The sequence below is a fragment of the Bombyx mori genome, chromosome 13, assembly GCF_030269925.1.
Source record: "Bombyx mori chromosome 13, ASM3026992v2".
NCBI classification, from domain to species: domain Eukaryota; kingdom Metazoa; phylum Arthropoda; class Insecta; order Lepidoptera; family Bombycidae; genus Bombyx; species Bombyx mori.
Window position 1 is genome coordinate 5,792,292 of NC_085119.1, and position 144,179 is coordinate 5,936,470.

Below are 144,179 nucleotides of genomic sequence, written 5' to 3' on the forward strand. Positions count from 1 at the left end.
CTTAGTGTTCTTTGGAGTTTTGACACAATGTGGTGCTGTAACTCGCTTCGTTACGAGCGAATTGATTAAATATCAAATAAAGGTGTATGGGACAATAGAAATAAAAACTATTCAATTCAAAAGATAGAAATTAAAACAGATGAAACCACAAGGTGATCTAACTAGTAAAGTTTAAGAGTTGTTCTATTTGTTTCTTTCGCGGACAAAGATAAAAATATAGAAAAGAGTAATAAATGTTGTGAGGAGGTATAGTACTTTCTCCTGTTTTTGAAAGGAGCCTGTACTAATTTCCGGTCTAAAGTGCCAAGTAGCCAGTGATGTTCATCGTTGTGTATCTTGTAAATCCAAGTTTGCCTTGGGCTCATTATACAGTACACCTACTATAAATTCATTGTAAGCTATACAGCAAACCATGCACCAAAATTGAACCTTGATCTTCTTGTATCGTTAAAATAGTTTAGTAATCGAAATGAGAACACTTATTAAATACTAGATAATATGAAACTCACATAGTATGTATTAAGTTACTAATCATCATCATCATCTTAGGCCTTACAGTCCAGGGTGGTCTTCTTAGGCTAAGGCCTGGTCCAGTATGTCTTTCCAGACGTCTCTGCTCAGGGCTTTCTCCCTTTAGTTCCTGACACCGATGACTTTGAGGTCATGCTCTACGCCATCTAACCATCGTAGTTTGGGTCTACCACGACTTCTGCGGCCCTCTGATTCCCCATAGACTAGCTGTCTTGGCATTCTGGTCTCCTCCATTCGAACTACATGTCCTGCCCATCGTAGGCGTCCAATTTTGATGGTTTTTATGATATTAAGATTCTTGTAAATATCATACACCTCGTAGTTATAGGTGAATATTATCGTATTAAGTTACTAATACAAGTAAATAATAAATAAATAAATAAATATTTACTAACAATCACGCCACGTTAACTGGTCTCGTGGTGAGTTCGTAAAGAACTTGTGTTACAGGTACCAGATAACGGAAATAAATGTAATATTTTTATTATACACATACATATATTTAATATACATCCTTAACCCTGGAAAAGACATTTTTATATTTATCATAAAAATATCTTCCCTTGGCGGGATTCGAACCCGCGAACCCCTCGTGTAGTGACCATGTCACTTACCACTACACCAGACGGCCGTTATATGTAAGTATATAAAATCAAAGCATAGCACACCATATAAATATTCGAAATCTTAACTACTAAAAGCGATTATACAGGCTTAAACGTATTAAATACAAAAGGGTGTTATTTAATATTCATTACCGCACAGCAAATTCACGTTCGTAAGTTAACATACATAACAAGCAAGCGGTAAACCTGTACATTAGTTAGTATGTTTTACTAACTAAACATTACTCCAAGAATTAATTAACTTCATTACTCCGCATACATCGCGGGCGTTTCGAACACATTCGCTCCTGTTACACCTGTATTACGAAACTCTGAACAATTCATGACGTTATAAATTAGTGCCAAGTGTTATCTTTGATATACTTTGTAATGTTCCGGGATTCGTTTGATCACATCTTTTACATTACTGATGTTAGGACCTTTTTTTTTTTTTCTAGATGGGTGGACGAGCTCACAGCCCACCTGTTGTTAAGTGATTACTGGAGCCCATAGACATCTACAACGTAAATGCGCCACCCACCTTGAGATATAAGTTCTAAGGTCTCAGTATAGTTACAACGGCTACCCCACCCTTCAAACCGAAACGCCTTACTGCTTCACGGCAGAAATAGGCGGGGCGGTGGTACCTACCCGTGCGAACTCACAACAGGTCCTACCACCAGTAATTACGCAAATTATAATTTTGCGGGTTTCACTTTAATTACACGATGTTATTCCTTCACCGTGGAAGTCAATCGTGGACTTTATTTCACATAGTACGTATTTCATTAGAAAAATTGGTACCCGCCTGCGGGATTCGAACACCGGTGCATCGCTTCAACACGAATGCACCGGACGTCTTATCTTTAAGGCCACGACCTCTAATGTTTCCGGATGGGTAGGTATCATCATCCCGCCTATTTCTGCCGTGAAGCAGTGATGTGTATCGGTTTGAAGAGTGGGGCAGCCGTTGTAACTATACTGAGATCTTAGAACTCATGTCTCAAGGTGGGTGGCGGCATTTACGTTGTAGATGTCTATGGGCTCCAGTGACCACTTAAAACCAGGTGAGCTGTGAGCTCGTCCACCCATCTAAGCAATAAAAAAAAACTCTTAATAATGTTCCGGGATTCGTTCGATCACATCTTTTACACTTCAGTTTTTTCAGCGTCTACGAAGGCTCTACGTCGTAGCCGTAGAGCTCGTTCTACGACTCGGTAGTTTTAACGATGTTAAACCGATTTTATAGCTGTGCTTAACGAACTTAATAAGGCACAGATCTCAATTATCAAGTGATTCCGCTTGTGATATTCCAGGTATTAAGCGAATTAGTTGAAGCGTTAATTATTTTAAGGTATTTTAATCTATCTTCATTTCGTTTTTGGATTATCTGTATTTTTTATTTATAGTTCCACGTAGATTGATTTCGAGTAAGCCGTAAATGTTTTTTTTCTTGCGTTTACTGTATTAATTTCAATTGCAACATTTCGCACGCAGCAAAATAAAAAAAATGAATTTTATTACGAACTAGCTAACTCGGCAGACTTCGTAGTGCCTCAACTGATAAATAAAATACCTAAACTTTTGTATAAAAGAAACTTAAAACAGATGATGGAAAAACAAAATTGCTATTTTTATTTAATTCCGAGAATTTTCATATTTATCTAACTTTTAAACCTTCAAGACCACCAATTCAAGACCAACATTAGCCAAATCGGTGGAGCCGTTCTCGAGTTTCAGCGAGACTAACGAACAGCAATTCATTTTTATATATATAGATTAAAATAGGAAACGTAATATTAATACGTAAAGGTTCTTTTAAATACGGCCACGATTCGTGAAAACCGAAAAAAACTAGTTTTTAGAGAAAAAGTTAAAGACTTTTTTAAATCACATTAATTTTGTACCTGGATTGATTAATGATCTATCTGAAAAAATCTTAATCAGTTTGTGTTCTAATAAAAATATAAATAAATTTTAAATATACCATTTATTTATTATAAAAAAAAAGAACACAATATTCCTAACCTAAAAGTACATGTTATTATCCGCAACATGCTTCGTCAGATTACAGAAATAAAGTTATCAGCAACATGCTTCGTCAAAAAGTACAATACTTACTTTCAGCTGCAAGCGTCGTCATTGTATTTAGTTACTCTGTTCTGTTTTTAACAATGACCTACTTATTATTTTAAATGTTATCAGTTTAAATGATTACAAAAAGCCGAATTCATTAAGATTGTAACTGTTATGTCAGTAAAATTCATGTACAAAAACGCTGTGACACATTGCTGCGGGTAAAAGCCGCAGGGCATCGCAGCGGACGGTCGAGACAAAAGTTTAATTGAAACATCCGATGGTTTGAGAACGGCAACCATGACTAAAGAGGACGAGGAATTTGAGGTTTTTTCCCTGGTGCTAGGACTTCCTGTGAGTCCGCACGGGTAGGTACCACCACCCTGCCTATTTCTGCCGTAAAGCAGTAATGCGTTTCGGCTTGAAGGGTGGGGCAGCCGTTGTAACTATACTTGAGACCTTAGAACTTATATCTCAAGGTGGGTGGCGCATTTACATTGTATATGTCTATGGGCTCCAGTAACCACTTAACATCAGGTGGACTGTGCGCTCGTCCATTCATCTAAGCAGTAAAAAAAAGGTATCCAATGAATCACGTTAATTTCGAATTATTCGTGCCAACTATTATCGATCAAATCAAGGTGCTTTTTTTTCAGTTTGAAAAGGAATGAATCGTATCGCGTTTTTCCGGGAAGAGCAGTTGCTTTCTTAACTCCCTGGTCCTTAAACTAAAAGTGAGTTTGTAGCTGCATTGATACGTAAAGCCACGAAGCATATTATATACGCAGGATAATTCCTCAGGAAAATTCTACTGGATGTCCACAAAATGTAGAAATTTAAATTGGATTAGAATCATCACTAATAACTCAAGATTTAGATTTATTAATACACTATAATTATTTTCTTTTTTGTTTACTTATTAACATTTTGAATTGAGAATATTTACTACTTCCAGTTCTTTTTATATCACTAAAACTTGCTTTTAGTAGCTAAAAAGTGTTAGTGGTACCGTCCGACTGAGATGTGGTGAAAGAATTTGGCTTCGCACTAGTCAGTCATCAATGTTTTCAGCTAAATTTAGCGCCGCTAAATATTTGGAGCTAGATGTGGTTATTAAGGAAAATGAAACAAAGCTATAGTGAATTGATATCTTGAATTGGTATCTTGATTGGTGAATTCGTGAATCTGGTGGAAGGACCTCTTGTGAGTCCGCGCGGGTAGGTACCACCGCCCTGCCTACTTCTGCCGAGAAGCAGTAATGCGTTTCGGTTTGAAGGGTGGGACAGCCGTTGTAACTATACTGAGATCTTGGAACTTATATCTCAAGGTGGGTGGCACATTTACGTTGTAGATTTCCATGGGCTCCAGTAACCACTTAACACCAGGTAGGCTGTGAGCTCGTCCACCCATCTAAACAATAAAAAAAAAAGAATTGTAGCCTCTTATAGAGTTAATTACGTTTCAAAGTATGTTTTAGTAAACATTATGAAGGCTTTAATGTTTTCGTTTTCGTGTAAGAAGGAATTATTTCAATTATGTAAAAGTACTTAAAAAATCTATGAACCCTTAATCAGTGATTAATAATTAAATTAATCATTAAAATATTTACAAAAATCTTTAAAGCATACTGCGACATTTATTTTTAGCGATGTTGTACAAAAAAAAAAGCTGTTTCAATAAAATTCGCGATTGCTAATAATTTCAAGAAAAAAATACGTCGGAAAAGTTGGAAAACTTTTAAACACTTTTAAAGTAACGAGATCGGGAAATAATTAAAGTTTGTTGTTTTGAGGTCAGAGCGATTGTTAAAGTGCTCCCCGGAATTTGTTTGAGTTACTCAATTGAGATGTTTGAGTTTCGTAACATAAAAGTTCGATTGAAAAGAATGAAGAACGTTAAACAATGTGTATAAGTTAATCATGAATTCGGTTTGGATTTGCGAGCTTTTTTTTTGCTTTTGACGGAATGATAGATTGTTTGATTAAATATATTTTTTTAGCAATCGCGTTAAGTTTAACGTATTTTACGTTACATTTTGCCTCTTTTTACATCATTTCGGATGGTCTGGCCTTTTCGTGTATAGTTCAAGGCAAATTTATCTATCTTCTCTATATATAAAAATTAATTGCTGTTCGTTAGTCTCGCTAAAACTCGAGAATGGCTGAACCGATTTGGCTAATTTTGGTCTTGAATTATTTGTGGAAGTCCAGAGAAGGTTTAAAAGGTAGATAAATATGAAAATGCTCGGAGTTAAATAAAAATAACAATTTTGTTTTCCCTTTGATGTCCCCCCGTCAGACGGATTCCTTTTGTTTGTGTCTTTTGTTTATCGATTAAGGCACTACGAAGTCTGCCCAGTCAGCTAGTTGATTATAAAAACTAATTTACGGTTTATTGAATATATAATTTTCCAACCGGAAATTGCTGCTAACCGGCCGCTTCTGCGGACTCAAATTACTGATTCAAGTTTGTATATATGAAGAAGGTGTGATGTTGTTGTATATTTTTTTCAAATAGAAATAAACCCAGAGTGCATTTAAGAAGCGATATGCATGTTGTAAAAAATTAATGAACTATTGTTTAGGTATTTGTGGTAAATAAAGTTTTTAGGGTAAAAAAAACATCGAAATTGGTTAAAATATGACGCAGCATGTAATATTTTAAGGCAACAAGAGTGGGGCGTAGTGGAAAATTCACCAATAAGTGCAACTTTAAAACGAATACATATAAAAAAGACAGTGCATGTTTTCAGTTCCGGCAATAGTATTTCCTTTACTTATAAAATCTTGGCACCTCACTTAATCACTTGACAACCAAACACTGGTGGTAGGACCTCTTGTGAGTCCGCGCAGGTGTCTACCACCGCCCTGCCCATTTCTGCCGTGAAACAGTAATGCGTTTCGGTTTGAAAGGGGGGGCAGCCTTTGTAACTATACTTGAGACCTTACCACTTATATCTCGAGGTGGGTGGCGCATTTACGTTGTGGATGTCTATGGGCTCCAGTAACCACTTAACACCACGTAGGCTGTGAGCTCGTCCACCCAACTAAGCAATAAAAAAAAAACTAAATCGAGTACCTAAACAAGTATTTATTTTTATGTTTCGCCATTACAACGATTAGGGTTAACAAATTTGCGTAATAGTCGAAAATGAGCCGGAGCAGCTTTAGCCACTCGTTACCGAGATCTCGTATTTCAACTTCAAATTTCCAAAAGCGTTCGTCTCTATAAATTAAAGTGATTTATAGGAGGCTCGGTAAAGTTTTGTCGTTTGTGAGAAAAAAAACAGATTTCGCTTGGGAGTAATGAAAGAGGCTTTTTGTGCCACTTTACACTTAGCCTTTATTTACCTTCTCACCAAACGGAGGACGATAAAAGAAACTGTAGCGAGTGTTTTTTTGTTTTTATGCTTCACATTAGAGTTTTTATGAAATTTAAACCGACCCCGATAATTTAGGAGACGGATAAGTTACATGAATGTTGCATTTTGTTCGTTGTTTAGGCCTCGTAACAAAGTAAACATTGTATAAATCTAAACAGTAAACAAATAAATCGTTTTAATTCAAATAAATTCTAATTTTAGTTATTATTATAATTTAAACAAATTCCGATGCCAAAAATAGGATGTACGTACTGTTTGTTTGTTCGTACGAACGTAAATGCCGCCATCCACCTTGAGATATGAGTTCTAAGGTCTCAGTATAGTTACAACGGCTGCTCTACCCTTCAAACCGAAGCGCATTACTGCTTCACGGCAGAAATAGGCAGGGTGGTGGTACCTACCCGTATGGACTCACAAGAGGTCCTACCGCCGGTAAAAGTCTCGAATCAAAATTAAATCCTATGTGACGTATAGTTGTAACACGATAACACTATTGAAAAAAATCAACACAAAACAGCTACATAATAAGCTATATAATATATAAAAAGATCTATTAAAATAGCCTCACACCACGTATCTTTGTACCTGGTTCAGTAAATGTGGAAAAGTTGAAACCGGATAACCGTAATTTGTAGGCTTACGTAGCTTGGATGTACAGTTATGTATATAGCGACAATTCTCTTGAGACACTATTGAGATACCGCTGATGTAATATGTATAATGTTATATAAAAGGCTGCAGAATTAAGTTTAGTATCGCATTTCGCAAATCTATTTTAAATTTGTTAATGGTGGTAGGACGTCCTGTGAATTAGCACGGGTAGGTATCACCACCCTGCCTATTTCTTAAGCAGTAATGCTTGTAATGTAAATTTGAAGGGTGGGGCAGCCGTTGTACTGTAAAACTGAGAGTTAGAACTCATATCTCAAGATAGGCGGACGACCTTACAGCGCACCTAGTATTAAGTGGTTACCAGAGCCCATAGACGTCCACAACGTAAATGGCGCCACCAACCTTGAGATATGAGTTCCAAGGTCTCAGTGTAGTTAAAACGGCTGCCCCACCCGTGCCGACTCACAAGAGGCCCTACCACCAGTAATTACGCAAATTATAATTTTATTTAATTATTAATTTCATTAGATGATAGAGCTATACGCGCAAAGTTAGAATAATCCTGGCAAATAGGTAGGGAATAAAAGGTAATAGATTTTGCTATTTCCTATATTTACCAGAAAACGTCAACACCTCTGCCATAGACGAAACCACTAATGTATTCAACACCCCCATACAAACCACTAATGTATTGAGAATTTACTCGAAGACTTACAAATTAAGCCTTTTCAAATTACCCATTGAATTCGTAAAGGGAAACTGTCACGAAATGGATACCGCAGATTCCCTTTCATTCCGCTCTGAAAAGATATGGATATTAGGCATTAGCGTTTTGCGAAATTTGTATTAATGGAGTCTCCGGCGATCATAAATCTTTGTAAGAATAATGAATCGACTTTGTGATCCCGAATTCGAAGCCTGAGTTACTTATGGACCTATTTAAGTGTCCTTCTAGCGTAATGATGGTTTCTGACATTTAATTTTTTTTTATTACGTACAGCTTTCCGAAATCTATTTGATCCAAAATCGAATATGTAAACTGAACAGAAACGATACTTTAAACTTTAGTAATATTTGCATACGTGAAAATTTTAATAGCTTTCTGGTGTAAACAACTATTCAGTAATTGAAGCATTTTTCGCTCGGTCGGTATCCAAATCATTAAAAAGTAGTTCAGTGGGTAATTATTTAACTTTATTTTTTAAATAATCTCACATGTGTTCACTAATGGCACGTTTAGTCAAAATTAAAACCTCACTTATTATTACGTTGTTGGATAATCACTTTTGAATGCGAAATTTCAGCCAACTGCATAGGAACCATGATCATGCTTATAATGCATCGTGCTAAGAAGTCATACGTTACGATATAGTATGATAAAAATTCAGCAGTCATTTATTGATTGTCCAATACAGACCTCTTGTCGCTGATTTGTTGATGATAAACACGTTTTGAGGCTTGTTTTATCTAGAAACTACTTAATACTAGCTAATTTGAATTACTCGGTGGTGCAGAAGTTAGCGCTCCTGACAGCTGCGGCGAGGGTCGTGGGTTCGATTCCCACATCGGGCAAACATTATATGATGAACAGATATATTTGGTCTTTTTCTGGGTGTTTGTTATCTATATATGTATGCATTTATACGTCTATAAGTATGTTTATCAGTCTATGATGTCTATAGCAGAGAGAATCCTAAATTGGGGCCGAATGATCGTGTCGTGTTTGTTGTTCCCAATTGTTATTATTACTTTTATTATTATTATTATAATTAAGTATTGTCCGTTGCATCAAATAGCTTAAAAAGTATTACGTTAATTTCATGGTAAAGTTTTTTTTTTGTTTTTCTTCTTTTTTTTATTGCCCTTGTAGGCAGACGAGCATACGGCCCACCTGATGGTGAGTGGTTACCGTCGCCCATGGACTTCAGCAATGCCAGGGGCAGAGCCAAGCCGCTGCCTACCTAAGTGCCGCTCAATTTAATTATCGAAGGTGATTGTTGTCGCCTCGATTCCTAGGCCACCGGAAAATCATCTGTTTTCGAATATACATCAACAATAGCAAACGTTAAAAAGCATTTCTCCGCGTAATGGGCACTTAAACGTCGAGCACAGGTGGCCGAATATTTATTCAGATTTTAAGTCTCCTTAAACCAGTTGCAAGCGTGTGCACAGTTGCAAGTAATGTTAAAAGAGCCTCCTTATCATTACAGTTAAGTTCCACGTATGTTTTCTTTTGTGTCGTTATTAAAATTCTAGTGCTCTCGAGACGCTTACGTAATTTGTGTGCATAAAAGATTTCTTTTGAGTGTTGTTGTTGTGATGTCATTTTAATACTTGTTATGAGCGTTTATAGAAGGCAAACATTCCACGTTACGTTGTGTGTGTGTGTGTGGTTTTTAAAACATTTTAGTAGCATCAGAATAAATTATGTTGCGTGTATATTAATATATAAAAAAAAGCAAATTAATTTTTTTCTTTTAATGAAACCAAATAACATTGGAAACATAAATACTTCCAATATTTAAATATTATATTATTCTAGAAAAATCTCAAAATAAATTTTATATACCGTTACGTTATACCAACAGTTTTAAAATAATATTTTTATTGTTCAAAATACCGTTTGGAACCGTATGGTCTGCGGAGCAACTTCGGTTCCCTCTGTATTTTGTACCGTATGTTCCATGGGGAGTGCTCCGAGGAATTGTTTAAGATGATACCATCATCTCGTTTTTACCATCGCACCGCCCGCCACCGGAGCAGATTTCATCCAGATTATCTGGAACCACTGCGTTCATCCACAGTGCGCTTCCAGAGATTTTTTTTGCCACGTACCATCTGGCTTTGGAATGAGCTCCCCTCCACGGTGTTTCCCGAGCGTTATGACATATTATTATCCTTCTTTAAATAAGATGTAGAGAATACTTAACGGTAGGCAGCGGCTTGGCTCTGCCCCTGGCATTGCTGAAGTCCATGGGCGACGGTAACCACTCACCATCAGGGGGCCGTATGCTCGTCTGCCTACCAGGGCAACAAAAAAAATGTATAAAATAAAATCTATTTTTTTCGGTTGCGGATCATAGAGAAATAAATAAAGAGAAATAAATAACAAATAAAATGGATTTATGGAAAATGGAAAATTTAAAATAAGCTATGGAATAAAATTTGGGAGAAAAAAATCAAGCTATAGTTAAAATTAAGTCTACAAAATGACATATTATACACACAAAATAAGCTAACAAGTCAGGACAAATCTAATTTTATTTTAGATATTATTATATAAATTATATATTACTAGCTGACCCGCCAGACTTCGTAGTGCCTCAATAGATAAATAAAAGACCTAAACTTTTGTATGAATAAACATAAAACAAACAAAAGGAATCTGTCCGACGGGGGACACATCAAAGGAAATACAGAATTGTTATTTTTATTTAATTCCGAGCATTTTCATATTTATCTACCTTTTAAACCTTCTCTGGACTTCGACGAATAATTCAAGATCAAAATTAGCCAAATCGGTTCAGCCGTTCTCGAGTTTTAGCGAGACTAACGAACAGCAATTCATTTTTATATATATAAGTAAAATTCAACTAAAAAATTGAAAATTTTAATAAATTTAAATTGAAAATAGTGTCAAATATATTTTATTGTAAAATGTATTTTCTATATTTTAGTTGAATTTTATATAAAGCGTGTTTTTTAGTTTTTTTGAACGATTATTTATTTTTCATTTTTTAGTTAAATTTTCTATAAAAGCGTATTTTTAAAACTATTAAGTACTTTAACATCAATTCCAAAAAAAACTTATTTTTCAAATTGAATAATGGAATAATCTTATCAAATTAGTGTATTATCATCGGTCCTCGATAAATCTACAAAGTTTGAATGAAATCTGGCCGTTTAAAGTGGGTCAAAATCGGGTCTAAAGGAGTCAGTTACAAACACACAAACATACATACAAGTGAAGCTAATATAAAGCGTGTAAGAATGAAGCGAAACGACTATGCTGATATTTAAATCTCCCAGTTCACATACCGAGCTTTCTACAGAAATAGGACTTATCACGATATCGCGAACGACTACTAATTTAACGATGAAGGAATAAATATCGTGTAATAAAAATCATACACGCAAATACTAGTTGTAGGCGTATTGTCAAGCTTACTGATTGTGGGTAAATAGCTCCAATGTACCAAGAAACAAGCAGCGTTCTGGGAGATTTCAGTACCCACAATACAAGAGTAAATTTTAGATTGAGGTCGTTGAATACAGGTTTGTTTAAAAGTTTTGTATTTTTGTTTTGTCAGAATTGATGAAAATAGTCATGAAACATAGCAATTGTTTCAATGGTCCCAGCATTTAGAACACGTAGTTAATATTTTTCGATGCACCATGAAATAAACGGATTGTAGTTCACATTTTCTTAAACAAAGACACGCGAGGTTCGGTAAATTTTCTCGTTGCCTTAATTCAATAGGTATCCATTCTTTAAAATAGTGTGAGAGGACAAAAGAATTTCAACATTGTCAGTTTGCCCGGGGCCGGTGTATGTATGGCTACAACGTTGCGTTTGTTTTCTCTGATCATTCCATTATCTGAGAGTTCTGACACAGAAGACTACTTTGCCGGTAAGTGTGTGAATTGCCCCGGGATACATTACGGAATTGGAAGCTGTGATGTGGATTTTAAATGTCGCATGAATATGAAGTGGCGGTAACATTTTCGGGTATGTAGTTAATTTAAATTTAAAATATTACTAGCTGGCCCGGCAAAAGGTTGTTTTGCCATATAAAATATTTCTAGAAAAGATAAATAACCTAGATACCGACTGCAGTGCTATCTGTCGGATTTGTAAATCTAAGCCATTCTCAAATCCACCTGAAGGTACACAGAAAATTTCATTAAAATCGGTCCAGCCGTTTAGGAGAAGTTCAGTGACAAACACTCGCACAGAAGAAATATTATATCTATGCTAATATTATAAAGAGGAAAGGTTTGTTTGTTTGTTTGTATTGAATAGGCTCGGAAACTACTGAACCGATTTGAAATATTCTTTCGCTGTTTGGAACCACACTATTCCCGAGAGACATAGACATAAATCTTTTTTGAAAAAAAATTAGAGATTCTTACTAAAACTCCAATAATGTAACCTAAGGCTTAAAAAAATACCTAAAATATTATTTACATCGCTTACCCTGCGAAAACTATTGATGATAGAATAAAATAATGTACTACGACTTTGTGGAACAAATTATTATTTTCAAGAAGTGTCGCGACTGCATATATGTCTAACTATTATAGTTATGCCACAATAAGTGTTCTTGAATAAAAAGAAACAACGTCAAATATCGTCGAAATTAAAGACTCGAGCGGAGCCGGAGCGAGCCACTAGTATATTATAAAGAGGTTTGTAGATATTGTATTTGCTAGGCTCATATTTACGAAATGCGCGAACCGAATGGAATAATATCGCATGGATATGAATTAGCTGCATAATATGCGGTTATTAAAACAACGCTGATAAAAAGTTTGTCACGCAAATAGGAAACGAGCAAAACAAACAATCAGGTATTTGCGTTTTATTTTATGTGGGTAATTATATAACGGTATAAAACGTAAAATAAATTATATTATTTATTCGTAATAAGAACTCTGAATGTAGGATAACCGACTGAAAGTTGATGAAATGGGTTTTAAGTTTGAAGTTAGTGCAGTAAATAAACTTACTTAAGTGCATTATACAAAAGCGAACACATAATAGGTTTAGCTTCGAAGACGGAAAGTTCTGGATTTTCATAAATTCAATGTCAAGATAATGTTTAATGAAAGTCTGCATATAGGTACAACCATTTGTATATTTTATAGACACTGTAATTATACTTGTATGATTACTTGTTCGCTTGTATTTTATGACATTAATTTTCCTTATTTTCTATATTAAAACAAATAATTCCTTCGTCATTAAATAACATTTCATTCATTATCAGACTGAAACAGCAATAACACAATTTTGAGCAAAACAATAAACATTTATATGCAATAAGAGGAATGTGTTAATACTCGAAGATAAACATAAAGTGATTGTTTTTATCAAGATATTGGACTGAAATGTGCCTTTGTATCTCTACAGTTAGTCATCCAATTAGTCGAGCATCTGTGTGTGGGCCTTTTAATACGCTTGATAAGATAAAAGTCGATGAATGAAATATCAACTCAGTATAACGCAAATAAAGTAAAGAGACAGGAAATTCAATCTAAAAATAACATTGTGTACATTACCTTATCTAATTTTATCGTGAATATATATTGAGGTACTTTTTCAGTTTTAGCGACTCGTTTGGAAAACACTCAGCAGTCAAATATAGAGAGTGTGATTTGGTATATAATTTACATTACTTAAGAACTTTTATGGTTAAATTTTCCGTTTCTTATTTATTACGATATAAAGAACAACCGGGATCACAAGTTCTCAGTAGCTCAACATGCTGTAGGCATTGGTGCAAACCATTTTATAAGATTGGTCAAAATCACAATACCGAAAAAAAAAAGTGTGTGTGTCCACTCCGACGCACGACTGGAGTTTACTGGATATAAATATAAATTTGTGTCAGTTGAATACAGTAAAATATGGAAGTTACGTATTCTAGTGAGAATGATCCGGGAGTTGCGGAACACGTGGATGCGGTAATTAAGTAAGTCTATATAATTCACTTTTACAATTAATATATAAGTTGTCCATTCACTGATAGAAGGAATTGTTTATATTTAATAAGCTTTATTAATAAATGATTTGTAGCGGGTTATATTCGGGTATCAACCCACTAACAGTTGATACGTTCAGGAATCGAACCCGAACGGCGTCCGGCCACAAGCAAAACGATGTCGGTAAATTAAACGAAACAATACGAGAAATAGTTCTATATTACGACAACACGATACACTACAGATTATTAACAAATTAACGAGACACAAAACAAACGACTAACAAATATATGAAAATACAATAATGAGAGAAACGCGCGATCAGTACGAGGCTTTGTGGCGGACTGCCGGCGCAGCAGCCCGGCGTCACCTGCGATAACGCGGCCGCGCGTTGGCTCCTGATTGGCCAATCAGGAGCCAATCAGGCGCATAACGCATTTCGTGTGACATGCTATACTCTCTAGTACGATTTTGGTCCCCATAATTTTCATACCCCGGGCCTATATATGTAAATCGATTCTTAAGGAGTAAACTCCAAAAAAAAATCTAAAAAGATGATGATAGGCGCTTATTGATACCTGATCTCAAAATACTGCGTTATTTCTGTTACAAGGGAAAAAAAATATATCAAGAATAATTTCTTATAGAAAAATACATTGCGGTTCTTGATAGCACTTGATAAAATGTTCAAGAAAAATAATTTAGTCAACTGTACCCACGAAATGTCAAAACTTCGGAAATAATAAAATGAAAATAATAATATAGATATAAGTATGTATTTATTGCTAAGATGCGTGTAAACCCATAGAAACAGCCCACTGAGTTTCTCGCCGGATCTTCTGTTACAAGAAAATAAAAAAATATCAAGAATAATTTCTTATAGAAAAATACATTGCGGTTCTTGATAGCACTTGATAAAATGTTCAAGAAAAATAATTTAGTCAACTGCGACCACGAATTGTCAAAACTTCGGAAATAATAAAATGAAAATAATAATATAGATATAAGTATGTATTTATTGCTAAGATGCGTGTAAACCCATAGAAACAGCCCACTGAGTTTCTCGCCGGATCCGATCTGGTGGTAGATTCTGCGAAGCATTGCTCTTGCTAGGGCCAGTGTTAGCAATACCTCCGGTTTGAGCCCCGCGAGCTCAGCTAAATGTTAGGGCAACGCTGAAATAGCCTCTCAAGGCGTCAGGATAGGTAGCTCAAAATAGGTAGTAAAAAAAAAATAAAAAAAATTAATTACATAATATGAGTGGACGAACACACGGCTGGTTCCGGGAGGCTATAGTAAATGCTGCCACCTGCCTTGAGACATGAGTTTTAAGTCTCAGTTTTTCTGTAAAAGGACTGCTTCACCCTTCAAACCGAAACGCACTACTGCTTCACGGCAAAAATAAGCATAAGGGAGAAAATAAGATTTATATAAATTTTTTACATATCTTTAAATATTGCAAGCATAAATCAGAATTTCATTTCAGATACCGTTCACATTAGTTCCTACAATCTACATAAAGGCAACTTAAATGTCATTTAGTCTGGCAACTCTGTCTGGATTTATTTACATTAACGTCATCTAAGTAAATGAGAATAGGCGTGTGCCAAGCGTATTTGTGAAATTTACTATTTCTATTCGGACGAAGCCGACATCCAAGTCTGGGAATGCATAACAATTTAGAGATTGCATTCTTCTCAGTTCATATCAGAGTGCTTAAGTTGAAAATAGCGTAGTTTTATTTTGATTCAAACCTAGGTGTCAAACGTGAATACAAAGGTATACCTTTTTTATACTACATTCTTGGGTATTGAAAAAATAAATGTAATTTTTTGTTTGATCACATAAGTGAGTTAGGGATGTAAACCGGTTCGAAGAAAACCGGAGAAAAACCGGTTTTTATACATACCGATAAATACCGGTTTTATTTAAGAATACCGGTTTTTTACGCTTTACATTCACAGTTCACACCAGTGCTACCAGATCAAATATACAAGCTACAAATATAAAAAAAACCGTGTTTCAGAATCAAATTACCGTGCATTACATTTAAAAACTACAGTGCAATAACCACAATATGGTTGGTAGACTTTTAGCGTACGAAATGAGGACCGTGACCCAAATATCCACATATCTGCACCCAACACTCAGAAATGACTTTCGCCAACCAGAGCACATGTTGTCTGCAAAAGAGATGGTGCATCGTGAACTGGGGAATCTTCTTAAAGAATTTTCAACTCTCGCTTTATTATCGGAACAGCCAGAAAAAACCACAAACAATTTTAAAAAGCCTGGTATTCTGGATTTTTTGCATTCGCGAAAACGGGATATTCCGAACGCCACGCGCCATGGCGGCCGCAGTGAATATAGTGCGAATGTATATTGAGACTGAAGCCACCACAGTAAACCACACCGATATTGCTGGCACGTGCTAACATCCAGAAGGAGCAGGCTTCTGAATGACGCAGTGGACCAACTATGCCTCTTGCATCAAAATTTTGATTTAATACAATAGTATTAAATCAAAAATAAAAAAGCTTTTTATTATTGGATATATATGAGCCTATATAAAATATGCTCACCCAATTAATTGTATGAAGAAAACTCTTCGTTTGTACGTAACTTTTGTTTTATTTAGTGATTATTTAGCCTTTATGGAAAAAACCTAAAAATACCTAAAAAAACCTGTTTTTTGAGAAAAAAACCGGTAATAAACCGGAGCCAGAAATTTTAATCGGTTCACATCGCTAAAGTGAGTTCCCGACAACCCTGATGTTCAATGGTTACCTGAGCCTATGAGCATGTGACTTAAACAGCAGTTACATAAATAAACTTATATAAAGTTTCGATGATATTTTTAATTTACGTTGATGAATTTAATAATCTATTCATGTACTAGCACCGCCCGCTGCTTTGCCCGCAACAAAATATTAATTTATATTAAAACATAAAAGCTATAACATGATTCAGAAAAATAGCTAGGTTTTTGAAGTGAAAACTTCTTTAGAATCGTTGTGATTTCAAACCGGATGCAACGGAAAAAACGACAGGTAAGAGACACAAATACAAAAATGTGTAGGATGAAGCCAGCAAAGAATGAGGCAGAAATATACATACTATTTAATATAGCGCCATCTGTGAGATTTTTTAATACTAACGTGTGTATGAAAGCTCTTGTAGTGAATTTTAATTTAGGATTATACGTGAAATTAAAATATCAATTCACAGAGGGCGCTACCTTACAATTATTTACTAATGACAAAATTTTACATATACTTAAGACGTTTAGGATAATTGTATTTTAATTTTGGAAGGTTTCACTTCTACCACGTGTGAATTGCACACATGTATTTTTTTATTTTATTTATTGTTTAATAGAAACAAAGGCTACGTAAGCTAATTTTAGGCGAACATATATACACATATACATTATCTTTTATATATTATTATATAGATTTCAAATATATAAATCACTGTCACTAGCGCCCTCTATTCGGCACTAACGAAACTATGTTCGTCGGAGTGGTCATATCGCTCTTTATGTGCAAAGTATATTGATCAATAATTCATACCAATTATTGGGCTTACAGTTTTCGAGCTTTAGGCGAACGTACATACACAAAGACATTCTAGTAAAATAAGTAAAAGTAGTTTGAATTATATTTACAAATTGCGAAAATATATCCCTAATAATAATAATAATAATCGGTTTGCTAACGGCGAGTACTTTCATAGACATAACCAAGTGGCTAGGATTATCCATCAACAACTTGCTCTGAAATATGGTTTTCTTGATTCTGCTGTACCTTATTACCAATACCAACCTCAACCAGTTCTTGATAATGGTCATTTTACGCTCTACTGGGACCGATCTATTATCACGGATAGGTATATTGTTGCCAATAAACCTGATATTGTGATAATAGATCGATCTGCGCGTCGAGCAGTGTTGGTTAATGTCACCATTCCTCATGATGAGAACCTCGTGAAGGCAGAAAAGGACAAATTAATAAAATATTTAGACCTGGCCCACGAGATTCCCGCCATGTGGCATGTTGATTCAACCATCATTGTTCCAATAGTTGTATCGGTACACGGCTTGATAGCGAAAAGTTTCGATCAACATCTTAAGAAACTTTCGTTATCCAGCTGGGTTAAGGGCCTAATACAGAAAGCAGTTATCCTCGATACTGCACGCATTGTGAGGAGGTTTCTCACTCTGGAGTCCTAACCACTGGTGGCTTGTGTCGTAGACACCGCCATCAGCGGCAATCTATTTTTACATAGTGTTTTTAAAAAAATTGTATTTTTAATATCTTTTTAAAAAATATTATGTAATTAATAAGATTTTAAATAAATGTAAATAAATAATAATAAAAATCCTAATAATAATAAACATAAAATGAAGAAAAAAATAGGAATCGTTCTAAATAAAGAGCCAATTCTTATTTACAACAAATCATCGGAACTGTCTTCACAACTTATTCGCTTCAAAAATAGGGTGTTTCAAACATACCACTTAGACACCAAACAAGGGTGTATTAAGTGTGAGTTAAAATTTAAATTGATTCCACCCTCCCGCGGGAGAAAATTCAAATAGTGCAAGTTGTGATCTCGAGTTACTCGCTGTGTTTGTGGGATTCTTTTTTTGTAAATTGGACGCCTCGGGCTGTTTATACCAAAGAACGGGGCCGCTGACATGTATGTGTATGTGCATGCACCAAACGATGCTATTACATGCTTCATTTGTAAGGGTGCAGTCCCTATCATCTCTACAGTCGCTTCAAGTGCGCGAAAAATTTACAAAGAGACAAAACCACGAAATATCATGAAAACAAAATCGCCGTCGATTTTTTATTTTACTGGTGGCAGGACCTCTTGTGAGTCCGCGCGGGTAGGTACCACCACTCTGCCTATTTCTGCCGTGAGGCAGTAATGTGTTTCGGTTTGAAGGGTGGGGCAGCCGTTGTAACTATACTTGAGACCTTTAGAACTTATATCTCAAGGTGGGTGCCGCATTCACGTTGTAGATGTATATGGGCTCCAGTAACAACTTAACACCAGGTGGGCTGTGAGCTCGTCCACCCAGCTAGTTAATAAAAAAAAAAAAAAAAGAGGCAAAACCACGAATTATCATCAAAACAAAATCGCCGTCGATTTTTAATTAGTCACTTTCGGTAATTCAAAAGAAAAATTCAAATTTATGTTCCGAATCGTTTACCGTTGTACACAAAGCCTCGCGAACGGCAGATGAGCTGTAATATCATGCAAATTTCTACCGGTTTGAGTATGAAATTCATTTTATTTTTTCCTTTCATTTTCTTTAGGTTTCGGGGTCATGTCGTAAAAAGCTTTTACATTCGTCTCGCTTACAACATTCACAAAGGCGCGGCTGTTTTTCAAGGAGAGTACTCGATTAATTGACCTACAGTTGAAGTCATTAATGTTTGGGACTAGACAAAAATAAGAAATGCCAATTATATTACTATTAATAGCGGTGGGATAAAGTTTTTTGCATTGCAAATCTTTGTAAAAGTTTTTGCAGACTGGTTGAGAAAGCGTCGGATTTTGGAACGAAGTTCCTTGTGGGACGATGCGGAGGGGTACCCTAACCGGGAAAAAACGTCCGTAACGTAAGATTTTTTCTATTTAGTTTGTTATCAACAGGTGCCGTTGCACGTAAATTTAACAATTCCTGAATCCCGGTGACGAGATTTTACACAGCTGATAGAGGTTCTCGTATTTCTCTTGCTAAATCATACTCACCTAGCGTAGAGGGATACCGTGATCATGCAGGCGATTCTCCCAGGGCGAGGCTGCTCCATTGCACTGCGGAGTGGTTGACCCCTGCGATTATTTTTATCAATAAAAAAAATATAATAAAAAATGTATACCCGAATAATTATTTTCTTTATACCTCGAATAGGACTTAAAATGAATATTTTTAAAATATTATTGTGGCACTTCGTTCCTATCCGGTGTCCCACGATACCACACATCTTTTTTTAAGAGTGTTTATTTTCCTGTTCGTTTGGTCTGCGAGTCAAATAAAAGCGTCGCATGGATAAAACTGTACTTTTAGTTAGACATGGGATAGCCCTTTTCACGAGACTTCGCCCTTCAGACATCTGCACGAATCAATCTTAAATATTGAATTTGCTTCGTAATCTGATAGAAACTTTTACGGGAAACGAGTTTCTATTACGTTTTAAAGCAATTTGTTTCGCAATTCGCACCTACATTTTATATATGTAGGTGTCGGTGCTTGAAACTTGTAAACTGGGGTGGTATTCCAAAATTTTAATTACGAACGTGAGGATGAACAAAATGAGATTTGTGAGCTCGTAATGTTTCAATTTATTTTCCTCCACTTATGAAATTGTTCGGTAAATGGAATGTTTGTCTATTAAATTATTAAATTATGAATATCAAAATACTGAAACACTTTTAAAATTTTCGAAATATTGGCGAAATTGCCATTCTATCATTTGGACATTAAGCTTTTTAATTCACTGAATTCGAATTTCAAATGTCTCATTCCTTAGTTTTACTCCCAAAGGTAACTAATTGAAATCGAAAAATTAACAGACTATCTAGAATCCTTTGATCGGATTTAACTGTAAAAGCTTTTTTAGTTATATTTAAGCCCAGCTTGACTCACTTCTGCATACATATTTTAAAATAATCTATATATTAATACGTGAAGCAAAAACTTTGTATCCCTTTTTACGAAAATTGCGAGGACGGAGGAGTATGAAATTTTCCACGCTTATAGAGAATATAGAGAAGAAGAGCATAATGCTAATATTTTTTTTAAAATAATGCATAAAAGATACATTAAATCAATAAAGAAAACATTACACACACTACATACCATGTATTTGACGCACACACGCATGCATACTATTTATTGTCAAACTTTTGTTCTTGACGTCTGTTGTCAAATTGAGAATAGATTAAATATTGTTTGTCTTTGTTAATATTTTTTATAGTGTAGCCTTGGCGAAATTTGTGATTATAGAAGTATAAAATACAATCATAATAGTGTACAAACTTACAATTCCAATTAATTATAGTCGAATTTCGACTACTGCGGGACCTCTAGTTTTATTTAAAACCCGTTGTCCGTTAACTGTCAATTTCCAGAGCTTAAAAAAAATTACACAGCTTTTTTTATAGCGATGGGATTTAGACGTCGTGATTGGTAATCTGCCCAGAGAAACTTTTCACTTAAGCTTTAACAGGGCTCCTCTTTAATCCACCTTATTAATTAATCGAACCTGGGTTTATTATTAAAGTTTAAGGGTGATTATTAAAAGGCTTTTAGTCTATTGTTTAGTATTTTATTATCATCTTATAATTAGTTAAATATTTCATTATAAAAAAGTTATAATTCAGAGCTGATAAAAGCAATGTATTCGAAGACATTGGTATCAGGATTGGAAAGGCGCCCTACCCTGTCAAGATTTTTTTTGGACAAGACAAAACTTGAATTTAAATATTTAAGAATTTGTGATCAAAAGAGTTATATAGCTTACAAATATATTTAAGTTGATTTGATGATTGCTAAATATCAAACATTGTTGTATTACCATGTGTCTTTAGTATTTCTTTAGTATTTCCTGAGCGCTGTACACGCGCATATCATTCTTGAAGAAATGTTTGCGAAGAGTACTTTGCGGTAAGCTTTGGCTTAGCCAGAAGCACTTTAGCATTGATGACGTCCATGCGCGATCAGGTGGGTCGTATGCTCATCCAACTACAATTGAAATTGAAAAATATCTATTTGAAAGATAAAAAGCTTCCAACTCACCTGATATAAAGTGGCTACCATTGCTCATTAGTACACTACCTATTGCTAAGAACTCTTTCCAAAATGCTTTCAAAATAAACATGTTACAGCGCCAGTTACAGGGTATATTAAGGAGCATAGCAGTTTCAGGTGCTAGGAGAAGAACTGCGTCAGGTGAAAGAATTGATAGTCATTAAAATATTTTCTTTTAAACAAACTATAAGGTTTTTTTTCCTACCTATGCTGACAGCCTTGAGAGGCTATATCAGCTTTATCCTAGCGTGTAGGTGAGTTGTCGGGGCTCAAACCGGAAGTGTTGCTAACACTGGCCCTAGTAAGAGCAGTGCTTCGCAGAATCTACCACCGGATCGGAAACGCGACCCACTGCGAAGATCTGGCGAGAAACTCAGTTTGCTGTGTCTATGGGTTAATTTACTCGTCGAGCCCTTCGTCGCAAGCAACGGGTTCGGTGAGGACGGTGACCGGTGCTTAAGGTACCTAAAAGCACCGTTGATGGATCGCGAGGATCCGTAATGACGTGTTTAGAGCGATGTCGACTGTTACCATCCTATGAGTAATTAGTATTAAACTGAAATTTTATTCTAATGTTATTTTTGTGAATGTTCTCTAAATTGCTGTTTTAGAGTAATAAAGTTAACTTCAGAAGAAAACTCTTAAGTTATTAAAAATGTATCAAAAGTTATATAGCCTGAAATGTATTTACGGGAATCGCGTCATTTCTGTTTTGCCTGTTTGCTTCTCATAAATCTCACGCTATCTCTACTGCGATATACATTAACGTTTCCTACTCCAAATTTAGGTAACTACATTTTCAAGGCATTTTTAAAAGTATGTAATTATGTTGTAAATCCTTACTAAGGTAACAACTTAATTAGTTATCTTGATTGTGCTTTTTTATTATATAGAAAAGACTCAATTAGGATTATTCGCTCGAAGCATTATCTAATAGATGTATAATAATAAAATAGGGAAAACTTGTAGCATACAAATATACAAATATGTTGATAAATAGGGCCACATAGATTTTTCACTAATTTTCTCGCCGGATTTTTTCAGTAACACCGAAAAAGATGACGCTTAAGCAGCTCTTTTTTTATTACTTTTGTAGTAGTTGTACAGAGAAGCCCACCTGATGGTAAGTGGTTACCGACACTCAAGGACCTCAGCAGCAATGCCAGGGGCAGAGCCAAGCCGCTGCCTACCAACATTTCTATCTACATTTATTTGCAAGAGAGCAATCGGGTGACGAAAGACAGCGCTTTTTTTTGCTTAGATGGGTGGACGAGCTCACAACCCACCTGGTGTTAAGTGGTTACTGGAGCCCATAGACATCCACAATGTAAATGCGCCACCCACCTTGAGATATTAGTTCTAAGGTCTCAAGTATAGTTACAACGGCTGCCCCACTCTTCATGAAGCTACTTCGTGAAGCAGTAATGCGTTTTGGTTTGTCCTTCAAACCAAAACGCATTACTGCTTCACGGCAGAAATAGGCAGGGTGGTGGTACCTACTCGCGTGAACTCACAAGAAGTCCTACCACCAGTAATTAACTAGGTACGTATTTCATTAGAAAAATTGGTACCCCCCTGGGATTCGAACACCGGTGCATGGCTCAATACGAACGCACCGCACGTCTTATCCTTTAGGCCACGACAACTTCATAAATGTCCTAAAATGTGTGTATGAATGGGTGACTCTAATTTTAGACTTGGGATATATCACCGAACGAGAAGTCCACTGATTATTGTACTGAACATAGCTGGCTCGGTGACCGAGTGGAGGAGGGGTGGGATGAGCTCTGCGTGGATATTTCCACCCGCCTGCCTCAGTTGAGTTCTATTTCATTCGAGAATCGGTTGTTGGTTCTCAAGCAATTCTCTCCGCTCCATCAACATGTAGATGTCGATTTTCACCTTGATGGGGTGGTTGGCTCATGTCGATTTTCTGATATACAACAAAAAGTATTAGTGATTATAATCAGTCATTATAAATACTCCATTCAAAGTTTGCAGTTCAAAAAGCTGTTTTATCGTTTTCAAACTGGAATGCCGTTTTACTTCAGAATTTTTTTTTTTTTTTATTGCTTAGATGGGTGGACGAGCTCACAGCCCACCTGGTGTTAAATGGTTTCTGGATCCCATAGACATCTACGGCGTAAATGTGCCACCCACCTTGAGATATAAGTTCTAAGGTCTCAAGTTTAGTTACAACGGCTGCCCCACCCTTCAAACCGAAACGCATTGCTGCTTCACGGCAGAAATAGGCAGGGTGGTATCTACCCGCGCGGACTCACAAGAGGTCCTACCACCAGTAAAAAATACTTCATACAAAATACTTTTTACCTCTTAACCGTAATTCATGACAGTTAATTCTTGAAATTTTTAGAGTCCTATTTTTATAGCATGATGTTCTTTTTCTATGATGTATCGAACCAAGTTGTGGTGGCAAAACTATGATTTATATTGCCCCATTTCATATTTCAAAATTAACTAGCACGTACCGTTTCTGATCTGAACAACGTGTATATGAGCAAACAATGGGTCAGACATCATAATAGGAACAGACACCCACCGACGCGAGCTCTACCGTATTTTGCGTTGGGTTCCATTCAAGTGTACGGCTCAATTTGTAGTGCTGTGGATTTTACGAACTGAAGAGTGAACGTACAATTTTGTTTCGATAAAGTACTGCAGATACTTTAATTTATATACTCGAAACAACGGAAAAATTCATATACCTGGGCTCCATAAATACCGGATCATGCGAACCTGACATACGAAGACGTATTGGGATAGCAAAAAGTGTCATGTCTCAGCTCGGTAGCATCTGGTCCGATAGAAACTTCTCCATAAAAACTAAACATAAACTTGTGACCAGTCTGGTGTTTTCTATCTTCTTATTTCATGCGGAGGTAAGAACAATAAAAAAGGCTGATCGGAGTCTGGTTGCGCTTGAAACGTGGTGCTGGAGGAAGATACTGCGAATTGCCTAGACGGCACATAAGAACAACGCACAAATTCTGGAAAAACTAGACTTCTTCACAAGACTTTCCACCATCTGCCTACGTAGGATTTTCGAGTTTTTCGGTCACGTTTCGAGGAAGAAGGATGACTTTCATCACCGGCAAAGTGGAAGGAAAGAGACCAAGAAGCCGAAGTGTCATGCGCTGGTCCGATCAACTTAAGACGACACTGGACAGGAAAAAATGGAGGAACATAGTTGGGACTAAATAGTCTCTAAAGGTCACGACCTTCACCATTGGGGAGCACATGCAACAAGGAGATATATCAATTCTTGAAATTATTAATTATTTATTAATTACTTATGTTATATATATATATTTTTTTTTATTGCTTAGGTGGAAGGACGAGCTCACAGCCCACCTGGTGTTAAGTGGTTACTGGAGCCCATACTCGTAGACATCTACAACGTAAATGCGTCACCCACCTTATGTGAATTTTCTGTTTTTGTTGTTTTGATAATAATGAAAATTAAACTATTATATTTGCCATATGCTTAATGGTGATTGAGAAAGCGTTTTTCTTCAGTTATATTCTTTCGTCAACAGCTTTGTTTTTCAAACTAGTAGGTACGTCGAAGTTACCTGTTAGACTTAGTTATACTGTAGTTGCAATGATCCGAACAGCGAGTCGGCCGTCGCGACGCCGGCAAATGGATTGGATGTCACCACTACACGGGAATGCACGCACGTAGGTAACGAATTCGATCAATAATTTGGGAACAAACGTTTTTATTTACTCGTTTTTAGACGGGGAAAAAACAAAACAGATTCCTATGCTTTTTTCCGATCATAAAAGTATTGCGAAAGGTCTTTTGGATGATTATAATTTGAATATACTGATAGTCATTATTGGTCATTAAAGACCCCCGAAATAACCGGTTTTTCTACTTTCGAGTTCTGCATATTGCTAATAAGTGAGTTAAGAATAGGGCTCAGTCAGTACTTTTTATGCCTGAAGACATGTTCTTCTTCAAACAAGACGTTTGAAAAGTCATCAGTGGTTAGTAGGTAGCAGCTTGACCTGGTATTCTTGATATTCATGAGCGGTGGCGACCGCTCGTCCGTCAGGCAAAGGATAAGACGTCCGGTGCATTCGTATCGAGCGATGTAACGGTGTTAGAATCCCGCAAGTGGGTACCAGTTTTTCTAATGAAATACGTACTTAACATAATATGTTCACGATTGACTTCCACGGTGAAGGAATAACAATATAATTTGCGTAATTACTAATGGTAGGACCTATTGTGATAGGAGTGGGTGATATAAATCGTATATAGATTCAATATCTATATATCGCAGCAATATCGTTGAATCCGATATCGCCCCGCACGAAATCTATATATCGATATCAGCCGATACACGATATTGCTCGATGTGATGCGCATCGCCATATCGTACCGATTCGTGAATCGAAATCTATATTTCGATATCAGCCGATACACGATATTGCTCGATGTGATGCGCATCGCCATATCGTACCGATTCGTGAATCGAAATCTATATTTCGATATCAGCCGATACACGATATTGCTCGATGTGATGCGCATCGGCATATCGTACCGATTCGTTAATATCAGCAATATTCGTTTGGTTCGTATCGAATCGGCCAGAGTGAGTGAGCGCACGATAGGGATATCATGTGATGTTTGAAACAGAAACAGGCATTATCCATACAATTGTAAACCTTATATTTAAGTCCATATGTCTGTAGATTATTCTTAGCGTATCAGCAGGATACAATTTAGGAAAGAAGTTTCAACTTTCGACCCTAACTTGAATGCAGTATAGCCTATTTGCATCGTTGAATTTAATTTCACGCGCTTTGACCTTGAACTAGAATTTTTGGACAAGTGTTTATAAATACTTAAAAGTTTTTTGTGTTTGATTTTTAAAGTACACATTTTTCTATTTTTAGTTGAATCCAAATAATTGAGTTTATTTCTTGTGTTTGTATTAAGCTTTTGAAATCTACACTCTTTTGGTATTTTGGTATGTAATGTATGGTTTGTAATTTTAAATTAAGACAAAAAATACTAAAAACTGAAAATAATGTAGCCAGTCCTAAGCCTGGTAAAAGCATGAAGGAAAGTATTTTTTGATATTTTTATTTTCATGTTCTTTTTATTACTTTAAGATCATATTATAAATTGATATCAGAAAACCAACCGTATAACGTTGACTTAAATCTATATCTACTACGATATTATATCAGCGTATCGTTTCAAATCTCAAATATCATGAATCGAGAAAATCTACTAGCATCCATCAATATATAGATTCAATATCCGATATTGATCCTCGATATATAGATACGATTCGATACGCGGCAAAACCGATATTACCCACTCCTATATTGTGAGTCCGCACGGGTGGGTACCACCACCCCGCCTATTTCTGCCATGAAGCAGTTATGCGTTTCGGTTTGAAGGGTAGGGCAGCCATTGTAACTATACTTGAGACCTTAGAACTTATATCTCAAGGTGGGTGGCGCATTTAAGTTGTAGATGTTTATGGGCTCCAGTAACCACTTAATACCAGGTGGGCTGTGAGCTCGTCCAACCATCTGAGCAATAATAAAAAAAAAATGCAGCGTGAAGGTTTTAATGCAATTAGCTATTTTTTATTCTGCTGCTTACTCTTCAGTTACGTTTGACATAAAATTATTATTTGGCCATTATTATAGACTTATAGCGTATACGAGCAAATTATTATAAAGATCATATCATATCGGTAGGACGTTCTTTAGCCGGCCTAGATAGAGGCGGGGTGGGTGGCGACATTTACACTATTATGCCTATGGCATAGATAATACACATAAACTAGTTTTAGATAAGCAACTCAAGCACTCCAAAAAAATGTTTACGGGCGTCGGCCACTAGATGGCTTCGCTTCGATTAGTTTCTCTTTGCTCAATACTTTATTTTTAATTAAGGATTTTGTAAATTTTCAGAAACTACAAATTGATAAAATTTAATCCATTTGTCTATAACAAATAAAGATTTGTATGAATTTTTATTTTCTGTGTTTAGTTATACAATAATTAAATGCCTTAACTTTAATAACATATAAGTTTAGAGGTACCCGCTACAAGGTGTCGATGGTTTCCATACAAAAAATATTTGTCTTAAAGTATCGCAGTTTCAGGGCCCTGGCCTATGGTTTACAGTAACAACTTAAAACCAGGTCCGTGAGATATTTTAATATAACAAAGGTGTACTGTGTTATGAGCCGTAATAGTCCTGATTTTTTTCTGTCTTTACCTTTCTATCAAGCAGTCTTTCTAGATTAAATGGAAAAGTTAAAGATGACAAAACGTACTTTTCCACCCTATATTGTTGGGTAGAAGGTTTTTTTTTTGTAACAATTCAAAATAAACGGATGAATACTGCTACATTGAGTGTCAACTTTTTGTATGATTTTTTTGTGGCACCGAGACCTTTGGGGGAGAGTGATTAATTAAAGAGGGACATTTCGAGTACACTGTGTTCATTTTGTGGAAGCCTTTCAGGCATTTCCGAGTGAATGTTTGAGTTTTACTTTTGAAGGAATTACGTTTTCAAAATAGTTTGCAAAGGGAAGCCTTGCCTTTTGTTCTGGAAGGCAGACGACCGCACGACCTAGGTGATGGTGAATGATTACCGTCACTCATGGACGTCAGCAAGTATAGTCAAGCCGCTGCCTACCATTGCGTTTCGGTTTGAAGGGTGGGGCAGCCGTTGTAACTATACTGAGACCTTAGAACTTATATCTCAAGGTGGGTGGCGCATTTATGTTGTAGATGTCTATGGGCTCCAGTAACCACTTAACTTGAAGTCGTCGTGGTCTAACGGATAAGACGTCTGGTACATTCGTGTTGAGTGATGCACCGATGTTTGAATCTCAGGCGGGTACCAATTTTTCTAATGAAATACGTACTTAACAATTGTTCACGATTGACTTCCACTGTGAAGGAATAACATCGTGTAATAAAAATGAAACCCGCAAAATTATAATTTGCGTAATTACTGGTGGTAGGACCTTTTGTGAGTCCGCGCGGGTGGGTACCACCTACCGCCTATTTCTGCCGTGAAGCAGTAATGCGTTTCGGTTTGAAGGGTGGGACAGGCGTTGTAACTATACTCGAGACTTTAGAACTTATATCTCAAGGTGGGTGGCGCATTTACGTTGTGGATGTCTATGGGCTCCAGTAACCACTTAACACCAGGTGGGCTGTGAGCTCGTTCACCAATCTAAGCAATAAAAAAAAAACACCAGGGGGGCTGTGAGCTCATCCACCCATCTAAGCAATAAAAAAAAAACTCTTCATATGCCTCATTTGAAGAAAAAGATGTCATAGCACTCATTAACGAGGAGGGGGATTCATTCCAAAATACGAACTGGGGATGAACACAGTAATTCTAGGTAATGTGAATTAACTCTGCTCCGGTGGTGGTAAAAAGTCCCACAGCAGCAGGAAGCAGTTGCTCCCAGAGTATAAGGTTCCCCAAAACGCTCCTATACAAACACCTTTTTGTTTCTTTAATAAGGATAATAATGAGACTACTCAAACTTGTTCTATAATACCAAATGTTCAAGACTTGTGTTTTCTCGAAAATGAAGCCCAGATTTAGTTCACATGTAAATCTATGTAAACGCTATTTGATGTTTGCCGACCGCTATTACTAAACGGTTACAATCTAACCAGGAGAAGTACAGCCGAGTCTTTAAGGCAAGCGCCATTGTTACTGAAAGTGTCAAGTCGGTGACCACAACCGCGGTCACTGTCCATTGGTTGAAGTCAGGTATTGTATAATGGCTGCGATACCCCTCCTCCTTAAAATCGGAACACATGACTACTTCGAAGATTAAATGTTTAAGAAGGTTGTATTCATAATATATTTTACCGCCAATATAAACAGCACGCCCCGTGGCATCATGTGTTTAGGGGTCGTTTCAGTAAGTCAGATACCTATAGTAGCATTCGTTAAAAATTATGCATTCAATACATTGTTGTCAATACCATGTCCTTCATGTAGTGTTGGTGGTATAAAGATATAAAGATACAGCAAAATCTGTAATAATGCAATGATCACATACATATCTCAAGACATGAGACAGAATTCATAAAAACTATCAACAGGAGAATAAACAAACAAAGCTGTGTATAACAATAAAACAATTTTACATTCGTACTTAAGTCATGAATTTAATACCAAAAAACAACCATTTTTAATTTTAAATACACACACAATGCTAACACAAAACTTCAATTACATCGCCGTTAAATCCACAATCCGCTTGGGGTATCAACAAAAACATTCTATGCTAATGGTTTAAACAGAACATTAAAGGAAAAAAAGAAAGAGAATTAAACACTGAAAAACATTTCATTACGAAAAAAGAAAACACGGTTAATGCTCCAACGCGAAAAAGGTACAGATATAAGCTACCTCTCCCCATTAAAACGGCAGATAAGGCTTGAGAATACGAATACGAAAGCTAACAGAGTAACATTATTTAATTATAGTTTGGAGCTTTTTATTCAGAATGGTAAGGTCGCAACGCCACCAAATTAGCATTGTATCTATAGGTCTGATTTACGTGGATATCTCCTGGAAAATTTTTCATTAAGCCTTTCCATTATAATATCTTGTTCATATACTGTAAGGCTTTTTTCAATGTTTTTTTTTAATATTTAAACTTGTGTACTGTAAGGGAAACGAAAACACCACAATACAAACCCGTTAGCCTCGTTAGATACAAAATCAGGACTACCATGGTTTATTTATTTATTATGATTATGTTGAGACAATTATCTAATATGATGGATGACCGGTTTAGATTGGGAAATGATTTTTCTTACTACTTTAAAAAAAAAACTATTTCCCATTAAACAATCGAGATTTAGTTAAAACACTGCATACAGCGAAGCACTTTACCTCTTTATGTTCTGCATCAACAGTGATTCGTTCTCAAAATTAAACATGATTAAAATTCTTACAATGTACTAATGTAATGAAAATTTGGTCTCTGTAACCGATGTTAAACACACGACAAGAGTGCTGTCAGCTCATACATCGTTAATTTCCCGTCAACTCAAGTTTTTATTGTGTGTAATTTTTCCTTTTCTCACGAATGTATATATCACTTGAGGACGTGTGACACGGCGAGTGCATTTGTCTTACAGAGATAATGAAATCTACGCTTCAGTGATTTTCTGGTCCGTAAGACAAAAGTAGGATGTTAAAGTGAATGGGACGAAATTAATTATTTAGTCTTTTGGATTTTAGCAAATTGAAGAGTTCTGAATTGAGAGTTGAGAGACTAAATTAGTTTCACTGGCCACTTGTAATAAACAATCTTATGAAACTTTAAACGATCTTATGAAACTTGTTTTATCCCTCGACACAATGCCATTTTCTTTTATAATACAAGATATTCGACCCCCAAATTTTATGATACCCACCCAGATTTCCAGCACTCATAAATGCGCCCTTTAACTAAAGACCCTGTGAAACATTTCTACCTGCTTCCGATATTGCACCGACATATGAAGACTAGAACTTTAGTTAAGCATATATATACGATGTTTAAGGTACAAGATGCGCGCGTCTGTTATTGGGAAGGCTCCTGGAGGCTTTAGCCCTCCCCTCAGTACTAGTTCAGCGGTCGGTGCGGACAAACGTGCTTTGGGCGGCTGAATATTCCGCCCACGAAGAGCGTAACTTGCAAACGATGCTGTTTTCAAGTAGATTCAGTGATCTGAAGTGCAGTGCTTGAACGAATTAATGTGAATGGACTTGTTGATTGTTTTTGACTTCTTATTGGAATTTTCACGTAAGTTTTTCAAGTCCATAATGTGTTTTAGTCATTTTCAAATTTTAATAAAAGTTTTCAAAATTTAATGCAACAACAAAATGGAATTACGTTTGGATAAAAATACTAATGATTACAGACATAAGTAACAAAATTTTATGTTATTTATTAAGTTCACGTAAAATTATGAAATTTATCTGTTCTTAAGCTTAATGATAAATGAATATGTTAAAAACAGTGTAGGTTGGCATTGTCGATGTTAATGAGCGATGGTAACCACGTATCACCCACCAGATTAGCCATACGCCTATCTTCGAAACTAATATCAGAACTGTTAAATATGATGTACCGTATCCTAAGGAGGGTCGCACACGTTTGGGTGATAATACCTATTGTTACAACCTATTGTTATAAGACTATGTTTTATCGCTACCTCTTTGTATCACACGAACAGCAATTTATTAACAGCACACACGTTCTTAACGAGAAGTTTTAAGGCCCATTTTTCCTCGGCATTTCTTTCCAACCCGGAACATATTGTTTTCTCATCGTCCGAGATTCGAGCACTACAATAGATTCAAATGACTTTATCCGTTGCGTCTTCATTCAGCATTGTCATGTACAAAAAACGCGTTGGTGTAAATTATGTTAGTCTTTTTAAAATTCGTGTTCAGGACCGTTGATACAAGTGATACGGATAGTGGATGTCCAAGAATAATATTTGAATAATAATCGGGAGGGTCTTGTAACGGCCTGTTTGAAGATACGCTTTTCTGTTTATTTTTAATTCTGTTGAAGTGCTTTTTTGTTACAAAGGCAACGTTTGTGTGTGATCGTCTTTGGTTGTGGGAATGAGAAGGCTACGTTCATCAGACAGATATTTAGATGGTTTGATAATACGAAGACTTGACTCGACCCACGAAAATCAGAGAAGTTCTTGTTCTTTACGAACCAACGCTCTCGTGGAGAATCCAAATCAAATCAATCCAACTTTATTAGCTAAAACACGGTTTACAAAGTTTTTGATAGTTATTTTATAGAACAGCGTGTTTCTACCAGGCCGGCGTGCAAATATTATAATATAAAAAAAATATTTACATTAAATGCAGTCAGTAAATATGTTAATTAATTAAAATATCAAACAAAAAAATAAATTAATTGAATAAGAATCAGTTATTTATATCATAACACGAAAACAAAGAACAAAAAGAAGCGAATTTAAAATTAACATAATGATTTATCATTTAAAAAATCGTTACCTGCATAATAACATCTTAAGGTTAATAATTTTCCAAGAGTTCCAAAATCTATATCATTGATTTACGGCATTAGATTATGCATAATGGTATTAGACATCAATCCTGAGGTCCATAGTTTATTGTTTTTAAAGACAAACGAACTACCAGTAATTAAGTAACATCGTCAATGCCATATCATAGCTCTGCCCGTGGCGTTGCTGAAGTCCATGGGCGACAATAACCACTCATCATCAGGTGGGCCGTATTATCGTCTGCCTACAAGGGCAACAAAAAAATCTGATCTACTGTCTAATTTTTAAATAGCATTTGAAGAAGTCATAGTGCTCAGGCAATCCATTGTAGGGGATTTTATTCCAAGCTCTATGATTCAATTTTTTAAGAACTAGTAATTTTTTTTATCTTTCTGTTGTAATATGTATTTTAATATAAATTAAATTTGTTTAATTTTTTTTTTTGCGTAAATCACATCTCAATTTATTTATTTCCCGACTGTCGAAGACCGAATACCTCTTTTTATTTTGTCACTAAATTATTATATCTTTATAATTATATCTTTACGAACATGGTTTTGCGATCGCGTATAACTTATCACAGATCGTTGTCATTAACTGTGATTTGAAATTTTTTAATATGTACTGTCCAATACATATCACAACGGTTATATCTAACGTATCGGACTTTCAGGAAAACTTTTGATACAATGGTAGGGCACAGTCTCGAACCTACAACCACGCACGTAGCAAACAAGGATGATTTCGCTGAGGCATGTGAGTGTCAAGTGATTTGACATCGAGTATACTAATAGAATACGGTCACACTTCGCTGTAACTTGCGAAATCTTTTATCAATCCTATACTTTTTTTATTTTTTTTTATTGCTTAGATCGGTGGACGAGCTCACAGCCCGCCTGGTGTTAAGTGGTTACCGGAGCCCATAGACATCTACAACGTAAATGCGCCACCCACCTTGAGATATAAGTTCTAAGGTCTCAAGTATAGTTACAGCGGCTGCCCCACCCTTCAAACCGAAACGCATTACTGCTTCACGGCAGAAATAGGCAGGGTGGTGGTACCTACCCGCGCGGACCCACAAGAGGTCCTACCACCACTAAAGAAGGTCCTACCACAAAATACATATTATAATTTTGTTGAATCTCCTCAATACGGCAGACTCAAAAACATCTCTGATTTTCAGTAACCCCTGTATTATAGTTTCAACTGAATAGGATAATAATAAAAAAAAAAAAATTGATACACAAATTAGAAGATTACTCCGTTTTTTTGCCATTAAAATTAGCAGTTTGACTGACATTTTAGATAGAACAATTTATGTTTTTTATCGTCAGTAACATCAAGCAAGTATCTATTACGTAATTGCGTTTTGATAAATCGCCAAACATTATTACGGGCGGCGAAAGGAATGGAACCGCTCAACTCGGAACGACATTGGAGTCCACGCAGGAATCATCATTATTCCTTGTGCGATAAAGTTCATTCTTGATGGCATGAGAGAACGCGTAAAATAAACATTATGAATGTGATATAAAAACGCGCCGCGGATGCTCCGACGAAAGGGATTCTTTCAGGAAATTGAGTAAAGATGAATGTGATTAATAGGTGCTTTACGAACTTGACTGCTGCCTTGAATAAATAATTCGTTACCGTTTGATAGTACATTAAGACAAATCGATGACTTTTAGAATCACTCAAAATGCTTATACGAGTATTCAATTACGTTCAAAACCTCCCGATGTATTTTTTACATGAATGGCTGAATGAGCAGGCCCCCTGATGTTAACCATTTCAAGAGCGCTATGACATGTTCTTCTTCAAAAACGGCTTGTGGAGAGTATTAAGCGGTAGGCAGCGGCTTGGCTTTGCCGCTGGCATTGCTGAAGTCCATGAGCGACGGTAACTACTCACACTGGGCCGCATGCTCGTTTGCCTACAAGGGCAATAAAAAAAAACTGGCTGGAGTCGAGCGCAGGTATTCATCGTGAGGTCTAAATCTGAATTGTGTACCTAGCGACAGAAACAGGAAAGATGATGCTACTTACCCGTGTGAGCATACGGCCCACCACCAGCAATTAAGCCAGTCACGATTTTTGCGGATTTCATTTTGTTACTCTTGTGAATTTGCTGTTTCACTACAAAATTGGGTACCTACATGCGGGATTTGTATCGCTGCAAAGTCGTAGCGTTCGGAACGAGTACACTAGGTACCTTATTGTTTAGGTCTCTACTATTTCTATTTTATATCAAAAATGTTATTATATTGTTCACTAGCAAGCCACACAGACTTTTTTCCTACATATTCGCTGGTAGCCTACAGGGTTTTTGAGCTTCGCGCGATCAGATGGTTAAGGTCACGGGCTCAACCTAAGAGAATTTGCTAACACCAGCAAGACCAGTGCTTTGCATAATCTACTACCGAATCGGAATCGCGACCCACCGAGAAGATCCGACTAGAAACTCAGTAGGCTGTGCTTATGGGTTGAACAGAAGTCTTGCTCTGAAAATATTGTCAAATCGGATGCTATCGCCGCATACCGGATCTATTTGTAAATAAAAAGGATGCAGCGATCCATTCTTTAATTTTATTTATTAAATACGGTTCAGCTATTGAATAGGAGATTCGCGACAAACGCTTATGACGTGACCAACTCTGAAAATCTCAGAATGTAACTGCTTATATAAGATTTCGTCTATATGCTATTTGTAGTAAACCACAATTAGGAAAGTTACTTTTTAAGTTAAATGTAAAATTTCTTTAAACACATACAAAATAAAAATATTTAACAAGCATTTCGGAAAAGATAAAAACCGCAAATGCTATTTTCTTTGTACGTCTATTTTGTACTAAATTATAAGCAAGGCTTTCTCGTTCGCCACCCTGCCAGGGAAATATGATCGCGTGTGTCTGCGGGCGCTCTTCGCACGCCATTCGGATATTTTCCAACTTGTACTTTTGCAGCCTACGTAACAAAAAATAATCTCACGACTTCTCACGGCATCGCATCGTCAGAGGCATCGATTCTTACAGCACCTTGAAAGTTATGTTTTGCGAAGTTTGTACCAGTTTTTGCAAAACAATTTATAGTTTGAAGTCGTCGTGACCTAAAAGATTAGACGTCCGATGCATTCGTGTTCGAATCTCGCAGGCGAGTACTAATTTTTCTAATGAAATACGTACTTAACAAATGTTCACGATTGAGTTCCACAGAGAAGGAATAACATCGTGTAATCAAACCCGCAAAAATTATAATTTGCGTAATTACTGGTGGTAGGACCTGTTGTCAGTCCGCACGGATAGGTACCACCGCCCTACCTATTTCTGCCGTGAAGCAGTAATGCGTTTCAGTTTGAAGAGTGGGACTGCCGTTGTAACTATACTGAGACCTTAGAACTTATATCTCAAGGTGGGTGGCGCATTTACGTTGTAGATGTCTATGGGCTCCAGTAACCGCTTAACATCAGGTGGGCTGTGAGCTCGTCCAACATCTAAGCAATAAAAAAGTAGTTCACATGCTATTTAAAAATCGGTATTAGAATCCTTTCTTTTTCTTTCTTCAGATAAGTTATAGTCTTGTTGGCATTTTTTTTCACTTATCAATGGTAGGTATTCTTTTCAATGGTAATCATTTTTTTTCACTTATCAATGGTAGGTATTCTTTAGTAATCTTATCACAAAACAACCAACAACCAGTTCGCTTAAGGAACTCCAGAAATGTTATTCTTTTTTATTTTGTTTTTATTGCTTAGATGTGTGGACGAGCTCACAGCCCACCTGGTGTTAAGTGGTTACTGGAGCCCATAGACATCTATAACGTAAATGCGCCACACACCTTGAGATATAGTTCTAAAGTCTCAGTATAGTCGCAACGGCTGCTCCACCCTTCAAACCGAAACGCATTATTGCTTCACGGCAGAAATAGGCAGGGTGGTGGTACCCACCCGCGCGGACTCACAAAGGTCCTACCACCGGTAAGGAAGTTCGCGTAAGGAACTATAGCAATGTTATTCTTTTAATAATTTCATCAAAAACCAGCGAGCTACCCAACTCGTGTCAGAAATTAGTTCTAATTATCACCACAGAAGTTGTGTATTTAGTTAATAACCAGAAACTTCCCTGAGTAATTTCGTACGTGTGTACTGTTAGTGAACAAGGATCGGGACGACGTGTTAATTTGGAATGTCATGCGATGAGTAGTAACCTCCGCATTGTTGGGGTCGTCACAAAAGAAACGTTGCACGAAATTACTAAGGTTTTCTTGCGTGTTAGATGATTCCGGTAATAGATGTTTGCTTTAATTTCAATGTTTCAGCCCTTGCTTTATTTTTGTTTGGTTTTGCGATTGTTTACCGTTTGTTTTTCGGGTTTCGATATTGTGATGTTAATTTTCTTTATTGGACCCGTCACGATTTAATGCGTAATACGAACTCTTTTTAGGGGGCTAAATAACCTTTAGTTTAATAAGTTATGTCTCGCTGAAATTGTTTTGATCATAAATATGTGATCCGGATTCTTGGACCATTTGTTATTATTTTGTCCGCCTCTAGAAGCAGATTTTTTTTTAATTTTCCTAATTCGAAACTTCATGTCCTGAATAGTATTTGTTTCGATAGTAATGATTACAAGTAGCAGAATCTGTGAAACAAACATACCCTCTGGGATTACGAAGCTGGATAATTAAATCCACTTTGCGAATTCCGGTAACCGCCTAACACCAGGTTGGAAATGAATATGCCCATCACAGATAACAGAAATGTTATATGATTTGGGGAATTACGACAATAAGTAACTAAGCTCTAACTTTAGTCTGGTATTGTTTTTTTGTAGAACAAAATGCTTTGCTAAGCTAAATTGTTAGTGTTTATGTCTTTGAATGATTCTACATCGGTAGACAAAAAACTAAGAAATGGAGTGAAAGGATTACTAGATGGCACCGGAAAAAACTGGAACTTATATGAAACGATAAACAGCAATAAAAACACTCCAACCAACATGTTCTATCATTCAAACTAAGCCCACCTGTGTGCATTTACCCAACTTTCTGTACAGTAAAGCGTAGACCAGACAATTTTGAACATACAAAACGCATTTACGAAGGTCAAGGAAGCAACGAAGCGAACGTAAAAGCGTCAATTAGATTAACAGCAACGCTCCCCAACGTAAATTGTCCAGAATGGGGTGGCTATCCAACTATATTAGCTATTTCGTATACCTTTGCCACGTTATGTTGCTTAAAGTTGTGGTTTTTGATTCTAATTGATTTTTATATTTACGAAGGCAAGCTAATATTTGGCCCAGATTGGATTCCATTATCGAACAGCCGAGGAAGATAATTAGGATAAAATGGGATGAGGGTGTTACTCCTACGATTGGCTAATTGAGAACTAAATAGATTAATACAGGTGATCTGGACTGATATGACCTCTGTATGTTTGGACTGTATGTGTTCTTAAGTACAGTTATTATCAATACTTCAATAAAAGCTTATGTCCTAGTACCATCAATGTAGGAAAGTTGACACCTGAGCAATTTCAATAGACGTTTTTCTTTCAACTCCGATTATTAAGAAGATTTATTCTAAGCGCTAAGAACATTGTAAAATAAAATCGCTTTTAAGCTTCATTTAGTTCTCTTTATGTATAAACCACATATCCAGCTTATTTCAAAGAACACTAAAGTAATGGATTTAAATGTTATGATTCTAGTTAATTTACACAATAGACATTCCAACTTCTAATGCAAGCTTGTGGTAAGAGCAATCGAAAAAAAATTTACGACTTAACTTTAGATCCTAACCGATAGAAATTAGTGCCTACATGAATCAATTACTCTTAATTGTTCTTCATGGCTTTACTTTAAGTGTTAATTTTCATTGTATTTGGTTAATTAAATTAAGATTATATTGAGTGAATTATTGATCTTTCATTTTCACTTATGCCTCTTCTAATGGAAAGTAGTTATTACAGTCACTTATGTTTGTTTACAATATTAGGGCCATAGCCAAACCATAATCTTTTCAAATCCCGTTTGAAAAATGTTTTTGCCCCGTGGTGGAGAAGTTCATTCATGAGCTGGGTAGTACGGATAAAAAATGATGGCACTGACTAAAAGTCAAATCGAACCCTGTGGTGAAATAAATTCAAAACCTTTAATTATTTGTTTTAAACGGATTGTCCTTGTCATATACGTACTCTCACTAGAAGCAATTCTGGTGTCAAACATTGATGCATCTCAGTGGAGACGATAGCATAGGCGATGCATTTACGATTGAGAGAGACTTCAATGTTATGTTTAAGGCGGCGCCGCGGTGGTAGCATTCTTCTTAAAGTGTCATAGCCTCTTACTTTTCCGAGCGATGAAAAAGTATTTTCATTCTTAAAATTGGAGCGGACGTTTGCTTCGCTCCATCAAATATGTAGGATGCTGGTACTTACCCATATTGGTGAAACAGTTGAAACTGTCTTATTTGTATTTTGAACCAAGTATGTTAATATGATAAACTTGTAGAGAACAAAATGTACGAGTCTTGCTAATGTCATCATTATTACAAGGCTTTGAAGATAGATTTACAACATAACAATGTTACGTTGTTAAATAGTTTTTGACAAAATCTGCGAAATAACATAAAAGGACCGGACCAGACCCCGAAATTTTGTAAAACTCAATCAGTCATGCATCGCGGTAAAAATATTTTGTCTTTTCATTCTATCGCGCTATTGAGTACACCGTCTATTTTTGGGAATTGTCGTCCAAACAATAAGGCAATGATTATGTTACAGCGGTCGTTTAAATCATGCTAACATCGTACTAAGCGGCCATTGTTTACGTCGAAGTGGTTGTGTCAAAACAATTTTATTTTACTCCCTCGAATTTAACGGCACCTGTCTTACTGCACCGAGTTAAGGTGCATTTTTGATTATTTTTAATGTAATTTCGACGGAGTGTTTTAGAATTGAATCGCGTGGGGTACAGGGTAGTGATTTATATTCGTCTTTTGTTTTTGGCTGTTTAGTCCGGCAATGCAGTATCAATGCATACGGTCTCGGAAAGTCGTTATTCCTTGCATTGTACTCCCGGTATTGTCGACCAGAATCATCGTTAGTAAGGTGTCGGCTGACGGGTGGTCGCACATTCGATGGTTAAACTCATAAATTATCGCATTAAAAGAATATCCACTTATATAATGGTTTCGATTATAAATTGATTTTGAAAACGATGTTTTCGAGGATATTTTTTTTCTTTGATAGAGGATAGGCAACGATATTGCTTGAATGAAATCCCTGAGGCACTAAATCATGGCAAAAATAATCGTCTCCTCCACTACTTTTACAATGACTCCAAGTTCATTGTTGTACCTCAAAAAACTCCACAAAAACACATTTTTTTAGTGACAAAATCACATGTCACAGTTTGATATATCGCGTTAAAGACAACAAAGGGAATCCACGTCCGTTTGTCAAAATAAAACGGCTTCAACCTACGCGTAACACGGAATATCACTATCCAAATACGAAGCTCACACGCAGGTAAATCTTGCCGTTTAAAATTTTCGACTATGAAATAATTTTAGTCTGTGTCTTTTGATGTCAAAAAATATACGACAAAATAGTTTCTGCTTTTCCGTACCATACAAAAGCGAACTATTGTAGTACGGTGATCTGTGATGTCTACTATTGTAAATGGTTTGCGTTGAACAATGAGTGACCATCACAAATACTCCCTTTGTCAAAGGCAGATGTATATTTTTATTATAGAGGATACGTATCGATACGGAATGAAGTTCGGGTTTCGATAAAGTGTTGTGCTCGATCGTGAAATATAATCGATGTGGGATCGTTAATTCTCTCTTTGAAACAAGTTGCCGGTCGATAAAATAAATTATTTTCGTTACTGTTTTTAGAAATTGTGATTATTGAATAAGGAATATATCTGTCTTTTGACTATTACTTATATTGATTTAATAGTTGAATAAAAATATTTAGACGATATACGAATCAATATGCGCGCGGTTTGTACTTAATCATAATTCGGTATGTGTGATAATAAATTGTCATAATGTCTTTTTTTTTAATAAAATTATATTTGAACTACAAATTGGGTGACCATATAGTTATATAATCAATATAATTGCTGACAAAAGCCTCTCGCTATGACTTAAATTAAAACGTAAATAATGATCTACCTTTTCTAATGAAGTAGCTCTCCGGAGTTAACAGTTGTCTTTAAAAGATTTCACGAGCACTCTGTATTAACACAGCCCCGTTAATGAGGCCGCAGTGAAACTTTTGGAAGCGTTCCAGAGTTGTCCTGTAAACACTACAGACGGGTGGTCACTTATCTCGAAAGTATTTTCGGATTCTGTTGAAACTTGTTTTCGATAAAATTCGTTTGATCGGGTTTCGATGCAATTGATTTTCCTTTTATGCTAAAAGGAAATAGGCGAACATAAATTACTGCCTATTGGAGTTAAATATGGAGCTTTAGATCTTAGGTCAAAGTCTCTTAGCCTTTAACCTGCTTGCTTTTACTGCTTGTTTTTTTTTTATGATTGAAAGATTACTGGTGGCCCGGAGGCCTTTCCAGCTTCACCAGGACAGGTGGGCGAGCAAAGGCTCAGCCAGGAGGGGGTCAAATCTCCTCGAGGCTACTAGTAACATGTAGGGAGCTTGTTACAACTAACTGGCAACAATCAAGCAGTACAAGTTATTGTTATTGTACTACTACTACTTGTTACTAGTAGCCTCGAGGATTTTTTTTTATTTTTTTTTATTGCCCTTGTAGGCAGACGGACTTACGGCCCACCTAATAGTGAGTGGTTACCGTCGCCCATGGACTTCAGCAATGCCGGTACTTACTATACTTTATTATATATTTATATTATACTTTATTATATACGTACTTATTATATATTATACGTACTTATATTTCAAGGTGGGTGGCACATTTACGTTATAGATGTCTATGGGCTCCAGTAACCACTTAACACCAGGTGGGCTGTGAGCTCGTCCACCCGTCTAAACAATAAAACAAATGTTCTTCATCGTGGAAAGCGCAGTATACATTCTATTTCAATTACTATTAATTCAAAACCGAATAAAGAACTTATTTATTTTAACAGAAAATCTAAAGTAAAAACACGGCGGCGACATACGTGATACGAAATTGAAATTCTTCACGGCTTAACGCTGTGCTAAATTAACATCGAGGGTTGTAAGCTGCAGCTCGATCCGTCCTCCGCGGAGGCTCGAGCACCGCTTTTCCTATAAAATTTTGAAGCCGAAATGTCTGTACAACTTTTTGCTTGAAAATTCTCGGTTTGTTATTGTACTCGTGTTTCATTGTATCTTAAACTATCATGAATTAACAAAACTGGATCAATCACCGCTCTCGTTGTCTCATCCGTCTCCTTGCCTTTTTTTTCCTACCTATGCTGATATCCTTGAGAGGCTATTTCAGCTTCACCCTAACGTGTGTAGGTGAGCTCACGGGGCTCAAACCGGAGTATTGCTGACTGACCCCAGTAAGAGCAGTGTTTCGCAGAATCTACCACCGGATCAGAAATGCTTTGCCTATTGATGGAGTTAGTCAAAGAAATACTCGCTCATATATTTTCGTTTTTGAACTTCAACTGTGTCAAAAATAACGAATCATTTCCAGCAAAATAATATTTTAATCAATGGATAAGATTTTTTTTTATAATGTATGTATATTGTTCGAAATTCAAACATTCATGAGTAGCCAAGAGCGCAGAATGTTGAAGTTCTAATGCTGTCTGTTCACAGTGGATCGAATACTGTTTCGTCACAGAAATAGGAATAAATCCGTGATAGTGATCATCACTATCGCCCATATACTAAATAATAATAAAAATAATTCGGAATTATCTGTGCGTCAGTGGGGATACACGCTGTAGGCAGTTTTTTTTTATTGCTTCGATGGGTGGACGAGCTCACAGCCCACCTGGTGTTAAGTGATTACTGGAGACATCTACAACGTAAATGCGCCACCCATCTTGAGATATAAGTTCTAAGGTCTCAGTATAGTTACAATGGCTACCCCACCCTTCAAACCGAAACGCATTACTGCTTCACGGCAGAAATAGGCCGGGTGGTGTACCTACCCGTGCGTATTCACAAGAGGTCCTACAACTAGTTGTTGTATTTGTGAAATAGAAATGTCGAATTAAACCTAGAGTATTCTCCGAGTAGCCTTCTTGGAATATATAACACAAAATAAAGTCAGCCCCAATTTCCTATCGCAGCCTAAGGTTCTCAACGATGGTACTACAAACAATTGCTTTTGTATGTATAACTCCTGATATCTACAGTATGTTAGAACCATAATAAATAAACAATTATGAATATTGGAGATAGTATTATTTAATATTAAATAATTTTTAGGATTGATCTTTGGGAAACTCCGTATCGAATTTAATACGTGTGTGTTTTCAATTCCAACAGTTATTATCCGATGCGTCAGTAGAAACGCTGTATCATTACGACTCAATTATTCAGTGCCACTAGTTTTTACGTTGATCTATTTGTCATTTTACCCGCATCCCGTATTATCAAAGACATTGACATTGATCCTGTTGTAATTTTTAAACGTGACAGTACGAAATCGGTGGATATCTATATATTAATACGTTAAGCAAAAACTTTGTATCCCTTTTTACGAAAATTGCGCGGACGGAGGAATATAAAATTTTCCACACTTAGAGAGAATATAGAGAAGAAGTGCACAATGTTAATATTTTTTTAAAATAATGCATAAAAGATACATTAAATCAATAAAGAAAACATTACACACACTACATACCATGTATTTGACGCACACACGCATGCATACTATTTATTGTCAAACTGTTGTTCTTGACGTCTGTGGTCAAATTGAGAATAGATTAAATATTGTTTGTCTTTATTAATATTTTTTTATAGTGTAGCTTTGGCGAAACTTGTGATTATAGAAGTATAAAATACAATCATAGTAGTGTAGAAACTTATAATTCCAATTAATTCTTACAGTCGATTTTCGACTACTGCGGGACCTCTAGTAATATGTAAATAGTCAAAACATTGTATGTTTAAAACAAAACAACATTTTTTTAAAATGATTTCATACTGTATTGGAACATGCGAACAATTAACTTCTCAGTGGGTCGCGTTTCCGATCCGGTGGTAGATTCTGCAAAGCACTGCTCTTGCTAGGGTTAGTGTTAGCAACGTCGTCGTGTTTGAGCCCCGTGAGCTCACCTACTTGTCAAGGCTACGCTGAAATGGTCTCTCAAAACCACTAGGTTAGGTAGGAAAATAAAGAGAACAATTAATTATTATTATAGCCTCGATGTTTGGTGGTAAGTACCGTGAAGGCCTTTCACGTTCCACGGGATTCGGTATCAGTAGATACTTCTCAATCATTTTTGTTCCAGATATTTGGTAGACGCGGTCTGAGTGCACTTATTTTATTCTGTTACCTTTATCACTTGGAAGTGCGATTGAGAGCAGTATTATGAAAAATTTGTATTTATTATACTTTTATGTAGATTTTTGGATATGAGAGTTTATAACTTCTTAGTATATGGACATATTTTAGTTCTATTTGTGTTATCGTATTGGGATTTTTGTCTTGATCTTCATTTATTAGCACCATCTGGAATTGAAGCATACACCATTTATTCTACCTGAATTAGGAGTGTTCGTTATCAGAGGTCATTATCGGTATCATGCTTTGTAATTAACACTGCTTTTCGATATTTCTCGAGCACTATGCTATTTTCTTTTTTACCTTTTATGCTTTCTACGTGGTTTTAAAAATGTCTTAGCGAGAAACATCCTCTTGGCTTGACGTTAGGTACCCTCTCGACCCTAATAACAAATATCATTAAGTGGGCTGAAATATTAACTAAATATATCTGTTTTCTATGTTGACAAAATAATATTATTCTCTTTTAAGTTTTATTATTCTCGGCAAATAAAAATGCGAGATTTTTAAGTGATTTTGATATAATATTATAAAATATAAATATAAAAAATAAATGTATAATATGTAATTGGTAATAATTGAATTTTCCTTAGTCCCCTTTTGTGAATTTTGTAAATTAATTGTTTTCTAAAATCTTGATAAACGAATATCTATACTGTTAAATAAAATTTTTAACCGGTGAACCTCAAATTCATTGCCAAAGAATTTATGAATTATAAGCAATATTTATCTATTTCACTTATTAATAATTCTATATAAGTAATTATTAGTATTGAATTGTCAAGATCAGAGCCTGCATGGAAAATGCACAGTCAGTCAGAAGTCTACAATTCTACGGTCCGCATAAGTCTGCGAGTTCCCGTTTTAGTATACATACTGTACTAAATTTAAACTAGATCAATACGGATTATTCTCGACTAAGGTTCGCGATATGTGTTGTTGAATTTACTTTTTTCCATTACTGCTCATTTGTTTATTTATCCACCTAAACTGATTAAGGAGGTGAAATACCAAAGCGTTATTTTAATATTTTAATGTCAATTAAAAGATTCAAGTAAATATTATAAAGTTGTTTAAGTCGGACGAAACAAAATATCAATTATCAGGCTTCATTAATGGTTACAGTAAATACTTTTATGACTGAAGCTTTTTCATTTTTTTGCCTAGTCATCATCCGTGAATATATTTAAAGAGTTTAAATTGTTTATAGTTAATTACTACATAATATAAAACAAAGTGGCTTTCTCTGTCCCTATATCCATATTTATGCTTATATCTTAAAAACTACGCAACGGATTTTGATGCGATTTTTTTTAATAGATAGAGTGATTGAATGTATAATAACATCCATTAAATAGTGGAGAAATCAATAATAAATTACAGTTTCCGAAGCGAAGCGAGGGTGGGTCGCTAGTATTATATATACTTTCATTCCTAATTCACACTACTTCTGAAAAGGAACGTGTAACATGAAATCTGACAACCCTATTTTGGATTTCCAGTGCGCTGATGCAGACATTTTATTAATAGAAAATTTGAATTCTATTACCCATTCACTACGAAATGGACTAGTAATAAGCATTACCATATTATGAAATGGTGTTTTTAGAATTCGCTGTTTAGGTGCTTGGCCTCGAATGAAGACATAAAATAGATCTTCTAACCGATTCGGTACATTTAAAATAAGTACAATTAGCAGTATTTTAGTATCGAAACGAGGTCAAAATGTAATGTTTGTTTTGGTAAGTTTACGGTGATTTTTTTTTATTTAATTTAAAACGGTAATAGATTAGTAAATAGAAAAAGCCAAATTTGTTCCTGAAATACTTTTAATATCCGAATTTTGTTCGAATGAACCCTTTTGTTATAAATTTGATAGGACCGGTGGTACGACCCAGTCCGCACGGGTGGGTACCATCACCCTGCCTTTTCTGTCTAGAAGCAATAATGCGTTTCGGTTTGAAGAGTGGAGCAGCCGTTGTACTGTTAAAACTGAGACCTCAGAACTCATGTCTCAAGGTCGGTGGCGGTATTTACGTTACAGATGTCTATGGGTTTCGGTAATCACTTTGTGAGCGCCACTCATCTAAGCAAAAAAAAGACTTCTTTTCTATTTCCATTGTCGATTTAGCTTCTAACTTAATGGTAAGAAATCGTCGCTCACAGACATCATCAATACCAATTGCATAATCAAACGGCTGCCTACTATGTTGGAGCCATGTTCATCAAAGCTAGTCGAGGAGGCTACCTCCATGTGGCATGTTCGGCTGCCAGTTTCACGATTTGAGACCCAAATCGTAAGTTTCGTTATCCAGCCGGGTTCAAAGCCTAGTATAGAATTACGTCGCCGACACAGTGCGTATTATGAGCTGTCACTTTGGAGTCCTGATCAGTACTGGTGGTTTCAAAACAATCGTTACATGCTCTAATTTCGTATTTCTAGCTAATAGGTTTACGGTTGACATTACATTGGAATAAACTAACACGATAAATTGTTAGGATTGGGTATAAAGGCTTAGAGTTAGGTCGAACATGTCCTTACGGATCCATCAGATCCAATAACCTTTGCGTTAGACACCTTCAGCTCTAAGACTAGGAGCAGGCTTCGAAACCCAGGTAGCCGTACTCTTCGGACTCGACAAAGAGGTTGACGTGCAACCTAACCTATGCATCAGCAAGCTGAGTTTCTCCCCGGATCTTCTCAGTGGTTCGCGATTCCGATCCGGTAGTAGATTCATTCGCGAAGGAGTTGCTCTTGAGTTGTTAGGTCTCCATCCGAGGTGCTCGGGCAGCTGTTAACAAATACCACCCCTCCTGGCTCAGCCTTTGCTTACCCACCTGTCCTAGTGAAACTGGAAAGGTCTCCGGGCCAGCAGTAATCATTCAATCATAAAAAAAGAAAGGTATGTCGGATAAGTGGTCAAAATCTAAGCAAGAAGGAACTGCATTCAATAGTTGGGTGAATTAGCTGTTAAGGTTTCCCGATACCAGGTTATTAAGGCCAACTGTTTACTAAAGATTTGGGGTGGAACAAAAAACTTATCATTCGTTAAATCATAAATGTTACATTAGTTACGTGAAAAAAGAGACTTCTAATTATTATTGTGAGTAATTACAGTCAACATTCACCAACAGGTTTTCCCCAAATTAGGTGAGCTTTCTGTATTTATCAAATAGTTTTTCTTGGTTAATCTACGCCGGGGTTGGTTTGCCCTTGTCCCCCGCGTCGCACACAGCCCTCGTCTAGACTGCGAGCCAAGAGGACCAAGCCGATCTCAGTTGCTTCCCGGCCGGTATTCGGGAAGGTTGTGTCGCATGCGGTTCGTTTGGCGCGAAATTTAAAATTTGTATTGACGCGAAGTGAAAATTTTGTGATTGTTTGGATTAACTGTTTTTTTGTGTATTGTGTAATAGATTAGACAGTGTTGTAAGTATAAAATAGTTAATTTAAATTTATACGACGGTTAAGTTAGTGATGTTATGTTGTTCTATATTTTAAAATAGATATTTGTTTTTACTTTTTCTACTGGTAAATGTCAAATACGAACGTATTTTATAACAATCTACATTATATAATTGATTTATACATCAAAGTATAAACCACAAATATATATACCAATATTAATATTGGCATAATTAGTTTAGTTTAAAATAATAACACAAATAATCTATTTCCTTTTCTTAAACAAAAATTGCAAGCTATAAATAAAATACAATCTTATAGCACAGACGTCTAATTAGCGAAATACCTCGTTTCATATAAACAATAAGGCTACAACTGAACTGGGCACTTCAAAACTTCATAAAAAGACGAACAAAAAATATCAGAGCGTCCTTAAAAAGAGAAAAGTCAATTCGGGAACATTTTGCAGGCCACTCGAGATTTTGCGGGAAAAAGAACTCGCCTTCCGGTCCAACCATCCACCACTTATCGACGCCGGAGTTCGAGTCCGTGAATTAACAAAATTTACAAAAAGTTTTGAAACAAAAACAAAGACACATAACGAGTAAAACACGTAAAATTAAACTGACCGTAATTAATTCTCAAGTAAATTTTGCGTAGGAGAAATCAACTCTAAGTCTGTTTTTACAGTCATATTACTTTTCATCGCAGCGGAGTCCACTAGTTTTACCTGGATTCACTTAGGTTTCGTTCCGTCCGCTTCTAGCGATCGATCATCTGTCTGGAATTAGCTGTAGAAAGGACGTACAATATCCCGGGGCGACGATTTGTCATTCTTCAAATGAAGCTCAAGGAAACCAGCCCTGTCCTAGCTGTCTCTTCCATCTGTGTTCGAACCCGTCGCTTGCGACGAAGGGCTCGACGAGCGAATTAACCCATAGACACAGCCCACTGAGTTTCTCGCCGGATCTTTTCAGTGGGTCGCATTTCCGATCCGGTGGTAGATTCTGCGAAGCACTGCTCTTGCTAGGGTCAGTGTTAGCATCACTCGGGTTTGAGCCTCGTGAGCTCACCCACTAGTTAAGGTTACGCTGAAATAGCCTCTCAAGGCTATCAGCTTAGGTAGGGAAAAAAAAAGTCTGTGTTTATTGCCTGGTCTATGGAAGGCAATATCCACTTTTAACCAGATAGGTTATATCTTCTGTATATTTGGGCAAAAGTAGCACTATACAGAAAATATGAGTTTTTATACGAATTAGGTTCGCAGGTTACTTTCGATCCCCCTGGTTCTAAGTGGATACCGGAGTCCATAGTGGCTGCAATTTTAATTCATTAATTAATCTCTTGACCTGTCCTTTTTCACGTAGATCATCTTAAATACCAGTAAAAAAGCAATACAAAAGATCAATAACTTTTTTGACTCGACTAAAACAAGGATTAATAATAATTATCTGCGGTAAGATGTCCATTAACTACTGTGACCAACTAAAATGAACGTATGCTTTCGAGCGTACGTTCATTATTAGTAAGGTAGGTAAAAAAGTTACGTACCTAACTGAATTAATGAGCTGTTTAACTATTATTTTTGTCTTAAATTAATAACATTTTGAAGTCACATGCCTGCAATAATAGGGCACTCTGTGTGCTCAGCAGGCCTAGCGATGCAACCGTACTATTGTCCTAATCACTTAGGCAGAATTAATTTTTGACAATATATTTGGAATAAAGCAATAGATAAGCTAATTTATAATAAAACATATTATACTGGTGGTAGGACCTCTTGTGAGTCCGCCGGGTAGGTACCATGATCCTGCCTTTTTCTGCCGTGAAGCAGTAATACGTTTCGGCTTGAAGGGTGGGGCAGCCGTTGAAACTATACTTGAGAACTTAGAACTTATATTTCAAGGTGGGTGGCACATTTACGTAGTAGATGTCTATGGTCTTCCACTTAACATACGGGGAGTTGTGAGCTCGACCACCCATCTAAGCAATAAAAAAAAGTGTTTATTTAATGACAAGAGGGAAATAAAAAATAAACTTCTCTTATAAGTTATTCGCCGTCAAACATCGCTACCAAGAAAACTGTAAATGACTGAATAATCTTAGAAACAAAATAAACTTGAAAGCATTTATTATATGAACGCGTCGCAAAAGTTCTTGAAGCAATGTTAAAGCGAATTATTCAACTTCAGCTCACAGCTGCTGCAGAAGCCGGATGTTACCGGATGTATTACAAATAGATACATTAGTTCTTGTAACATTACCGTTCGATGCTTTTTACCGGTAATGCGAGCCGGATGAAATTAAGTCTTTTAATAAAACGCAGTCGAGGCAGATCTTGGAATCTATTCTCACCATGTTGATGTTTCATAATTTTTAAATGCCTATAAATTTTGTTGATTAATATCAACTTAGAGAGTTTCTCGATATTTTGGGTGACTTCGTACTGATAAGAATTCCGTTAAAAAAAATTATTAAATTCGATTTAAAAAAACTTTCAAATAAACCATTGGAAACAAACTTCGTTATTGGCAGGGCGGCTTATAAGCTCGCATGGGTAGGTAACACCACCCTGCCTACTTTTGACGCGAAGGTATATAAATCTTTCCCGTTTGAAGGGTAAGGCAGCCGTTGCCCTACAGAACTGAGACCTAGAACTCATATCTCAAGGTGAGGTTGTTGTATTTACGTTATTGGTGTCTACGGGATCCGTATACCCATCGAAGAAAAAAAAATCATTTAAAGTTCTAATATACATATTCCGACTCCAAACCTAACAATCGCTTAGTTTTTATCAACTGAATTAATGTACTTCCAAAATATATGTCTTCTTGCGTTACATGTACACATCGTGTAACAAGGAAAATGTATTCTATTTTGAAACACACGTTTGAATAATAAAACGGGTAATGTATCCGATCCTGTCGCCCGGTGCAGAGGTCACCGTGTACCAAACGAATGCATCTCGTACTATTTGAGGCCAGTTTACCATACAATATACAATATGCGCATATTTATCATATTACGAACTCGTAACGTAAGAACTTCACATTTCACATATAACTGTGAAACTAAAAAAGGAAGCGCATTTTTGCATTTGGACCAGATTGTTGCGAGTTTGATTTTGTTTAGCTTTTGTCATAGAGTTAGGAACAGAAATGGGTCTCTTTTTTTTAAACAGTACTCGAAAGATAAAACGAGATTTAATATGATTACAGATAGAAATAGAGTTATGATAGTCATTTACAAAAGCATTCGGCTAATATCTTATTTGCCATTGATATTCGGGATTACTTTTGTGACTGAAATTGGGAAGGATATTGCCCTTCGACTACATTGGGGCTTTTTTGATACGAGGTGGCGAAATATCAAGCCTTGCATCACAGGGGTCTTAGTCTCTCAGTACCGGTCAGTCAGGACTGACATTCTGTATTTACTCCAACACCTTTATCATTGTTCAGAATAATTTTCTGATGATCTTTCTGATGGGCCGTAAGCAAAAATGGCGTTGTTCATTTTGTTCTATTACAAAAAACAGGTTTACAAACCTTTACATTAGATAAGAAAAATTAAGGATCACCAACAACAACAACAATGTACAAATAATTGAACTATAATTTCAAAAAAAATATTCATTGATAAATTTGCCTATTACGTGACATCAATTTTTCGAGTTCTCATTTCTTATTTTAACTTGAACTTAATGAACAACCAAACCTTTATATAGTCCTAAAGCATAAAACCCCTATCACCGCTTTACAAGACACCCAATAAATAAAATAAAACTTCTTATCATCTATAGTCATCTAATCCCCAATAATCAAAACGAATAGCCCCAGATATACCATTCAAGAAATTCGATATAGCGCCTCTAAAGTTAACTTTTGAAACAAATAGATCAGGCGGACGAATCGGTTCGGAATTTGGAGAGGTCACGTAATTGTTTCCCCCATTCGCTATCAAACCCTCTTCTTTAAAAGCCTATTCCTGTCGCGGAGATAAAGCAAAGATATCTCGCGACCTCGGTATATCTTTCGTTTTCAGGATAAGAGAAACAATGAATTTTAATTCGATAGAAGCGACCGCCCGAAGATCATAAATAATTCCCTTATCGAATAACGTAATTGAAGATGTGGGCGACCGCCTCCAAAAGGCTGATATAGGCAAAGGAACATACTAGTTACTGTTTCTGTAAATTGAATTAAACGTAACGAGTGCGAGAGTGTTGGTAACAAAGTGATACAAATTAGGTGAATGTGAGGTGAAATTTTGTTACATTTTCTGTTCTTGACTTCGTTGAGTTAAAGTAACATAATAATGTATATATTTATAAAGATAATTAGTTTCACTGGAACACATAACAAAGGCCTGGTTTCTTATTTGAGTATACCGGTATATCGGATCGCAAACCGGCATTACCGGCGGCGGTGCGTAATTTTTGAGCCTGTATGAGTAGGTACCGCCATGCTGCCTATTCTACTGCAAAGTATTCTAGTTGGGAGGGAGGATAGATATTAAAGAATACAATTGTAACTTCGGGGTTGCGGTAAATTTACACTAAGTGGGAAGAGGACTCGGTCACTCATTAAAAAAAAACCGGGCTACTCACTATAAGATCAAGATGACTCGAAAATTTCAGAGAACATTTTAAATAAGCATAGCAATAAAATATTTCGGTTTGACATTTTGGCTTTATCCTTAGCCAACTGACAAAGTCTGTTATAATAAGGAGCTTATCAGTTTGAAATGTAAATACATAATGTGCTACCACAGAAGTCTTGTACAACCAAGATAAGTATGTTTAAATATCTCACCGTATATAGTTTTTGTTTTACGATGGAACACCCAACTCGTTTCGTTGGTTCTTTCCTGTCAATTAGTACGTGGGCTTTGCGTAAATAATTTTGCGAGTCAACGTTTATGAACATGTTTATATCGCTTAAACATTGTTCGCATGTTGTTTGTTTCTCATTAACGTTTAAACCTTTTAGCATATATTCCATTTTAGTTTTCAATGTAAACGCAATAGCTGAAAGGTTTCATTAGGATAACATAGATTCTTATATTGTATTTACATTGGCTTACAAAACAGATTTTTGTGGTTTTCATCCAAATCTAACAGAAGAAGGCCAAAATGGATATGCTCAAGGTAGATACATTTTCCATGGGTGGATGGGAACAGTAGTATCTCAAGGATTACATAACTGTTTTATCATAATACAAGAGGTCCTGCCACCAGTAATGACGCAAATTATAACTTTTGCGGGTTTGATTTTTATTACACGACTAGTAGCTATAGTATAGCTGCTGTACCCGTCCGCTTCGCTGGCCATTTAAAATTAACATTATTATTTCTCACCCCCACAAAGATTCTCATCATTTACGCCTCTGCAACTGCTGTCCAACATTCATATAAATATTAGCCTATCTATTAAGTACATGTATTTTCTACATGGATACCAAGTTTCAAGTCATCAGATGCATGGTTCAGTAGTTATAACGGAACATCCGTAAAAAACATTGTCGATTTATATATTAGTATAGATGTACCTGTAGTAAAAATCAGAACATTTTTAATTATTTTTAATTTATAAAGAACAATACAGGCGACTTAAGTGGAAATGGCTGCCGTCATCAAGTCTATCAAAATCGAATAAAGCATAATTTCCCCCCATTACCGCCCTTCATATATTCCGTCATTTTACGTATCGCTTCCGAGCCCTAAAGAGGGTAAGATGTAAAGATGAAAATAATAAATCCGTATCGAATATGCACGGTTGGAGCGAATGAGAAAATCCTCCACCAGAAATATGATATTCGTCCGTGTAATACGCCCGTCGGGGTCGTCGGTGATCCATCAACAATTAAATGTTATGTTGTTACCGAAACATTATCAGACTTTCTGCGAATGTTCCTGATCGATGGCTCGATGCTAAACCGCCATGAATTCCCACTCTATTGGTATCACGCCATGACTACTGTCAATAATGAGTAATCGATTCTTAGTTCCGTTTGCTATTCAATCATATTATTTTTATTACTATATTTAGTAATATCCACACTAAATCCCTGTTTTGATAAACACCAGCTTTTATTATTTTAGTGAATAGTCTCATTTAGTCTCATAACGACGAATCAGGTAGGCGTAGCATACTTTTTAATTAATAGGCTTAGAATATACCGTTGAAATACAAAAGCATTTAGAAAACAATTTTTGCAAAAAATTATAAATACGTATAAACTTAAACTTACATTTAAATTATATTAAATAAATTTAGTGTTTAATCTCGCTTGCTTATTATTAATTTTTATTAAATTATTTCACACGTTTTGAATGTATTACAAGTTTTGTGATTACGATCATTGATCTGTTCGCGGTGAGTTGAATTGAAAAAACAGCGAAATTGAAACGTAAAAGTAATTTTAATTATGTCTATGTCTTTGCGAAAACCGACGAAAATACTAAGCTTAAGCATAACAACATTGACATGAAACTCCACTCTCATTTTAATTATTTTATCCGTTTGATCGTTAATTAGACAATGGCCGGTACGCTGCCTAGGTGAGTATTCAAGCTGACTCCCATTGTTATTGGAGCAACAGGGAAAAATCCACGAAGCTTCCGCTAGCGCCCCTTTTGGCATTGTTCAGCCTTCCTCCTCATTCCAATTTACTCAAAAAATCTTTTATCGCGTGACTGATGCATTTATCAATCGTGTTTTTAAATTTCCATCGCTATTGTATATTGTTTATTGGGCGGGCGTAACGAATCATCCTCAAAGCGTCTCGTCTTGATGTCTTTTTGATTTGGAGCCGAACTGCGGATTTGTAAGTATTTAGCGAGTTCGTGGGGTCGGTTCCCAAGGAATTGGGGGGCTACGCTATTTAAGTGCGTCGTCGTAGGGTAATTTACGATCGTGCGATGCACACAACGGTCCTGCTTGTAGGGTGCTGTTACCGAATAACGACTTTTCTAGTATTTGTCTCGCTTGGGAGATAAGCGATGGTGAACACAACTTTGGCCATCAAACCGAAGTGCCGTTGGTCTAATAGATTTAATCTGTATATTGATTTAAATTACAGTCTTTAGATGAAGAGGTTGGGTCTTGCCTTGGGCGATAATTACGATGATGTATTTCGTATTTAGTTGCCTTCATTTTACACCGAATCTATTTTGTATTTAAAACTTTTTTATCAAACAACTAGAAGTAGCTTTGAATTACTGACTTTTTTAAATATTCAAAAGCTATTATTACGATAATATAAAAATACAATGACATTAGTTATAAGAAAAAAAATCTTGATAATGCATTCAGCATGTTTTACTAATTGGAATATCTTTTGAACGACAAATACATTCTTAACAAGTACACTTAAATGTTGATCCGCTGAAGCAATTTGTACTCAAATTATATGCCAAGCTATGTCATTCCGTAAATTGTTTCCAGATTTAGAATCGAAGGGGTAAGCCGATGCATCTACAGACAACGCTTAGAACGGAGACAATGTTAAACGCCATAGACATAGAAACAATTAGTACTAGATAAGTAGTTATTTTATTAAAATAGAATAAGGCTTAATACCTATGAATTTTTTTTTAGTTTCTCGAGCTATCTGTTATTTTGTATTGTATTTTAGTTGCTAAAGTTTTTAAATGGGTCGTAATTATGATTTAAGATATAAGGTATTGCTTTCATTCATTTACAAATTTAATGTTTTGAATATAATGATTATGCCATTTGCCATGGTCTTCCGAGAGTTAATATAGTCGAATTTGAAGTGGACGTGGTTTAAAGGAAGTAAAACCGAGTCTAGCCGTATCGAGCGATGCTATTTATATCGATGTTCAAATCTAACAGGCTGGTGGTAGGACCTCTTGTGAGTCCGCGCGGGTGGGTATCACCACCTTTTTTTTTTTTTTTTTTTTTTTTTTTTTTTTTTTTTTTTTTTTTTTTTTTTTTTTTTTTTTTTTTTTTTTTTAACGCTGGGGAATCCATTTACGGATACCCGGTCCGGGGGGTAACGAACCGGGTTATGTCGGACTCCGGCGCCTCCTGAGAGGAAGAGGGGGACGAGAAGGTCCTCCACCTCCCCGAATCCCTCGCAAGAGACTACGCCTTGAAAAAGGCGCGCGAAGCACTTGCCCCGCAGAACGACTACCGACTAAACCCCATCGAGCTCCACCACACCGGCTACACCAGACCTACGGTACCGCAGTGCGCGCCGAAAGTCCGCCTTCGCCGGTACCCGTCCTGATGATAAGACGGGATTTCATCTCCGGGAAAATCCCGAAGGACGTCATTTCGGGAGATACACCGTGAGCGGCGCACAGGAGCCACCTTGCACCGCCCCACCACCGGACCGACAGTCGAGTACCGGGCGCCCCCGCACCCGCCACCTGACAGTCCCTACGGGGGCTGAGCGGGAGCTTCACGCCCGCGCCGGCCATCCCACCTTCTGCGCTGAGGTGCTGAAGAGGGATCCCACTCCCTTTCACGCTCCTCAGCCTCACGGGACGCCATTACCAGGTCACAAAACCTGGCCATGGCCTCCCACGAGCCCTGATCCTCTAACATGCGGGCGACGACAGCCCGCAGGGAGAGGTTTCTCCCCAGCACCGCGACGAGATCTCGCCGCGAGTGCTCCCAACGCGGGCACGTTTCGAGCGCGTGCTGCGCGTCATCGTCCGGGTGCCCGCACTGGTGGCAGCCCGGAGGGTATCACCACCCTGCCTATTTTGAAGCAGTAATGCGTTTCGGTTTGAAGGGTGGGGCAGCCGTTGTAACTATACTTGAGACCTTAGAACTTATATCGCAAGGTGGGTGGCGCATTTACGTTGTGGATGTCTATGGGCTCCAGTAACCACTTAACACCAGGTGGGCTGCGAGCTCCTCCACCCATCTAAGCAAAAAAAAAAATTACCAAATTTTCTAATAAAATAAATATATGACCTAATGTCTTTCATAACGAAGAAAATCGTGTTAACCAAAAAATATAAGGTACGTAGTAAATACTGGTCGTAGAAGTTATTGTTAGCGGGAGCAGGTACCCAGGTAGGTAGGTCTGCTGTGAGATTTAATGTTAATTTCACATGAAAGTTATATTATTTTAAGAAGTAAGTAGTCATTTGTTTGATTTAGAGTTTGATCTTCACAATTAAGGGATCTAAAGTTAGTTTATACTGTTTATAGCAAGATTCCAAAGAATTTTGTCACATATGAAAGGTCTCTAGTTCAAAATCGGTTTCATAGACAAATATTTTATATTGCCCTTGTAGGCAGACGAGAGCACACGGCTCACCTAATGGTAAGTGGTTACCGTCATCTATGGACGTCAGCAATGCCAGGGGTAGAGTCAAGCCGCTGCCTACCGTTAAGTACTCTTCCTACAATTAAGTACTGAAGTCTACCGTTAGGTATGTCTAAATATTAAGCTACACAACTTGGTCTATAACTCTATAGATATATGACAATAGCTTAATCATTTTAATGTATTGCAAAACCTACACAAAAAACATAAGATGTTGCAGTCATTCATAACAGTAACTCAGAAAATTGCAATAAATCAGACGAGGTACTTTAGTATTATCACAAAACTCAATATCTTTTATGGCATCGGGCAATGTCACGGAAAAAGCAATGAGGTGTGATCTCGGCGCAGCTGGCGACGTTTTCTCGATAATGATACCCTTGCACTCAGCTTAGCCAATTTTGCTAACGACATCTACGGTCTTTATGCACGAGTATTATTTTCAATCGTAATCATTAATAGAATAAACAATAAGTCTTAATCTAGAGAAGACATTTTAAGGCGAAATGCTAACGATTTCCCGTCTTCACACTAAGAACCGTCATTTTGGTGCCTAAAAAACATTCATATTTAAACCAGAAGTTTATGAATGGGCCGGATTGTGATTAATGTTTTAACGTTTAACGTGCTATCCATTATTGTCGTGTCTAAACATAGAGTAGTCTGTGGGCATCCCTCCGGGAATAGAACGGTAAGTTGAGTATATAAATTAGCTGTCAGGGCGCTAATCGCTCCGACAGGCCGCGATGAAACTTTAGAGTCCATCAGTGGTTGTCTGAAAGGCCTACGTGTGTTCACACCGAAATAGACAGACAATAACGCGAGTTATTTATTTTGTTATCCTTTTAGCGAAAGCCCCGGAGAGCGGATCGTTACTTTTAATGAAGAACATTGCACTACTTCATGCTTACTTAAGGCTTACGACGTTCGTCCGATAACCAGATCGTAGTGCATCGATTTTAAACTAATCGTAGGGATTAAGTATTTTATAATTTAAACGGAATTCGATTTTGATCAATACGATGGTTAATTGATCAAAGTCAGCGAAAAGTTCACGCGAATTAATCGATGTCCCCTTGTGCCAGATTCACACGGTCTCAGGAAAAATGGAGGCCTGTGGGAGAGAGCACAATAGGCCACAATTACGTTCGGCTCGGGTAATGAGCGCGCCAATGAGATAGCAATAAAATTTCGTCTCACAATACGGCCATAATTAGAATTAACTGTCTCATTCCCGCCCACATCCGATGGCCATCTCTATTTTGTCCATTACGTTCCATTGACGTTGAACAGAGATTTCTGCTTGCCGTTTCGCGATGGACCGAATTAACTAGTGAGTAAATTGGAGACTGCTAAATATTATTATTATCATTATTATTATTTACGTAAACAGGCGAACGAGCTCACGACCTACGATCACGGGTATTAAGTGTTCGAATCTCAGGCGGATACGAATTTTTCTAAAAAAAAAAACGCACTCAACAAATATTCACGATTGACTTCCACGGTGAAGGAATAACATCGTGTATTACACAATTATAATTTTACGGGTTTCATTTTAAAATAAAATGTAGTAAAAATTAAAGTAAAATTATAATTTGCGTAATTACTGGTGGTAGGACCTCTTGTGAGTCCGCGCGGGTGGGTACCACCGCCCTACCTATTTGTGCCGTGAAGCAGTAATGCGTTTCGGTTTGAAGGGTGGGGCAGCAGTTGTAGTTATACTGAAACCTCAGAACTCATATCTCAAGGTGGGTGGCGGCAATTACGTTGTAGATATCTATGGGCTTCGGTAGTCATTTAACATAGGTGGGCTGTGACCTCGTTCACCCATACATGCAACAAAAAAGCCCACAAAATTTTTTAAAATAAATTTGTCGCAAACTATGTATTGTACTTACAAATCTTGAGAGCACCCAAGTTGTTGTTGGTACAATTAAAGGGCTACAGTTTCCTTCCAGAGTTTGTTATTGAAATTCACGGATTGCCACTCGTACCGCGTACGGCCCTTCGTTTAGAGGATTTCGTGAGTATTAAGTGAGGAAGGTTGAAACAGTGGATTCATTGTTAGTTTTTGAGAACAATACACTATTGTTAGTGGATATTGTAGCCTTTAGATGTTGCGGCTTTCACTCGTGATTCATAAATGTACGGAAGTGAATTCGTTGGTCGAGGCGCATTGTTTCCGATTTATAACGTTAAACGTTTTGAGGAATTATTTTTGAAGTTATACTTCTTTAGGCACGTTATGAAAAATTGATGAGAGTGAAATTTTACGATGCGCGCGCACCGTGACACAAAATTAACAGAATGAAGTTGCCCACTAAATCGCTCGTTACAATACGACCGACGTAACTTGGCGAGTCTGAATATAGCCGCAGGTGACCTTTCGCGCATGTACCTACACTCGTAAAAAAAAGTGTTATCAGCATTCATTTTTTAGTAATATAAATGACAAAATTATTATTTAATATAATTCATACTAAATATTATTAAATTATTAACGTTCAATATTTATTATTAATTATTTAATATTAAAAAAAAAGAAATAAATTTAATAAAAATAAAGTATAACTTCTTACGCGCGTACATAAGTACATGCACCCTTTTTTTTACTTGAACATTTATTATAGCTTTGGTGTTTTTAAATACAACATCTCGAAATAATATGGCTGTTGTGGAGTGCTATTTTTATAAACAGGGCTTTATTAGAGCATATGCTTTTGTGTGTAGAATACTTGTTTCCTTACCTATTCACTGATAGCCTAAGGGGCTATTTCAGTTACGCTCATACGTGTAGGCAAGCTCACAGGCTCAACCCGAGCAAATTTGCCATTACTAGCCCCAGCAAGAGCAGTGCTTCGCAGAATCTACCACTGGATTGGAATCGCGACCCACTGAGAAGAACCGGCGAGAAATTCAGTGGGCTATGTCTCAGGTATGGGCTAGTTCACGAGTTCGATGAGAACGGTGATCGGTGCTTGGGGTTCTAAACGCACCGAGGGTGGACCCGGGGGATCCGACAAGACATAAGTCGTCGTGGTCTAAAGGATAAGAAGTCCGGGGCATTCGTATCTAGCGATGCACCAGTGTTCGAATTCCGCAGGCGGGTACCAATTTTTCTAATGAAATACTTCAAAATGTTCACGATTGACCTAAGGTGAAGGAATAATATGGTGTAATAAAAACCCGCAAAAATATAATTTGCGTAATTACTGGTGGTAGGACCCCTAGTGAGTACGCACGGGTAGGTACCACTACCCCCTTTATTTCTGCCGTGAAGCAGTAATGCGTTTCGGTTTAAAGGGTGGGGCAGCCGTTGTACCTATACTTGAGACCTCAGAACTTATATCTCAAGGTGGATGGCGCACGTATGGGCTCCAGCAACCACTTAACACCAGGTGGGCTGTGAGCCCGTCCACCCATCGAAGCAAAAAATAAATAAATAAAAAACATGTTTCGGCGACGATGGCTTTACGTTGATCCCTCGCCTACGTCGGATAAGAATGTAGAATACTGATATAGCAACATAGCTGACGCATAATTACAGTCTAAAAGACAAAGCCATTTCCAGGAATCGTGCAGTAATAATGATAATATTATTTGTGGAAAAACAAGACAATGAAACGCGAATGGTCGTAATTAGTCGTGCCATAAACGTTACCGTTTTGATTTGATTCGGCTTCAATAAATAACGTGATGGAATCTTTGTCGGACTAGTAGGTAAAACATCTGTTTTGGATATATATTTTTTTATTGCTTAGATGGGTGGACGAGTTCACAGCCCACCTGGTGTTAGGTGGTTACTCGTAAATGCGCCACCCATCTTGAGACATAAGTTCTAAGGTCTTAGTATAGTTACAACGGCTGCCGCACCCTTCAAACCGAAACGCATTACTGCTTCACGGCAGAAAGAGGCGGGGTGGTGGTACCTACCCGTGCGGACTCACAAGAGGTCCTACCACCAGTAATCGAGGTCTTTAAAAGTATTTTCTTAGGTGCATTAAAAATCGTATCGAGTCCACATTCCCACAGCTGTTTCAGAGGTCCACGATTCAGCGTCACAGATGAATATAACGAACTAGAGTACTATGTGAATTTTTGTGCGTATCATTGCAATTCATCTTCATTTCCATTCTAGACGAACCAATTGTAAAACTATCATAGCCATGTAGGTATCATCAGGTGGGCTGTGGTATTCACCTCATTCGGTAGGCAGCGGTTTGGGTCTGTTCCTGGCATTGCTGAGGTCCATGGGCGACGGTAACCACTCACCATCAGGTTGGCCGTATGCTCGTCTGCCTACAAGGGCAATAAAACAAAAGAAATCAAAAAAAACGCATGCTGATAGATCCCCATAACCACTGAACACCATTTGCATCGTAAATTGGTGTTAAACCATTATTATTATTTACAAAAACTGGATAGTTGCCAAACAATTTATTTTTGTTTTGCTCCACCTTTGACCCAGTTTAACAAGCCAATAACTATAACAATAACAAATTATTAGCAAATTCAGACAATATTTTTTATTTAACAATAATGACCTGCGCTGAAAATACCTAATTTATCTTAAAAAACAAAAAGAAATGCTTTAATAGTGCCGCATCAGCTCTTATGCCTAAGCTTATGGTAATTAGCTTAATAAATATTGGAATTTTTACATCAGTCATTATCAGGAACACAGCGCTAGCGTAAAACTATCAATCAAGTCTTTGAAATTGAATCTGTACTTTTAGACCCTCCAATTAAGCATAATTTAAGATAAGGCTTTAATTTTTTCGTCTCGGGTGGGCCCGAGGAAAGTGTAAGGCTTGTATTAAACGCATTTCCAAAACACTTTTTGTACCTTTTGTCTTGAACATTATATTTCTCGAACATCATTCATAATGCATGAGATACTGTGTTCCTCATAGCAATTACGTGTAATAAATCTCAAGTTAGATCAACAGCTGATGCCTAAATTAATTTTACTTTAAACGGTTTTTTGGCGTGGATCGTTTTTGAAAATTAATTTGTTACACCTTCGTTTTTTTTAAGACCTTTCCGATTGCATACCGTGCCCAAAAAGGTATTACAAAAACATTGTAATCACAAAACGCTGCCATTTACCTTAATTATGTTTAAGTACTTCACGTTCATCCTAACGACCAGAAATGTATTTGATTTTCGTTCGAGTGGCCCTCGGGGTGACCTAAAATAACTCAACACTGTGACCAGGCGCTATCTCTGAAAATAAATGACCAATTAAACAATCTAATTCATTTCGGTCGGGTCTGCACTCCGCTGCTCAATGGGGTGGAAGCATAAATCAACATGCCGTTGAGTGGCGATAAACAATTTTGTGACTCCCAACCCAGGTGATAAAACGGACCATTTTTTTGACAATGCACACGTAAAGAACCTTTGAAAGGGTGACATTTTAAACTGTAGCGGGCTTCTCGACCATTACTGCCCACCCTTCACAACCGAAATGTTTATTCCAAAAAAAAAATGTTGATAAATGATCTTGATGAGCGATTTGGGCTTCGGTTCAGCAAAAAAACTATTCAGTAGCTACAATAGAGAAAAAAAATTAATTTCGATAAGACTGAATTCCTTAATTTCCATGCCGGCACGACGCCAGTTAACCAAATACTTACGTGTTTTTAACACAGCGCGCCGATACATCAAGAGCTGGCTAATAGGGTGAGCAAATAAAAGGCACACTTGTATTCAAAGTGCTACAAAAGTTGGCCGTGTATAAGAGGGTCAATATTTTGATAACGCGCGTGTACGGCCGCACAGCCGGTAGGTAGGTCTGGGCAAACATTGCGCCATTGCAACATCGATATTTCGACGAAGCGGGCTGCTTAAATCGTTGCCGTTGAAAGTCGTCGCCGAAACAAATGTGGTCATGTTTTCGGCACACTCATTCCGCGTCCAAAAGAACAGGCGTTTTAAATAGCCGCTTGGGATGAATCAACAGTGAGCACGAGAAATTCCTGAACATCAAAGAAATTTCGCAGAACATCGGTTTTTTTTACACACTGGCACGATTGTAACTGTTTCTGATTGATGTATTTTTGAATGCCCTTTTCTAGTGTGCTTCTGCTTTTGCTCACAAATTCGTTAGGCTTGCTTATTCATTAATGAAATATCGTGTTAACAGTACCGAAAATAGCAAATTTATTGCATTTCTTCAGTGAGAAATACCATTCCTGTTTAATAGCGAGTTGTTCGTTTTTTTTTTTAAATGTTGTATTAGTGATTTGATGTCCCGTTAATAATTTTGGAATAAATAGCAATGTTTATTGGACCATAATCACTGACACTATCGAGATTTAGATTCACTTTATGTATAATATTTTATATTTTGTTTAAGTTTTGAAATTTTTAAGGAAACGAAAACTTTATTTCCTAATATGTGTCATATTATATATTTACATTGAAAACACTTTAGCTTAAGCTCATCAGTAGCTACCGATTTTTGGGTGAGAAAGCGAAAAGATAATTTATGTATGTGAATTATTTGATTTGTTGTTTTAGGGTTTTTTTGTTGTTGTATAAATGTGTAACAGACTTATTGATTGGGTAGTATTTGTGAAAGTGCATAAGTCTACATAAAAATAATATAGGTATTTATCATGTTTGTTTCTGCGCTTTTATATACTTACACCTGACTATTTATGCATACAAGTATTTTAAATTATTGTAAATAACTGCAAAATGATTCGATATCAATCAACGACCCTTACATTATCTTTGTTCCGCGATCGATCATACAGCGCTACGCTGTACGCATCTAAATTGCCATAATTTTCTGAACACCAATTTAAAAGTTAAGGGCATGTTAAATTGTGTGGAAAATTTGACACTTCGCCCACGGTCGGCAGGGCTGCTGCAAAATTATTCTTGTTTTACTTTTGGTGACTGGTGCCACTAATTGAGGTCGTCAGCACCAAAGTGACCTAACCCCACAAGTGTTAAGTGGTTACTGGAGCCTATAGACATCTACGACGTAAATGCGCCCCCCACCTTGGGATATCGGTTCTAAGGTCTCAGTATAGTTACAACGGCTACCCCGCCCTTCAAACAGAAACGCATTACTGCTTCACGGCAGAAATAAGCAGGGTGGTGGTACCTACCCGCGCGGACTCACAAGAGGTCCTCAGTAAATGATCTATCCCTAGTTTGACCCATAGATAACAGATGGCCTTGTAAAAACATATTTTGGCGCGTATTGTTTTTGCCAACGAAGCAGTGTAGGAGTAATTTCAAACCTCATTATTTCTGTACTAACTATGATAAGCTTAGGCTACTTTTGCGCTGACGGCCTCAATTCGGGTCATTTCATAAAATACTTAGTGGCAAAAATCACGATATCTGTATAAAAATAAAATTGTATCTACATAATATTTAATATATTTTACAATATTTACGATATCAATTTTCCACAATGTATAAATAACATTATTGAATTGATCGATGTGATTGTATGTCACACCTTAGTGTCTAACTAACCTCTTATATATTTATAAGACCCGAGGTTGTAGGATTACAGGATTCATGACTACCCTCCGAATGATTACATTTGAACAACAAAAAAAATTCTCACTCAAATATAACAATATACGTTGTGTACAAATTCAGCACTTTGTCTTGTTTTGTCGTGCGCACATAACTTATGTTGCAAGCCAGATTTTGTTTCTTTTTATACTAGTGTTTTTTATGTATCTTTTTAGCTTGTGATTTGTATTGTGAGCCTAATAAATAAATATAAACATTCTTGTACTTCGTAGGTTTAATAATTACGGCACATACGCGGCTATAAATTCTTCACAACAAAACCGATTGTTCTAATCTAACAGAATCATCGTTATTGTTATAAAAGCTCAATACCAGTTTTGTTACGATAGCTCGAGAGATAATCCCGTTACGAGGTTATCAGGGCATTAATAATTCCTTTATCTCAACGATATTAATTTAGTTGTCGAGTAACGCACTTAACTGAAACAAGTTTTATTTTGAAAGTAAATCACATTGGGTGTTTCGATAGTTTTGCTTATTTTGATACGTTTATTATTGAAAGAGATTGGGTAGTTGCGTCCATTCACTTCGTAACTAATAATCTCTGTTAAATCAAAGTAGACGATGACCGAGCTTTGCTCGGTTTTTTTTTTGATAACGCCATCTTGTTTAGTTGCCCTCAATTAAGAAAAATAGTATTATTATTCGCCAATAGATGTCGGGAAGAGTTGATTATTGAAAACACGAATAAAACAACATTTTCTGAAAATAAATCGTAGCTAGATCGATTTATTGCCCCCGAATTTAGTATACAGGGGATCCTGTGTACTAAATTTTATGAAAATATATATACACAAGAATTGCTCGTTTAAAGGTATAAGATGAAGATTAAATCAACGTATACTGTTATTTTACATATCGACGCTTGAAAGGCAAACGTGACTAAGCGACAATAACTGCTTTGTACATAAATGATAGGCAATAACCATATTCGATGCGCATAAAAATATATATTTCTTGGTCTATTAAAATCATTTCAATCCTACAGCTAGATTCGTTAAAATAGAATTTTTTTCAGGTATTTCAACTTTAAATTAGTCTACTGTAAAATTCACGCATTGTCGCCTAGCCACGTTTGCCTTTCAAGCGTCGATAAGCATACGCGTTTTGTTAATAAATCAAAAGAGAAAATATTTTCACAACTTTGATTTTTATCAATCGCTAAATTATGATCAGAACAATAACAAATGCCAATTTCGTTTTTTTTATATTTAATTTTGATTTTTATCGTTACATTTCTACATAAACGTAGATTTTATAATATTTTATCTCTATGCTAATTATCGTTAAAAAGACGACACAGTAATTAAAATATTTAAAGATCAAACTGGCACAAATATCAAAACACCACACTATATTTCTTTGATCGGAGTTTCACTAGTATAAATCAAAGAGATACGGCCATAAATATATTTTTTATCGATACCGATGCACTAAGATATTTTGTAAACCGCAAAACTGTACAACTTTGAAAGTGAACACTCGTATCGATAAACCTACATTTTTTTATGTTCCTTATCATTTGACATGTTGATTACAGCTCGAAAACTAAAGTTCATAAATCATATATTGCGTGTGATATATCGTAATTTGGATTGTTAGAGATTTTTACGTGTGTGGTTCATGTTACAAAACATTTCAGTTGAGAAATGTTCGTTTTTACAACGATAGCTATTTTTAATTTTTGTTGTTGTTTTGTCTATAAAGATATGTCAAATATATTTATTGATTTAAGTTTATTCATGGCTTTAACGAAGTTTATATTATTACAATCTGTGACAGTGAAATTAGATAACGTATTTTTATTTATTTATACTTTATTTCAGTTTTTTTTTTAAACCATAACTTTTCGTTACCAAGAATTACTTATAATCTATGTTAGTAACTTAAAAATCTAACACATAACTATCAGACATACATTACATATCATTACTTTTTTTTTCATTCCAAGTGCCTGCTGCAAAGGTTATTAATCAGCAGTCCCTCGATGTTGCTCGATATGATGTTCAGAAGACTGTTGCCACTGTCTCTGACTCGACGCAATAACGATGCTCTTCTCTTCCGCGTTATTGCAAAGAAGTCATCGGTGTGAGATGTCGCCAACATTGTGGATGTACTATAAAAGCATTGAAATAAAATAAGGTCCCAAAAAGTGTGACAGTAAAACTGCCTTATCCGATCGCGACGGGGTAACGCAAAGCCGCAAACGTCGCCCGAAATATGACTTGTCGGATTCCCCGGATTCACTCTCGGTACTGTTAGGACTCTCAAGCTTCGTCACCGTCCTCGTCGAACTTGTCGTTTACGACGAAGAGTTCGATGAGCGAACTGACCCATAGACACAGCCCGCTGAGATTCTCGCCGGATCTTCTCATTCCGATCCGGTGGTAGATTCTGCGAAGCACTGCTCTTGCTAGGGCTAGTGTTGGCAAATTATCTCAATCTCATCTCATCTCATCTATCCGTCCGGGCGTAGCTGGAATAGCTCCTTAGGCTACCGAATAGGTAGGGAAAAAAGTAAAACTGCAAACGTTTCAAGCAAGTATGGTATGCGAAATTTGAGTTTAATAAATCTCGTGGGCGTTGAGTCGAGAAAAAAGGCGGAATCATTTCAATAACTAAAACAAATAAGAAGCTTATGATTTGCCTCATATTGTATTTCAAAACCCCAATTTCTCAAAGGCGTCCCAAGCCCAGACAATAATCTGTCGGTCGCTTTGTGAGGCCGTTTCCGTCGCGCACAATAGATGCATGCAAACTTTGTGAAATGGGTAAAAATAATCCTCTATCCGAGACTAATACATCACGCGAACTGTCAGTAGAGACCGCACGAACAAAAATATACCATTGTCGACTCGCTTTGTCAAAAAGTTTAGCGAAAACTTGCACAATTCGAGGACGCACGCATCTACGAGTATTCAGTACAAAAATATAAAGTGCTAAAGCAAAAAAGGACGCTTATTGTTGAAATAATTATTGTCATAGAAGCTTTCACACGAAATGACTATTTCAATTTAAATATTTCCATTGTCCGCCCAGTGGGTCGTCAACGTGTAAATCAACGTTGGTAATAAACGATTGATGATACCGTAATTAAAAAAACTAGCTTCTCTGTCGACAAATAACAGTACGGCATGGCATGCACTTAAAATTGGACCGCAGCGCGTCTCTTAGAAGTTCCACCACTAGCAATTAATCAATTCTAAAAGTGGAACAGCGTTAATATTTTTCAAGATTTGGACGATCAATCCCTCTTTGTGTGGGTCTAACTAGCGTCGACACCCAGTTCTCATACCGCCGTTAATATTGTAGTCCCGTCAAAACAAACATTTTTCAAAAAGTATGTTTTCATATTTTTAATACACCCACGTTTTTAAAATACTACCGCGTGTGATCGCAACGGGAGCGCGTTTCGTGAGAGTTTAATATAAACATTTGAGGTAACGCATTAAAATGTTTTCTTACATACTTCATACGAAGTGTACACGACTTGACTTATAAGGCTGCGACGTTTTGTAACATTTTTCACACAAACGCGACGAGCATTCTTCTACGAAAGGATCTACTTGAGTTTTTTCACTTTGCCATTACACAAATGATAGTCACAAATAAACTAGCAATAATATTAACCAGCGCGGCATACATACCTCAAACGTTAATAAGCCGTGTTGACATTTGTGTATGTGAAGATTAAACATTATGAAGCCCAACGCTTTAGTGCGTTTGCTAAAGCTATCTCTAAACCGCGCCTTGGAACCAAAAGAGTCAACAAGTCACATTATGTTTTGAAGTGTCGTTATAACACTAACGACTTTTGTTAGAACTACATTTATGGAAATATCCGGTACGCAATATATGCACATGTAATGTTGCACAAGTGATACGAATTATGGAAACTTTTATTATTAGACTACGGTAAATATCGAATTCTAAGAAAAAAAACTACTTAAATACGACAAAATCTGCAATATGAGTGCAAATACCACATTTGGCACTGTAGATTTTTGCTAATGGCACTTTCGATGGCACCACTTGAGCCCAGATGGATCGCTTGCATTAATAGATAAGAATAAAAGCGTCATTTGTTTTGAATTAAACTTTGCAGTAAATCAAATTTATTAGGTACAGAAAAATTATTAAAATTGGTTCGAACATTACACACTAAATCGTCACTTGAAATTGAATTAACAAACCTTTTCAAATATGAAACAGAAAACCGAGAACTCACTCAAGGGTATTCATTACAAAACACACTATACAATTTTTTTTACGCAGAAGTAACTCATTACTGTCACGAAAAAACAATAAATTCTCACTTGTTTACTGTATGGAATTTAATGGCCCTTCGATAATGATTTGGTCTCCATCGAAAGGACCCATTGTTTATACAGGTCGATACTTTTCGAGTAATAGCAGAGCTGTCAGCATTCAAGTGGCAATAAATTATAAACTTAACCTTGGCCGTGCTTGTTTTGGTAGCCGTCACGGTGTAACGCACATGTTCATCGTGGGAACGCTATTTAATAAAATTGTAGATTTAAAGTTTTCTACATCACACCAAAATATGTAAACAACTGTCAGCAACCATTTGGTATTAGGTTAGTTTACCGATGTGTTTAAAATCAAGTCAGTAATTGGGTATCAGCTAAGAATTTCATTAATAAAAACAACGAAATACATTTTGAAGTATTTGGATAAATGCGCAGCGTGTTTTCAAACTCAGATAATTGAAATAGTGACGTCAATATACGACGATAAGCATCCGATTTGGAATCAATCACTCCAATGATTTCTGTCATTCACTCGATTGTCGATCAAATTTTGTATCAAAATGAGATTACCCGGAACGATAATGAACTAATAATGGTGATTAAACTCGAACTGGACGTGAAACGCGCCCGCTCTATCTAGTTTGAGTAATTTTAGCGCTTCCAAATCAATTATATGGGCTGCTAATTAACTTAGTAGTCAATATATTTTGGAATACTTGTGCTTGGATTATTATTGCACAAGCAAAGTTTTTTTAAACCAATGACCTTCTATCTCATTATACCCTAGATGTCACGCATCATACGATCGTCTACCACAAGGGCTCCCAAACTTATTTCATCTACTGCCCACTTTGAGAATAAATTATTTTGTAGCGCCCCCATTTTTTCACCTACTTAAAAACTGCTATAGCGAGAGCTCAGTCGGTGTCTAAGAGTTCTCCTAGATGAAATTACAAATCGCCTCACAAGCCTCTAAACAACGCTCCCATTTTTTCTGGGTCTCTTACCGCCCCCCTTTAGGCCTGCAGCGCCCACAAGGGGGCGTTATCGCCCACTTTGAGAAAGGCTGGTCTACCATAATGCATAATTTTACTGGTCTTGGGATAACACAATATTTACGTTATTATGAACAGGTAATTTCCTTTTGCAACAGTTCCACGTCGTAAAATCACATCCGTTATCATTACGGTATTTAAAGCTTTATTATTATTTCCTTAATCCGTTTATTTACAACGTGTATCTTGTATATCTTATCTGAGCTTGTTGATTTTAGACACGAATTTACATCACATTAGTTAAATTGAAGAATAAAAAAAAACCAAATACAGCTTTAAGCTTCATAAATTAATTGTAGTAATTTCCAGAACTTTCTATAAAAAATATATATCTTTCTGAGTAAATTTTGTATTTTTGTATGGAATAAAATTTGTCTCCTAACACTTTCGATATTTACAAATTAAATGAAACCTCAAACAATCGTTTTGCACTATGGGGTTTCATCGTACTAATCCCTAAAGGAACCTGTCAAGAGATCTAAGTCCTGCTAAACTAATTTAAACTTGACAATAGTTAAATCAGGGTCAGTTGCAGCTTCGTAAACAAATACTGCGACCATAAACTATTTCTTATTGTTATGGGGTTAAGGCTGAAAATTATACTAGTTTTGGTTGTCACGAATATTTGTTTTCAATCAGTGGTATCAATAATTGGATCAATGAACGTACTGTCAGTTTTAATTGAGACATCCTTCCTATGAATATGTAAATTGACAACGTTAAATAATGTTTGGTGAATAGGATTTCTACTTCCATGTAATTTTGTTTTGACATTCTTTTTAAAACAGTGGCTTTTTCGGTTTAACAGTACATAATAGCCACGCCATTATGTACATTTAACCTAATTCATTCATCACATTCGTCCTGACTCTTTTCTATATATTCACTATAATCCAGCACATCCAACTCTGTTACATATTTCACATCATCATAATTATTCACACTTAACCAAAAACTCATATTTTTTTTATCGTGTATGAAAAGAAAAGAATATGAGATAATCTTTCTGGATATTCAGTAACAGTTTTTCTGTCAAACCATCGTTTCGATTTTTTCGGCTTGTTATGTTGTTTCTTAATATCTTCCTCTTGAACTGACTTGAACTCGTGTGTATGTTTAATGCAAATATTTATTGGGTGAAGTTTTCTTTCCTAGCTCAGTTAATCCTAGTGTCAGAGCACTTGTTGACGGAGTTGATGATCATCCAAATAAATATTATAATGTGTTTACGCTTACTCGAGGCTCGAGAATGTCACGGTTGAGTGTCTGTTTGTTTGTTTAGCTATATAACTATGAGAAAATTGTTAGAAGCACAATCTTCTAGCTTTAATAGGCTAGCTTTAATCAAGTTAATCAGAAGAACATTAAATAATTTAGGATTTTTTCTATCTCTGATTTAGGAGAAAAATTAAATCAGTCCGTATACCATCCATATACATGTGCAGTTTTTTTTTATTGCCTAGACTGAAGTGAATGAGTCCCGGTCCTGCTGGTGTTAAGTGGTTCTCGGAATTTATAGACATTACAATATGAATGTCACCACCCACCTTGAGACATGTGCGTCTCAATTGTCTACTAATTGCGCAGTTACAATTTTTAAGGATTTGATTTTAGTACGCGATGTTATTCCTTCCTCGTGAAAGTTATTTGTGAGTAAGTGTTAAATATTTTTTTATTAGAAAAATTGGTATCTGTCTGCGGTATTTTCACATCGGTACAGTCAGTCGCATTGATAGAATATCTCAGTATCACAAAGAGTACACCAGACAGACAGCTTATTCATTAGGCAACAATGTCAAAATTACTCTTAAGCTATGCAGCGAGATATCATAGAAAATTAACAAAATTTAAATTATAAATAAATTATTTTTATTTTCTAATAGTAAATGGATTTCCATATTTAACAGTTGCGAACATAGTTGTACCTAATACCAAATATATTTAACAACGATACTAATTCGGACTGGAAAATTAAATCATACTAGGATCCAGTCAGTAGTCAAATGCACTAATCACAACTCCATCGGGGAGATCAATATTACGTATTTCTCAAAGTAATTAGCAGTGGTGTTAGAGGTTTTTTGATTGCTACAGCAACACAATTGCTACAGCAATCAAAAAACCTACAAACAAAGACAAAGTCTACAGGCTAGCTTTACGTTTACTTAAAACTTGAACCCAAAGATCTACTAATTATCGGCCTCGACCTTAAGACTCCATTAAAAGTGACTCTCAATGTGATAGCTGTGATTTTCAATTGAAATCTTTTGATAACTTTACGGTAGAAAGAGGCAAGAGAGTTGACAGATACAATAAAATTTATGATCCATTGCAGTAATCATTTGTTCTAAAGAGTTAAAATAGACAAATCATAAAATAACATCACCCTACAAAATGTAAGCGAATACAATTTAAAATCTAACAATACATCCAAATCCAATAACCAAAATATGTACAGAAATATATTGTGAACGGATGAATACGTCCAAAAATAGTCTAACAAATTAAACAGTAAGATACGGAGTGTGGGTCCGGCTGTACCCATTATTCAATAAAGGTCAAGGGTTTTATGAAATTCGAACGACGAACGAACAGTAACTAAATTACATGGACCCTTAAAGGTATTAACCTAACGAATTCTGTCTATTTACAAATATACCGTTTTCTACTTTATTAGAAAGGTTCAGCGAGAAATTGTGCGTTGGAATTTAATTAATATTATATTAATTAGAGAATATTTCTTGGTAATCGAAATAGATAAATCCCAGATATTTGTAGTCCAGAATGTAATTTTATATTGCATACATATGATTATCATATTATAAGAACCGATGCGTCATAAATGAAGATGAACAGAATAAAAACCTCATCATAAGCGGGAATACAAAAAAATACAACAAAAATAGCGCGTAAAGTTACATAAAACAAAAAAATTAATAAAACCAAAAAGAATGACTGAATCTATGGGTATATGAGATCAAATTTATGAAAGGATTTTTTCGGTAAATACTGGGCGAATATTAACTCCTTCATTTCTTATTTCCAGATTTCAACGAAGACAGTTTCACTGTGAAATGAGAATCATAAGATTAAGCCTCTAAGCTGAAAATGTGGCAGTGATTCAGTTATGGATTCCTTGGCTCTTCTGACGTCACTGCTTGGACTCATATTTTTTTTGGGTAAGTTCTAAATTAATTTTTTTCTTTTTTTATGAAACCTGCGAGCTGTTTTTACATATTAAATGCTTTAAAGATAACATTTTAATTTAAAATTCTATTTTAAAGTGCATTAAGTGTTATAAAGTAAATATTTAATAACACACACAAGATATTTTCACATTTTAAATTATCTGACATTCTGAATCTCGCTATTCTCTTAAAGGAAGTTTATTTATTAGTCAAATAGAAATAAAATAACAGAGAGAAGTGAAGTCAAGGTTGAACCAGCACTAATAGCTTGGCATTCGCCCTCCCATGGGGTTGCCACCCCCGCACTATTTGATATTTAGTGCCTTGCGGTACCATCTTAGATTTGTGGCAACACTTAGCGACGAAAATAACCGTGTCACTCCCACGGAACAGCTTTTATTTATCACTGACAGCCCAAATTTGTTACCATTTAGGCGAAAAATGAAATATAAGTATTTTAGGTGTTTTAAGCTTAGTAACGCAAGTTGCTTTTCTCATTTTACTTTCATCAATTTACATCTTTATTACCTGGCTAATATCTCCCCATGCAATTTAATTTCTTGTTACGCTTATAGCACTACATATTTTAGAAACATATTTTGAAACTACACTCAACATATTAACTTTAATGAATTGAACGACTTAGATATGATTTTTTATATAATGTTTTGGTAAGCATAAATCTAAATGGATAAAAAAAATACACTTAAAAACAATTAAATTCAATTTCGTGCAAGAATTTAAGATAAGGTAAAAAGAAGGAAAAAAAACCGCATCTTTTAAATAAACACGGGATAACGACACTTCTGGGATTCAACAACACAACGGAACTGTAACTTATCGGCTAATCCCATAGAGTTACTATTCTAACTGGAGTGCTTACTTCGTTTGACATAAAAACTAAAAATATACTTTATGTCTATGGCTTAAAGTTTATTTTTAAATAGCAAAAGATGTAAGGAAAAACGGTCTGAAAAGAGAATGATTATTAAGTGGTGGTGTCCCTCTCGCACATTTTACAAACAAAAAGCAGTGTTGCTAGCTTAGCGGATTTTCCATAAAATCTCGGAATTTGGACCCCCGTCTTAGTTATCAAAAATGGCTTTTAGTGGTTAGTGGATTTTTTAGTAGCTTGGGCGTTGTTGATAATTATCGAAAAGGTTAAAATCAATCCACTTTACAGGATTTTAAACATTTTATGACAATAATATATCTAAATACATATTATTTAAACGATGTGACTTAAACTTAACTAGAAAATGTTGCGAGAATTTAGAATTTCCATCAACGTCAAAAATTAAATTGGTTCAAAATAAACGTACAAAGTTATGGTGAAATTAGTTTCGGATGATGACAATTTATTAAAATAAATTATATAAGAAGTATTGATTATATGATATATATTGATTTTTAATAGAACATCATATATTAATAAAACTTATTAACAAAAAAATTATTGTTCTATATTAATAAGAACTCTGTTTAATGGAAAATTTAATGGTAGGTACGTAGATTTCTGATGGTTTTCATGTTGAATTTGGTGGAAAGCCAGATTAATTGTTGGCATCACCGAAAAAGAGCTATGAATGGATTAAAAGAAAAATGGCGTCTATTTACGTTTGTAGTGCGAAGTTAAAATGGCACTGATACAGCTTGTGGCTTGTTTTTTTTCGAAAATCGTGAAAGTTTCCGTGTAATCATGGTGAACACTTTTAATGTAAGTGGTTTTAAGCGAGAATCCTCTCCAGTTTGTGGAATATCCTTCCATATGTCAGATTCATTGATAAATTTTTACTAGTGTGAGCATATATTTTTAAAATGTGAGATATTTTGTCTCATTATAATATTTAATACCATTTGTCTTGTAAATTGTACTTAATCTATGTCATATACTAAATTTGAAAAAACAATCGTGAAAACTATAATTTTGCAATGTATTTTTCATATTATAAGAGCCATCACGTGGTATTTTTTGAACTTTTTTTATTGTATTGAATAGCGTCGCACGCAAGCATGTATATCATTTGCCTGACGTTAAGCGAACGAGGAGGATCTTCTAGTAAATATGACGTTGGAATTTCTGGAAAATGTCCTATATAAAGGTCAAACAAGAAGAATCAAGTACTCAAACGCAAGAAATAAAAAATACCCCGAGAAAAGCAAAATTACGACAAGATGTTAAGGTATTGAAACAAAAACTTAAAAGTCACGAAATAGTGATTGTAAATATAAAGTCGATTTTAGATTTATTAGAGAAAAATGGCGATTTTTAATTGAATTGAAATTTAAATTGCGAAATTTTAATGATACTGATGGTCCACTTAGATATTGATTAAAATAAATTATGTATTTCGTTGAAAAAAAAAGAATTTACTTAAAATAGAGGAAATGTTATATTATAAGACTACAGAAAATTAACTGAACTTAATAATAATAATATGTATAACCAATATTTTGTAAATAGAGATCAAGTACTATGTGTATCGTGTTATGTGTATTGACTTGTCATTTAAGAGTTATTTAATTGTCTACATATAACAAATAAATGAATTTCAGTTCATTTCATTTTATTACCCATTGTGTTTTATTTCCTAAAATGTAACTAGTAGACCTAATATACACGTGTCATGAAAATAGCACAGAAGTAAAAATACAAGCAATTTTAAATCAATTAAAGATGTGAATGTAGGAAAAGAGCACCCGATATGCGCAGACCATGTCTGTTCAGTGTCTCACTCAGTGTGTCAAATATTAATTTGCACGGCCCACTTAGCCAGTACATTAAAGTAGGAATTGCGTAATTAAGTTCAACATAATATATTATTTAAGTCGCGGTTGAGTATTCGGACGTTAAACATGAGTTTGTGGAAGTTTAAGTAATAGAACTGAGGTAATGATGTTTATAATAAAACTCAGTGCTAGATTTTCGACAACGCAGCAATTTCCAAAAAAAACCGTCGAAAAAAATCACCATGACGACGAAGCAATGTTTAGAATTGAATTTACATAAATAAAAGGTTGCAAGCACGTGTTTTGTATTTACATAGGGTTACACAGAATTACTTAAGGTAAATTCAAAACTGATGCATGTGTATAATTTTGTCCTATAATTAAATTATATATGGTCACCACATTAGACAAGGACACCGCGACCAAAAAGTATTCTCTTTCGAGACCGATTTCTCGGCATTAGACAGCACTCCAGTTGTAGGTACATATTAACTCCATGGCTAATCCAATTAAGTTAACAAAACACACATGCGTACCAGACCCACATCTGTCTATCGCATATATTCTACAATCAGTAGTGTATAAAAAATCTGTCCTCCGCATCATTCAGCCCCAGTCCAATGTAGTCGGAGTACGTTAATAAATTCTTTGTTGTAAAAAAAAATAATGTTTAGCACCCCTGACTATCAAAGCGTAAAGAAGTAAAGCTAATGTTAAACGACGCCCATCTTTTGTCTGAATGTGTGATGGATGCTGCGTAAAATTCAGTGAATATCTGTCTATAGTATAAACGGATAATAAAACGGGGTACCGTTTTGAATTTGGAATACTAAATTGACAAGTTTAGATTATACTATATATTATAACGTCGAATTCCCATATTTATTTATGTTTTGTCTTTGTTTTTTAAATTGGCATAACAGATTCTATGAAAATGTTCTAGAATTTTTTTAATTATGTTCAATTGTAAAGGATTACGGATTAGCATCATTGTAAAGTAAGACAGCTGCTCTACCCCAAATATAGGATATTTTTGCCAAATCTTCGCCGTTTTCAAACGGAGCATGTGAACAGTACTTAGTTCTTTCGTACTATCTGGCATGATCCAGCAAAATTTGCCGGGTCTAGGGGGTGGGTACCTTTTATATTTATTGCATAGGTGAGTGAATGGATTTAGTTGTTGTAATTGTGTTCACGGGTATGACTGTTCCGTACTATAAATAAGCCATACAGTAGTACCTCGGGTCCTACTGGTTGAATATTACAGTATGTTGGTATAAAGATCAGGGAACGCTGCTGCCCAATCTCTGGTTAGTCACTTACTCGCTTTTTACGACATCCACGGGAAGAAATAGGCTGGAGCTGTTCAGGTTGACACCGCACAGAAAAACCTATGAATGGTATAGTAGAATTTTTAGTTTTTTTTTGTTGGAGATTTTTTTTAATTGCTAGATGGGTGGACGAGCTCACAGCCCACCTGATGTTAAGTGGTTACTGGAGCCCATAGACATCCATAACGTAAATGCGCCACCCACCTTGAGATATCAGTTCTAAGGTCTCAAGTTTAGTTACTACGGCTGCCCCACCCTTCAAACAGAAACGCATTACTGCTTTACGGCAGAAATAGGCAGGGTGGTGTTACCCACCCGCGCGGACTCACAATAGGTCCTACCACCAGTATAATATATAATATAATATAAATATATATAATATAATGCGTTCATATGGATTGAAATCACGTTTATTTTTCCTCTAGTTGATACTTAATTTATTATGCCTTATATTAGACACCAGCATTCACGGTTGCAATGCTCATTAATTTTGCATATATATAGCTTCTACCCAATATAAATATTTTACTAACAATCACGCCACGTTAACTGGTCCCGTGATAAGTTCGTAAAGAACTTGTGTTACAGGTACCAGATAACGGAAATAAATGTAAGATTTTTATTATACACATACATATATTTAATATACATCCATAACCCTGGAAAGACATTTATATTTATCATACAAATATCTCCCCTTGGCGGGATTCGAACCCGCGCCCCCCTGGTGTAGTGACCATGTCACTTACCACTACACCAGACGGCCGTCAAACCCAATAAAAATAAAAAAAATAAACGGTACTCATAATTGGGGTTACGTTACTAATAAATTAATGAAAAGCATATAATTTGCGTTCGAAACTGTTTTCATGTCTAACAGAATATGCTAATAAAAGAGGAATCCGCCCGGCTACGGTGGTTAGGTGAAATACGACAAAAATAAACAGATTCAATCTTCCCGTTCTCACAAAGGGTCTAACTTATTTTACAGCGGGTCATTGTGTTGTATTCAATTGAAGAATGGCCGCCATCTAAAAACGTTAAAATTTTGACTTTTATGAATATTACCGCTTGTGACCTCTATAAAAGTTTACGTCTACGCATGAATATCAAACTGTGTGTATTGGTACATGAATGTGACAACGGAAATTACAAATTATGATTTGACAAAGAAATACTATTGTTATCGAGTACATTTTATTCGTTTGAATATTTTATTTATTTATTTATATTTTAATTTGTTTACCGGCAGTAGGACGTCTGGTAAGTTTACTGAGGTAGGTACCGCCGCCCTACCTGTTTCTGCCGCGAAGTAGTAATGCGTTTCAGTTTAAAAAGTGGGGCGGCCGTTGTACTATACTGAGATCTCAGAACTCATATCTCAAGGTGGGTGACGGCATTTACGTTTTAGATGTCTATGGGCTCCGGTAACCACTTAACACCAGGTGGGCTGTGAGCTAGTCCACCCATCAAGGCAATAAAAAAATAATTTTTTTTTTTTTTTTTTTTTCCTACCTATGCTGATAGCCTTGAGAGGCTATTTCAGCGTACCCTAGCTTGTGTAGGTGAGCTCGCGGGGCTCAAACCGGAGAATTGCTAACACCGCCCTAGCAAGAGCAGTGCTTCGCAGAATCTACCACCGGATCGGAAGCGCGACCCACTGAGAAGATCCGGCGAGAAACTCAGTGGGCTGTGTCTGTGGGTTAATTCGCTCGTCGAGCCCTTCGTCGCAAGCGACGGGTTCGGCGAGGACGGTGACCGGTGCTTGTATTGCCTAAAAGCACCGTTAATGGATCAGGAGGATCCGTGATGACGTGCTTTGGGCGACGTCGACGGTTTACCAAACGGTCTACAGGATCGGGTATGTAGTTTCCGGCGGCCACGACAAGAGGGTTCTTATGTCGTGCCGCCTTCTCAAAGTGGCGCAGCGATGCCGACTGTAGATACTTACTGACGGGGTCGAGCTCCAGGTCATCGTGGAGGTCCACGTTCCTCTGGAACCATGGTGCTCCGACGGCTATCCTGCAGAATCGGGATTGTATAACCTGAAGGGGTTTCAAGTTGGTGCGGGCCGCGTGAGCGAACACTACGCTTGCATACGTCATGACGGGGCGTATGCAAGTTTTGTAGAGGGTTACCTTATTACGGAGGGACAGTTTGCTTCGTCTACAAAGCATTGGGTAGAGTCGTCCTAGTATAAACGCGGCGCGATCGCGTACCGTTTTTACGTGGGGACGGAATGTCATCCCTCTGTCGAGGGTGACGCCTAGGTATTTGACCTTCGGGGCCCACGGTATGGGCTGGTCAAAGAGAGTGATGGGGCTAACGGCGGAGGTGTTTACGCGCCAATTGGGGAGTGGGGTGCTCGAAGTGGTATTCGGAGGGCGACCCCTTTTGAATAGCACCGCTGTGCTTTTCGTGGGGTTAATGTCTATTCGCCACTTCCGGAACCACTGTCCCATGGTGGTTACTGCGGTCTGGAGTCGCCGATGAAGCAACGACATCTTTCTACACGAGTAGTAGATAGCCGTGTCATCGGCGAAGAGCGCTAGATGGGTCTCCGGAGACCGGGGTATATCGTTGATATACAAACTAAATAGTAACGGTAGAGTGCGGAGCCTTGCGGGACTCCGGCAGTCAGATGACGGGGACGAGAACGAGTTCCCTCTACTCGATATCGAAACGAACGGTTCGACAAGAAGTCTCGTATGATGAGCACGAGTCTGTCTGGCACTCCCATGTTGTACAGTTTGTAGATCAAACCGTTGTGCCAGACTTTGTCGAACGCCTTCGCTACATCGAAGAAGAGGGCGCCGGTCGGGATTTGTTTACGCCTATTTAGCCCTATTAAGATGTGCTCCGTGAGGCGGTGCACTTGTTGTACGCACGAGTGTTTGGCGCGGAATCCAAACTGCTCGTCTATTAGAATTTTATTCGCGGTAACGAAGTCCCAGAGGCGTTTCCGAAGGAGCCGTTCGTAAATTTTGCCTATCGCTGGGAGGAGACTAATCGGTCGGTAACTAGCGGTTTCATTATTCGGTTTGCCCGGCTTGTGTATACCGATAACGTCTGCTTCTTTCCATACCGCCGGAAAGATGCAGTGCGTCATAGCGGCATTTAAGATGGTAGCCAACATTGTTATCAGTTGGACTGGTAAGAGTTTTAACGCGCGGTTGCGGATGCCGTCGGAGCCGGGTGCCTTCTTAGGTTGAAGGTTGTCTATTACTTCTCTAACTTCGTCAGAGGTAATGGGGGGTAACGCGTCCGAGGGTGGCAGGGAAGCTCTGCGCTCGACCTCCCTGTCGACTGCCTCGGTGTGTTCGGGGTCCGCGTATTGAGTGCTGGTGGTGCACTGCTCTTGCAGTGCATCGGCCAGCAACTCTGCCTTGTCATCGTCATCGAAAGCCGGTGGTTGGCCTGAAGGGCGTACGAGAGGAGGCATAGTAGCGGTAGTTTCGGACTTGAGAGTCCTTGCTAGTCGCCAGTATGCTTGATGAGAGGGCGCGAGTCCTTCTAAGTAACTATCCCAATTCTCATTTCGGGCGTCGCTTAGGCGAGATTTTACATCCCGCTGTAGACGACGCATCCGAATCCGGTTTGAGTGCGTGGGAAGTTGATCGTAGGCCCGGATTGCCGCGTTTCTAACTCTTAGGAGGTTCCTAAGTTCGGGGGACAGTCTGATGCGGTGGAAGCTATCCTCCACATCGACTTCTTTTGAGGATCTTATGATCGCGGAAGAGATGTGATCCGTGATGATGTTTATGGATTCGACTGTGTCCTCGGGGGATGGAGTTGAATCCGGGCCGCAGGGGAGGATTGGTGGAGCGGCATCGGCTAAGCATTTGCCCAGCTTCTTCCAGTCCACCATGGTCCTCGTAGCTGTGACTGGGTTGTGGGGGCGACCGAGCTGCATAACGACAGGTCGGTGGTCTGAGTCGAGCTCTGACATTGCTTCGATGGAACGCAAGCGCAGAGTTACGTTCCTCAGCAGTGCCAGGTCTATAGTGCTCGGACGGAGCGCGATGTTATACGGATAACATGTTGGAGTTGGGGGACCGACTACTTCAAAGGTAAGGTCGTCTATATACGCGTCGAGACGCCTACCGTTTATGTTTGAACTGTGGCAGTTCCACCTAGTGTGGTGGCAATTTAAATCGCCTGCCAGGATGACGGAGTCTCCCATGCCGAACAGTGACTCGATGTCACTGCTCAGAAGGGGCTTGTCCGGGGGGAGATAAACGGATGCGATGACGATCGGCTGGTGTCCCGTCAGCGAGATACGGCACACTGACGCCTCGATATGTGAGAGCGAGGGGGTATCGAGAGGGACAACGTGCAGGGCCCGCCTATAGTAAATGGCAGTCCCGCCTTTGGAGGCGGTGAGTCTGTCATTCCTAACCATGACGTAATTCGCGACTTTCGGGTCACGACGCGAGGGCTTCAGGCAGGTCTCCTGCACTAGCAGAATATCTACAAGATTGTCGCGGAGGAATTCGTAAATTTGATCGCGTTGTCGCGCGAGTCCGTTAGCATTGTAGAATGCTAACGTAAGGGAATATGGTTTCTCTCTAGCGTTTTGCGCCATTGATTACCGGTGATTTTAGAAAGTACGGGCCACGGACTCGTAAACGTCCATGTATTCGAACGCGGCCGCGAGCCGTTGTTCGGGGTTTACCGCCCTTCGCATCGCGTCTGCGAACGATCGCAGACGGTCGAAGTTGACCGCCGTGACGAAGTCGCGCACGAGCGTGAAGTCGTTGACGGCTGAAGGTTGCGGGGGACGGTACGCGGGCGCGGGGGGAGGTGCGAGCAGGGGCTGCGGCGCGGGACGTGTCGCGAGCGGGGGCTGGGGTGCGGTTTGTGTTCCCGACCTCGTATACGGCAGCGGTTTATTCCACGCCGAGACGGTGGGAACCGCAGCCGGTACGAAGGCGGGTTTCGATGCTGAAGGCACCGAAGTCTTTGGGCCGACGGTACGGGGGGCTGGGTGGGTCGGACGTTTCCGCGGAGCCCTAGGACATCCACGGTAATTCGCGGGGTGCCCTTGCTTAAGGCATAGGACACAGCTTGGAGGTTCGGTCGCGGTTTCCTTAACTCGCGAGCAATCTACCGTAGCGTGATCGCCGAGACACTTCACGCAGCGGGGGCGCGCGTGGCAATTCCGAGCCGAGTGGCCATATAGTTGGCATCTGTGGCACTGTCCGGGAGTGCCACGTCTATGGGGGGCTTCAATGGTAACCCCGGATAGGCCACATACTGTCGCGAGACATGCGATCTTTTTCTTGGCCTCCGGGGTTGGTTCTAGAGCGACTAGAACCATGTTATATGGTTTTTTGTCGCGTCCGTTGTGCATCCGGTGCACACTTACTATCGGGAGGGACTGAGCGGTCAGATCCTCCCTTACGTACTCTATGTCGAGTTCCTTCGGAACTCCGCGTATTACTACGCGGAGCTCGCGGTCCTCCTGAAGAGCATAGGTATGGAAACCTATGTTCTCCTTTCGGAGGTACGCGGATAGAGCCCTATGGTCGCCCGGCGTTGCGACCTTTATTTGAATCCCATGCGCGACGTTACGCGCATGGGTATAATTTATTTTGTTTGCCTGAAGGGCCTGGGAGACGCGGTTCCATGCTGACTTCTCCTGGAGAATCAGCGGGGGCGGGGCGACGGTTTTTTGCGCGGATGCGGGCTTGGGACGCGGCGGTGGGGTTGCGCGGCGGCCGGAGTCCGACTCCGGTGTCACGACTACCTGCGGACGGGAGGCAGTCGCTGACTTGGTTTGTTTTGTCGTGGAGCTCCGGGACTCCACGGCGCGAGTACGTTTTTTCCCGCGTTTAACCGTTTGGAACCCATCCGAGGTTCCGGGCTGCGGGCTCGTCGCGGACTCGAAGTCCATCTCCGATCCGGTATCGGAGTCTGAACCTGAGTTAATTATTACGGACGACGCGACGGATGAGATTGGCGAGAATGACGTCGCGGGTGCGTTAGGCGCTTCGTTGGCGCTAGGCGCTTCCTGAGTCGCTACGTGCGTACGTGCGCTCAAATTGGATTTGGGGGCGGGGCATGACTGCGCGGCTCGAAATGACGCGGCGAGGGACGCGGGCGGGGCGGGACTCGCGCGGGCGGCCCTGTAGGCCGCGAATTCGGCCGTGAGGTTGGATAGCACCGGGTACTTCTCGGCAAGTAACCCGAGAAACCCTAAGAGCTCTTCTTCCATTTTTTTCGTTTTTGCCCGGGGGGGGCGTCCCCCGGACTTAAGGCACACTCGCCGAAAGGCGAGTCCCCTGAGTAGGAGTTCACCCCCTGAGCTTTACCAGCTCCAAGGGGGGGGAGTGCCTTTGCCGTGAAAACGGCAGTCGGCTAGGATTGGGGTGGAAGTTTGGGAAGGTGGGGCCCCACTGGGTTGTGAGAATGCCACAACAAGCGGTGATCTCAGCGGGGGGTTAGTCTCGAAAGAGACTGTTTTACTCGCCGAATAAATAAATAAATTTAATAAATGATATGGGTGGATGATAATGTGAAGTCGTTACGAATGCACAATCGACAAGTTCGAGTTGCTTTTACGACACAAGGTCGCGACGCCAGCGATAGTGCGTCAAGAATTCGCAACAATGCCGCGATCGATGCGACAACGACAATGCAGCGAAACTCAAGACACAAGATCGCGACGGCAGCGACAGTTTCTCGCAAAAACACGTCCGGACTGTAAGGTGATGCAATCGGAACTCGATTTGAAAAAAAAAATAAAAAAAATCAGCTTCAATATATACCTCGGTAGGATTTTTCTATATCTATCCCGAACTCCAGCTCGTAAAAAATTTTTTTTTTAATTAGTTGTCTTATTGAAGAACCACTTATATGATCAATGTAGAGCAATAAAGATGTAAAGATGTTTTTTTATATATTTCAGACGTATAAATTTAGGTATATTTTTAGAACTCGATCGAACCTAGGTTGAATTTATAAAACATATTTTTATAAATTCCATCTTGTTGTGTCTTTAAAGCGGTTAGTTGCCCTCAATTACGAAAAATAGTATTATTATTCGCCAATAGATGTCGGGAAGAGTTGATTATTGAGAAACACGAATAAAACAACATTTTCTGAAAATAAATAAATCGTAGCTAGATCGATTTATCGCCTCTGAAATCCCCTGTATACAAAATTTTATGAAAATCGTTGGAGCCGTTTCCGAGATTCAGATTATATACATATATATTAATATACAAGAATTGCTCGTTTAAAGTTAAAAGATGTAAGAGTGAAATGTAAATTTTATCAAAACCGGTATAATGATTTTTGCGAAATAATTCAACGAACAACTTTACATTATTAATAAGCCAACAGCTAAAAAAAATAAGTAAATTAATACGGAATATAACGAAGCTTAAAGACAAAATAAAGTTTAAGAAAATGATAATAAAATATAGTATGAAATGACAACGAAACATATGTATAATATATTTACGTTTTCCAAGATTTTATTTGTACGCTGTAGTCAAAATTAAGATTTTTTTTACGTTTGTAAATTGCGTTGTTTTTCCGTGCATTTTAAAATCGATAAAATTGTCGGCGGGTATCTTTGAAAATTTTAATCCTGCTATATAGATGTCACTTTATCAACTGTGTTATCGAGAAGTGCGATCGGCAAAACACTTTTTGTACCGACTTCCTCAAAGCTACGATCAGATAGCCAGTGTTTTGCAAACGAACTGGTTTTTTACTTGTCTCGTTCGAGGTAGCCTTTGTGAGATATATTTATCTTAATAATGAACGCAAAAAAGCGAGTTAACCAGCTACCGATTTCGAATTTCGAAATTTATTAGAGCGCCTTTTTTGTTAGACAAAAAGGTCATACATTCCGGTTGAAAGAATAGTCACACCACAACAAAAAAAGATTTTTACTTCATATATCAAGATGGTGGCCATCGATAGTGGCACTCAATTTGTAATGCCTATGAGCTCGAGTAACTTACTATCAAGTGAGATGTCTAATGCAGAAAAACAGAAACTTTTTATGGATAAATAATCAAAAAAACGATTCTCGGAATAATTAATTTCCATTGTAATGTAATTGTGATAATATTATTCTATTAATTCACTTCTATCATACATTCACTTTACGAAGCTATATTATGAGTTTTACTAATTGCGCATTTGTTGAAGATTACTTCAAATGCACGGCTCCAACTGACAAGCCAACGTTTATTTTCTATTCGAAAGTGGGCAGTCGAGACTCCGTATCGTAAATTAATGTACAATATGTCTTCTCCGGACAAAATCGCAATTTGTTATTTTATCTGCCCACGCGCGGGTCTAACAACAAACTGGAGAGAGAAACGCCGCGTCGCAACTGTCGGCGACGAATTTCCGTAAACTTTGTCACAGAAACGGCTACAATACTAAACCGAACAAACTTCAATCGTAAATCACAAGTTTGCGTCTTAAAGCGACGCGATAATGTTGAATATTCGGTGAGCGTAATTTTAAGGAGCGAAACTAAATAATTTGCCGTTCCAATAAATGTGTGTCACCGATGTTGCCCTCGCCCTAGGCAGGTAAGTCGGACCCTATGAAAGATGACACTATATAAACAATTTGTCTCCGCGTGCATTAGAACGCGTTACAAGACAAACATTGTAACTCACGAAACTCATATTAAGCTAATCCGTCGTTCCGTCCAAGCCGAGCGGCTAATTCTTAGCACATGTGAACATTGTTTTTTGCATCGTAAAACATAAGTGTTATTTCATTAGCCGTAACATTTCTCGAATTTTGTTGCTCGTGTCATTCGGAACACTCGTTCACGGAATATCTGTTTCACGTGTGCATGTGAGAATAGTTTACAACGTTCTAATTTAATGATGTTCTTTATATCGCGCACTTCCGTAGCATACAATAATATTATAGTGAAACTTCATTTATAAGCATGTCAGAAATGATTACGGTGATTACCTCAATTAGGGCACAAATTACGCAACTAGACGACGCTGCGGCGCTGGTGCGCAATAAAGGCTCTATCTCAAATTGCAATTAGGGTCCTAAAATTGAACACGTGTTTGAAATTCGAAAAATCATGATTACCTCCTAAGGGAGCCAATCACAGCCATTAGAATTAGATATTCCAAGTTCAAACGGCTATCATGTTACTTGGGGTGACATTTGTGAGCATTCGATGGCTATGAGCCTTTGAAATGTTCGTTGAGTGTGTTAAATTTGATGTGAAATATGAATTGTTAAGTTGCGTAATCGATTTCTTTCATCTGAACAATTCAAATCCTATCAAACTATGTATAAAGTTAAACTGGTTACGTATACCACACATCAGCCTTGCTTTAGAATGGTTTTTGTGTTTTCTATCCGATTTTTAGTTCAGTTTATTTTTTATTTACACAAAAAAGATACCAGCATATGATAGCTATCGATTTCAGATCAACAAAAAAAGAACACTAAGAGTGTTGTTCAAACGACTTCCAATATACAGCAGCGGACGGTCGCGTGGCCGACTGTTCAAATGTGAAAACCGTGTCTCCATGACTTTTTTTTATTTATTTTTTCTAGCGCCGCGTGTCAACATGTGCCTTTAGTATTATATAAATTAGCGAGGGGACCAGGCACCCTTGCGATTTTTTTAACAAATATATTTTTAACAATAGAGCGTAACTACTAGTGTGTAGTTGAAAAATCATTCCCTCTCTTAGTCGGTAGATCTATTACGTTCTAAATAATTAAGACAAAATGTTAGTGTAAGCATAAATCATCAAGCTGTTATTTACTAGTACATATTACTTATTAGGTATATAATATTCATAAATTGTAAAAAATTATGGTACCTAGCAATTAAAAATCAAAGAGTTTCTTTTTATTAAACTTTAATTAATAATTCGCCTAGATGCGTAATTAAAATCATACTCCATCTGATTTCAAGCGGCTACCGGTGGTCTTAAGAGAATGCGAATTTAGATCCTCATGTTAAGGTTTAGATTAAATAGTTAACTAAAACAGGCATTGTCCTACCCTTGGTCTCACGGAACGCCCCTTCTAGATGACATTAGTATAATAATATATAGTTATAATATGTGTATTAATGTATTTTACGTGTTAAATATGTGCTCTGAAATCTAGAAAAGAAAATAGGCTACTAGTCATCCTAAAGCTGAGTACGAGTCTTCGCCCCAGAGATATAAAGTTCAGTCCACATGGACGAACCGAGCGAAGGCTAGCCTAGTTGAAAATTGTATACAACTGGAACTGTCAGAACTTTCAGTCCAAATATCAGAATTCTAAAACTAATAATTCCATACGATGCATCGATCGGTTTCAAACACGACTATGTAGCAGTAAACCCGATTTTATGTGCGATAAACTACCTCATCCAGACAAAGCATAAACAATATTTTATGTCCACACAATCTGCAGAATCTTATTTTTATCCATTTACGTCTCGACGATATCGGTGTTGCCCTATCGCGGATATCTGTGACTTTATGACTTTGACAGTTAATGTATTGCCAGCGCACATGACGCCGCTTGCTTTTATATTTCGCTCAGTTAACGTCCCTATCTATGAATCATTCATTTAGTAACTTTTTCTCGAGATTTTTTTTGGGACTCCTCGCTAAATTTGCTTTACATGATTTTGATTAAGCTTACTTGGTGTTAAGTGAATATAGAGAATGTGAAGTCGAATTCCTTTGTGTATTACTGTTTTTTCATCCTTTAAATCAGAGTCAATGATTACTTCGCAGCAGAAATCGGTAAGTTGGTGGGCCATAGCATACGGCCCACCTAATGGCGAGTGTTTGCTGTAGCCCATGGACTTCAGCAACACCAGAGGCAGAGCCAAGCCGCTGCCTACCGTAAAGTACTCTCCACAAGCCTCGTTTGATGAAAGACATGTGCTCGGGAAACACCATTTAAGTTGTGATTTCAATGGGCTCCGATAACCACTTAATACCAGGTGGGTCAGGATCTTCATCACCTATATACGTAAAAATATATTAAAAAAATTATTCCCGTGATGACCCACCGTACCCTCTACAATCAATAATGGGTATCATTTTCACTTCTGTAACATGATGTTATTTATTCGTCATGAAGAATATGGATTTCCTTACAAAAAAATTAACTTGCCAAATGTCATAATCGCATCACTCGATACAAGGACTAAGATAGGAAGCGTCTTATTCATTAAATTTGATTTGCTTGCATGAAATTTTCAATCCGTAATGCTTATTTGGGAAAAATAATAAAATCTGTTTCGATTTCAAACTATTATTTAAACATTACAACAGCAATTTCATAATTGAGGAGAACGTTAAACAAATTAAAATTAAGTAAAATAATAGTCACCAAAATTAATAATATCAAAAAGGGTCTTAATGGAAAAAAATCGAACGATAGCAAATCGAATGGAGATTCAATTATAGATTAGCCCTTGTACCGTACCGCATTCGAACTTCGGGACACGTGAATAAATAAATACAATTACAAAGTACAAAGAGAGTAATCCCCATTGATTTTGTATCCAAAAATACAGCCTTCTCTCAGGAATCGAATCGCGAACCAACCGATCCGCCTAAAAACGGACACCGAATCAAAAGTTTTTTCCATCATCGATTTTTACTTGGCAACAATAATAGTGAGGCACAACAATAGACATACATCAATTCAAGTGTCAAAAACTAACATCTGCGCGTTCGTTGTGTGCATTAAAATATTAGGGTACCAAACTTCCCAACAGCTCAACCTTGGGGGAGTCCATGTTTCGGCAAGCCTGTGTTTATAGCTCATTATTGTTGTGTTACGCTTTAGAGTAGCTGCAAATGACATACTCCATCTATTATTAAAGTCAGCCGAAGCACTGAAAAGCCTTTTGTTACGTAAATTAAAATAAAGGCCCTGGAATCGCAATAGGCGGGATCGTGATAAACTTATGTTGCCTTTCGGTTATATGGGCGACCCGACACGCTAACTGCAATGTGTACTTAAGTCAAAATTATGTGGAAATACAGAGCAGGGAAGATGTTTTTATGTTAATTATCAGATTAACTGACTTCAATCGCTGCCCCGTCATAATAACGGACATTATGTAATGACTTCATGCTAGAAATTGGCAAGATTGTGGTTTTCTGAAGAATGATCAAACAGCCATGATCAACAATTCATGGATCCTATGATCAAATTTTAAAAAGTATATCAAAGTAACGTATTCTTGACAGGTTCTGTTGAAGGCGGAATGAGCGATGACTACGTCACCAGCGGGGAGGCTCCTTACATAATTGAACAACCACTGGACGTAACGGTTGCTAGACACCAGCCAGCAACTCTGAACTGTCGTGCTGGTGGATCTCCCTCTCCGGCTATAAGATGGTACAAAGGTGGTGTTTTGGTAGTCTCTGATACTCATAGAAGCATACTACCAGCTGGAGGACTTTTCTTCTTACGGGCCACGCATGGACGAGTACACTCGGACGCTGGTGTTTACTGGTGTGAGGCGACAAATTCCTATGGAACGGCAAGGAGCAGAAATGCGACTCTACACGTTGCCGGTAAGAGTTTCAGCATACGAATTTCTTAAATGATTTTTCGTTACCAAGGCTGTGTACTCATTTTAATACTGTTTTGTTATTTTCATTTAGTTCTTCGGGAAGAGTTTAGACTTGAGCCGGAATCAAAGCAGTCAGCGCAAGGAGACACCGTAGTTCTTGAATGTTTACCGCCAAGGGGCTCTCCGGAACCAAACGTGTATTGGAAAAAGAACGGTCAAACTTTGCTCTTTGATGGCGATTCTAGGTAATTATAGATTTCAACAGAGCTTATCGATTATTATAATCAATTTTAGAACCAATGATACCAACAGACTCGGCTAGAGGTAAAGTTTCATGATAGGTAGGTATGTTTGGTAAACTCTTTGTTGGATAAAATGTAGTTTGAAGTGAATTCGAAATCTTTGAGTGATACTAGAAATTAAGCGGGATGGTCGAAACCCGATATTCTTGTGAGCAACTCAAATAGTCGTTTGATATTGGATATTATTATCTTGTAAGGCGTTTAAGTTTATCGCTCCACGATTTGATGAGCAATCATGTTTGTTAATTCACGTAGTGTATTAACGACTGTGCGCACCTCGTTTTATGATCTTGTGACTTTGTCGTGGCCGTTTTAAAGTTCTCCGTGTGATTACGCTTTACATTGAATTTGATGCGCTCATTAATGACTTTTAACATTTATTGCAGTAACATTATTTGGATCACTGCTTTGATTTCTTTAATAGAATACTGAACGCCGTCAATTAGCTGGTTTGTTGCCAATTTATTTAACTACATTCAAGGCCTATGAATTTTTATGAGCTTCAGTTTACATCTCGGTGAAGCGTGTTGTTACGTATGGTGGAGCAAAAAAATAATTAACATCCGTGGGGAGGGTACATCAAAGTTATAAAGAAAGGGGATATTTTGAAGAGCTCAACAAGCAATCAAGTAAAATCTCAATAGTTCTGACTCAACGGACCCCTTATTAAATGGTGATTTCACATTGAATAATTCCGCCCAACTCTTCAATGAGTTTTTTGATGAGAATCAATCACGAGACAGTGTAATAATTGTTTTATTTCAATGTTTACAATAAACAAATTGTTTCATAATTAATTATTGTGACTTCAATACAGAATGCATTTGGTGGACGGTGGAAACTTAGTAATACAAGATGCCAGACAAACTGACGCCGGCAGATATCAATGTATCGCAAGGAATGCGGCAGGTACCAGGGAATCGGCCATAGCTACACTTAAAATACATAGTGAGTATCACATATGTTTGAAACTGTGAAGTCTAATTAGTAGTAACATTGTGAGATATATTTTGGCAAACCATTAGCAAAAATATTTTTTCTAATCTTATTTAATTATTTAATTTTACGTATCCTAGTTAAACCGTACTTGATCACGGGGCCTGAAGATGTTGTCGCGCAGACTGGTAGTAGCGTGACATTTCAATGTCGCGTTGGTGGAGATCCTCTTCCCGACGTACTCTGGCGACGATCAGCTGGAGGAGGCAATATGCCACTGGGTCGCGTTAAAGTCTTAGACGACGGAAGCCTTAGACTTGACAATGTCATCTTGGCCGACGAAGGAGAATACTCGTGCGAAGCCGAAAATTCCGTTGGTGCTGTCAGCGCCAGCGGATATCTTACAGTATACGGTAAGTTGTAGTTTGAACTGAACTTGAAACATTTGTAAAAGTATATAATTATAAAGTAAAAAATTTTTTAATCTTGTTTTTTTTATATTCTACATTATTGTGTACTTGTGTTTGCTTAAATCTAGCTTCCTTAACAAAGTATAACATGTTTCAATTTAAAAAAAGGAAAGTAATAATTTGCTAAACTCAAACTTCAGTACATAACGATTGGTCGGTCTGATACTGGTGTGCGCGTCACTTCGCACGTGCCGGTGGAAGATCAACGTCGCAATACCGATTGTTTCGTTACTGTTAGGTATTGCAGAGCCGGTAACCATTTTCAAGCCTCGTTATTTTTCTTATTTTTGTTTTTATTTTTTTGTATCTAATGTTATTCTTATTATTATTTTAATTTATTTAATTTTAGATCCACCATCAATAAATTTAAGCCCAAATTCTGTCAACGTGGAAAGTGGTAATGTTGCTAGATTTACATGCACTGCAACCGGTCGTCCTGAACCTACAATGTTCTGGAGTGTTGAAGGAAATAGGACAATAATTTTCCCCGGTATGTCGAGAGACAAATACCACGCTACGGCTGTCTTCGATGGAGTTACGGTACTTACAATCAACGATACTGACAAAAACGACAGTCGAAATACCATAGTTTGTTCGGCGGTTAACTATGCCGGCAGTTCGTTTGTCCGGGGGAAACTAACCGTGACGTCAGACGATGACCGCCCACCGCCAATCATAACAAACGGGCCCTCTAACCAAACTTTACCTATAAAATCGATGGCAGTTTTCCCCTGCACAGCGATCTGTACACCTGAACCAATCATAGCATGGTATTTCGAAGGGGAAGCATTAATACAAAATCATAGAAGGAATGTGACTAATGACGGAACTCTCGTATTGAAGGATTTAGATAAAAGCGATAGCGGCACCTATACTTGTGTTGCATCTTCTCGTCACGGTAAATACGTGTGGAGCGGGGCTTTATTAGTCGATAGCCCTATAAACCCGAATATACATTTTTTCCGAGCAGCTGACGTATCATCTTTACCTGGTCCGCCGACAAAACCTATAACTCACAATGTTACAGATACTAGCGTAACATTATCTTGGAGTCAAAATAATAAAATTGGCTCCTCATCCATACTTGGATATCAAGTGGAGGTATTTTCAAGAGAAACCCTCTCAGGGAATAATACGCCGAGGAATTCTCGAGGATGGGTCGTTATTGCGAGACGGGTTCATCAAACTCATTACGTTGTGAAATCGCTTATTCCTGGAATCACCTACATGTTTATTGTAAGAACAGAAAATTCACATGGCTTGTCTGGTCCTAGTCCGGTTTCCGATTCGGTTACCGTCGGCGATGATTCGAACTCTTTGTGGGAAGGTACCGGAGTTTCTAACAGTACAGAGTACAGAAACAATATATTGACAGACCACATTGTGGAACTAATCGAAGCAACGCCAATAGATTCAAAAACCATTAAACTAATGTGGGAAATTTTAAATTTTTACTACTTGGAAGGGCTTTTTATATACTTCAGACCCCTTGATAATATAACGATCGAATACGAAATGAAAACTATTTTACATTCCAACGATGTCTCGGGGTTCGAAATCACGTCGTTGAGGAAGTACACGAAATACGAGTTTTTCCTCATACCTTTTTACAAAAAATTTGAAGGAAAACCCTCAAACTCAAGGGTTGCACAAACATTAGACGATGGTTAGTAGGAATCAACTGATAATTGTTTTCATTGATATTAATTAACGCCTTGTAACAGTTGTGTACTAAACATCTTCGTTTTCAGTGCCCGATGGTCCGCCAATAAATATAGAAATGTTTATTTTGAACACGACAACAGTACATCTGAAATGGTCACCACCAGAGCTTCAATTACAAAATGGTATAATCACTGGTTACAACGTTGTTGTGAATTGGTTGGATGTACCAGCGAATAAGTCTATGGTGGCAATCAACACTACCGTCCATCAAGCGACTAGCTTAATCATGACTAACTTGACTTCTGGCGTCAGTTACTCTGTGCAAATCGCAGCCGAAACTATAATAGGTTTAGGGCCATTCAGTCAAAAAGTTTATTTTAATATTGATTCTCGATCTGTTGGATTGGATCTTCTATCAAGGTAATTATCGAAAACTAAAATCAAACAAATTCCGAGATATAAATAAAATGTTTTATTAAATCCACACACATATATAATTATCGATAAACACAAATTTATTACGCAGGTATCCGATGAATGGAGAAGTTTCTATAGTTGCTGGTGACTTTGTTATGGAAACGTGGTTTTACTTTTTAATTGGAGCGATTGTGTTGTTCAAAATAATTGTGATCGCAGGCATAATTTATGTACGAAAATATAACATATTCGCCAAAAAGTCTGCACTTCCGAACATTTATGGTGGGTAATTATTATAATTCAAATTAAATCCGATTTTTTTTCATAAAATAAAAATGTTAAGAATGTCAGTTGTTAATATAATTTATACTTTGTAATAGAGTAAACGACAAGTCAACAGTTATTCAACTTATCTCAAAATGTTAACTTTTTCGTGGATAAGCATGTGAATTTCAAAATTAAAAACATTCCATGGGTGTGTGTGTGGGGTGGTGCAGGGTGCCGACGCTTGTTTGATGGAGGCTTTGCCATGCGACGGGAAGGGAGGGCGCTAGATTACTTTCGAGTTGAAAGGTAGCACGAGTCCTCTCTCCCGAGCGCAGTGGATCTCTTTCACTTTGCATTCACATTCGGGGCACAAAGGAATGATACAAATCCGAGAAATAAAGACCCAGTAAATTTAAATGTTTTCTGCTTTGTTTTCTCTAGGAGATTCGTTTGTTGACTCATCTAGTTACCGTTAAGCCAATTACTCGTAACTCTCTTCGTTTTTCTTTTCGTTGATGCTTGTTAAGCCCTAAGTAAACGAGGTATTTTGAATTCCAATTATGAAATTGACAATTCATTAATTTCTATTGCACGGCATTTACATAATTTTTGGTTATTGTATATTTTAGATTCTAACGGAACGAGCTTAGTGACACAGATGAATATCAAGGCAGCTGTTTCACTGTCGCACCCGTTAACAAGTTGTTACAACAAAAATACGGTGACCAAGACTGAGTCGTTGCTCTGGATGGAAAATCAACCGGGCGTCTGTTTGTCCGGAAATCAAACATCGCAAAGTAAAGAAAAGACTAATTTTGAATACGATAAAGTGACTCATCAACTACCAGAGTATGCTGAAGTAACATCCGCTAGAGCCAATGAATGGAATACAAATAAGACAGCAACCTCTCCAGCTGCTTATGCTTCTGTGACTTTAGTAGCCAATACGAGACAATGTGTTAGTTCATTGGTAAGTAACAATTGAGTAATAATACAAAATTTTTGACAAAAAATATCCAAATTAAAATGACAATATCGCCAATTTAGTCGAAATCAATTATAATATATGCATTATTAAGGATAACAACTACTAGTCGGATATTGATAAAATTTAGCACATAATAAGCACCAGTTTTCAAGAATCATCAAAATTCATCATTCATATAAAAAAGGTTTGAGGTAACATACATAAAAAATACAGACAAAATGTGAACTTTTTCGTTTTTATGAAGTCGGTTCAAATGAACCTATTGTTCCTGAAGCTTAGTCTTTCAATGTGAAAAATTTAATTTGGCTTTAATTTAACAGGGCTGGTTTCCTCCTGGTGGTAAAAATGTCGATACTTTCGACAATCGATATGGGGCAGATGAAGAGCTGTATCCTGCTAGCAATGGTGGCTATTACAATCGAAACGTTTACAGTGAAAAGTATTTTCAAGGACATCCAAACGTTTTGAAATTCTACGATCTACCTTCAATGGAGAAATCACAAAAAGCACAGTTGAGATACAATCAAAGCTTAGAAGAGCGGAAGGCGGATAAAAATTCGAAAGCGGATGTGACGCAATCGCTTATAGGACGAACATATGGAATAAGTTCTAGAAAAAATTCTGAATCTGAAACAACGTACCGAGCCTTTGGTGAATTTGAATCAGACGAAGAGTCCTATGATCATAATGGAGGTTACGATGAGTTGCAAGCAATGCAGTCACAAAGACAACGACCACAGCATCAGTACGAAAGGCCTAATTTTGACAACGATGGTACGAGGACGTTAGCTCGTCTGACGTCGTTCCGGAATGGGCAAGGAGTGCTTACCACGGTTTCAAAGTCGTCGCATCCACCGACACATCCACCACCCGCGCCCCATCCCCGGGTAGACTCCGTGACCCGGTAGTATCACGCTCCGCCGGTTTTCGGCGAACTGTGCCAAACGGACGTGTAGATTCAAAAGTTTCCTAATATTGTAGTGACTTTTCACGTATCGCAGTTCTTCCTCACGTTACACTTTTGAAGTTAAGTGTCGCGAACATTGTGGTGACGAGAAGTGATAAGTGATTTTTTATTTTCGTGATTTTACTGGCCTGACTGATTGGAAGCAATGATGTAATTTCGGCCTCTCTGTCTTTTTGTTTAATATTCATCTAAAATATTCCTAGTCTTTTGTAAAAAGTGTAAATACTGTAAATATATCACAGTAGCATTAGGATTTGAATAATTGTCTTGAAAAGCGGTTACGTCATAAAACGAATCCATTCTGCTACTAAACGATCTATTGGAATTGATAACATTCAATTGATATGTCCGTCTGAATATCATTGAACGAATTTGTATTCTTAAAATATCATTAGGTTAAGTATTATTAAAACTAAATAATAAAAAATACCCTAAATAAAACGCTTAGCAATAACATTGAATTTATTGACACAGTAAACAAGTAGTGTGATAGATAATGTTTTCTTGCAATGGCTATCTCTGTAAAAATATAAATTCCTTTTTTAGAATTTAATTTAATTTTAGTTTTATTAAAGTGCCATACGTAGTGTTTTTACGTAGTTAAATTATTAAGGTAACATTGGAGTTGTGAATGTATTTCAAATGAAGCTTTTACAAATCATATAATATATAATCTACGTAAGATAATGTGATATGAGTTTTTATATAACCACTTGTTATAATATCTCTGATTAGCACGACTTGTATAATTGCATATCAAATGTAGTTATGTATTAGTTAATTGAACTTTTATGTATAAGACTTGATCATTGGTTGACATCCCGAAGAAAGTAGCCGAGTGTTTGAAGTTGATATTTGATTACGAATAGTCTTAAACTATCTAAATTAGACCCATTATTATAAGTATGAGTATAACGAGTTCTTCCTAAGATTTTCACATTTAATGACTTTCTTTACTACTATATTTTCACATTTAAACAGTCTGCCGTGGTGGTATCACGGTGCTTAAATGTGAAAATCGTGGTAAGAACTCCTTAAAGAATAGTCCGTGTAAAATCGATGTTTAAATTGATCGAAATTGGATCCGATTTTTTCGAAATCAGACCAGCCGCAAATAATCTCGCGAATTGAGTGATGTCACGTTCATCCCATATTCAAGTATTACAAGTTCGAAGTTCAGTACGATCATAGTTTGTGAATGGCATTGATCACATACATCACAGTTACGTTTTAAATGCGGTCTGCCAACGAAGAAAATTTAAATTTCCACTAAGGACTATTACTTGAAGCAATATAACTAGACTTAAAAGAAAAAAAATATGTCTAATTGAAATATTAACTATCTCTGTTTATGTTTTCGCAGAGGGGGACTTAATTTGACAAGTGTTTGAAATTGTGATGAAATAAAAATAAGTTGCGTTGCTGAATGATATGTACTATGTCATTCAACATTTATAAAATCTCAATTTTAAGACAAAATATACGATAAGTGAGCCCACTTATCTAAATGTAAATAGGAAGCCTTTAATAAATCGCCTTCGTAAGTTTAACAGTGATCAATGAGTAGACTGAAATTCGTTTAAGAGTATATTCTATTAATTTACTTCTTCAATTTTATTTTTATTAATAATATATATAATTAAAGAATGTATTATTAAAATCGTGAAAACTATGGATAAAAAACATTTTGTTGGACAAGCAGCCAAAAAGCTGGCATAGCAATGGCGTGGCTGTAGAGAATCGTAGTTTCGATACTTTATATCAAAGCTTATCATTTGTATTGAAAGATACTATGTATAAGATGCTATAAAGATACTATTACTACACAACCAAATGTATTTTTCACGAATACACATAGCGCAGTTAGATTGCACGAAGCAGCCACTATGGATAAAAAACTTCTTAAAAATCTGTCGAATGATTTTATTAAGATGACACATTACCAACGATTTTTATACATAAATAGCTGTATTTGGTTCTATTCTTTAAAAAAATCTTATCCTGTCCACTGCGCCTCTGAAAAAGTGACTTTCTTTTTAAGCTACACACTAAGGTGTATATAGCGACGTAATAACTTTCCAAGCTTTTACCGTGGACTTAAAAATTCCTTATCTATCATTTCTTAATCATTCATTAGCCATATCATAAAAAAGAATATTCAATTTCGAAAGCTTCGTTATTTACTCATTCTGGTTTAATCTGGATTAATCGCTTTCATACAGAGCTTCCTAAACCTGATTACTTAATCATGTGAATTCGATTCTCAGTCGGTTCCAGTAAATCCTAGTTTAGCCGCTACAAGTTTCATAGCTCCGGTATTTATGTTATTGTGAACACCAGGTATACCTCTTAACTCGATATGGAACTTTAATTCATGTGCTCATATAGAGTAATATAAAACTAACATTTTTACTACCCAGTTAGGACATATTCTGTTAAGCGATGTTTACCAAACTCATTAGTGGTTTAAAACGGTAAAGTCCCTTGTATTGTGTAACCTACACAAGCAATGTGTTCCGTCTAATGTTTTCAATTTTACTATTATATCGCTAAATATTTAAAATATTGTGATATATTAAAAAAGTGACGGTAATATCTAATTTCTCACGACAGTAGTTAACCATTACTGAATAGATATTAAAAGTGAATAAAACTAATGTAATCATTCTGCGCCTTTTATTGATAGTCGTTTTTATGCAATTCTAATCATATACGATTTCTGTTTATTTCTACCCCTTTTCACCTATAAAAAATAATTAATTAGGTTCAGTTATTAGATATATTAAGAACCACTGGTTAACTTAATATTGTATTTAAATGACAATACGCACTGCAGTGGTATAGTAATTATATTATAATAAGATATTGCCGAGAAAGCTGTAAATTTTAATTTTATGCTCTTATTACAGCGGTCGATGTAATCAAAGTACATTGTAACAGTATTAAAAATATAATTTATTTAATTACATTATAGCGGAGACCAGTTTATGATTAAGGCTGCCTGCCACATTCGGGCGACAATGGCTTCACACACAATATCATACGTGTCAAATATTATCTACTAAATTTATAGATTGTTAAAATGCTGTTTTTATACGTTGAGATCTTTTTATAGGTGTCCAGTGTCATAATGTTAACAAATAAACTCTAGTAGTACTACTGAATTGAAAAAATAAACGAAATGATAACGCTTTAAAAGTTGTGTTTTGCGATATCCGATTTTGGATAAGTAAATTCGTAGTGGAACCATAGACAAACTATCTTTCCTTTTGTGGCCTCATTGTTCAATAATTTTTCGTATGGTTGCCGCTTTGGACACTGGCTAGACAGATGTTGCAGTGACGAGTGCTCATGGGCGGACGCGAAAGGACGCGAAATGACTTTGTACTGTCACCACCTATATGTGTCTCGCTTGGAAAAACCTGTAAGCGATAAAGTATCTAAGACCGACCTCTAATCATATTCTATAACCAATAAAACTGATTCATTTTGTGTTTGTCTTTGAATAAATATTTTTAATAAAATAATGTAAATCACAGATGCTATTGTTTTATTACCTTTAAAAAATGTTGTAGATAAGACAGACTAGCGCACAGCGTGCTTGATGTATACTTATTACTGGAAACAATTTGAATACCGTTACCCTTCTTGAGACACCAGGTCGAAGTTTCAATTGTGTTGTCAAGCCTACCCAGAGAACTTCTCAAAGCTAAAAAAGTCATGACAAAGATAGTGGAGTGGAGTCGTGGTGGCCTAAAGGATAAGACGTCCGGCGCATTCGTATCTAGCGATGCACCGGTGTTCGAATCCCGCGGGCAGGTACCGCACGGGTAGGTACCACCTCCCCGCCTATTGTCTGCCGGGAAGCAGTAATGCATTTTGGTTTTAAGGGTAGGGCAGCTGTTGTAACTATATTGATACCTTAGAACTCATACCTCAAGGTGGGTGGTGGCATTTACGTTGTAGATATCTACCGGCTCCAGTAACAACTTAACACAGGTAGGCTGTGAGCTCGTCCACCATCTAAGCAATAAAAAAAAGGGAGTTCATCCTAGAGCTATGAAAGGATACGTTGTCAAAATTGATACCATGAAATGTTCTGAAAACCGTCTATGTAGCGACAATTAACTGTGCTCCGATTGCAAACTATACATACGGTAAAAGAAAACGGTAAGGAGTCCCTTGCAAAATATGGGACTAATCACGGAGAAGATGAATGCCTTACCGAAACAAAACATTTTATACGGGAATCATCGAGATATAACAAAACTTCACATTAATACATATTCAACAATTTATTGCATTAAAAAAAAGTAACAAGACCAAACAGTAAAAGAGTTGCAGATAAAAAGGAAACCCTCTGTCCAAAAAACAGTTCATTTAATTGAAAATGCAACTTTCAATAGTGGACAATAGAATAATAAGCAGCCGGTAATGAATGGAATTTAAATCACGTCAAACAAAAGTAGTATTGTCGACGTATTCAATTTACGAGCGATTCATAAACCGAATCTCGGGTCTGCAGTCACCGTAAGTATATTGTTGGGCGGTATTTAGTGGCTTGTGGGTCGTCGAGTCGCCTGTCTGTAGGCCAGTGATAACCGTCATACAAATGATATTAAAGCATATGGTTATTTGACACCATCCTTCGTATTGTTAAATAGCGAATGAGCTTCAATCAGTTTCGAGCGATATAAGCGATATGAGCGAAAAATAACATCAGATTCCGTGAAGGCCAAAGCAAAACGAGTTATACAAGATAAATAAAAAAAATGTGTGCGTGTACTAGTGTACACACGTAAGAAGTGAAACTTGTTTATGGCCTTATTTTTCGAAAAATGATCTACATGCAACTTTCTAGAAATTGGTTAAATAAAGTTAAATTAGATAAAGTTTAAACAAAAGGATTTTATTATCATAGACATGAATACAAAAAAGTTAAATTAGATAAAGTTTAAACAAAAGGATTTTATTATCATAGACATGAATACAAAACAGATGGCGCGTAACGGAAAAAAGTGACGCGTAACCGAAAAATGTGACGGTAAATTTTTTTCCAACGCCGATAAGGAAGTTTCACTTCAATAAATAAACTTCGAGCGTACAGTGCGCGCTATAAACTTTTTCGTAGTGAAGTAAACGTATGAAAACAAAAAGTTTTTTTTTTCTCATTCGATCCCGTTTTTCATATTTCTACAATAGCACGACGTGCGGGGATCTCGTTCGCCGCGGGTATCGTTTTAATTTTCCGCCAGCGTGGAAATTTACACGGACCGAATGAACCATCTATTTTAATGAGCATTAAAAGTTAACTGATCAACCGCCTCACCGGAACTCGACTGCGGAGAACGTGTACAAGTTAAAATGTAGGGCTTCGGAGTGAAGGTGAACAGTGTAGCGTGCCCATAAGATGAATTACAGGCTTCGTTTTGATATTTAAAATCACGTACGTAATGGTAAGGAATGGGTTGCGTGATATTGATAACTTGCCAATAACCGATCATCGAATCATGAATCAGTGTTTTTTGAAAGTACAGTATTGCGGAAATTTAGTCAAGACTTTGACAGATTTATTAGCTCCAATGACAGGACTTAAAAGGGTTATCCCTCGATCAAAATTAATAAAATTTTAGGGATGAGTCATTAAGCTTTAAAACCAAAACGCTTTACGCCCGAAATGATGATCGGAAAGCTGTCGATTTCAGGTAATGCTCCCCAGGCCGGGGTCGGCATCCGCTCAACGCTCGATGACGGATGTAATTCAATTAGATATTAATTGCTTGATTAAGTTGCGTAGACCATCGAAGGGTCTTGTTCCATAATCGAAATATGAGTTTGTCAGGTTAGGTGCGGTGTTTTTCGGAATCAATTACCGTGATTAAAAGGTTTTAAGCCAATTAAAGGATATTGTGGGCGGAAAAGGTTTTTGTGCATAAAGAATATGTAAAATTACAAGACGCGTGGATGTTGTTATTAAAATTTAAAATAAACTATCTGGACGTGTATAGACAATTTTCAAGAGATAATCCTGGCATTATATGGAGCTAATTATATTTGCAAACTCTTGCCTGCTAATCAAATTAATTCAATAAATGGAATCAAATTTTAGGCAGTGGGTCACGATTCCAGTCCGGTGGTAGATTCAGCGAAGCACTACTCTTGGTAGACTTAGTAATAGCAAGTGCTCCCAGGTTGAATTTCGTGAGCTCACCTAGCGGTCCGTGAGTAGTTGCAATAGCTCCTGAAAGTTGAGACTATCAAAAATTTGTTAGGGAATGAAAAGAGTGCTTATATTATCGGAGCCCATGAATATAACAGCGTGAATATCGCTCCATATGAGACATAAAGTCAAACACGATTGTATTGCGTAACGACTGTCCCGCGCTTAAAGCTAGGAGTCATTATTACTACAGTCCAGAAATAGGTGAGATGTAGGATGGCAGAAAATACCCGTGTGAGCACACTAGGGCTTACGACTTTGAATTAGCTCAATTATTATTGGAACGAAGTTCCTTATCGCGCGTTGTGAAAGGGGGCTAGACGGAAAAAATTCTTACGAAAAGTTGTCACGACACTTTTTAGATCCGTCATTCTGACCAATCAACGTGACGGCGCTTATCGCGTGACATTGCTCGTATCCGTTTCGTCCGCGTAATGAGTACAGTTTCTTGAGTAGCGTTTCAACAATAGTAATTTAGTTCATAGTATTGTTTTTTTCTTCTTCATAATGCCGTAATTTATTATTATAACTTAAAAAAATAAATACAATTCTTTCACTAATTAATCGAAAGGAACTTCGTTCCATCCGGGTGTCCCCTTGACACCTCTGTATTTTTTTTTATGGATTGCATGATGTTATTATTCCTTCATCGTGAAAGCTATTCTGGAATAAGTGATATTTCAGTAGAAAAATTGATACCCGCCTGTGGGATTTTAGCGCCTGCAGAGTCTCGTCGCCGTATACAAGTACATACACAGTACACAGTACAGTAGCACCTAATTCTTTGGACCACGACAACTTCACCCCCTCCTCACCTATCTTCCTATCTAACTTCCCAATAAGTTTCTGGGCACTATTATAAATTGTCGTGTTTCTCTATGCTTTAACTACACATAGATGAGTATCACATGTTTTCGATTTGATAAACCATACATGTTGCCCAATAATCTCACCATTAATAGTTTTATATTAGATACATTGATCATCTGCTCATTTTATCCAGTTAAAATATTGTCATTTCGACAGACATTGATGACACTTAAAGATGTTTCGTTACTCTCTCTTACACTAGCAACGAAAGGAGATTCATCTGCAAACGCCATTTAAAAAGGTAACATTACACCGCCGATAAGAGCTCGTGGGTAGCGAGGGCGCGATATTAAAAGGCTTACGAGTGTTGGATCTGAAAAGGCTCAGAGCATTTCTGAACCTCGCCCACTTAAACACAGTATTAAGGGCACTTTGGATTTGAGGGCTGCCGTATATTATCGCTGCCTTCCCCTATAAGATATCCATATTAAGTAAATAAGTAAGGCCAAAATGATGTTTAATCCTAACTTAGTTTGTGTGAATCGTTTCTTGTAAAAAAAAAATGGACTAATTATAATTGGACAGGCGAGTCTAATCTGAAAAGCGAGTGTAATCTTAATTTGGTTTTGTATGAAGGAATTGACAGTTATAAAATCACTAAATTAACAAATTTATGCAACTGGTAGTAGTCGATCAGTTAGTTTCAGGTAAACATACTACATTCAACGATCCCATGCTGGGATGTTCTCCTGTGTAACGGATGACCAAACACATGTAACGATGACAAGAAAAACGTACCCCAATAGGATATTTTTTACAAAAATTCCAACTGAAAATTGTATTCAAACCTCTAACTGGAGTTGGCAGGTACACTAACACTTCGCCATAGAGCTGTTTTTACGATTGGACGATTTTATCAGCCGTAGTGACATTCACATTGTGATGTCTAAAGACACTTATCACCGGATCAGCACTGAGTTTATCTAATAGCTAAAGGTTTTCTGTGTTCAAATAAATTTTCTTAAAGATTGGTTGAGTCGTAGACTTATCAACGGCCTAAAACGTCTTAAAATCGGATCTTTCACACTTTTCGCGATCAGAGATTTTTAAAAAATACACTTAATAGATAAGCTTTTACCCAAAAAAATTAAGAAATTCTTGCAAAGATATTTCGGAGCTTGTCTCAGAAAATGCGTATTTTTTTAAAATTGAAAATCAATTTTAATACGTAATGATATATTGATCCCTTAATTAAATTAGATCATTTCCGTAAGTACAAAATTATGCATTCAATAAGGCCATTCTATACATCCCACTTTAAACACGAAGTACCACCATGGATTTCAAAGATAATCCCCAATTCAACCCTCCGATATTAACCCGTCTGGGCTAACGAGTCCACTATCGCTCATGGCACGCACATGCGTTTGACAGAACTGTTATTACATCATTAATAAAATTACAAAACTGCTCCATGTGCCGTTGGTGTTTTGAGAAACCATTTCGCTCCCTGCGCCCAAAGGGTTTTTGTGTGACCAGACCTACATTTTAAATATATTACTAAATGAATTTCATGGAAAAATAAAAAAAAATCACTAGTGAAGTTTTTTCGTACTGTGTTTAAAAATATATATTTACCTAGTTATAATTTACTCTAGATCATTATTAAAATAAATAAAATAAATTTAAATTTCCAACTATCAACATACAGTAATATTGAAAATGCAATAGTAATTTCAGTATACTAATACAATGAAGAAATAACTCATTTTTGTAATACACATACACGAACTACAGAAATTCACTTTTAACAATGTTATTATGAAAGCTGATCGTATTTTGTTCAATGTAGTATCATTATCATTAGGTATTTTATGCTCGATTACTACTACATATAAGATAGTCATAAAAAATTCGCCAACTAAAAAAAAACTGGCAACATTTTTGGACGCATTCTGTAATTAAATTTGGGCAATCGTCATCGTGTCTTTATTAGTGCGTCACAGTTGACAATGACCCAGAAAATTTGAATTAAGTGAATTAAGAATTATCACGTTGGCAGGGTTGTAGCGTTGTAACATGTTAGATTGTAGTGAGTGGGGACAATGGCTCCATCTTAAATTTTATAACGTAATAAATTTCAAGACCGTATCCAAAAATACATATATTCAAAAACACTCAATAACTTAGACATGAAGGACATTCATGTATTTTTTATTTACTTACACCAATCTACAATTTGTACACCCTGTCCTAAATAGGGCAGAATAGTTTAGTGAAAATGTCTATAGTTCATTAGTGATAGTGATTTTCTATCAACAAGGTGGCAAAGTTGCAAACCATCGTACAAATTCATTATAATATTCGCAACAAGCCTTCTTATAGACTGTATATAATCGTAGATCGTAATCATACTTAGGAATACAAATATTTTTACTACGATGGAAAATAAACAACAAAATAAAATAAAATAAATAAGCCATTTATTTCTTGCTTTTACAAAGTTTAAAAAAAAAAAATATAAATGTATGTATTAATATTTAGGATGCAAAATAAGAGAGTTTCGTAATGAAATAGTTGTTGTAAAATTTAGTTAGCAAGAACCCCGGATTGGGTAAAGGCCTCCTCCAAAGATGCCCAGGTGTCTCTATCCTGTGCTATGTCTATTCAGTTTGGGCCAGCTGTTCGTCTGAGGTCGTCTTCCCATCTGGTTAGAGGTCTCCCTTGACTTCTCTTGCCCGTTGGGCCGCTCCAAGATGTTACTCTCGCAGTCCATCTCTGGTCTGTATATCTCGCGACAAGGCCAGCCCATTTCCATTTTAGTTTTAGTGCATAAGTTAGGGCGTCGGTCGCGTTAATGGTTTTTCTTATCCTAGTATGTCTTACATTATCCATCTTCATTATTTTGAGCATATTCCTCCCCATCCCCCTTTGACAGGTCCTGATTTTATTTGTGGCTTTAGAGAAGAACTTCCAAGTATGGCACCCATACGTCAGGCATCAGAAATAAAATAAACAATACTTATGAAATAATTATTTTCAGTTAAAACGACTATTTCGAGAGATTCACTGATTGCTTACACCAACAATTTCCTTCTAGGTTTGTGTTAAGTTTCACTCCGCATTTACTCAATCATAGCCGCCAGTAATGACTTTACCAATCACAATAAAATCAACTGTATTTAAAGAACATGAATTTCCTAGAAGATGTACTAATAAATAAAATAATAATTTAGATGCTGCCAACTGTTTTTATTCTACCTATTAGCTGACAGTCTAAAGGGCTATTCCAGCTACGCTTCGACTAGTAGGTGAGCTTACGGGCTCAACCTGAGAGATTTCGCTAACATTTACCCTACAGCCGTTGTACTGATAAATTGAGACTTAAAAATCGTCTCTCAGGGTGACCGGCGACATTAACCACTAGGTAAGCCATGATCTCGTTCAGCTTAGAAATAAAATAAAAATAAATAAAAGAGTGGTTTAGTCTATCCCATATACCTAGTTATCATTTTTATGAAAATGCTTAGTCAAAGCAATTGTCTAAGCATTTTCTATAATTTGTCGTCAGATATACTGGGTGTTAGGGTGACCGCTTCCGAAAACGAAGACAGACAATAGTGCTAATGACACCTTTTATATATATAATTCTTATAAGAAATATACCGAACTAAAACCTCAATCGAAACACGTATATATTTTCTTTAATATTAATCAACGCGTATTCGTGTCTGCGAGTCATAAAGCACCGCTTTAAGATCTTCCGTTCTACTATTACGAGACAAGTTTGTCACGAGCCCCCGCACCGTCATGGTGACTAGACACGTAAACTTCGCATACGTTATTATTCAATAATCTAAATGATCCTAGTGTTTCATATGAAATACCTTAAGTATTATTTGATCGTGAGAACAAAAAATAATTCGGGTAGTTGAAGTTTTATCACCCTCCGGTTTTTGGGCAAGCAGTATATGTACTTGTTGCTAAACATTTCCTGAGTTTATCGACATCACTCCATGAATTTCAGCGTCCTTGAAACTCACCCGTTCCCAGGATCCATACGTACTATTAAAACTCATGACCGGTGTAATCGTACGAAACGATACGACTCTAGCGGTCTTCAAAATATCAACCAGATGCGCCATTCTTCTAAGAAAATACGTATTCCCGATGGAAAAAAAAGCTTCGAAATATATTATGTTTAATTATTTGTACAATTACTAACAGTAATGTAAGCCCACACTGAAATGGATGACCGATCTGTTTGTTGTAGTGAAGTAGTCTTCCGAATTTCGGCATGTTTCGGTGTGTGAGTTATCCACGTTGTACCATGAGCTCCGGTAACCACATAACATTTTTACCTGCCTATGCTGATAGCCTTTAGAGGCTATTTCAGCTGCTCTTTGCCGTGTAGGTGAGCTCACGGGGCTCAAACCGGGAGTGTTGCTAACACTGGCCCTAGCAAGAGCAGTGCTTCGCAGAATCTAACACCGGATCGGAAACGCGACCCACTGAAAAGATCCGGCGAGAAACTCTGTAGCTGTGTCTATAAGGTAATTCACTTCGTCGCAAGCGATGGGTTCGACGAGGACGGTGACCGGTACTTCTTGTACCTAAAAGCACCGTTAATGGATCGGTCCACATAACATCAGGTGGGCTAGGAATATATAATATGAAAAATCACCGCTCAAAACAACTGTTCGATCTCTTAATTATTTTTTACTAACGACCTCTCTTTTTATAATGAAAGTAATGGCTACTTGTATGTTTTCCATTTGAATCAAAATATAAATCGAAAGATCGTATTTAAGTACCTCAAACCACAGAGACACAGCGACGAGCCTGTTTACACCGGTCAGTGATGTCGCCGACAGATAAGTGGCGCTCGATCCATCATTGCATTAGGGGACGCAAAAATTATTGATTTTTCACCCACTTTGTACGGCAAAGTTTGGATGAAGTGACAAAGAGCAAATTTTTGTTGTTTTATCTGTAATATTTGGTTTTACATTAATTCAAATTCAAATTACATCTAGGTTTCATATTGTATGTAAGCTTTAGTAACTAAAAAGTTTCATTAGGAAATTGAAAATAATACTGGGTAAAATTAATTTTTCAATCGCGCTTTGTTTTCTAAAATTTTCAGTTCGCTGTCTGTTTCGCTCTATTAGTTTTAAACAATTGTTAAAAGCAGTTGTGTAAAAACTAACAAACACACATATGGCGCTTTATTTTAGAGCCAATTTTGAAAACTAATCTATATTCTTGTAAAGTGCTTTCAAGATTTATTACATTTCCTACATGCAACACAGATTGAAACAGAAATAACCCTTTTTAATTGTTCTGAGAATTCTCAATAAGTTTACTGCTGCTGTTTTCCAGGGTTGACATTTTGTATATTTTCTAGGTTGATATTTTATTATAAATTTTTTGTAACAAATATGTAATTAACATTCATTTTCTTATTTTAGGGTTTTATCAAAACCTGCCCCCTTTCGTGCATTTAAACGTGTTTCAACTCCATTCTTCCTCGCAAATATTTTGTTGTTTTTAGCTAAATACACAATGAAGGAAAATTAATCAGTCAAATCAAACGATAAATGTAAAATATAAAATTTCAGAATTTAGCTGTTATAGAGTTTTGAATGTGTCCTGTTGATCGTTGAAAGAAATAGAAACTTACATAAAAGTTACAGCCCTACGAATTCTTAATAGTTTATGCAAATCAATGTAAAACGACTCCGGTGATATGAATCGTTCCGTCTCTCTTCCACGCTGCTTATCCAGCAGGAAAACAAAATCCTGATTTACATGTGCAAATAACGTTGTAGTGAAAACCAAACAGCAATTTAGCAGACAATTGCAAAGTATCTGTGCCTTAGAAATAGTATTATGAATCTGTAGAGCTAAAATTTTAAAATAATAAAAGGATGATAATGAGTGAATCATTTATTTAAAAATAAAAAATGTGATGCTCTGTTTCTTCCTTATATACAGTTAGATCAAATAAAAAGACTATAAATTGAATTTTACAGACTTTCTAAAAAATTGTAATCTAATTACTATTATACTGATCTTTTCAAGAAATTGTCAATATCCATTCGCTTAATATGATAATATGGTCTATAGTGGCTCACAGCTTCCTTCTGAATTTCGACTTTTCATTTTTAGGAAAGAAGGAACTCTAGGACAAGTGGGCGAGCACGGGCTCAGCCAGCCCAGCGCCTTTGAAGGCGCCTAGAAACCTAACAGCTCAAGGACAGCAACTTCGTGAATGCATCCACTATCGGATAAGAATCGCGATGCACTCCGAGAAAATCATCGGGCTGATGTATGTTTCAGGTTACATGTTGTACACTTTGGCGAGTTTGACGAGTACGGTTACTAGGGTCCATAAGCCTGTTCCCAGTGTCTGCTGCAGGAGTCTAACAATAAAGTTAATGGAGCTAATGGATCCGAAAGGACGTGTCTAGGGCGTCGACGATAACTGCTTCCTGCGTGAGCCCGACTCGAAGAGTAGTTAACGGTGACAGCTGTGAATAGATTATCATGACGCAGGACTTTATTGATGTACCGTTCCGACGCTGACTTCAGGTGAATCTCGACTCTGTTCCATTTCGCCCTTATATACTGACGTTACGGCGCTTACCCTGCATGTTTTGGTTTTAAACTAAACAATATCTTATCGTTTAAATAACAATAAAATCTTTATATGAAAAATCTTTATATTATAATAGTTGTTCTCCACGACATATATAACATTCTGCTTCCCATTGAAATACAAAGGGCGTCAAACTCAAGCATAGATTTGGTAACAGTAAGTTAGTAGACCGATTTATTATCAATACAACCCCGAAAACATAAAAGCGTCATGTGCATAATGCACCCTATAAATATTATTCCCCGCGGACACACATAATTCTGCTTAGTATCTCTCCGGAGATGTAGGTCACTGAGTTATCTATGCATTTTTCATGTAAGTATTTTTATTTAACACCCTAAGCTTTGTGACATAACGTTCAAAATTTACTTTCACACAGAAGTCTTACAATGAAAGTGATATTCACTCTTTGTGCTGTGAAAATAGAGTGGTAAATTGTTCGAAAAAGTCATGAATAATTGCAACAAAGGGAACTTATTCATCTATTGCAAGGGAAATTCTAATGGCAATGACGTGCGTCTGCTAAGTACACGAGTGTACTTAATTTATGGCCGTAAGAAAGGGTGCAGGATTGTCTATTGTAAACATTATCTTAAATATTTTACGCCCAATTAAGTTTCACTATAGCAAACCATAAATTTTAGATATCATATTTGATCGGTTTTGCGTATGACTCAATGTAAATCAATTAGATAGAAAAGATGAATGTAAAATGTACAAAAATGTTGTGCATTATCTTATCTATCTATCCCTTCTTATTGTAGTGCCTCTCCATTAACATAAGTTGAACTTTTATTTGGAATATTCCGTTTATGTGCCAAATGGAGTAGCTGTTTAGAGTTCCTGAAATAATCTACATAATCTAAGTAATTTTAGTTGTACAGTCTACCGTAGTGTAGTAAAAAATCTTTGTACACCTTGCACCTTGCAAGTCAGAGCGTTCAATTTGTCGTTCATAAAATCCTAATCCAAAATGTATCTTAAGTTACGATTGAGGACAATCACCCTATTTCTGTTTACACAGTAACCTACATTATATCGCATGAGGGATGGAATCATTAACAATCACATGAGGCCCATGATTGGGGAGTGCGCGGTCCCTCCGTGACTATGAATGCATTGACAATCTGCGCTGTCATATATTTTCGCTGAAATTTGACGGAGCTCTGCAAGTAATTACGAAACTGTCAAAGTTAAAATTGAAAGCTGCGAAATTTTCAAGGTTCGCGCTTTGTTGATGTAGCGATTAAAATCTTAAGTGGATTGTGAATTTCGCTGTTTCGTTTCACACAGATTTCGGAGTTGTACAACTTTTAGAGAAGATAATTATGAAAGAAGATAATTTTGTTTACTGTGCCAAATATTTTTAGGTTTTCGCGAGCCGTAGACACGATTAAAGTACTGGTACTGTTCCAGTTGTGCAATTGTACTAGATATTACGACCATAATTGCTGTTTTTAGTAATAATATAGGATAGTAATTATTAAATATGTCATAGTAGCTTTGGAAGGTGACTAGCCAGTGAAGTAATTAATAACCTTAATTCTTTTTATCGCGTAAATAAACACTTTTTTTCCCTACCTATGGTGATGATCTTCAGAGACCATTTCAGCGTAACCCTAACAAGTAGGTGAGCTCACGGGGCTCAAACCTGGCGTCGTTGCTAACACTAACTCTAGCAAGAACAGTGCTTTGCAGAATCTACCACCGGATCGGAAACGCCACCCACTGACAAGATCCGGCAAGAAACTCAGTGTGCTGTGTCTGTGGGTTAATTCCGTACACGGCGTGAATAACTTGACAAGTCGACTAATATCAAATTTTAAGTTATAGCAGAATTGTCGTCCAGATTATTTGTTTTATATGGGGAATAAATGAGTAACTCGATTCTCTCACGTATTTTTGGGATATCGCACTTGTGAATTACTAAACAACTCTGTTTCCAACGAGAACATGATGACATTTAGATATATCTAAACATATTAATGTTATTTATTTAAATAACTCAACACGTTAAGTTATTTACGCCACATAATTAAATGAACTAACAGAATACCTTTAGATGATCAATTATTCACATAGCCCATAATAGTGTTCGCGACTGTACATATCCGGTTGTCAAGTTATTACCGGCATGAAAAAGCATAATAATATTCAGAAAAAAGAAAGGATAAAGATGAAGCAAAGTGCAACTCATCCACTCGAACATATGATCTTCAGCAGTGCTTACCCACCCCCTACCTTAAAACTTATGTTTCTTTTATATAGAAGTTGTCTCCAAAGACATCTTGCCAATAAGTAGAGAAAAGAGAAGAATTTGGTGGATTTATTACCTTTAATAGACACAGCATTTCACGATTTTTATAAAAACATAAAGACTGACAACCCACCAAAAAATGCCACGACTTAGATACTGAACACCCTGATTTAGAGGGAAACGGAGAAAAACATTAAAGAATAATAGAATAGTAATTCCAGAAGCAGAATAATTTCAGTTTCTTTTAATTAATAAAAAATATAATTAAGTACATGTTTTGGGTCTTAGTTTGAGATTGATCAATTCAAATGGCTTATTATTACATCATCATTCTCCTGCCCTTCTTCCAGTCACCTGGGATCGGCGCAACTTGTTTTCTCCTTCCATACTCCTCTATCATATAGCATTTCTTCGCTCACTCCCCTCTTACACATATTTTCTTTCACGCAATCCATCCATTTCATCTTAGGTCTACCTCTTCCTCTATATCCTTCCACATTTATAGTTAACACTGTCTTACCAACCTCATTTTCATTTCGTCTCAACACATTTTTTTTTATAGCTTAGATGGGTGGACTAGCCCACCTGGTGTTAAGTGGTTACTGGAGCCCATAGACATCTACATCGTAAATGCGCCACCCACCTTTAGATATAAGTTCTAAGGTCTCAGTATAGTTCTAAGGTCCCACATGTCCATACCATCCCATCACATCCCATCCCATCTCACCATCCAACCACCATCAAATGGCTATTACATTTTTATGTATTTTTTTTAAATCTCTTATGTTAAAAATCTTATTACTTTTCTCGGATTTTAATAAATTGCTTAGGTGAATAAATTGACAAGTCGTCGGTGAGCAACTTGATATGTCAATTTTTTCTTGATTAAAACGTTAATTTATTATTATACTTACACTGTGTGAAAATTCCGATGAAATTACTTAAATACGCATAAAAATTATATAAAAGGATAAAAAAATAGATTTACCAATAATATGTAAACTTAAAAATGGCTGCCCTGAAAAGTATGCATTTTCGACTTGTCAATGTATTCACGCCGTGTACGGAATTTATTTACCGAGTCCTTCATCGCAAGCGACGGTTTCGACGAGAATGATGACCGGTGCTTGGGGTACCTAAAAGCACCGTCAGTGGATCGGGAAGATCCGAAATAATATGTTTTGGGCGACGTCGACTGTTTACCATTTGTTCCGCAGGATCGGGAATGTATTAAATCATTCTATTGCACTTAAGGTATTTATAGTGTTGCTTTTATAATACCCTATAATGTAGGGATTTAAATTCTACAACTACGATCCGAGAGTGCATAAAGGAATGAGCTTCTATTTTGGTATCAATTCGAATTGAGCGCGCATTGTGAACGATGTAGAGGTCGGAAGTACCAACGGTGGTCATTCCCTTTCAACAGCATGCTCCATTCAAATTTTTACCCTCCGAGCTCTGGTCGACGAGTGCTCTAACGTCCGCTCAATGCAATTTGATGAAGCCGACCCGGTGTGCGCTATTCAGACTGAATAGAATCGCCCACGACAATGCGGTGATTTAATAGAACCAATCCGAAATACCCCGTTTACGTGCTTCTGCCTTGTTTTCTGGACAGTGGGTTGCGGTTTGTAAAATTCAATTAATCCGATTGGTATTTTCATTGTTATCGTTAACATGTCATAGAGTCTAATCTGTTAAAATATTATGAGTCCGTTTAGTTTGTTTTGTACATAAAAGTAATCTATGTATGTATTTACACAAGTATAAAAATGATTGATCAATTTTTGTAATTGACATAAGCATGATTTGGTACAGATATCCCTCGAAACTTAGTTACCGTCTTGAATTTAATAGTTTAATTGACCCTTACTTGGTCTAATTAGTAGTTGATGTTCTAGTAGCTTTGCTAGCGTATACTGTGTATTCAATCCTAGGTCTGATTTTTACCTTACATGGAATTTGAGAATGAATGAAGAAACTTTGACTGGACTTTATTAGAGGATCTTTAGGGAAAGGATCAGAGGGTTCAAATTAAATTCTAGATTGGAATCAGTCATTGTTAGATGACGCAAGAATATCCTATGACGAGGCTGTTGAACTTATAACTATAACGTTCAATTAATATAATAAGTACTCGATAGTAAATCAACGATCAAACCAATCAATTGACACCCCCTTAAATCCATAGAAGCTAATCATAATAATACCAGCGACATCTTAAAGGATTTCTCTAAAGCAATAAATCTGGCAACGACGACAAACAACTGAAACTGAGTTATAACAACAAAGTCAAATTACCGAAGGAGTTTACCGCGTCCAATGGAGACGGGGGTAAAAGACACCGGGAGGGGACGCCGTCTGAATACTGATGCAACGCTTCGAGACTCCTAACTCTCCCAAGATTTTCGGATCGGGATTTTCCTTTCTTTACAATGGGCCTACTCTTGGGGCATATCAATTGCACGCGGTTATGTCGTTAGAAACTTTCTTGTGGGGGCTCAACGACGCCGCATCGATTTTCAGGCTTAACGCCTAAGCGTTGTTGGGATGTGGCCAATAGTATCGAAAGAAGTTGCGAATAAGATTTACTTAGATACAAAATACAAACGTATACATAGTTAACGCGTATTTATTTGTTTATTTTATCATATTTAAATGTTTATTAATGAACATACGATGAAATATCTACTTTTATTATCGGTCCAGTCCCCACTGGAATCTATTTTTACTTCCTGAAACCACTGCACTTATTAGACACAAACGATTTCTTTTAAAACATCAATACTCATTCACTGGTGGTAGGACCTCTTGAGAGTCCGCATGGGTTGGTACCACCACCCCGCCTATTTCCGCCGTGAAGCAGTAATGCGTTTCGGTTCGAAGGGTGGGGTAGTCGCTGTAACTATACTGAGACCTTAGAACTTATATCTCGAGGTGGGTGGCGCATTTACGTTGTAGATGTCTATGGGCTCCAGTAACCACTTAACACCAGGTGGGCTGTGAGCTCGTCCATCCATATACGCAATAAAAAAAAAGACTATACCCAGGGCTTTTACACTTCAATTCAATTAAAGTTTTTTCAAATACTGGTATTAATTATTGCTGTGAACAGTTACAATTAATGTAAAGAAATCTTTAAACTAAATTTTCAGCAGCTTCAAGTCGTCCAACCATTTTGAGCACTTGCACCCGTATGAAAACGGTGATAATCGTACTCGTCATTGTTCTATTTTGGCCTAATGTAAAGACCAGAATAATCATACTAATTAGTTAATTATTTATTTAGTTCAATTTGTGACTGAAGCCTATTTTTTATACTATTCACTTTTTCATTTTTATTATTATTATTATTATTTTATTGCTTAGATGGGTGGATGAGCTCACAGCCCACCTGGTGTTAAGTGGTTACTGGAGCCCATAGACATCTATAACTTAAATGCGCCACCGACCTTGAGACATAAGCTCTAAGGTCTCAGGTTACAACGGCTGCCCCACCCTTCAAACCGAAACGCATTACTGCTTCACGGCAGAAATAGGCAGGGTGGTGGTACCTACCCGCACGGACTCTCAAGAGGTCCTACCACCACCAGTATATTATCCGACGTTACATAGTGGAAAACATTTGTGAGGTTGCGTTAGTATTCTCTTAGAAAAACTGGTGTCTTTCTGCGGTATTTGAACCCAGCATAGCCTTCCCCGCTCGATTTGAACGCACGGGACGGCCACGGGTTTTGCTTTTTGGTGACACAATCACCTGTTTCGTATATGAATAGTATACATAGGTTTCATTAGTCCATATATTCTAAAAGTAATGCGAATTTGCTAAATAATTGTGCACTACGTCGGCTCAAAAGAATTACCATACTACCATTAATATAATCGAATTTAATTATCAATATCCTTTCACTTATTGACACAGTTGGCTTGCATTAAAGGATTCTACTATAGTTTTAATAGAACAATCGATCTTCCCCGTCTAGTACAACGACACATGCGAGCCCTTCATTTAATTTACATAAAAGTGGTGGCCATTCGTTTTTCTGTAAAAGGGGATTATCGGAACTAAATAGCTATCCCTCGGGCATTAATTCTATTATGATATACCGAACTGACATTAGTCGATTCGGTCTAGGGTAGTATAGGTTATCGATTTATCGCGCGTAAATATAAAAATACGCTTGTTCTGTGATATTATTTTTTGTTTTATTATAAAAATACTTATTGATCTGTTCTTATTTAAAATATTATATAGAATTGAAATGTCAAAATAGCATTGAAACATAGCTATGATCTCGGAGGCTAAAGCTGCTTTCAGACTACGCTATAATATAATATCATATAGTATATTATAGCTCATAGCAGCGCACTGAGTTTCTCGCCGGATCTTCTCAGTGGGTCGCGTTTCCGATCCCGTGGTAGATTCTGCGAAGACTAGCTCTTGCTAGGATCAGTGTTAGCATCACTCCGGTATGAGTCCCGTGAGCTCACCTACTAGTTAAGGTTACGCTGAAATAGCCTCTCACATAGCACAACAATATCGCGCACCATACACTGTTATGGACACGTTCACCCTGTACTGTACTGTATATTATTGGCTTACTATACGGCTTACTTACTATTATATAAGTATACTATATGGCACTATAGTATAGCGTAGTAGTAATAGCAGTAGAAAGCAGCTTGATACTTCAAATACTGCACATTGGCTGGAATAGCCCCCTAGGTTACCAGCGAATAGGTAAGGACAAAAAACTGCACAGAAAGTTTGAATTTTTGATTAGTTCACTTCACACGTTTTTAAATGTTCGCCGAAGCCTGAAGATACTACATAGGAAAAGCGGTCACTCACTATGAGAGATGAAGCCGTCTTAACTGTTGGTATTGTATTGTATCACCACTGCTTAAACCAAATATAGGCATTATAATTACACCTATTACTGACTGACTGATGACTTACAAAACTAAAAACTGACCCGAAAATTCAATTAATTGATTGCTTGTGCTATTTAAACGAGGAAACACAAACAGCAAAGCTGCTGTGTTGCTCACCTTTAAGATGTTCAACAAACAAATTGAATTAAAAACTAAAACTCGAACCCTTAACAAGTGTTGTTTTTTATTTCCCTAGTAGGCAGACGAGCATAAGTACCAACTCCCCCCCTCCCCCCTCCCCCCGGCGGTGGTTACCGTCACTCATACACGTCAGCAATGCCAAGAGCAGAGCCAAGCCGCAGCTTACGTCTATATGATGGTACTCTATCCATTTTGATTGCATTATCTACAACGACAAAAAAAAAGAATCCAATGACATTTCGAACGTGACAGCATAAAACAAAAACGCAAAAGTTGCAAGGCAGGTGGCAGTTAAGAAAAGATCCCCGGATCAGTACGGGCCCCGCCTAAACTCTGTTCACGGACTTGGAAAATTGCATTCGTTATCGCATATCCGTATCCGACTGCCTACTTTGTGCATTTTTCACGTTTAACCTAATGTGGATATGCCAATTCATTTATATTTATTAAATTCAATTGATATGCCATGAAATATTCTTCAATTACATCGATATATGACGATGGTGTATGTTTTAATAATGAACAAACTATTAAATGGACATTCTAATATTTATATTGCGCAGTTATTAAATAAAATTCTTCTTTATGTTAATCTCTAAGCAAATGACGCATATATTTTTGTGTTCTTATAATACTTAACTGCACAAGCAGGTGAATCAGTTCACAGTACATTTGGTATTGAATGTTTCTCAGAATCCTTAGGTGTCATGCCACCACTCATAATGTCTCAATATTAAATGTATAGTGGTGTAGCTATTTCAACTTTTCAAATAGGTAGAGTGCGGTCTTACAATACGCAATTACAACTAGTAGATTTGCAATGAGGTATCTAAGTACGGAATAGTCACATTGCTCGATACTAGTATACTGCGCATCGAATGTTTAGGCCACGATAATATCTTCTTAGTGTATTTTTTTAATTGAAATGTAGCTGAATGTTGATTTATACCAAATAAATAAATGTATGTTATAGGTAAGTGAAGAAAAAACTTTATTATTTCAAACTCTTAAAAAGGACTCATTCAGTATAAAGAAAGTTCAGTTTGTTTAAAATATTAATTTTAAAAGAGATTAATGGCTTTAAATGTTGTTTTCTGAATATATAACAGAAAACGTCATTAAGTCTTTTATTGTTTATTAATTCTGAAGTACTCCATATTATTTTAGGTATATAATAAAATGTGTAACACATTTTTATTACATTAATTTTATCAAATAAATTTATTCCCAGACATATCCATGTTTCACTATTGGTATTGTATCCGTATCCGCCGTACGAAGAGGTAACAAATGTCATTCGGGCTTCGTAAATAAATTCCCTGTACAAATTGATTTATTACTGATCGCGTCTCCAATCGAGCGTAATGTCCAGCTGTGATGGGTCATCATTATTGCTAGAAGTGCTGGGAAACACCTTTTTTGTGTACCTTTCTTTTGATTGACTGCATTTTTATTCCTATTTTATGTCATTTGGGATATTTTTCGTGATTAAGTTACAAGGTAAGAATATAGTGACAGAGCTATATTCTTACCTGGCTGACCGCGTACATTTGAAAAGTACCAAACACAGACTATTTTTTATTAGGACAGAAACTACACTTAGGCATAGCATTAGGCAATGTTTCCAAGTGTTGTGATATGTATGTCTTCCTTCAAATGGGATTTGAGGAAAATCTTCAAAGGTAGGCTTAGCGATATTCCTAGTATTCCTCTGCGAAACATCTGCTGCCTTCGAAGGCAAGAAAAAAGGCGACGCCAAGATGATGGCAGATGTGGATACATGTGATGGCAGTTTTTAATTAAAAAAAATCTTCTGTAATATGTCCATGGGGAGAGATGAAAGAGAAAATCACCAAATTACGATTTACGAGATCCGTAGAAAGAACTCAAATTGGCAAAACCTAGAATTTTTAAGCATCTCATATAAATAAAAAGATAAATGTAATTCTATTAACTGCAATGACAATTTATTTCACAATGTGTATGCATTTAACAAAAATATTGTCGGGTCTTTTAGGTGCAGGACACGACCCCTTACTCCCTCCCCCACATTCTCTTCCGCGACAGTCGACATCTCGTGAATGACCTCTATTCATTCGCAGGCGCTCATTCTGCTAATGGAGTTGCCTTTTTAAGGTGCAAATAAATAGTGACAGTCTTCAAAGAGCCCTTAATGCGAAGTGCTGGCTAATTAATTAAAATTTCTCTCAGACTCACAGACCTTTTGATGCTTACTTATAAATTTTGAGTTCAATTAGATATTCTAGTACTAACTATCTGGACATTTTAAGCGGGACAGGCTTTTTTACTCTAATTTTTCTACAATTAATGTCCGAGCATAATTTGCATTACGTAGAATGATGATGATGGTGATAATGATGAGTTAGACCATTTTAGCATTTATCATTACGACTTGATTTCTAATACACTTTTTTTTCCTACCTAAGCTGGTAGCCTTGAGAGGCTATTCCAGCGTAACCTTAACTAGTAGGTGAGCTCACGGGGCTCAAACCTGACGACGTTGCTAACACGAACCCTAGCAAGAGCCGTGCTTTGCAGAATCTACCACCGGATCGGAAACGCGACCCACTGAGAAGATCCGGCAAGAAACTCAGTGTGATGTGTCTGTGGGTTAATTTATTTACCGAGTCTTTCGTCGCAAGCGACGGTTTCGACGAGAACGATGACTGGTTCTTGCGGTACCTAAAAGCACCGTTAGCGGATCGGGAGGATCTGATACACACTAAGATGACTAGAACTATTAGAATTTCAGATGATCAGTTTATCTATGAAAGCAATGAATTATTCTCTTCTAACTTCATTGTAAAAGTAATTATATAATGAATATATTTCAAATGCTTTAGTCTTTGTTTAATACTGTAAAAGGGTCATCTACATATTGTTTTTATATCGATAGTTGAACAGAAGCAGATCGTGATTACCTTATATTCAAAGTCTTTAGTGAATATTTCAGTCCCTACAGTATTTCACCTGGGGATCCCATAACTACAGCACCATTACGTAGAATGAATCATTGTTCAGAAAACAACCATTTATGCGGCTATGCTGAAGTGAAGCCGCATATTCGAGTTGGTGTTCATTTAATTTTATTTTTACAATTCCGATTCAATTCTCAATCTGTTTCAATGGTTCGGTAATGTTTGTAAGGGTTGTTGTCAAAACTTACTATTATCTCATTTTGCGGCGACCATAAAATGTTTCACCTCGTTAACAAATTGGTAGGAATTTTAAGACGTGCCCAGTCCATATTCCTCAACACCTGCCATGTGCTTAGCGAACTTGTAAATTGGAGTATCAAATTGAAACAGTTGAAAATAAGTTAATGCCGAAAAATTCGAGGTTAAGCCGTAACAGTGGTTAAAGAATAGTTAATATCAACATCAATTCATCTTAAAATTATTACTCTTCAAAATAAATAGGTATAAGTAAATTAATTTTAATTTAAAAATTGAAATTTAATGTAAACAATCAAAATATTCACCTTTCACTATGGCCAAAAAATCCACCGAACGCGGTTAAATTTACTATCAAACAAAAAGGCAAACTTCACAAAATTAGACAAACTACGCCGATAAAGCTTGAATGCTCGTTTATAAAGCGCAATCGAGTGCCGCTGATAGATTTTTAATCAATGGTGGTAAGAACTTTTTTGTATACTTTATACAAGGAGAAAATAGGAGGATTAGGAGCTGATCGCTTTTTGCATTCATAAAACATTTATCATTTACTAGTTGACCCGGCAGACTTCGTAGTGCCTCAATCGATGAATAAAATACTTAAACTTTTGTCTATACTAATATTATAAAGAGGAAAGATTTGTTTGTTTGTTTGTTTCGAATAGGCTCCGAAACTACTGGACCGATTTGAAAAATTCTTTTTCCATTAGAAGCCGACATTGTCCCTGATGAATATAGGCTACTTTTTTTTAATTTTATTTTATTTTATTTTTTTGGTTTCATGTGTGTTTTAATGTTTCCGAAGCGAAGCGAGGGCGGGTCGCTAGTTTAAAATAAACGTAAAACAAACAAAATTGTTATTTGTATTTAATTCCGAGCATTTTCATATTTATCTACCTTTTAAACCTTCTCTGGACTAACACAAATAATTCAAAACCAAAATTAGCTAAATCGGTCCAGCCGTTCTCGAGTTTTAGCGAGACTAACGAACCGCAATTAATTTTTATATATGTACATATTATATAGTTATAGATTAGTCTACTAAAAAACTTTACTTTACCTATAGAGGAAGGGCACTACGTACTTCAGAATCTGAATTCGAAAATATAAGAAAGTTACCGCTTCTTTCTTACGATACGAGACGCAAATTTCGAAAACAAACCGTTTATTTTTTTCGTTCAATCAATACAAAAACGCAAAACACTCAGTAACCTTACTACTGCGCTTATTCGGGGGCCGTGAACGAGATTCAACGTGGAGGCACCATGAATGAGTAACGGCTGTACTCATGAATGTTTTATAAGTCGCCTGCTATGATATATAAAGGTCGATGACACGCCGATTGTCGGTGATAGATGAACGTTAAACATGAGGTGTGATAATAGGGTACCTAACGAGTTTCTCTTGTGAATTATCATAATGATTTAAGCCTTACGTTCACGTAACGATATTTATATGAGTTTCTTTACAAATGAGTAATGTTCTTTACAATTACATTAATTTTGTAGGCAGCGGCTTGACTCTGCCCTTGGCATTGCTGAAGTCCATGGGCGACGGTAACCACTCACCATCCGGTGGGCCGTATGCTCGTCTGCCTACAAAGGCAATAAAAAAAAAAAGAAAAAAAAAAGATCTCAGAAGCGTAATAAATATGTAAGTTAATATGTGTTTAAATGTAACCTAATAAAATTTGTGCCGTGAAGAAATTGAGAATGTGGTTTAAATAGCAACAGTTTTTTTATGTCATCTCTAGGCGCGTTTTTATTGCAGTCGATTTCGTTGGTACCAAATAAACGCTGCCATCGATTTCACAACGGACCAAATTCGTCATTGCACTGTAAAGTGTCTGTTTCGCCTCCCAAACGTAGATGCGTGATTGCATCGCGGCAGAAATGGACTTGATAATGACACTTACCCGTGAGTGCACTCAATATGCCAACCACGGTGGTGGTATTCTGGTTGTAGAGTTATCCAGCTCGGATCACCCATTCACTCCTCTAACCTAAAATAAGTTTTTGATGAATCTCCATATCCCGCAGTAGTCGAAATTCAACTATAAGTCATTGGAATTGTAAGTTTGTACACTATTATGATTGTATTTTATATTTCTATAATGACAAATTTCGCCAAGACTACACTATAAAAAATATTAGTAAAGACAAACAATATTTAATCTATTCTCAATTTGACAACAGAGGTCAAGAACAAAAGTTTGACAATAAATAGTATGCATGCGTGTGTGCGTCAAATACATGATATGTAGTGTGTGTAATGTTTTCTTTATTGACTTAATGTATCTTTTACGCATTATTTAAAAAAAATTATTAGCATTGTGCACTTCTTCTCTATATTTTCTATAAGTGTGGAAAATTTCATACTCCTCCGTCCGCGCAATTTTCGTAAAAAGGGATACAAAGTTTTTGCTCACGTTTTAATTTAATGATTCATTAAAAGTCAATTTCGTCATGACAAAATAAAAGCGCAACGATTCACAAAATCGCATAGAAAAATCTGTAGTAACTATTTGTCTTTGTCTAACATTGTTTTAGGTGAGTTTTGTGTCCAATCGATTTTCGTATTTAAGGAAGTGTTTATTCCGGGCAGCTTAATCGCCCGAAGTCGGCATATCATTGAGCGAGTGAAGGGGTCGACAGGTAATCATATGTTTTGTTTAGAGACGCCCACGCCGCACCTGCTATTAAACTAGAAACTCGCTTTATGGGGTGTCAAAGGCTTTGTATTTCAAATTTCACGAATGAATATCAGTGATGTTTTTGTTAGACTGCATTGTTTTTAAAAGGACGGCTCAACGTTATTGTTGTTTTTCGTTAATCGTTTTATTTTGACCATTTAAATAGTTTTAGGTTTTCATTAGTGTCGCTGAAACTTAAAGGCTGGCTGAAGTTAATTCATTAGAACTATGTTCAGACATGTAACGTGAAATCACTGATCAATTCTAACATCGTGTAATAAAAATCAAATACGCAAATTATAATTTGCGCAATTACTGGTGGTAGGACCTCTTGTGAGTCCGCGCGGGCAGGTACCACCACCCCGCCTATTTCTACCGTGAAGCAGTAATGAGTTTCTGTTCGAAGTGTAGGGCAGCCGTTGTAACTATACTGAGATCTTAGAACTTATAAGGTGGGTGGCGCATTTACGTCGTAGATATCTATGGGCTCCAGTAACCATTTAACACCGGGTGGACTGTGACTTCGTCCACCCATCTAAGCAAAATACTTTCAAAAGAATTAAAAACATTTTGTGAAGGTATATTAATAAAGGTAGAATAATAAAGGTAGGCAAATTAATAAAGGTAGGAATGTAGGCGTTGGACGAAATGAAGTTAGCGTTCGGCTCCAAGTCAAAGTTCGTATCTTTGTTAAGGACGTTCAGTATTCATGGTCTCCTCCTTCCCATCTAGTTTGTGTTTCCGGTATCCGTAACACAGCAGACAATTCTAGCTAAGGAGCACTAAATGGTGGGTTAGCCGTTATACAATACAGCTGGGACTACGATCTCATGACTCGAAAAAAAGCTTATTTAGGAAACTGATTTTTTGCAATAAATGCACCGCTGTTACTGTTTAACAAGTAATAAATTGTAAGTTAAGTTTGTCATGTTTGAGGTCTTCATTTTCTTCCGCCTTGTCAGACCAAGGACGTGACGTGACGTCATCAATGATGATGTCATAATATTATGTTAAAGCAATGACCGGTGTTTGGACTTAGAATCACATATTTTGTAAAATAAATTAATCTATATATATGAAAATGAATTGCTGTTCGTTAGTCTCGCTAAAACTCGAGAACGGCTGGACCGATTTGGCTAATTTTGGTCTTAAATTATTTGTGGAAGTCCAGAGAAGGTTTAAAAGGTAGATAAATATGAAAATGCTCATTGTTTTTCCTTTGATGTGTCCCCCGTCGGACGGATTCCTTTTGTTTGTTTTAAGTTTATTTTATACAAAAGCTTAGTTCTTTTATTTATCGATTGAGGCATTACGAAGTCTGCCGGGTCAGCTAGTGGATTAATAAATAGTAATGAAATAATTTATTGCTTTTGAGACTTAGATTGTTAGAGGTAAATAAAAAAATATTAAAAAAGGCAAAGGAAAGTGGCTCAGCTGATAGTGTTCGAAGTGGATGCATTGAACAGCGCTGCAGCAGTAGATTTCAATCACCTCCGGTCCTCTTTGTTGTAGGATTTAAGGCTAAGTAAGTGGGTACAGACATACAACATGATATATATTATAACAACAAAAAAAACGCGAACGTCTTTATCATGCTTATAAACGTCATATCTCTTTCCGTTTTAGCCGGAACTGCGTACAATATATAATATAATTATTTATTGTACGTGGGCATTGCATGAATGTACTAAAAAAAATTAAAAAAAAAGAAAAGTCGAGCAACCTTGAATAGCTTTCAAAATAACAAAATTGCTTAAAAGAAGCCTCCAAACCGTAATCTCGAACTTGGGAACATCAAACGGCTATTCCTCAAAACTCAAAGGTCACCTTAAATGAAAAAAAAAAAACTGAAATCAATTTCGTTTGAATTAAAAAAAAAAAAAGTCTCAATTCCGAAAAGGGAAAAGTTTCACGAGATTAATTCTCTTGATAAAATTTCACGGTTCAAAAAATCTAACTACTGGTTGCGTGGAGCGCTCAACTGATTTCGTTTTACTTATTACGAATTATACTGAATAGATTTGTGCAAAATCATCGCATTAAGTCTAAATTTATTATGGTGTTTTCTTTTTTTACACTAGCCATGTCTTATTTTAGATGTATGTGACTAAAAAACTATTGTTGTGATTTATAATAATTGCAAGACGTGTTTTTGCTCGGAATCAGTCTAATGACAGACGTGTTCTAAGCTTGTACTAAAGGATACAAACCTTCATACTCATTTCTATTGCAAAACAGTCATGTAATCCACTTTAAATATTACAAAGCGATAAGCTATGTACATATATGAACAATGGTTAAACGATCTTATTGATAGTACACCTGGTTATTGATCAGAAGATATTCGTATGCAACATCAGTCTTTTTTTAGTAAACACTACTATTTTTCTTCACTATTGGCAGTAGTGGTATTCACAAATTGCTTAGCTAAATACCGACTTAATCATTTCTGTTATATTTTTTATCTTTTAGACTGATTTTCACCGCCTTGCAAATACCTAAACCGATGTAGTCAAGCTTGACTACTTTGAGACGATTTTTGAACTGCAGAGCGTAGTCATTGCAAATAGTAATGAAATATAACTAACGGTGTACAGAGGAAAGCATCCAAGTAAGCAGTTTGAGAACTAGTCGACGATAAAACTTAGTATCGTAAAAAGCGTAGAGCTCAGAAGACGTAGCCTCTACGACGCTGCTACGTTGTAGCAGAGCTACGACTCCCAAGAGAGCCTCCGTACGATGTTCGACTCGCTTAGAGCTATACTCCGGTTGTAATATTTTTTAGAAAACTTTAAGAAGTCCTTAGGAAATGTGTGAATAATAATTTCATTTTTATTCCTGAAAATATTTATGATGGTCATAATTATTGTCATTATACGACAATTTTTTTCCTAATGCAAGTGAGATTTCACTTTTCACTATTTATGTAATGTTGTACTCAGCACAACAGTTTTACTGATTAGGGTCCAAAGTAATCTTTCCCAAAACAAAAAAAATAGATTAATTAAATAAGTGTATGCAGAATATTAGCATTCGTTTGATAAGTGAGGCATACTCTAAGGTTAAAAGTAGCTTACAGAATCGTGGCCACCTTTTGATTTTAATCGGTATTATAATCATGTACTTGAAATTCTGATTTGGTTTGGCTATGCCCAAGCCCCAATCATTACAGACGTCTATGTGCAACTATGACCAGCGCGCATTCAAGAAAGCTGAGGTAACAGCCGAAATGATTACACGGCAAAAGCTTTTTATATCGCGACTGCTTTTTTTGACTAGTGGCTGGCTTGCGCAAAAAGATGGCTTTGGAGATCAACTTTCTCCTCTTTCTAGTAATTAATAATTATTGTACATTCAAACGTTTCGCCGACTTCATAAATTGTTATTAATAATACATTCCATCACTAGTATAACTAAGCTAAAGAAGCGACCAAAATTTACCATAAATTTTTGTACAAAAAAGACGGCTTCGAAGTGAAGAAAACGATAAAATTATCATTAGAAGACTATCAAACGACACAAAAGCATTAATTGATAACATCCATTAAAAATAAAGGAAAACTTTTGATTATTTTACACTATTAAGGTCAATCCTTTTACGGATTCAAATGAAATACTTAATGGTACAAATCCTTTCATTAAAATCACATTTACCAACAATACAACAAATTAAATATCAAATTAAACCACAAACTGCAAGCGAACAGTTTCAAGACGATATTATTTTAATTTACAAAGATCTTATTTTATTTGATACTGGAATGGGCTAATAATTTTCTAAATTATATTTTATTGATCACGCCGTAAATATGAAGAAGATTATTGCTTTTAAGTTTGCCATTGAGAGATTATTTAAAGACTAGCCCACTGAGTTTCTCGCCGGGTCTTCTCAGTGGGTCGCGTTTCCGACCCGGTAGTAGATTCTGCGAAGCACGGCTCTTGCTGGAGTTAGTGTTAGCAACGTCGTCAGGTTTGAGCCCCATAAGATACGACACCAGATAAACCTTATGGATATTCCTTGCTGAAATGATTCGATTTACAGTGAAGAAGCTCTAAGTATTGGATCGTAATAACCTAAATATTTTAATAAATATGCTATGGGACTGACATAAATAGATCCTTATGGGTCGCAGTGACCGATTGTTTTGCAATACTATTCCCCCGTAAAATTCACAATAAAAACAAAATATTACCCTATTATAAATATGTATTTAAAACAAAGTGCCTTCAGTATTACCATTAGTGTCGATTGTATTTTTCTTAGTCCGCCTGCATGATAGACAAACAATAAAAAACAGTAATGACGCAACTGAAAGCTTTATATCCTTGAATGTTATTGTAGTTGAAGTTACAAGAAACTTACCACTTGGCTCGAGTCACATTACTCCGCCCTCAGACTACGAGGCGAACCAAGCTTGTGTTATTTATACTGCCCAATTAAACAACAATAATGTTGTATTCAACTTTTACAGATCTTTGGACAGCTGTTATTTTCTTTTTTAATCGACTTTTAAAAAGAAGGGGTTTTGAAAATAGAATACAAACTCTCATTATTTTCCTTCCATTGTTAACTTTTATTGTTGTATTTCACTTTTATTCTATTATTTTTTTAAATTATATTTATTTAATTTAGCCGTCTTATTCTAAAATACTCGAAAATCGATCAGCGTACTAGCTAATTTAGTCTTGAGTCGACAAATCATAATGTGATGGCATCGGCCACTTTGAAGCATCGATGTCTTAGTTTTTGGGTATTATGGCAGCTCTGACTTTCAAGCTAGAACGTTTATGGTACTATTCTCGTAATTTTTTTATATAAAAATCATTACAATAATTGTTTGTATATGGAACTATAATAAGCCAGACTTTCGCGTAGACCATATTTTACTATTTATACGTTTTTCAAACGATAAATAAAATACATGAATAATTAAACTTCAAATAAATTAAATGCGATAAATTCTTCCCGATGTCCCATTTAATTCTAAACATCGGTACACTTGTTTAAATAGGTTGTAAACGGAATAACGTTTCTGAAGCCTTCCCCTGAAATAAGGGGTCCGACTCTTCTTAATTTACGAGGCGGGGTGGAGAGGTCGGTCCGCCACGGACACATCTGGTTTCCTTCAAGAAACATATTGTACCCTGTGCTTCGTAACATTGGAAAGTAAGTTATTACAGTTTGAGAATAAAGTTATCATTAGCGACTTCGCTTTGCTACAAATATTAGTGGTCCCCCGGTCGTCAAAATTCGACTATAATTCATTGAAATTATAAGTTTGTACACTATTATGATTCTTTTGTCAAAGAGTATTTATTATACTTCTATAATCACAGATTTTGCCAAGACTACACTTTAGACAAATATTAATAAAGACAAACAATATTTAATCTATTCTCTCAATTTGACCACAGACTATAAGCAATAATTAAAAGTTAAATTTTATCAGAAAATTTGAAGGTGGTAAAGCCATACTAAAAACTCTACGTAAATGATATTGTGTTAGTGCTTTCGAAAAACTATAAACTAAAATATATTTTGCATTAAGTAGAAATAAAAATGATTAAAGTATGTTGTATAAATATGACTAAGCAATATGAATAATATTATCTTTATTATTTAAATATGTATATAAAAAAGTGTAATGATGAATATGTGCAAAAATAATATAATTCAAAATAAAAATATCATAACATCAATTTGGTAAGCATTGAGATAATTAGGTTCGCAGCCCAATTTATTCATATTAAGCTTTTACCGTTATAGCATCACAACGTGATTAGCGCAGCCCACTTCGCGACACGAGATCGAGGTCTCGTATTCCAGAAATAACTCTCAATAATACAATATTTAAAATCGTCAAAAGTGGAAATGATTTTGTGCCCACTCGTTTCGCGAATCCGTGGAATAAACTCCTCGTAAAAATTGTAAGCTCAGAGAGTGGTGACAATTTAGAAACATACTGGTAGTTGGACCTCTTGTGAGTCCGCGCGGGCGGGTACCACCACCCTGCCTATTTCTGCCTATTGTACGGAGACCTTAGAACTTATCTCAAGGTGGGTGGCGCATTTACATTGTAGATGTCTATGGGCTCCAGTAACCACTAAACACCAGGTGGGCTGTGAGCTCGTCCGTCCATATAAGCAATAAAAAAAAAGAACTGCTGCTAATAGATAAGGTATGCGGAAGAAGGTCTAGAGGCAAAAGTTCAATGTGCTGATCGGATCAGATACACTCTATTCTCAGCGCTTCAGTCCACGATGCCATCCGCACAGCCGAGGATAGGCAGAGCTGGCGAAGGATAATCCAGGAGAACGTTATTAAAGGAGGCTGTGGCGGGTAGCCATCATACAACGCAAGATAATTTACAGATGCCTGAATCTCGCATACGACATTTTCAAGATAAAGCGTATATATACAAGTTCCGAACAACAGCAGATGGACAGCCCACTGAGTTTCTCGCCGGATCTTCTCAGTGGGTCGCGTTTCCGATCCGGTGGTAGATTCTGCGAAGCACTGCTCTTGCTAGGGTCAGTGTTAGCAACTCTCCGGTTGAGCCCCGCGAGCTCATCTACAAACGTCATGGGTGAAGCTGAAATAGCCTCTCAAGGCTATCAGCATAGGTAGGGGGAAAAAAAAACAGATGGACCGTCGGTGTGCCGAGCAATATCACCCGCTCGGTGGAAGATCTTCCCTTTGTCGTATATTCCTACAATGCCGAGGGTCGTGGCCTCTGTAGGCCTCTGTAGGCCACGACCCTCGGCATTGAGTATTATCGACGCAACGAGGAAAGAAAAATTGTAATGGTACTCTCTACTACTATACTACTACTATGTACTATGGTGGTCTAATCGACAGATGATTCCATTTCAATTATATGTTGGAGACGGTCATTAGTTTGGAAGCTAAACGAAACGCAGCACGATTCCCGAGAGATGGCAGCACGATTGCGGTATCATCGGAACTCGGCTAACTTCGTGCTACGACAGAACCTAGCAGATGGAGGCGCATAAACGCCATCACACTGACCAGCCATCCTTCTTGAAGAGCGGTGCCTCCGTCCTGAGAACTGTCATTCGTTTTCATTTGCTAACGTCAAGACAAGATTTCTAAATTGTTCTAAGACAACAAACGTGATTAGTGTACTCATTATTTCTCTTAGCTCAATCATCCTATTCGCCCCTATGATGTCATATATCAGACATGTAATATAATAATATATAATATAATATATAACAGCTGTTTCCGTTCGTTTTGTCACACTCGTAAAAAAACAGCAAGAGAGAGTGCCATCGAATTTTTTTATTTCTGCTTGTTAATTATAATTCATGTTTCGCAGCCTCCCACTGTATTTCAGCAAGTTTCGTAATGGAAAAACTTTTTTAACTGCCTCGAAATCACGAGGACCTTTCATAAATAACTGTTGCAGCAAGCTGTTACGCACGGCCGGCTTATTCTTTCTTCCTCAGATTGAAATGAGGGTCAGTCCGCACGTAGGTAATTATTTAAGAACCCCCCCTCCTCACGGTTGTATAAGAAGATTTTGTGAACGTTATTTTCGGTCGTAAAACGTGAAAAGAATGAATTTTCCTCAACGATTAGGTGCGTTAAATTAGATTAAATGCTTGAAGTGCTCTCGGTAATGTTGATTCGGGTGTTTATTTTGTGTTTTCGTTGATTTTAATCTGCTAATCATCCGTCCGTTGTGTTGATTGATTAATTAGTTCAAGGTTAATTGATTATTGCGTGAATAAGAAATTATTATATTTTATGAAATTAAAAATATTTTATACATATTGCTAGCTGCACCCGCGGTATCACCTGCAATTAAATTCAATTTTATATTAGAACATAAAAGCCATAAGACCATTCAGAAAGCTAACTAAAATAATTTTAGTATACATACACACATACATTCTGTTTCATATACTATACACAAATAAATAATAACTTAATAATATTTGGTGTTTATGAATAAATTTTAATTCCTTATCGCTATCTTAAACTTATAATCAATAAATTGTTTAATTTTCTTTTTTCTGATTACACGTATAAGAGGCCTCGTTTCCATGTTCACATAAATCTCATTAGAGCATATGATTAGATGTGAAAGAACTATGTAAAATAACTAAAATTAATTATACTAATACGGTTAGGCCAGTCACATAGAAAATGAAGTCGAAATGAAGATTCAAAGGTTGAAAGCAAATTCCGTATCAGCAACGGATGTTCCACTTTGAGTTATGGCCTTACACTTCCGGCGAATGTATATCCGGCCTATGTGCGCTTGTGGTCGCCGATCTCTCGGTTAATTGCTCAATGAATCAAGTCTAATCAGTGGAGGTGTTGCTCTCAACTATTGCCTTTTGCTGTTTTAGCTTTGCAACATGAATTCCGTGCTTAGAAAATGGCAAAACGTTTTCTTGTGTTATTTTTTTTATATTATCTTAAATTGGTGGTTAATATATTAATATTAGTGGTTAAAGTATGAAATTGCCGATTTGTACTGAAAAATCGAAATTCTTTTTTGAAACGAAGTTCTTTATGGGACGATGCGGAGGGGTACCCTAACCGGGAAAAAACGTCCGTAACGTAAGATTTTTATTAGTAATGCACACAGTGTATGACTTAACTTTGTAATAACGTACAAATTAGTAATAATGCACACAGTGTACGACTTAACTTTGTAATAACGTACAAATTAGTAATAATGCACACAGTGTACGACTTAACTTTGTTATAACGTACAAAAAATATCATGTTTTTTTATCATTAATTGACCACGATCTCAGAGCGTTCGTTTCCGCAATACACTAACTCTTATGCAAATAACCGTGAATGAAGTGTACCACAATAAGTTCACACGTTTCCAAATGACCGTGGGTTGTTGCGAAACCTCCAGTTTTATTTTCTTTGTACCTCGGATAGAACTTTAAATCAATATTTTTAAAATAGGGACCTTCGTTCCTATCCGGTGTCCCACGACACCACACATCTTTTTTTTTCATTTAACATTTTTATTTAATCAAAATATCTACCATTATGATTTATATGTTGCTGCCATTAAATAGGAAGGTCATTTATGCTTTTGCGACAGAACTCTGGTGATCTAGATTCTACAAACTGTGTGAAAGCAGTTTTGTAATGCCTCCTGGGAAGAAAACTTTTTATCACGTAGAAAATTGTCCAAATCACGAAAAAAATGGTAGTCCGTTGGAGCAAGGTCTGGCGAATATGGAGGGTGACGAATGGTTTCTAATTGCAGTTCCTGTAGAGTTAAAACGGTTTCTCGTACTGTATGAGGTCTCGCGTTATCATGATTCATGAGTCGGGGCTGTTTGTTTCACTGCAAGTTTTGCATCATTGTTCGGAGTTCGGCACAGTAGAAAAAAGTTTCACTCAAAAATTCTCAAACCATGAAGGCTCTATCTCAATTCGAAGTACCTATTACAATAAAACAGCAATTTCATACTGTAACCTCTATTAATATAACGATAGTGATTATAATAATTGTGAACAAATCATGCACGGTCATCCGGCCCCAATTTAGGATTCTCTCATTCCGATTAGGGAACTCCGATTTAGGGAACCAGAGACTAGACATACTACAAATACTAGAGCCCGCATATACCACGGCGAGATTTCGAAGCCAAATTTGAATTTAGACTGATGTCTTCGATTTTCTTCAAATTTCTAGATATAATAACGAAAGTAGATATAATAACGACTGTTATGGTTTAATTTCGCGGTTTTTTATTATTACTATATTATTTTCAACGTTTCGATTACTTTTTTTTATTGCCTAGATGAGTGGACGAGCTCACAGTCCACCTGGTGTCAAGTGGTTACTGGAGCTCATGGACATCTACAACGTAAATGCGCCACCCACCTTACAACAGCTGCCCCACACCTCAAACTGAAACGCATTACTGCTTCACGGCTGAAATAGGCAGGGCGGTGGTATCTACCCATGCGGACTTACAAGACTTCCTACCACCAGTACTCACAAGACGCTAGAGCGTTCTGTGAGCCCGCACGAGTGCGTACTAACACTCTACCTATTTCTGCCGTGAAGCAGTAATATCTTCAGCAGTCGTTGCACTATAAAATTAAGTTTAGAAGTCATCAATAACCATTTAACATCAGGTAGGTAGGCCGTGAGCTCGTTCACCCATCTTAGCAATAAAAAAAAATAGTCACCAATACCTAACAAGACTAAAGAACAGAATAGTGACTTATCATTATTCTGGGAGAATAAAACAGAATAGCCTAAAAGGCGATCGTATTGTTACGCTGGTGAGAGCAACGCCATCTGTCGTCGAATGGCGGAAGCGAATAACAAAGGAACTAGTAAAATCGAGAACGTTCGAAAGTAAAGCGCCACCTATTGTCAGATAATGGAAACACATATCGAAGCTACTCGACCTGCCAGAAATGCTCTCGATAATTGTGGAGAATATCGACTATAGCGCTGCGGAGATGACACGAACGCAGTTAGTAATCGGTACTATTCGAAGCGAAACAGCGAACAGATCACCTGAAGTGAAGCGGAGGAAGCGAAGTGTTAGAGTTTTAATTTGTACTTCGGTGGAAGTTTTATTTATCCCGAACACCAGCGCGTAACAGTATCAACGTACGATCGTTACTTAAATAGAATCACGCAACATTTCGAAAAAATGATATTCCGCACTGTCGTTACACGTTTGTAAACGTTCACCAAACGCACCGACACGTCCAGCATCGGACGCACAGATTGTGTCGTTTATTTATAGCGAGTACACGGCCCCGGCAATTTCGATGCGGGTCCCGGTCCTGCCCTTCGTCCTTATATTCCAATTTCGCAGGCGGAAAAAAATATGACGATATTATTGAACGAGTCAAGTTATGAGTCGTCCGTGGGCGGTCAAGCAAGGGGTGACTTTTCATCTGTATGCCCGACGGAAAAGTTTCGGCGGCGTAATGTAGATAATAGCGTTCGGGTGCAATTTTTTTTTCTAGTCAAAGCTACGTGATTTTTGCTTGGCGATTTCATTTTGTCATTTATAATGAGTCGGTCTGTCTTCGTGATTCGTTTTCATATACGTATTACAGATCCCTTAACTAATGTATACGATATATTTATACATATGCGGTTGAGCTACCAGCCTATATATAGCAATAAGTTATTCCACTATAGCATCAATCTTGATGGTAGTAAAGCACATTGTGAACTCAAGCGGGTGACCAAATCTACAATAAGAGTTTCAAAGGTGGGATTGAAGTCGTCGTGGCGTAAGGGATAAGACGTCCGGTGCATTCGTGTTGAGCGATGCACCGGTGTTCGAATCTCTAGCGGGTACCAATTTTCTAATGAAATACGTACTCAACAAATTTTCACGATTGACCCCCACGGTGAAGGAATAACATTGTGTAATAAAAATCAAACCCGAAAAATTATAGTTTGCGTAATTACTAATGGTAGGACCTCTTGTGAGTCCGCGCGGATAGGTACCATCACCCTACCTATTTCTGCCGTGAAATAGTAGTGCCTTTCGTTTTGAAGGGTGAGGCAGCCGTTGTAACTATACTTGAGATTTTATAACTTATATCTCAAGGTTGGTGGCGCATTTACGTTGTAGATGTCTATAGGCTCCAGTACCCACTTAACACCAGGTGGGTTGTGACCTCGTCCACCCATCTAGCACAAAAAAAGTACATAGCTGCACATACAATCCTATTGAGTTCTTGTGTGTCAAAGTTTGTGTTGCTCAAAGTGGACCTAGGACCAAAAGTGAAGATCATCTACCCAATACAATGACTAAATAAAAATATACCCTTTAAACAGACGAAACAGTTTCAATAAGTTCCGACAAACAATAAGCGAGTTCACGTAATACTTTTTACTAAGGTATCCCAAATAAGATTTTCATTATTTACTGCCTTGTCTTATTGACAGAAAAAAAAACCATTCAAATTATTAACTCAGATGCCGTTTAAACGCATACTCAACATTTCAAGTTAGCGTTGCTACAATATTTGCATTACAATCAATTCAAATTAAATTCCATAAGATTCCTAAGTCTTCGTATTTTGCGTTACATAGAACAGAAATTTTAAACATAAAATTTGCTTCTGTTGCCCTCGACGGCGATGCTTAAGGAATTTAATAAATAAGATCAAATCGACATTTCGTCGAGACAAATGGAATTCCTGACCTTTTTATAAAGTCTCTTGAATATTTACAGGATTGGAGAAGAGCTCGTGATACTGTGAGTCCCGCGATCAAAGCGGAACCGATATTGTGTTCGTTCCCGATATGAAAATATTTTTCTATAAGATACCTTGGATAACAATTTTTAGTTTTCCCTCAGAAGTTTTCAATAAAGAGGGCATATGTTGAAGACCACCTCTTTTGTTACTATTGTAACCATACTCACGCAAAATTACTACTTCGCGTATGAACAATACGCAGTTTTCAGGCCACAGGTTCAGTATTTAAAAATGTTTTTTTTTAAACAGGCCATTCACGTCCACTTACAAGTATTTCTGGAGCTCATTGAGCAGTAGAAGGATTTTTTTGTTTTTATTGCTTTGATGGATGGACTAGCTCACAGCACACCTGGTGTTAAGTGGTTACCGAAGACCATAGACATCTACAAGGTAAACGTGCCACCCACCTTGAGATATGAGTTCTAAGGTGTCAAGTATAGTTACAGCGGCTGCCCCACCCTTCAAACCGAAACGTATTACTGCTTCACGGTAGAAATAGTCAGGGTGGTGGTACCTGCCAATGCGGACTCACAAGAGGTCTTACCACCAGTGATTACGCAAGTTATAATTTTGCGGGTTTAATTTTTATTACACGATGATATTCCTTCACCGTGGAAGTCAATCGTGAACATTTGTTAAGTACGTATTTCATTAGAAATAATTGGTACCCGCCTGCGGGATTCGAACACCGTTGCATCGCTAGATACGAATACACCGGACGTCCTATTTTTTAGGCCACGACGACTGTGTAATAGTCTGGACTACAAGAATTATCCTCGACAGAAACAGGTACGAAGATTGGAACCTTATCGCTTTGTTTACAAATATCTTGTGGAAATGAGTTCTTATTTGATTAGGATATAAATATGAATTAGTCACATAGTTATGAATTTCACGGTCCTATTAAAAAAAAACCCCTTGTCACTTAGTAACCGACTCAGAACTACAAACCAGTTAAATTAAAATAAATATAAATTGAGGCGAACTTGCCGGCGAGAGGCTCGGTTGCTGCAAAGTCCGCGACCATTACATATTTATGAGTTTTGTTCCGGACCAGATCGGGGAAAGAAAGTCAAACATTAATGAACGTTTAAATATTCCGTACATGTAGATAAAGAAATGAATTTTTACATCATAATGGAGTTCACCGCGGAAGCATTGGCATGCAAATCGGGTTGACCCGAACGGTCCCGTATTTTTTGGCATGTTTACAAATTTTCGAGAATCTTTGGTCAGAAATAAACGGGATTTTGTTATTATATTATATAATCTGTGAATTCATCTCGGTACATCATTGAACCTTATATTTCCATATTACAAGAATTCAAAATTAAATAGAATTTCTAAGAATTACAGTATTAAGTATTTCAATTACAGTTCTTTATAGATTTTGATCTGTAACGAGAGTAAGTTGTCCTTTCGTAGTACTACTAACCTTTTTTTTTTATAACACTGGGAATCGATTTACTGATACCCGGTCGACGGGGGTAAGAGACCGGGCTATGTCGGACTCCGGTGCCTCCAAAGAAGAACAGGGACAAGAAGAAGACCGGGGTCCTCCTCTTCTTCCAATTCCTGCCGGGAGACTACGCCTTGAGAAAGGCACGCGAGGCACTGCACGGCGTCAGCCACGCAAGAGCTACCCCGCAATACCGACTACCGACTAAGCCCCATCGAACCCAACCACTCCGACTCCACGAAACCCACGGTACCGCACAGTGCGCGCCGAAGGCTTGCCGTCGCCGGTGCCCGTCCTGATAATAGGACGGGATTCCATCCCCGGGAAAATCCCGCAGGACGTCGGTACTACTACCCTGAACAACATGCATCCAACCCATTATGAGCTATGCAAGAAAAGCTCACATGAAACATGCCACCTTCAATCCCATTTTGAAAATTAGCAATTGTAGCGCTGCTCACGAGAAACATCGATCTTCACGACGATCTCGTCTTGAACCCATCAGGAAACTTCTGAAGTCAGTGCTGGATCACTACTTATTGCTACTATACAGCGATGCAACACGATAATCCACCCTTATACTCCTTATTCGAATCACACAGAGGACAGTTACCATTAACGCCCTGAGCATATCCATACGGATCTACGCACATTATTCATATTATTATACCTTTCTAGCACTAACGCTGGAATTAGTTCTAAGGCTGGAATTAGGTATTAGGCATCTCACCGTATCCGTCAAACTTGTCGATGCGTTCGACGTAAAACCTATCCCGTGGCACCGGTGGTTAAGTTTCGCACCGGCCCTGTCCGGATCCAGTAGTAGATGTATTGGCGTAAAAGCTACCCTTGAGCTTATTAACCAATCTCACCCCTCCTGCCTGAGCCCAAGCTCACTCACTTGTAGGCGAAACTGGAAAAGCCTTCAAGCTACCACCGATCCTTTTATCCTGAAAAAAGATACGCCAAAGTAGTTTAACTTTGATCTTATACATACAATGACATGTTTCGTGAAGAACAGTTTCATGCATGATGTAGTGATGTCCTTGGACTTCAGTGAGTGCTTAACGTTAGGTGAAAGGCTAGTTAATTTGCCTATAAGCGCCTATAAAGCTAGAAACAAAACTAGAAAATATTCATTGAAGTAACTGACAAAAGTTTGATAACAATGTCGTTCATTGTTGAGCGTATAGTGGCATCCATATGCCCTCGATGATGCACAGCTTTACACAGACCATTTCACGTCTAATTTGGCTACGTTCCAGTGCAGTTCGATTGGTCCGATCCGATTTTGTCTGAATCTTGGTTAAGTAATTTGAATTCAAAAGAAGCGGTTGGCCGGGGGAGCACCGGCCGGCACTTTGTCCCCCGCTGAGGCGTTCGCGCCCGATAGCGGGGGCAATGGAGTAGGGGAGGGAGCGATGGATGTGGTTCAGTCTTAATGGATCACACCTATCGCTTCCTGCAGAGAAACTTGAACCACTCCGCTGGGGCTCAGGACATGTTGCTCCAGACCATGGCGGAGTGGTCAATTGACGTGGCTGTGGTCGCCGAGCCATACTTCGTTCCCCCAGCGGATGACTGTTGGTTTGGGGACGTTGATGGCTTGGCGGCCATACATATCAGAAGAACCGCGATGGTCCCCCCCCTGGCGATGGTGACCAGGGGCCCCGGGATCGTCGCGGTACAGTTAGAAAATATCGTCGTGATCGGGGTGTACTTTTCTCCGAATCGGCCTACCGTCGAGTTCGAGCGGTTCCTGGACGGGCTAGAGGTGATCGCTCGTCACCTCGCTCCCCGTTCAGTGATACTGGCGGGGGACTTCAATGCGAAGTCTGTCGCTTGGGGTTCCCCATTCACGGACGCTCGTGGTAGGCTGCTGGAGGAGTGGGCGGTCGCGGTCGGTCTCTGTATCGTTAATAGGGGCTCGATCGCGACTTGCGTGCGGTGGACGGGCGAGTCTATCGTGGATTTGACGTTCGCGAGCTCGCCCGTCGCGCGGCGCATCCTCGGCTGGAGAGTGGTGGTGGGGGCGGAATCGTTGTCCGATCACCGGTATATCCGGTACGATCTTTCTGCCCCTGCGCCGACGCCGGCTGCAGGTGCCCGCGGGGTTGACCCCCCGCAGAGTGCATCCCGGTCATTCCCTAGGTGGGCACTGAAGCTCCTGAACAGGGAGCTCCTGGTGGAGGCCTCTATGGTGGCGGCGTGGGCGCCCAAGCGCCCACAACCTGTCGATGTGGAAACCGAGGCCGAATGGTTCCGGGGCGCGATGCACCGCATATGTGATGCCTCGATGCCCCGGGTCGGCTCTCGGCACTCTGGACGGCGACAGTCGCCCTGGTGGTCGCCCGAAATTGCAAGACTGCGTGCGGTCTCCATTCGGGCGAGCCGCCGGTGCACTAGACACCGCCGTCGCCGCCGCCTGCGGCGCGACGAGCCCGTCGCGTTCGCGGAGGAGGAAGCTCGGCTGCACCGCGAATATCGCGCTGCGAAGGACGCCCTGCGGCTGGCCATCAGGCGGGCCAAGGAGCAGAACATGGAGAGACTCTTGGAGGCGCTCGAAGCGGATCCGTGGGGGAGCCCATACAAATTGGTACGCGGCAAGTTGCGCCCGTGGGCCCCCTCTATGACTGAGCGTCTCCAGCCCCAGCAGCTGCGGGACATCGTTTCGGCGTTGTTCCCGCAGGAGCGGGAGGGTTTTGTCCCTCCCGCTATGGGCGGGCCGTCTGACACCGTCGACGGCCAAGCTCCTGCTGAGGTGCCTCGTATTACCGAGGCAGAGCTCCGGGTGGCCGTTGTCAAGATGACTGCGAAAGACACGGCCCCCGGCCCGGACGGAGTCCACGGCCGGGTATTGGCCTTGGCCCTCGGTGCCCTGGGGGACCGGCTCCTTGAGCTATATAATGGCTGCTTGGAGTCGGGACGGTTTCCGTCGCTCTGGCGGACGGGTAGACTTGTGTTGTTGAGGAAGGAGGGGCGCCCGGTGGATACAGCCGCCGGGTATCGTCCTATCGTGCTGCTGGACGAGGCGGGAAAATTGCTGGAACGTATTCTGGCTGCCCGCATCGTTCGGCACCTGGTCGGGGTGGGGCCTGACCTGTCGGCGGAGCAGTACGGCTTCCGGGAGGGCCGTTCGACCGTGGATGCAATTCTTCGCGTGCGGTCCCTCTCGGACGAGGCCGTTTCTCGGGGTGGGGTGGCGCTGGCGGTGTCTCTTGACATCGCCAACGCATTTAACACTCTGCCCTGGACCGTGATAGGGGGGGCACTGGAGAGGCATGGAGTGCCCCTCTACCTCCGCCGGCTGGTTGGGTCCTATTTGGGGGCCAGGTCGGTCGTATGTACCGGGTACGGTGGGACCCTTCATCGTTTTCCGGTCGTGCGTGGTGTTCCGCAGGGGTCGGTTCTCGGCCCCCTCTTGTGGAATATCGGGTACGACTGGGTGCTGAGGGGCGCCCTCCTCCCGGGCCTCCGCGTTATTTGTTACGCGGACGACACGTTGGTCGTGGCCCGGGGGGATGATTTTAGGGAGTCTGCCCGTCTCGCCACAGCGGGAGTGGCCCTCGTCGTCGGAAGGATAAGGAGGCTGGGTCTCAGCGTGGCGCTCAATAAATCCGAGGCTCTGTGGTTTCACGGGCCGCGGAGGGCGCCACCCGTTGACACCCACATCGTGGTTGGAGGCGTCCGGATAGGGGTCGGGGTGCAGTTGAAGTACCTCGGCCTCGTGTTGGACAGCCGGTGGGCCTTTCGTGCTCACTTTGCGGAGCTGGTCCCCCGATTGATGGGGACGGCCGGTTCTTTGAGCCGGCTGCTCCCGAATATTGGGGGACCGGATCAGGTTGTGCGCCGTCTCTACGCGGGGGTGGTGCGATCGATGGCCCTGTACGGTGCACCTGTGTGGGCTGAGCCGCGCAACCGGGCCACTATGGCTCGGTTCTTGCGCCGGCCGCAGCGCACCGTTGCCATCAGGGTCATCCGCGGATATCGCACCGTCTCCTTCGAGGCGGCGTGTGTTTTGGCGGGGACGCCGCCATGGGAGCTGGAGGCGGAGTCGCTCGCTGCCGACTATCGGTGGCGCAGCGAGCTTCGTGCTCGGGGCGTGGCGCGTGTCCCCGAGAGTGAGCTGCGGGCGCGGAAGGCCCATTCTCGGCGGTCCGTGCTCGAGTCGTGGTCGAGGCGATTGGCCAACCCCACGTGGGGGCTACGGACCGTCGAGGCGGTTTACCCGGTCTTTGATGACTGGGTGAATCGTGGCGAGGGACGTCTCACCTTTCGTCTGGTGCAGGTGCTGACCGGGCACGGATGCTTCGGGAAGTACCTGCGCCGGATAGGGGCTGAGCCGACGACGAGGTGTCACCATTGTGGACACGACCTGGACACGGCGGAGCATACGCTCGCTGTCTGCCCCGCTTGGGAGGTGCAGCGCCGTGTCCTGGTCGCAAAGATAGGACCTGACTTGTCGCTGCCTGGCGTCGTGGCGTCGATGCTTGGCGGCGATGAGTCATGGAAGGCTATGCTCGACTTCTGCGAGTGCACCATCTCGCAGAAGGAGGCGGCGGGGCGAGTGAGGGAAAGCTCTCCTCACTACGCAGAAACCCGCCGCCGCCGAGCAGGGGGTCGGGACCGGGGTCGTATCCGTGACCTGGCCCCCTAAGAGCTAGGGGTCCCACCCGTTTTGTGCGGGGAGGGACCCAGACGAGGGGTGGCGTGCTCTGCACGCTCACCCGCAATAGGAAGCCGGGTGATGGTAGACCGCGTTCCCCCGACCGCTCTGGGGGAAGGTGTAACGCGGCGCCATCAAAGCGGGCTCTCGGCCCGCTGAACGAGGGAACCGGTGGTCGTTTCGCTGGCGGCCACCGGTCCGGCGTCCGTGGGACGGTGGGATGGATGTAATGTGCTCTGCGTCAACCCTGTCCCGCCGTTTCAATAGCCCCGACTGGGCTCCGGCCCGGTCCGAGGTAGGGCGCCGGTTGTGAGCGGCAGGAGTTTTTAGTGAGGTTCAACTCCCACATACCCCACCTGCCGCGCGGGTGGGGATCCGGCGATTTTCTCCTGTGGAAAAAAAAAAAAAAAAAAAAAAGTAATTTGAATTGTTCAGGAGGTATTTACTTAAAGCAGAGAACTTCGTAAATTTGCATTTTAGAATTACTTTGTTTGTATCAATTAAAGAAATTTCGTAACTACCCACTACTATGGAATAGCAGACGGGTCCTATGTTAGCATGTTGTTGTGATGTTACCAATAGACATTACGATCTACAAAAATGAAATCGAACTTTTTGTTCGAGCTTTCCGAGTCATAGACATATTTAAAATGCCTTTACGTTTTATTATTGCATTTTTATTCTTATCTATTGTTGTATAAGATCCATAAACATTTAACTGTACATGTAGTTATAATTTTAAATAAGATTTCATACTGTTGCTCTGTAACAGCATTTTAATTTATTTCTTTCAATGACATATCAAACTACTACTACCATTACTATGCTAACCTATAAACAGAAAGGATGTTTAAAGTATATTTTGTTTAGTAAATTCATTTACCATTCTAAACAGAAATTAATTACGTAATTTCATTTTTTTTTTCATTTCGGTCATCGCTGTTTTATTGAGAATTCCAAATTAATTCGAACTGATTTTCAAATAACACAAGCGCGGAAAATTTCTCTTTAACAAAGGTCGAATTTCTTTACAATTAAAATGTATCAGGTATTCCTTTGATTACACTAGCACTTAAAGTAAAATCTTAACTTATACATTCAAATGTATACCAGACTCAATAATTAAACAATATTTTTATTATTAATCTAAATATTAATATTTTATTTATTGAATCAAAATGAAAGGTAGCTTTTTAATCTAAAAGTACATATTATTATTATTATTATCCGCAATCATTAAGCTATAGATCTGATGTTACGCATTTGGTTGTCATTTATGGCCATTAGTCATAATTTTTAAATGTACCATACAACTCCTACGGTAGAAACATGGCTTGTGAACATTGTTTTGAAGAGATTTAATCAAGTATTGTAGAGATAAATTAAAACCTCAAAAACTGCTTATTATTTCCTTATTTTTCAGTAAACATCAACCTTTATATATGAAAACGAGTCAACCGTTCTTTAAGCAAACAATAAGTTAACAGTTCTACTTTTGTAAATTAATATTTTTGTAGCGTCACATATTTTAGGGGGCTACTGGTGAGCACAGAGGCATGTAAAGGAAGCAAGATCGAGGTTGGGCTCGGTGTTTGCCCACGTGTGCTCTCCCACGAGGCACTGTTATTCAGCATTATGCTAATATTGTGCACACACAGCATATTATTTCTAACTCACTTTTGTGCTTGACGCTACTTTTTGTATCATGTATTTTGTACGTCACGGTGTATTTTAATGTGTGTGTAAATTAACTAGTAAGATTTATTAAAAAAAAACTAGTTGTACCAGTCCGCTTCGCTGGGCATTTAAAATTAACATTATTATTTATTGTCATTATTATAAGGGAGTCCGACACTCATTAAGTACATGTATTTTCTACATGGTTACCCAGTTTCAAGTCAATCGGATGCATGGTTCAGTAGTCATAACGGAACATCCGTAAAAGCCACTGTAGATTTATATATTAGTATAGATTGAGGAAAACCCCAATACGGCTGGTCACCGTGGGGTCACCACTACCCCAAAGTTCTCGGAGATTTTGACTCAATTTTTTTTATTAAAAATGTAACTTAAATTAGACTGTAAACAAAGGCTTATAAATAAATAAAAAATTGATTGAGACTTCAATATCATATTATTATGTAAGGGCTTGCAACAGTATTCACATCGGATACATAAGGATTCTACAGCCACTGCAGACTAAATGAGCCATGGTTCAATCTGCCCGTCCAGAGCACCTAAAAAGTTTCGGAAACAAGATAACCTGGTCCATCAAACAATAAAATTTGGTCGCAGTTATTGTCGCTTAGTCACGTTTGCCTTTCAAGCGTCGATATCATATCCTACGCAAAGTTTCTCTCGCGTAAAACAGTCAAAATTAAGGCAAACTTGTTGAGCCCTCATAGCCGGCCGAAAAGATCTGACTTTGCACGGTAATATTTTAATTACTTCCCTTATTATCTCAAAAGTTTGTAACGTCGTACCGCCTGTTGCCTAATTAAGAAGAAGGCGTTTAATTAAACTTTTACATATATGGGTAGTATGTGTGAATCTACGCGTCTCGTTTGCGAGTCTATTGTGAAAACCATTCATAATATTATGTTGAATTCAAAATTACATAAGCTCGATTGTGTGTATGCTTAATGAAACAAATAATGTATAATAAAGCTTTTTTTCTTCAGTATTAGTATAGTTATGTTACCATGGAAGTATATTCAGGCAAATATAAAAAAAAAAAAAACTATGAAAACCGTATATCTTTAAAGGAATTCTTTTAAATATAAGCAGATAATAGGCGATCTGATGTTGTGATAGTAAGAGCCTCATAAAAGAATACCACCATTCACCTTCAGATTAGCATAAAAATTTAAATTTTATTATATTATTACAGAAAAAGTTGCAGGGTCTTAAAGGTGAAATAAATGAGGTGTTTTTGTCTGAAGTCAGTTCATGATAAAGATTAGAATAGTGTACTTTAGACTGTTTTGCAAAACAAACAGCTAATGGCACCAAGTGTTTGCAATTAGTATATAGAAAATATGAGAATATGTGCTTTTTTATACTTGGTACAGTTACATATGAATTTAAAATCCTCCTCCTCCTCCTTGCGTCGGTTTCCTCATTACTGAGGGTCGTAGTCATGGCCTTGAAACAGTTTAAATGTTTCTCTGTCCATG

At 37.6% G+C, this 144,179-nt stretch overlaps 1 protein-coding gene and 1 long non-coding RNA gene across 3 annotated transcripts; one reads left to right on the forward strand and one right to left on the reverse strand.

Moving 5' to 3' along the window:
* Nucleotides 1-13,528: 13,528 nt before the first annotated feature.
* LOC101740786 (protein sax-3) lies at nucleotides 13,529-99,250 on the forward strand. Of its 2 annotated transcripts, XM_021349096.3 has the most exons (12): nucleotides 13,529-13,901; nucleotides 31,322-31,563; nucleotides 72,948-73,080; nucleotides 89,372-89,701; nucleotides 89,792-89,945; nucleotides 90,820-90,950; nucleotides 91,079-91,351; nucleotides 91,758-93,074; nucleotides 93,160-93,493; nucleotides 93,600-93,772; nucleotides 94,387-94,727; nucleotides 95,066-99,250. In XM_021349096.3, the coding sequence occupies exons 3-12, from the start codon at nucleotides 73,029-73,031 to the stop codon at nucleotides 95,651-95,653; spliced, it is 3,693 nt and encodes a 1,230-aa protein (XP_021204771.2). In that variant the 5' UTR covers nucleotides 13,529-13,901; nucleotides 31,322-31,563; nucleotides 72,948-73,028; the 3' UTR covers nucleotides 95,654-99,250. The 2 variants fall into 2 exon arrangements, with proteins under 2 accessions (XP_021204771.2, XP_012547376.2); XM_012691922.4 differs by lacking the exons at nucleotides 13,529-13,901; nucleotides 31,322-31,563 and adding an exon at nucleotides 47,582-47,721.
* Nucleotides 99,251-99,988: 738 nt separating this feature from the next.
* On the reverse strand, nucleotides 99,989-102,964 carry LOC134199951 (uncharacterized). The gene is made up of 2 exons (XR_009974647.1): nucleotides 102,886-102,964; nucleotides 99,989-101,953 (listed from the first exon to the last, which is right to left on the reverse strand). It is a non-coding gene; the product is annotated as an uncharacterized LOC134199951 (long non-coding RNA).
* Nucleotides 102,965-144,179: the final 41,215 nt, after the last annotated feature.

Coding starts and splice junctions, on each gene's coding strand:
- LOC101740786 (XM_021349096.3), top strand. CDS start 73,029: ATGGATTCCTTGGCTCTTCTGACGTCACTGCTTGGACTCATATTTTTT. Junction 90,951..91,078: donor AGCTACACTTAAAATACATA/GTGAGTATCACA, acceptor TACGTATCCTAG/TTAAACCGTACTTGATCACG. Junction 91,352..91,757: donor CGGATATCTTACAGTATACG/GTAAGTTGTAGT, acceptor ATTTAATTTTAG/ATCCACCATCAATAAATTTA.